The sequence below is a fragment of the Mus musculus genome, chromosome 10 (assembly GCF_000001635.26).
Source record: "Mus musculus strain C57BL/6J chromosome 10, GRCm38.p6 C57BL/6J".
NCBI lineage: Eukaryota > Metazoa > Chordata > Mammalia > Rodentia > Muridae > Mus > Mus musculus.
The window spans coordinates 96,516,418-96,660,596 of NC_000076.6; the positions used below are offsets into that span (position 1 = coordinate 96,516,418).

At 43.1% G+C, this 144,179-nt stretch overlaps 1 protein-coding gene and 1 long non-coding RNA gene across 2 annotated transcripts; one reads left to right on the forward strand and one right to left on the reverse strand.

The window, feature by feature from the left end:
- Window positions 1-8,006: 8,006 nt before the first annotated feature.
- On the reverse strand, window positions 8,007-82,328 carry Gm33843. The gene is made up of 4 exons (XR_380712.2): window positions 82,293-82,328; window positions 79,005-79,117; window positions 68,653-68,723; window positions 8,007-8,254 (listed from the first exon to the last, which is right to left on the reverse strand). It is a non-coding gene; the product is annotated as a predicted gene, 33843 (long non-coding RNA).
- Window positions 82,329-100,583: 18,255 nt separating this feature from the next.
- On the forward strand, window positions 100,584-106,396 carry Btg1 (BTG anti-proliferation factor 1). The gene is made up of 2 exons (NM_007569.2): window positions 100,584-101,055; window positions 101,859-106,396. The coding sequence occupies exons 1-2, from the start codon at window positions 100,908-100,910 to the stop codon at window positions 102,224-102,226; spliced, it is 516 nt and encodes a 171-aa protein (NP_031595.1). The 5' UTR covers window positions 100,584-100,907; the 3' UTR covers window positions 102,227-106,396.
- Window positions 106,397-144,179: the final 37,783 nt, after the last annotated feature.

The following is a 144,179-nucleotide window of genomic DNA, read 5'->3' on the forward strand; positions in this document are numbered from 1 at the left end:
GGACATCCTGAGGGAGGAGACCAGGAAAGGCTGAGAGAGTCACCATGGTGACTCATGCATGGTCCCCAGTAAAGGAGAAAAGATGGGAAGGTTGGTGTCCAATGCTACAGGGAAGTCTAAATGACCTTTTGTTAGGGTCCTGAGGTCTTAAGGCAAAGCTGATCTAGAAATGAACAGGCCAGAGCTTCCAAGCAATGGTCTCTATCAGGGCCTCTACTCAGAATGCTTTCCTATAGTTGGACACACATTTGGCAGAATGTCAAGGGTCCCTGCATTTCCGAGTTTTGCTTCACTGTAACTACCTCTATGTTTTTAGCAAGCTATTCTTCTTTCTTCTAGGGTTCATGTCTTCCTTTCACTCTTGATTTAATTTTTGAGACAGGGTCCCACTGTGCTAGCAGCACAGGCTACCAGCAAGCTCACCATCCTCCTGTCTCAGCCTCTGGAGTGCTGGGATGGCCAATGTGTCCGCAACACACCCATCTTATTTATTTGTAAAAGAGCAATGATGGTAACACCCACTCCATTGTGTAGGTTGAGATAATAGTGCATTACAGCTTTCTTTGAGTCACAGTGGGTCCTCTGTGAACCAAAAGTTTCAAAACCTATCTATGCATTGGCAAGACTACTGGGCCGACTTCTGCAATAAAGGGTAATGTTTCCTAATCTTATTCATTAAAAATGATTAAATCTTGAAGTATTTTTCTTTTGTCTGTTTAGTGTACATCTATTTTTAAAGAAAAACTGAATGACAACGATCAGGAAACCCATAAACAACAAAGGTACTCTAGGTTGGAAATAAAACAAACAGAATCTCAGAAACCTGAGACTGGACGAATGCCCTAATGTTTTTGTGAGTAAAGTGTTCGAAGCAGAGGAGAAAGTTTGGGAGTGAAAAAGCACCAAATATAATGGATACAAACATCTAAACATCTGAAATTCGCAAAAGACACAAGGTCTCAAGGCTGTGTTAATCTGAAACCCTCTAAATGCAAAGCCACATCAAGGTAAATTACACTCAAACTTTTAAGTAAACACAGATAACATCTAGAAAACAGTGCAAGAAACAACACTTTACCTGTAAGAGAAAAGACATGCATGGAAAATCCTGGATTTCTCATATTAAAAGCCACAAAACATAGCGTGACATGGCATGGGGCTGGAGAGAGGGCTTATCAGTTAAGAGCATGTGTTCTCTTGCAGAGGACCCAGGTTTGGGTCCCAGCATCCACATACTGGCTCCCAACCACAACTGGGATGTCAATCCCAGTTCCATGAGATTTGACTTGTGACCTCCCTGGGCACAAGGAACTCAAGTGGGACATGTACAAACACACAAACAAAATATTCACATACATGAAAACCAGAAATGGATACTGTCAGGTTGGAAGGCCTTGTGGCTAAATATCCTTGAGACTTGGGTAGGTCTGTTCCTGCTGTTTCAGAAGCTAAGGCATCAGGAGACTTTTCCCATTGCCACATAAGTGTGCAGTAGATCCTCAAGGGAGAAAAATATCATAGCATTTAGCATATGGTTTTGCATCCCCCTCCCTTTTTTTTTTTTTTTTCCTCCTCTGGAGAATCATCGGAAGAAATTTACACCAAAAGATCTGTTTCACCATGATTTGGGACATGAAAAGGGATTACTGTACCCCCAACTCATAAATATTCATGAAAACTTAAAAAAAAATCTGTAATGCAAAAAACCCCTCAGGGTGGCTCCCCAGGGGGCTTCCCAGCAACCCACTCCAATCTCTCTTTAGATGGAATATTTTGTTTTTCTTTGCAAAACAAACTGCTTCTCTGTACTAAATTCTTTTCTTCCAGAAGACAAAAATGGAGACCTGATAACAAGAGGAAATGCTGCAATGCTTTTCAAGTATGGAAAAATGACTGATGCAGAATTGTATAGCTAGGCAACATATCCTTTAGGAATGGGCGGGGGGGGGGGGGGGGGAAATCAAGAGATTCTGAAATGTAGGAAAAACTAAGAAAAATTGCCAGCAGCAAGCCTTCTGTAAAAGAGTGTCTTGAGAAAAGTCTCCAAACCAAAAGGAAATGATAAAAATGTAGACCTTGAAGTGTTGGGAAAGAAAACAATATCTTTTAAGAGAAGCAAAATATTACTCTTGAGTTCTCTAAAATACGTTTGATGGTTACAGAAAAAGTGTAACTGTCTCATATCATCCTAGGCCTGCGCTGAGGAAATGTTTAATTTAAAATATATAAAACAGATGAGTCACAAAGGAAGAAGAAAACATTCAGAATTTCCAGCATACTCCCAGAAGTTGTACGTGGTCTTTGCAAGTTGGCAGGCTACAAAAATGTACAGCAAAAGGACTTAATGGGGACTGCGTATGTGATTCATGAACGCCAAGATTAAAACTGAAACATCATTTGCAATCTATTAAAAATAACGTTGCTGGGTATGCACAACTCGTGTTCTGAAAAGCAAAATGCTGAGGAAGGCTGTCAGAAGAGACCCAATTAGATGGAGAGACACAGCTTACATACGTATGTACTACCTGATTGTGCGTTACAGTAAGGATGTCAGTTCTCCCAAACCAACAAAGGCACAGATCTCATGGCATTCCTATCAAAATCCAAGCAACAGCTCTGTAGATGTAGAAAAGGTTTTTTTTCTAAACTTTACATGGAATGGTATAAGAACGTGGGAAGTAAACCAATTTTAAAAAGAACGTTCAAATCAGAAAAATAATCTACTTGATTTTAAGATGTCATAAGGCAAAAAAAAGACTGTGGCACTGGCTGGTCAAAGAACATGTAGATCAATCGAACAAACCAAAAAAAGCCAGAAATAGAACCTTGAAAAGAAAAGCCCCAGGAGCTTTGATTGAGGCACTGAGCAAGTCTCCTGAATCAAAGACATCGTTCTCCGCAAGGGTACTGGAGAGACTCAACACCCATGGGTAGAAATTCAGACTGTTGCCTAACTCTCATGCTTAAGGATTAACTTGAAATACGTAATAAATGTGTATGCAAAACAAGAGCTTGTACAACCTTCAGGCAGATGCATAGCAAAGAAACTTCAAGATCTTGGTTTAGGTGAAGAGTTGTCAGATGGGAAACCAAAAGGAAACCTCACAGTCATCGGCAAAGGCAAACCAAGAGCCTGGAGCCAGGCAGATCAGCACACTCATGTAAGCCCAGCTTTCAGAGAGTGGAGGCAGAACAATTACGTTCCAAAGCCAGCCTGTTCTACTTAGTGAGACCAGATGCTGTCTCAGAAAGAAAAGCAGGGAACAGGGAGGGAATTGAACCTAACAAAAATGTAAGCCTTTACTTCTTCTATAGAAAGCCTGTCGTGGAATGGAAAACAGAAAACAACAACAAAACAAAAACATGAAGATGTGGAGAAAGTAGCTGCAAATCACTTAGTCAACAGCAGACCTGGATAAAGAATGTTTGAAATGTAACAGCAAAACCAGTTCAGAGATGCACACCTGTAATCTCAGCTCTGTGGAGGCTGAGGTGGGAAGATTGTGAGTTTGGAGCCAATTTTGAGAACATAGGGAGAAAGAGAGACACAGACAGAGACACAGAGAGAGAGAGGGAGAGAGAAAGAGAGAGAAGGAGGAGGAGGAGGAGGAGGAGGAGGAGGAGGAGAAGAAGAAGAAGAAGAAGAAGAAGAAGAAGAAGAAGAAGAAGAAGAAGAAGAAGAAGAAGAAGAAGAAGAAGAAGAAGAAGAAGAAGCAGCAGCAGCAGCAGCAGCAGCAGCAGCAGCTCCCAGTTTAAGTAGCATGTGGGCAAAAGATATAAAGAAATATTTCACTGAGAAAAATATGAAATAGTAATTAAGCATATGGAAAAAACCCATGAAATTGGAATCTCTGTGAAGTCCCTATGTTAACAATGTAACAGTTTGTAAAACACAGCATTCTGGGAAACAAATAGACCGACCTTACTGGTCCTGGTGTTGAATGTGTACTCTGCAAAGCCTTTGGTGTATGCTATCACGTTGCCTGCAGACAGCCCTTTGAGAAAAGAATGGTAAAGAAACACAGTCAACATTTTCTGGCTAAATGATAACTGACTGCATCCTGGATGGTTGAATAGCTGGGAAAAGAATCAGTAGATCAAGAAAAACAATATAAAGCATTTTAGGTCACAGCACCTTTAGAAGCATGAGGCCAAGGGAGCCTATTTTAAATTCCATCACATTACAAGTTTAAAGATATCAGGCTAGGGCAGAAAGGTCCAAGAAAGCAAAAGACCCAAAAAACAAAAACAAACAACAACAACAAAAAATAAAAACAAATGAGTTATGTCTTAATTATGGGCACGAATGTCAGGACATACACATGGCTCAGTAGGTCAAGAATTGAGTTCAGATCCCAAGATCCATGTAAAAATCTGGAGTCCTTACCAGCACCTGTAAACCAGCCCAGGGGAATCAGACAGTCTGGACCTTTAGGCTGCATGGCCAGCAGCCCAGTGTAAGTTAGCTCCAGACAGGTAAGAGGCTCAGCCTCTGTAATAGTAAATAGTAAATAATAATAATAATAATAATAATAATAATAAAATGTGAAGGGTGATTGACATCAACTTCTAGGATTTGCTTACACACATAGGGGTGAGTAAATACACACACGCTCACACACACATACATGCCCACACTCAGGCACCAGGGCACACACATAGCCCAGCACCATAAGTATCCTGTGTTTGGAGGCGGGGGAGGGGAGGGGGCGGGTATGTGTAGAGTAGCACATAACTCTTGGAGTAAGCACGCACCAGCCCCCTTCACTCATCTACTTCTGTTCATTCTCTCATAATATGCTCATTTGCAAGGCTGCATTCCTTTGATCCCTCAGACAGCTGGCTGTCCACACCTGACACATCATCTCTTTGTTGGCAGAGTGACAGGGACTATATGATAAGCCTTCTGACAAGGAGGCCTCTGAGGGGGTGGGGGGGACCACATCTGCAAGCATGGCCGTTTGCCTGCCTTTGACCCCTGACAAGGATTTGAACTGCAGCTTCAAAGTGTCTGTCCCCTATATTTTGATCAGAAGTTGCACACTTGACCTCTGACCTCCATGTCATCTCTGACTCCAGCTCCCAACTTGGCTTGGACTGTCCCAAACCATCTGCAATCCCCCTGGGGTCTGCAAAAGCTCCCCTACTCACTCCGATCAGCTGTTGCTCTCTTTGTTCTCTCTGTGACCTGGCCCTGACAACTAAAACCTCCCCAGCCCCTAACAATAGTGGGCCTCTCCACAGGGCTGGTGCCATCTTTTGATCGATTGCTAATAAATATTGTTATGAGTGTCCATTTATCAAGATGTTAGCCATGGTGCTGCATTCATTGTTCCGTGTGATGTTGAAGGACCACATGAGAAGGGTGCTATTGATCCCTGTTTTGGGAAATTAAGAAACTGATGTTCAGCCAATGGAAAGTTATTTCAAGTTCACACTGCTCAGAATGACCAGATTTAAGGTCGCCCTGCATTTTCTGTTTACTGAAGAATCTTCACTTATGGCACGGGGACATGCATGTGGACTTGGGAATAAAATGAATTTACTGTGAACAAGGAAAAAAAAAAGTGATTGTTTTAAATTTTAACGTTTAACTATGTCTTTTCCTTAGTACACAGTTCAATTCATGGTCAGACTTTAAATTCCTTTCAGCTCTACTTCTTGTCTAAGCACAGTGGTAATAGCTCTGTATGTGTGTGTGTGTGTGTGTGTGTGTGTGTGTGTGTGTGTGTGTGTGTGTGTGTGTGTGTGTGCGCGCGCGCGCGCACCCGGCAGCCATTAGTTTTTGGAAACAGGGTCACCCACTCTGGAACTCAGAGTAGATGAGGTTGGTTGGCCAGAGAAGCTTCCCCCGCCCCCCAGGAGTGGAGAGAATTTGCTACCTCTGCCTCCTTGGCGGTAGGATAACCTGGAGCCACCACACTCAGCGTTTCTAACATGGGCTCTGGGGATTGAACTGAACCGTAGGCGGTCCTACAATAGCCAGTTCCATGTAGTTTTGAGAGGCTGGAGCAGGTGGAAGGTGGCAGTTCTTCACCTCGTCCCTGACACTCAGTTTAGGACATTAGTGGAAATGTCTGGTATTTACCTGCACAATTTAAACACGCTTTGGAGTTGATGCCCATGAGATTTGGAATGGAAACCACTGAGTGTGCTTTATCCAGAGAGCAGATGGCTCTAAAAGGCACCCTCTAGGGCAGAGCGCTCTGAAAGAGACCCTCTGGGGCAGATTGCTCTGTAAGGCACCCTCTGGGGCAGAGAACCTTGCAAAGCACCCTCTGGGCAGCGGCAAAAGACACTGCAGCAAGTTCTGGTTCCTCCCAACGCAGGCAGCTGGAGAAGCCTATCTCTGACTTCATTTCCCTTCCCTAGTCTCTTATATCTGCTCCCTGGGAATGTGGGGGATCACGTTTCCAAACTGACAACAGGAGTTCAACCGCTCCCTTTGAGATGTTTCAAGACTTTCTTGGGTTTTTATGCTGTAAGACAACACTGCGACTGAAAGCAACTTGGAAAGGAAAGAGTTTATTTCAGCTCACAGCTTACAGTCCGTCATGAAGGGCTAGCCAAACAGGGACTCAAGGCAGGCACCTCGAGGCAGGAACTGACACAGAAGTCATGGAGAAATGCTGCTCACTGGCTTGTTCAACCTGCTTTCTTATACATCCCAGGACTACCTGCCTAGAGTTGGTACCATCCCTAGTGAGCTGGGTCCCCTCACATCAATCATTAATCAAGAAAATGCCCTACAGACTTTCTTGCAGGCAGTTAGAACCCTACTTCTACTTCTAGTTCAGGAATTAGGAAATTTAATTAATTAGTTCAGAGAGAAAGAGCCATAGGAAGAACCCAGGTATGGTGATTCCAAACTCAGTTCTCCTTTTATGAAAGATTAGCTTTTCTGTTTCTTCCTTTAAAACTATTTGAGAGACAGAAACTCCAACCCAAGCAGTTAGCCCAACAGGAAACAACCTGTCAGTGTGAACGACCCATTCTCAGTCTGTGCTTTGTCATCGCGAACGCACAGGCGCATCCTCCTTAAAAATGAAAAAATGCCTTTCATAAGACGGCCGTTTTGTTCTGCCCCATGGTGTGTTCCAGTCGACGCTGTGGCGTTCGCTATTTTTCTTTTAGATCGTCTGGCTTCTGGTTAAGGCTGCGACAATGACCTGAGTCCCTTTGTGTTCTCATGCTGCAATTTATTCTCAGGCTTCTTCCTTCTGTTTTATTATTAAAAATTTTAGCTTCTACTTTTGAAGTGACCCACCACCCATTATAGGAGTTTTAAAATATGGACATCAATATCTTCCCACTGAAAAAAAAAATGTACCCTTACTTCTATAAAAGGTGATAGATTGCAATGATGTGCTAAGTTTACCTTACAGGCAGCTTAAAAACAAAACAAAAGGAAACAACACTAACTTTCCTGATAAATGACATACCTGTTTAGACAGAGAGAAGAAAAGGAAGAGAGACATGTAAATTCCTTTTGTAGCACTGTGAATTCTTTGATCAGCCTTCTTTTCCTTCCCATTTCCTCCATCTCTGGACTTCTAAGCCTCCAAATGCAGGATTAGAATTCTAGGTGATAGAGTGAGCTGATCTCTCAGATGCTGAGGCAGCGGGTTTACCGCTATACTTCAAAGGCAGCAATCCCAAACGGATGCCCGAGGTGATTCATTTTTATTTGGGTAACGGAGAACTCGAGCTGAGCTAAATGACAGATGTAAAAGGACCATGCAGCGACCATGTAAATAAGCAGCTCCCCCTGCCAGACACTGGGACAAAGAACTGTGTCAGCTGACGCTCAAATCTCATTAGACTACCACACAATCCTCTCTGGTACAGGACCAAATAATTCATATAAACATGTAGAGGGGAATAGAAAAACGAAGCACCTAAACAAATCTTCAACGGTTTATTGTTTAGCCACCTCGTCTTCAAAGATAAATGCTAACGAACGATGTCTGATTCACTTGTCTGAGCAACTTGACAACACTAATAACCAGCTCAGCTCATGGGCCCCGGTTGGAGCTGACCTCACTCAGCACAACCAATTGTTCCTAATTGAGTTTTGTGGATGGGGCTCCGGGTTTGGTACTTGCTGCAGATACTGGTTGTGCCCCTCGTTCCCTGCTGGCTTTGTCCATGCTGACTCTCATTTCTTCTAGCAACCGGGCTGCAGGAGTGAAGGAGAATTACCGACCGCCCAGACTAGGAACACGTCTCACCTCTGGGTAGGGTTCTGTTTGCCCTGAGAGACAGAAGTTAAAAATAGCCTCTCTTGTTAAAGATTAGTGTTGGTGCATTTAATCACATCCAGTACACACACACAAACATACACACACACACACACACACACACACACACACACACACACACACACACACCATGGGTAGGGAGACTTGGGCCAAGTATCATTAAAACCTTGTACTTTAAAAAGCTATTATCTCCAAGATGCTTATACAAAACATCAACAAATGTGGGAAACATAACACCCCATATAAACAATAATGCAAATTATAAATTCACACGGTTCTCAGAACAAGAAACATGAATGCTCAGTAAAGATGACCAAGTACATTAGTAACCAGGCTAAAGTTGAATGAATTACAGTAGAGAGCTATCAGGGGTGCGTGTGTGTGTGTGTGTGTGTGTGTGTGTATCGCCCATTTTGGACAAGCATGTAAGGATAGGTTATCACTGAAGTGCAAATTCAATTCTCCTTTGCTAAATAATCTATAAACTATACTAAAAATCTAAAATTAAACACTCTCTTTGGCTTAATGGTTCTATTCAGGAATGTTTTTTTTTTTTCAAAATACTAATAAGGATATAAAGAAATGTATCTGCAGGATAGTTGATCAAGCATTATTTTTGTTTGTAAGTTAAAATACACATTTGAAATGTTTAATGAATTGTGGCATATTTATGCAATGAAATGCCACACAGTCACTTAAAAGGTAGGGATGATGGCTAAAATAGAGTGTGAAATGAAAAAACAACAAAACAACAAAACAAAACAAAAAGAACAAATAAACTTGTTAAATGTCATTTCACACACAAATACAGAGAGACACACACACATGGATGCCATTTTTAACAAGTGAGCACTATATTCAGGAACTCTTAACAGGAACTATTTAGAGCTAGAATTGGCAGGAAGCAGGAATTCTCCCTTTTTAATTTTTTTCTTAAATGGTTAAATAGTGAGTAAGCTTTGCTTTTGTGGATGTTTTAAAGTTTGTATGTTGCAACCAAACAACCCCAGTGGCCAAAAATAACGCCGAGGGTCTTATTGGAGGTGTGTATGTTACCAGAGGTTAATATTCTGCCTGACACGTGAAGCCATGTATGTGTCTGCCATGTATGTCCATGTGTCTGCACTTCAAGCCATGGTTTGCGTGTTTGCCTACTTTGGTGCATGGTGTCTTTCACATGGCAGTTCATGCTCCTTCGCCTGAGACCCAGAGGCCCACAGACACCCATGTGCAGGCTGAGGATGTAGTTCAGTTGGTAGAGTGCTGTTTAGCCCGAGGAAGTCCTGAGTTTGATGCCTAGCTTCGTATGAACCTGGCACGGGGGCGCGCACCTGGAATCCTCGCACTCGTTAGGAAAGTTGTGAAGAATGGAAGTTCAAGCTTATTCTCAGCTACATAACTACTTTGAAGCCAGCATGGACTAAAGGGAATCATGTCTATAAATAAATAAATGGATGAAAGAGAAAGGAAGGGAGGGAGGGAGGGAGGGAAGGAGGGAGGGAGGGAAGGAGGGAGGGAGGGAGGGAAGGAGGGAGGGATGGGGGAGAGAGAGAGAGGAAGGAAGGAAGGAAGGAAGGAAGGAAGGAAGGAAGGAAGGAAGGAAGGAAGGAAAGAAAGAAAGAAAGAAAGAAAGAAAGAAAGAAAGAAAGAAAGAAAGAAAGAAAGAAAGAAAGAGAGAGAAAGAGAGAAAGAAAGAAATCTGCATATAGAATTCACATCATCTGGGTACTTGACCCCAGGAGCCTATGTCTGTATTTAATTTTTTTAATTTTCTTGTTCTTCTTCTCCTTGTTGTTGTTGTTGTTGTTGTTCTTCTTCTTCTTCTTCTTCTTCTTCTTCTTCTTCTTCTTCTTCTTCTTCTTCTTCTTCTTCTTCTTCTTCCATCTCCTCCTCCTCCTTCTTTTCCTCCTTCTCCTCCTCCTCTTCCTTCTCCTTCTTCTTTTACCATCATTTGTATGTGTTTGTGTGTGTATGTGTGTATATGCGTGTGTGTGTGTGTGTGTGTGTGTGTGTGTGTGTGTGTGTGTTTGCATTTTTATGCCAGAGTGTGAATGTTGATGTCAGCTTTTAGGAGTCTGTTCTTTCCTAACACTTTGGGTTCTGTGGGTCAATCTCAGGTCATTAGGGTTGCACAGAAAGTGTCTTTACGTTGTGAGACATCCCCTGGGACCTACACTTTCACATTTTCATGTCTGTGTTTTTATGAACATTTGATTAAAGTTTCAAATATAGAAGACAAGCTTCAAAGGACTATTGGTATTGGTGACTTTGTCCAGTAGGAAGAGAGAGAATGAACAGAAGAACAAATAACTGCAGAGAGAAGTTCTCTGAAGACAATAGAGAGCACATACAAGCATCTTGATTATTTTTTAAATGGACTGGGATGGCACCGAGTGCCTTAAGCAAGATGGAAAGTTGCTTATAGACAGTCAAAAGAAAATGAGCATTTGAAATATGGAGATGGTGAAATGCTTTCTGTTGCTGTGATGAACTCCATCCTCCAGGGAAGCCTTGGGCAGACATAGAGGAGGAATGCTGCTTACTAGCTAGCTCCATCTAGCCCCTGTTCAGCCTGCTTTCATATATATCCCAGAACTACCTGCCCAGGAGCGGCAATGCCCACAGTGGACTGGGTACTGTGAATTAACAATCAAGAAAACGTTCCTACAAATCTACTCACAGCCCAATCTGAAGGAGGCCATTCCCTCTTTGAAGTTCCCTCTTCCTAGATATGTGATCAGCCATCACAAAGAAAAAAGTGGGAGATTTAAGTTCTGGCTGGTTTCTGATCAGTAGTTTCAGGAGTTAAATTCTAAATATGCTTAATGTGCTCTGTAAATTAGACTATGGGATACCCATACAATTCCATTAAGATGTGACTCAAACTGTTCATTGATAGGCTATACAAAAGAGTGAAACACAATAATATGCCTAGTTCCCTACATGGGCTGAGAGTCAGAAAGACTGCAGAGGATTGGAAATACAGGTTTGGGGTTGGGCTTGGATTTTAGAGTTGTGTTGTTGTTGTTGCTGCTGCTGCTACTGTTGTTGTTGCAAATATCAACAGGCAAAATCAGACTCCTTGAAAAGAAGATGTTGACAGAGCATTCAAAAAAAAAAAGGCATTAAGATGCATTAAAAATCACTTTCAGAAAATTGGGAGAGGGGGTATGTCTCAGGATAGAACCATGTTTTCAGCTAGAGACAGCTATGACAGGATTGTATTCTATAGGGCTGCTGGCTAGCCCCCAGTAAGAGCATTAAGAACCCTCTTGGCTCAGTGACACACAGTGCTTATCAGACAACAGTTATGTGATCATTTTTATAGCCTGGCAGCCTTGACTGCTTTGATAAATAGACTTATATAACTCTATTGCTGGGAACACCTACTGGGGATATGGCATATCAGAATTACTCTGCCACATCTGCCACTGGCTTGGCTCTTACCACAGCTATCATTTATGAAGCCCTAACACTGCGCCCTGCAGGTTATTAGAAACTTTTATGTGTATTAAGTTGTATTACCCCCAGAAGATCATCCGTCCGCAAAGCAAGTTCAGAGTTCTAGTATCTAGCCCAGCCACATTGACTAGAACTTCCTACAATAATGGAAGTGTTCTACATCTGGGCCAGCCCAATGTGGTAGCCACTTATCCACCCTACATACTGAACTCTCTACCCATAGCAAGAGCAAAGAACTTCCATCTTTCGACTTGGGATTATGTCAATGTAAATTTAAATAGCCACATGTGGCAACCATATTGGCTCAGCACATCTCATCCTAGTTTACGAAGCTAAGTAGCAATCAGAGTATGGATTCAATTGCACAGTTATCCAACTCAATATCCTACTATTTATCATCATCATTATTATTATTATTATTATTATTATTATTATTATTATTATTATTATCTCATACATTATATCCCAACCACAGTTTCCCTCCCCTCCTCTCCTCCTAGTTCTTCTGCTCTACTTCCATTCTCCCCCAGATCCACTCCCTCTTCCTTTCCCCTTCAGAAAAGAGCAGGCCTCCCAGTAATACCAAGCAAATGTGTTATATCAAGTTGCAGTAAGAGTAGGCATCTCCTCTCATATTAAGGCTGGACAAAGTAACCCAGTAGGAGAAAAGAGATCTCAAAAGCAGACAAAAGAGTCAGAGACAGCCCCAGCTCCACTATTAGGAGTACCGTAAGAAGACTAAGCTACACACCATGATATATATGCAAAGGGTCTAAGTCAGACTGATTGTCTATTCAGACACTGTGAGACCCTCTAGGCCCAGTTTAGTTGAGTCTGTGATTTTTTTTCTTGTGATTTGTCTTTGGCTCCTGCAATCTTTTCCCCTCACCCACAGAACTCCCGAGCTCCACCTTATGTTTGGCTGTGCTAGGATAAAAGTGGTATAGACTAAGGAAGTGAAAGATCTGTATGATAAGAACTCCAAGTCTCTGAAGAAAGAAATTAAAGAAGATCTCAGAAGATGGAAAGATCTCCCATGCTCATGGATCGGCAGGATCAATATAGTAAAAATAGCTATCTTGCCAAAAGCAATCTACAGATTCAATGCAATCCCCATCAAAATTCCAACTCAATTCTTCAACAAATTAGAAAGGGCAATCAGCAGATTCATCTGGAATAACAAAAAACCTAGGATAGCAAAAATTCTTCTCAAGGATAAAAGAACCTCTGGTGGAATCACCATGCCTGACCTAAAGCTGTACTACAGAGCAATTGTGATAAAAACTGCATGGTACTGGTATAGTGACAGACAAGTAGACCAATGGAACAGAATTGAAGACCCAGAGATGAACCCACACACCTATGGTCACTTGATCTTTGACAAGGGAGCTAAAACCATCCAGTGGAAAAAAGACAGCATTTTCAACAAATGGTGCTGGCACAACTGCCGGTTATCATGTAGAAGAATGCGAATTGATCCATTTCTATCTCCTTGTACTAAGGTCAGATCTAAGTGGATTAAGGAACTCCACATAAAACCAGAGACAGTGAAACTTATAGAGGAGAAAATAGGGAAAAGCCTCGAAGATATGGGTACAGGGGAAAAATTCCTGAATAGAACAGCAATGGCTTGTGCTGTAAGATCGAGAATCGATAAATGGGACCTCATAAAATTGCAAAGCTTCTGCAAGGCAAAAGACACCCTCAATAAGACAAAAAGACCACCAACAGATTGGGAAAGGATCTTTACCTATCCCAAATCAGATAGGGGACTAATATCCAATATATATAAAGAACTCAAGAAGGTGGACTCCAGAAAATCGAATAACCCCATTAAAAAATGGGGCTCAGAGCTGAACAAAGAATTCTCACCTGAGGAATACTGAGTGGCAGAGAAGCACCTGAAAAAATGTTCAACATCCTTAATCATCAGGGAAATGCAAATCAAAACAACCCTGAGATTCCACCTCACACCAGTCAGAATGGCTAAAATCAAAAATTCAGGTGACAGCAGATGCTGGTGTGGATGTGGAGAAAGAGGAACACTCCTCCATTGTTGGTGGGATTGCAGGCTTGTACAACCACTCTGGAAATCAGTCTGGCGGTTCCTCAGAAAATTGGACATAGTACTACCGGAGGATCCAGCAATACCTCTCCTGGGCATATATCCAGAAGATGTCCCAACCAGTAAGAAGGACACATGGTCCACTATGTTCATAGCAGCCTTATTTATAATAGCCAGAAGCTGGAAAGAACCCAGATGCCCCTCAACAGAGGAATGGATACAGAACATGTGGTATATTTACACAATGGAGTACTACTCAGCTATTAAAAAGAATGAATTTATGAAATTCCTAAGCAAATGGATGGACCTGGAGGGCATCATCCTGAGTGAGGTAATACAATCACAAAGGAACTCACACAATATGTACTCACTGATAAGTGGATATTAGCCCAAAACTTAGGATACCCAAGATATAAGATACAATTTGCTAAACGCATATATGAAACTCAAGAAGAACGAAGTCCAAAGTGTGAACTCTTTGCCCCTTCTTAGAAATGGGAACAAAACACCCATGGAAGGAGTTACAGAGACAAAATTTGGAGCTGTGACGAAAGGATGGACCATCTAGTGATTGCCATATCCAGGGATCCATCCCATAATCAGCCTCCAAACGCTGACACCATTGCATACACTAGCAAGATTTTGCTGAAAGGACCCAGATACTGTCTCTTGTGAGACTATGCCGGGGCCTAGCAAACACAGAAGTGGATGATCACAGTCAGCTATTGGATGGGTCACACAGCCCCCAATGGAGGAGCTAGAGAAAGTACCCAAGGAGCTAAAGGGAACTGCAACCCTATAGGTGGAACAACAATATGAACTAACCAGTACCCCAGAGCTCTTGTCTCTAGCTGCATATGTATCAAAAGATGGCCTAGTCAGCCATCACTGGAAAGAGAGGCCCTTTGGACATGCAAACTTTATATGCCCCAGTACAGGGGAACGCCAGGGCCAAAAAGGGGGAATGGGTGGGTAGGGGATTTGGGGGGGTTGGTATGGGGGACTTTTGGGATAGCATTGGAAATGTAAATGAGGAAAATACCTAATTAAAAAAAATAAAGTGGTATAGACATTGTAGGAGTGGCCAACCCATGTCTTGAGATCCATGCCATGAGTGGAAGCCCACCCCTGACACTGCATGGAGGGTCAGGAATCAGAGGTTAGACAGCCCAGAGACCTAGGATGGAAATAAACATGATGGGGGGTGTGAAAAGGAAAGGATTTCTCATGATACTATGCTACACTTGAAGACAGGAGACTAACATTATCACCATTATAGAAACTCCATCCACAAACAGGATCCAGAGATACGAACCATACTTTAAAAATACCTATTAGGTCTACATGTGAAGTTCAATGATATAACACTTGCTGGGTGTGTGCCAGGTCCTGGGTTCTATCATTGGTGCTGAGAGAGTGTTGGGGTGGGAGAAGAAGGCAAGGTAGGAAGAGGAGGAGGAGAAAGAGAAGAAAGAGAAGGAGGGAGAGGAGGAGAAAAAGGAAGAACAGAAGGGTAGAAGGGATAGTTCTAGTTGCAGTATCCTGAAGGATGTGATGAGCTTGTACCATTAAAGCTTTTCAGTTACTGCAACTTTCAGGTACTTTCAGTGTCTAGAAGGGCCCTGAACGCTGGTGCCCTTAGCAACTGTCACTGTGTACAGTGTCTGCTCATGTGTTCTCACCTACTGTGAATAGTTTTTGCTTTCGAACTGTCCAAGCCCAGTAAGGCAGCCACATGTAGAGGGGTGGATCAGAATCAATAGGAAAGCTATGGGCTGTGGGTATTTTCAATTTGTCCTTGCAGACCTGTTAACTGTTCATTGTTTCTGTTCTGATCTTGCAGCCTGCCTCACTGGGCTTTCTTGACTGTTGGCTTCCTAGAAGGGCAGACCAATGGAAGTCCTTAGTGGGAACCCCCATAGTAGGAAGAGAAGCCCTGCAGCTCTCCCAGCTCAGTCCTTGCCTGTCCATAGTTTGGCAATGCCAAGAGGAGTCTGTTTCAGAATACAGCTGGCTAGTGACACCTTTCTGAGTACAGGTCCTGCCATGTCCCAGAGCCTTCTCCCCCTCTTCCTTTCCCCTCCCCCTCCCCTACTGAAAAGTCAGAACAGCTTCCCGTGGACACCAGACCTTAGTGCTTCCAGGCTAACCATTCTTACTCACTCACTCACCCATTCTGCCATTTTTTTTCTACATGACCAAATAAATACACTGGGGACTCTGGTTAGATTCCAACATGTCCCCCACGAGTTAATATGCTCACCTTCTGCTCCTCAGCTTCCACCATCTTGGAAGGCTGTGGAACCTTTAGAAGGTGAGTTCCTGAATGCCAGAAGTAGGTCACTGGATCAAAGGCTTTGTTCCACTCTGGCCCCTGGCTTTGTGCCTCAACCTCTTGCTCCCGTCAACACAGACAGTACCATTCCTACTACTGTGCCTTCCTTCCACGATGGCCTGAAGTCTTGCTATGAGCCCAAACAGACCTTTCCTCCCTCAAGCTGTCTCTGTCAGACATGTTGATCATAGCAACACGAAAGTCACTGACACTCACTATTGGATGAGGCATAATCATAGCTCATCTATGAAAATAAAAGGTATTCATTGTTTTGTAGGAGCTAAAAATAAATACATGAATGGTGTTTCATTGAGCAGTTATCACAAATTTTGACAACACACACAGGGGAAAAAAAAACAGCAGCATACTGCAAACCATCTATTGCAGTGGTTCTCAGCCTTCCTAATGCTGCGACCCTTTAATACAGTTCCTCATGTTGTGGTGACCACCCACCCCCAATCATGAAATTATTTTCATTGCTACTTCATAACTGTAATTTTCTACTGTTGTGAATGGGTAATGTAAATACCTGATATTTCTAATGGTCTTAGGTGACCCCTGTGAAAGGGAGGTTTTTCACCCCAAAGGGTCAAAATCCACAGGTTGAGAACCACTGGCCTATAAGACTGCACTGAAGAAGGAATGTTTGGTGTGCTGGACTTAGTTTCATGTGAAAGGATACAAAGGATAGGGATTCTACATAAAAATTGGGACAAAATCATATCTAGTTTACTATACCTGTTTTCTGTAGGAAATTATGTATCCATTTAAAACAATGAGGAGGGGAAGAGAGATGGTTCAGTGGGTAAAGGGGTTTGCTCCATAAGCAGAATAACCTTTGTTCTTCTGAGGTTTAATCCTAAGGAGAGATGGGAGATAGCCAGAAGCTTGTGGATCAGCCAGCCTGGAATACACTGCAGCAGCAGAAACCACAAGAGAGACCCCCCATTGATAAGGTAGAAGTCTAGAACAGAATCCTTATTTATTTATTTATTTATTTATTTATTTATTTATTTATTTGGACAGGATTTATCTGTGTAGCCCTGGCTGTCCTGGATTTCACTCTATAGACCAGGCTGGCCTCAAACTCAGAGATCTGCCTGCATCTGCCTCCCAAGTGCTGAGATTAAAGGCGTGCGCCACCACTGCCCAGCTTCCCAGAAGGTGCCCTCTGATCTCACAGGTGCAGCACTAAGGCAGGCATATGCAGACATTCACACACAAACACACATGCACTCACACACGCACACACACATGCACGTGCACAGACACACAGAGGTACATACACACAGAAATACACATACACACACATCAATAGTTATTCAGAAAAATGTTTCCATGGAATGAAAAATATTGAGCAGCTGTGGTGACACATTCCTGGAACCCAGGCCCTGGGAGGCTGAGGCAGGAAGAGCATGAATTTAAGGCAGTGTGGACTGCATAACGAGATGCTGCCCTCAGAAACAAAATCCAAATAAAACAAGGAATTGTAAAACAGCTTTTAGTGTCAAATGGCAAGATGTCCCATGACATGTGTCTATGTGGATTATCCTAGCATGATTATAAAGGTGTGCATATAACACGTTCCAATGTTTCTACAATGTGGGGTGTGAATGTCTGCATCCTACCCATATTTATTGAGTACCAGCTAGTGAGTGATTCTTCTTGGCTTGTAAATTCAGCAAGAATAAAACAAACAGCTGGGCGTGGTGGCGCATGCCTTTAATCCCAGCACTCGGGAGGCAGAGGCAGGCAGATTTCTGAGTTCGAGGCCAGCCTGGTCTACAAAGTTCCAGGATAGCCAGAGCTACACAGAGAAACCCTGTCTCGAAAAACAAAAAACAAACAACAAACAAACAAACAAACAAACAAAAACAAAACAAAACAAAAAAAAAAAGAATAAAACAGACATGATGTCTCCATTCCTGAGAGCTTGCAACCCACTGGGAGGAGGCAGGTAACAAATGAGTCCGTGTAGAGGCTGTAGGAGATAAGATGTGCTGGAGTTCCCATGAACTGACCTGGGGAAAAGCATTTCAGGAAGCGCCATTAGAAAAGGCAAGGGCTTTGGGCAGAAATGTGCCTGATGTTTTCATTGTGTGAAATATTTTGTGGAGAGACATGACACAAATGTCTGTGACTAGATAGGGAAATAATCCAAGGTAAGGAAGTGAAGACAGACTTAAGCAATCATGTCAAAGTCCAATTGGTGAGCCGAAGAGTTTATTGGTTATATACACGGGAACACGGAAAAGCAGTAACTTACAGAAGCAAGGACCATTCACAAGCAACTTGCAAAGCTGAAAAGCCCACCCCAACAAGAATGACCACACACAAAAACTGCAAGCTTCGGGCTCACCGTGAGTGATAGACGGGAGGCTGTACCAGTCAGAGAGTGCCACATGGATGACAGACAGGAAGCTCAACTAGTCAGACTCTTCTACCTGCTTGGCCTCACTAGTCTGTTCCTGGCAACTTGGCTGGTTTTGTTTTTATATGCTGGGGTTTGAGGCAGGGGTGCCTTGGGAATCATGTGTGTTTTAGCTTTACCAGACAAGAAGTCTCATGAGCCTTCCCTCTTTCTCCAGGATAGAAAAGATAAACATTGTTACACAAAATTATTAACCAGCTGAAGCTGTGGGACAGGGAGGCGGTAAAGTGTATCCCTTTGAGAAGGTTTTCCGGTTTGGTTTTGTATACCAATTATTATTTGAGCAAATAAGATAGCTGCACACATACTTCTTACATTTTTTAACTGACTTAGTTCCCCTGTCCCCCTTCCCCTCAAAGAATCAGAAAACGAGACTAGAGAACTATCTAACGCATGCTACGAAATTAAACAGACTTTTTCAAATGGACCAAGTTCAGAGGAAGTAAAGCCTAGGAAATTCTGGTGACATTTGCACATTGACATCGCAGGGTTGTTCTGAGCGTCAAAGCTAATCTCACTGCCCTGGGTGAAGTGTCAGCTCTGTTTTAAATGACTGCTCTAACGACGACAGCCCCTCACGGGCTGCTCTCAGCAATCCTCCTGCCCGGGCACTACAGCCTCTGACAGCAGACACACATTGCGTTTCTTCAAGCCCAGTGTTTTTGTATATGAGACGATTGATGTGGTGTCACCACCATGACTCATTGCACAACGAGCAATCTTAAGAGAAGCTAAGATGCCCCAAAGCAAGTTGTTAGAAGAACTAGGCCATAGGACTTGTACATTCCCCATTCAACATGTAATTGCCTATTCAAAAGAAGTCCTTTTGGGCTCCCGGGGAGGAAGACAGTCAAAGCTCACTGTGGAATGGCATGGATAGGATGAGCCAGGGGTTTCCTTCTATCTGCACTGACTTTTTATTCACCTTCACTCCAAGCGTCTTTTTAAGAAGTATCAGCCATCTCTCTCCCTCATATTCCCTTTCCTCTGTTTCCCAGAGTATACACCTATGTACCTTCGTATTTTCCCTACTAAGTTACGAGTTCAGGCTGGCACCTCCCTCACTATGTGGTCTTCTCTAACTTTCCTTTCTTCTAAGAGTGTCTGTGGTGGTTGAATGAAAATGGCCCCCATAGGCTCATAGGGAGTGGCACTATCAGGAGGTGTGGTCCCGTTGTAGTGGATGTAGCCTTGTTGGAGAAAGTGTGTCACTGAGGGAGGTGGGTTTGGGGGTTTCAAACGCTCAAGCCAGGCCCAGAATCGCTCGCTCCTCCTACTGACCTCAGATCTGAATGTAGCATTCTCAGCTACCCCTTCAACATCATGTCTGCATGCATGCCACCCATACATAATTTAAAATGTTTAGGAATGTTATATGTGAAGCAATCAATAATTAAGTGTGGTGTGTGTGTGTGTATGTGTTTCCTTGGCATACATGCCATGGCATGTATGTGGAGGTCAGAGACACATTTGTGGAGTCAGTTCTCTCCCTCTATCATGTCAGACCCAGGGATTAACTCAAGTTGTAAGCCTTGGAGGCAGGCATCTTTACTCGATGAGCCACCTTGCTAGTCCTAACAATGTCTTTATTTTTTAAAAAAATTTATTTAACATTATAGATTTATTTATTATTATATCTAAGTACACTGTAGCTGTCTTCAGACACACCAGAAGAGGGCTTCAGATCTTATTATGGATGGTTGTAAGCCACCATGCGATTGCTGGGATTTGAACTCCAGACCTTCAGAAGAGCATTCAGTGCTCTTAACCTCTGAGCCATGTCTCCAGCCCCTAACAATGTCTTTAAATAAAACTGAAATATACGCTTGTTTCTAGGGTGGACTCGTGGCTTGCTTTCATTTGTTCTCTCTACTTCTTCTATGGGTTCTAAAATAAATGGAAACACAACAGCTTTGCCTGTTTCATGGTCTACCTCTCTTCCATTAGTGGTTGCAAGAAGTTAGGAGAGTTAAGAGTTCTCAGGGGAGCGGGGCCAGAGAAGGTGAATGCTCACCTTTGCCATAAGAATTTCTGTAGTTCTTACAGTCTGTGATTATAGATTATAAATGGAGAAACCCTAGACTATCAACAAAAATGAGAGCACATGCCTTTATTTGTCTTATTTCACCTATGATTGATTTACTGGGAGGGGCTACTTCTTGCTTAATTACATTGCTGCTCAACACAACACCTACTAAATGTCTGGCTTTGAGGTAAAAAATAAAATGGGAAAAATAGTACCGGGGGAAAAAAAACAAATAGTAAAATATTTAAATACTTTTTAAACAATCTTAGTGCCTGTGAAAATGCAGTTACTAAAGTTTTATCTTCTTGTCCAAATTCTTTGCAGATTGAGTTTAATGTTTTCTTTTGTCTCATGTTTTAAGAGAGAATTTCACCCTTTTGCTCAGGCTGGCCCAGAATTCCTGGGTTCAAATCTCCTTGCCTTAACTTCTAAAATATTGGGATTAAAAGCATCCATAACTGTACCAAACTTGTTGGGCTGGTTTTGAATGGTTCCTTTTTTGACTGTACAGGCACAAGACATGTAAGTTTTAATTTTTAACTTATATCTGAGTAAGACCAGAGGAAGCACACCACACAAACTTTCCTGACCATTAATTGCTGTCTGCATCTCCTCACAAACTTGCATTAGATTGTTGACTTCCTTTCCCGTGGAAGGAAGGCCTGAAAACTTTGTTTCTTCTAAGACAAAACAGTGTGGAGTGGAAGCAATTCAAAGCCAAAACCAGATCCCATAGAGTAGCTCCCAGCTGAATCCTCTACAGGACCAGCCAGAGCCTCAGCAGACTGTCAGGGACCAGGGCCATTTCTGACTTCACGTTTCCTTTCTTTGTTTTATTTTTTAAAGAATAGAAATATTTTTAGGTTGTATTGGTTTAAAGATGAATATGGGACCGGTTAGACTCTGTATATTCATTATCAACATATTGAGTATGAAAATTAGTTGAAAAGAGACTAAGTCAAACTATTCGTGTAGTCCACTAAGGATGAAGTGGATTGTAGATCCTGAGCCTGGTAGACAAGTTGGCCTTGACATTGCTTGGGAACTTAATGGAACACATGGTTAGGTCTTTCCCTAGACTTTCTGAAAGCAGAAATTCATCACTGTATGTGCTGACAAGCCCTCGAGCTGTCTGGAAAAGAAGTTTAAGAAGTTGTTTGGGAAATTCTGCTATGGGAAATTCAAAGCAAGGCAGGTAAAACCTGAGCCTTCAGAAGTTGAAAATCCCCTCAAGCACTCCAGATTTTCTCACAAGACAGACAAATAACCTTGACTGCCCCAGGTCTGCTCCAGAGGTCAGAAGTCACCATCCTCTTAACTCAACTTGGTTCTGAAAAGCAACATTATATAATACACCTTACCCACTCAAACTTCAAATAACTTTGTAGTAGTAAATTTTGTCTTGGGAGAGAAAAAGTTCTATGCATATTCCATATTTGAATTAGTTTACAAGTAAACTGTGACATGAACATTTCAAAAAAAAGTCACTGTGCATGCACAGTCGCACAATGGAAACTACAGCTTTATGAAGTTGGAGTGCCCCATTGTTGACAATATATAGCAGGAAGAGATGGGGATCTAAAAAGATCAGTATCGAAGTTTTTCCATCTTCAGTAGTTGTTAAGTACACACATATTACAATTGACTTAGAAATGGGCATCAGGAAGACTGGCTTTTAGTATGAAATGGTAGAAGGTAAGTGACGTGTGACTCCACAGAAAATTGTCATTATAGGTGGGGATGAAGGGTATGAAGTGGAAACTTCTAGTTTCTTTGGAAAGTTAGTTATGCCAAATGTTATTTTGCTGGGACACACAAGTCAAAGGATGTCTTGCTAGAGCAAACAAGTGGAAGACTGTTTTCCTGAAGCAGATTTAGATGAAAGGGTGTTTGGATATAGCAAACATGTAAAGGGACGCTTGATGAAGGAGTATGACCTCACAGACAGTGGGAAACAAACACTGAGCATTGGTTTGGTTTGCTTTGCCTCGCTATTCTTCACTAAAGTCACGCATGTATTGGTTCACCTTACATAGTGTTGTAGAGCTCAACTTGCAGTAACACTGCCATTGAGAGAATCTCAACCAAGAACTGCTTGTGACGTTCCTGCAGCAGCTTGCTGCTTCTGTGACCTAGGCCATGAGAAAGCCTGATGGTTTCTTAAGGATTAACCAGGTTGCTGGTTCGTGCCTGGTGTCTGCTTGCTGAAAGGACTGGACTGTAGCTGCTGGTTTATGGCTATTATCTGCCTGCCTGGAGGATGGGTCTGCAGCTGCTGAATCCCATTTGGTGTTTGCTACAGGACTGAACTGCTGTGAAAGAAGACCAAGTGCACCCCCACACACACCAAAGAACTATTGCTAACAGGTTCACTTCCCCCATAGCCTAATAACTTTTCTCTTCCACTACCTCTGCTGGGTGGTAGGCTAGAGGAGAGGTTGCAAAAAGGTTATATAAAAAGAAGGTTGCAAAAAAATGTATGCCTAGTGTGCCTCGTGATGCATGTGGGGGAATGACAGAGAGGATAGACCTTGGAGAAGGTAGACTTTGTGTCTTCATATGCAGCATGGTACACCTGGGTGCTGTTTTCTGCATTTGCCTAGTGTTTCCCTCGATGGAAATCATGCATAAGCAAATACAAGTTTGTATTATGCTCAAGTTGTCCCTAGATGTCATATATGCGTATTCACAAGCAAGCACCACAGGAGAGCTGTGTATGCAGTTATAGCTCCGTATGCAGATTCCACACAGCAGGATTACTCCTGCATCCGAACACTGATGGCCGTTCACTCTGTGAGCTCAATATCTATTTTTTTATGCAACATTAAGCAGGATTGGATGAACAAGAGGCAGTTTTATAAGCTCATGCAGGATCAATTTTATCAAGAGCAATAGTGCACTGCTCAAATGTGATCCTAGGAGATGAACTTCCATGCTCGTTGTAATTTTGATCAGTATCTACATCCACTAATTCTACGGAGGGGTGACTAGATTTCTCATGTTTTTCTTTAGTCTTCCACACTGGAAAAAGACAATGAAATCACATTTTTAAATTTATTTTAAAATTAAGACTGGAGCGCTACTGATAGGAGGAAGTGGATGTTCCCAGGGTCTCCTGGTTAACAGTGATCTTTGGGCTTTTCATCTCTTGGTTTAAGATACCAAGCATAGGCAGGCCTTGTTTTGTGTGGTTTTAATATACAGGAATCCTAGTCACCGTGACTCAGTTAAGTAATACCAGTCCCTTTACAGCATGGTTCATGTTTTTAATTACCATGACCTATTAGCTGTAAATAATTGTATAAAGTTCAAACTTTATCACCAGCATTTCGGTCCCCAAATCACTGTGTAAATCTCAGAAGCACAGACACACACTCTGATCAGAACGTTTGATGTTTGTCAGGGAGTGGCTGCTGAACAAGTTATTCAGTTCACAAAGAGACAGCAAAATATGTAGTTATGCTGTCTTCGCATCAGCCAGAGACTAAGCCACATGATTTTGACAAAAATGGATAAATGAGAAAGGGGATTGGCCAACCAGAGGGAAAAGGCACCAACACACAGCGGAGTGTGAGAACAGGCAGCAGTGAGTGTGAGAACAGGCAGCAGTGAGTGTGAGAACAGGCAGCGGTGAGTGTGAGAACAGGCAGCAGTGAGTGTGAGAACAGGCAGCGGTGAGTGTGAGAACAGACAGCGGTGAGTGTGAGAACAGGCAGCGGTGAGTGTGAGAACAGGCAGCGGTGAATGTGAGAACAGGCAGCGGTGAGTGTGAGAACAGGCAGCAGTGAGTGTGAGAACAGGCAGCAGTGAGTGTGAGAACAGGCAGCGGTGAGTGTGAGAACAGGCAGCGGTGAGTGTGAGAACAGGCAGCAGTGAGTGTGAGAACAGGCAGCGGTGAGTGTGAGAACAGGCAGCAGTGAGTGTGAGAACAGGCAGAGGTGAGTGTGAGAACAGGCAGCAGTGAGTGTGAAAGAGTGCTCTGTGAAGTCAGTGGAAATGGAGTTGCAGGATCCACAGCTGACTCAGGGGACTAAGTGAAAGTAACTTATCATCATGAGTGAGGAAGTGTTTGTTATACACATGCATGCACACACACACAGATAGATGATATCAGCACTAGAGAAACTACATTAAAGAAACTCTAGAAGAGGGAGACTCTTCCCCAGTAATGATTTGATTATCTAGTACCAAGTGGTCAGCCCTAAAACCATACATACATGCACATGTGCACACTCGAACACACACAGCACATGCAGATAGATAATAGATGATAGATCAAGAGAGAGAGATACATATTAGCAACACTAAGTGAACTTAGCAGGCTATACTGATATATCTATATTGTTACATATATATTGATTGCAGGATATTGATTGCAAAGAATAAAGTGCTAGACACAAGGACAAAGAGCCACGTGATTCTGAAGTGAGGCAGAGAACGGCTCTGCCTACAAAGCATAGGTTACACAGTGAGAACCAGATAGATGCTATGCAAGTGACTCTTGGTAAATAACCTCATCAAGAAGTAAGACTTCTGGTTCTGTGTCTCTAATGTTTTAAATCACACTACAGTAAATAAAGATCCACTTTTTGTACTTTTCCATACATTTCTAACCCACAAAAAGAAGAAAGTTATACTACGCTAATGTCACACTAATGTTAATATAACACTAACAATAGTGTTTACACAGGAAGTTTCAAAGGACACATAATTATCAAAGCTTTTCCACTGATGGTTTTGTGTGTGAGAGCACTGTGTTCACAGTCACGTGTGTGTGTGTGTAAGCATGCGTGCAGAGGCCAGGGGTTCACATCTGGTGTCTTCCTTGATCTCTCCCCCACTCCATTTTTTTTAAGAGTTATTTTATTTTATAAGCAGGAGCGATGTGCTCACATGTATGTCTGTGGACCATGTGTGTGCTCATTGCTGGCTGAGTTCAGGAGAAGACATTCAATCCCCTGGAACTAGAGTTATGGTCAGTTGTGAACAACCATGGAGATGCTGAAAACTGAACATGGGTCTTTAGCAAAACCGACGTCTGCTTGTAACTTGCTGAGCTGAGCCATGTCTCCCAACTCCTGCCCTACTCTTTTGAGACAGGGCCTCATGTTGAACCTGGAGCACACGATTTCTGGTAGCCTAACTGGTCACTGAGGCACCCAGGCTTAAGCTCTATATACGACCACTCTCCAGCCATACCCATGGTTTTAGGTGGATGCCGGGGATCCAAATGTGAGTTCCTATGCTTTCACAGCAAGCTTTTTTACTGACTAAGCCATCTCCCTAGCCCCTTTGTATTGATGAGTACGATACCTGTGTGTATTTCAGCTTATTCTGTGCTATGTTTTTGTAACTGTCCCCCAAAGGCCCACGTGTTAAATTTTTTAATTACTCGACTGGAGATACTACTCTGTGGTTCAAAGCACTGTCTGATACTTCAGAGCACATGGGTTTGATTCCCAGAATCCACGTGGATATTTACAACCATCTGTACCTTTAGCCCTAGGGGATCTGGTACCCTCTTCTGGCATCCAGGAGCACCAGGCATTCAGATGCTATACAAGTATACATGCAGGCAAAACACCCACACTCATAACATAAAATTAAGTATTGGTCCCAGCCTCTGGTGCTGTTGGGAAGTGGTAGAGCCTTTAAAAGGCAATGCCTAATGGAAGGAAGTTAGGTCATGAGGATGTGTTTATGCAAGGGACTTTAGAACTCTAGTGTCATCCCTCTATATGGTTTTTTTTGGTGGTTTGAGGAGAAGTGTTTCCTGATTTTTGTAAGTATTTTGTTTTGTTTCTAGTTTTTAATTCTTTTAAAGATTAATTATGTTTAAGTATGAGTATGGGGAGGGGGTTATATGTGAGAGTGCAAATGTTCACGGAGACTACAGAGGTGTAACATCTTACAACTAAAGTTATACGTGAGCCACTAATGTGGGTACTGGAAACTGAACTCAGGTCCTCTGCAAGGCAGTAAGCATTCATAACTGCTGAGCTGTCTTTTCTGACCATTTTGTTTTGTTCTGTTTTGTTTTTTACATAAAGTCCAAATTGTGGAATTCTCCTGCCTCAGCCTCCCAAGTGTTGGCATTATAAGGATGTACCACTACATCTGGATTCATTCATATTCTCTCTCTCTCTCTCTCTCTCTCTCTCTCTCTATCCCTCCCTCCCTCCCCCCCCCTTGACTACAATAACATGAGTGTCTTCCCCTGTCATATACACCTGCCATAAAAGCTGCTCACTACACAATGCAAAGCTATAGGCAAAACACTTAATGACCGAGACCTCCTTTCTCCTTGAGTTTCATGGGTATTTGTCACAGCAAGAGTAAGCACTTTTATCACCCACATGACCGTGTCAGGTGAGCGGCTCTGGGTGCAACCCATGAAAAATAGAAGCTTCCAACTATCAAAAGTAATACTACATGTGGTAAGATGCTAGCTTATAAAAATACCATGTTTCATTCCGCAGACCCAAAGAAGCTACACAACAAGGAAGGCCCAAATGAGGAAGAGTGAATCTCACTTAGATGGAGAAATAAAATCGTCAGTCTTAAGGCAAATGGAGGGAGGGAACTGGGAGGGAGGGGGTATGTGGAAGGTAATGAGGGATTCAGGAGCAGGTGTGGGGAAGGAGAGGAGAGATGGCTAGATGGCCATGAAAATGAATGGAAATCTGAAGCTGACAGGGGTGAGGACGTAGGGGGCTTCTCCAGGATGAGACAGAGATCTGGGATAAGGGTGGCACCCACGAATCAATTCAGATGACTTTAGCTGTGACTCACTACATTGGGGATATGGAATTCTTCAGAGGCCACCTCCTGTAGCCAAACAGGAACCCCTTTGGAGCAATAGAGACAATAACCCACCCATAAAACTTCCAACCCAAAATTTATCCTGTCAACAAAGAGTGTAGGCGCAGGGGATAGAGCAGAGAATGAGGGAATAATAACTAATAATAACTAATAACTGGCCCAACCTGAGACTCATCTCACGGGCAAGCACCAGTCCCTAACACTATTAATGATAGTGTGTTATGCTTGCAGACCGGAGCATGTTGCCCTGAGAGAGGCTCCACCCACCAGCTCACTCAGAGAGATGCAGACACCCACAGCCAACCAGTGGATGGAGCTTGGAAACTCTTATGGAAGAATAGAAGGAAGGAGTACAGGCCCTAAAGGGGATAGAAACTCCACAGGAAGACCAACAGAGTCACCTAACCTGGATGCTTGGGGCTCTCAGAGACTCAACCACCAACCAAGAAATATGTATCAGCTGGACCTAGGCCTCCCAGCTGATATGTAGCAGATGTGCAACTTGACCATCATGTGGGTCCTGAACAACTAGAGTGTGGGCTATCCCAAAAGCTGTTGCCTGAATGTAGGATATGTTCTTCTTCTAGCTGGACTGCCTTGTCTGGTGTCAGAGGGAGAGGAAGTGTCTAGCCTTACAGGGACTTGAAGCGCCAGGGTGGAGGGGACACCCAGAGGAGAAGGAGAGGGGGGATGGTGGACAGATTGTGGGAGGGGATGACAAGAGGGTAGTGAGTGGAATATAAAGTGAATAAGTAAAAAAAAAAAAAAATTAAAACAAACAAAAACACCCAAAACAACCAAACCAAAAATGATGTGAGCTTTTCAGAAAACCAGAATAACCATTGTGGTAGCTGGTCCCAAAAATCCAACCACCTCTGACATGTAGATGATGACTCTATTTGAACTTCCTGAAGGCAGCCAAGGATGGTGCTTCAGGGACAGCCTGTGGGCAAGGAAGACCACTGTTCAGTTATTAGAAATCGTTTCAGTAGCTGCTTGAGGTCTTCAGATGAAGCAAATCAATGTGTACCGAAGTTTTACTGAACATATTTAGTTCAAATGCATTGTCTGATTGTACATAGCTGTTCCCACCTCTGAGGAATAGTGACTGAGAACCAGAGACAGGACTTGGCAGTCAAGAGCACTGGCTGCTCTTCTGGAGGACCTGGGTTCGATTCCCAGCATCCAGATGGCCACTCACAAAACTGTCTCTGAACTCCAGTTTCAGAGGCTCAGATACCAAGACACACATAGGCAATACACCTGTACATGTGAAATGAACACATTTAATTTAAAAAGAGTCATATCTGTCAAAAAAAAAAAAAACAGCAGGCCTCTTTAACATCTCCTCAGCAATTGTGCATGGTTATTGAAAATGGAGAATGAGAATTATAACAAACTTAAAAGCTTTAAAGTAATAACGCTTTTCAAATGCTTCATGAGTTTCATGAAACCTGCCTTGCTCTGAACTTGTTTCTGGGAAAGAAGAACCTGCTGATGTTCACAGCATTACCTTGGAGCAGTGAGCTCCCCTTCCTGTGCCTATAATTTAAGGGCCCACCAGCTCCGTTTTATGAGATGGCCAACCTCATCCCCCTTAATCAGGTGGTGGAAGCAGGACTTTGAGATAGGTTATTAATCAGATTTATGCACAACTGCCATCCACTGTATTTCTAATTGAGTCTTGGTGCTGCCTTTTACGACGAAGTCAAGTTCAATTGGAAAATAATAAACCTTTGGAGAACCAGCTGTGTTCCTCCCGGGAAAGCTTTGCTGTTCGGAAGGAATTCAACACATTTTACTACACTGTGACTGGGGCTGTGGAGATTTCTTTTTCAATGGTGTTTACTGTAAGCAAACATTTATGTTCTCTATGATCACGCTGACATTTATCCAAAAAAATAAAAAAAGAGAAAGAGAGAAAGAGAGGGGAAAAGGAAAATATTTTATTAGTAAATCAGTTGTTTATCCTGTCCCAAGAGGAAAAACCAGTTTGACTTTTTCTTCATTTTCTCTTTTCAAGTTGACAACCATTTTTACTGGGATAAGTTTATTGCCATGTGTTTTGACACTGTGTGGGCAAGCCCTCAGCCAGCATGAGGCTGGGTGTTAGAGAAACCTAAGACTCAAAGCTCATTATTCAAAGACTTCTAAACAACCAGATTTTTATAGTGTGAATGATTGATTGAAATTTGTTGGGATTCCAGAAAAAAAAAAAAAAAAAAAAAAAAAAAAAAAAACAACTAAGGCCTCCTCAATGAGAGCAATGCATGATTCGAATACTTGGAAGACAAATAGCAATTCTACAATATGTTTGCTTTAGTGGAGGCAATTAAATACAAAATAGCAGAAGTAGCTCATTGCATACAAGAGTGTGGGGAGAATAGACTGGAAAATAACAGCCCACGTGACTGGTTTTTGTATGCTCTTGTGGTAACTTCATCTGAGTTGATGGATGTAGAATATTCAGAGAGTTCTCTGGTGAGTGGGGGGTGGGGAGAGCACATTTGAACACTGCACTCACATTTTTTATAGATTTTTTTTTTTTTTTTTAGAAATCAAATTCCAGTTAGGAATTTGGGACTCACTGCAGAAAGCAGTGTCTTTTGGAAATGTTAGATGGCTAAGGTTTGTAACCAACTTGTCTGTCCTATGGGGGGCCATCTTGATATCAATGAGGGTGTTTAGTAACAAACATAATTCAGATGTCAAAACTGATCAAGCCAAGTGGTGGTTTCCTCTCAGCTCATGGAGGTAGCACACTCTTGTACTGGGGATGGAGGTGATCCGACACTCTCTCAAGTATCTTTGATATGCAAAATACCTTGTGCCCAGAATATTTTAAGATCTTCCCAGCCACCTCCTGCAGTCTGCCTACTGCACTCATTTTCAGGATGAGTAAACTCCAATCCAAAGGAAAATAAATCACTGAACCAGAACACTACACGGAAAACGCAGGTGACGGAGGATGTTAGTATAATATAATTTATGTACTTCTTGAAAACCATGCCAAACATATGAACAAAAATGCAATAACAATTGGAGGCGATTAGGGGGGAATCAACAACAACAGTTTTTGTATGAGTCTTTTCTTCTGGAGAGAAAGGAATCAGACACCAGTATACATTGAGGACTCTATTTGTATGGTTTGTTTGCAAGCTGGAAATTGAGCACATAGACAATCATTATTCTATTCTTTATATATGGCTAAGGTATTATATTGTATATATAATAATATATAATAATAGTGTAAAGATTAAAAACTAGTGAATGGGTCTGGCAAGTTATTGAAAGCTACATGGTTATTAGAGAGGTGGCAGATGTCACTTGATCTGAGCCAGGTGATGCTTAAAGTCACAGTCTCTGTTTCTCTTCACACTTCACACCAACTTGACAACACTAGAGCCTGCTTATGAAAGCAGTTCTCTAAGAATGAATGGGTTGGTGGGTCCTGGCTCTACACCTGCACATCACCAAATGGTAGGGAATGAAGAACCAGAAACAAGGCTATGTGCATTCTATACTACAAAGAATAATGACTGGCTGGGTGGTAGCTCAGTTGGTAGTGGCTTAGTTTGCCCGTAGCCCTGAATTTGATCTCCAAGATCAAATAAATGTTGTGACACATGTCTGTAATCCCAACATATAGAAGGTAAGGACAGGATGATCAAAGTCAACTTGGGATACATAACAAGTTTAAAAGCTAGCCTGGGATCTGTAAGGTCTAAAGAGAAAGGGGGGGGGGGCAGAGAGACAGAGACAGAGAGAGAGAGAGATAGGCAGAGAGAAAGGCAAAGGAGAGAGAGAGGAGCAGAGAGAGAGAGAGAGAGATACAGAGACAGAGAAACAGACAGAGACAGACAGGATACAAGAGAGACAGAGACAGAGATAGACTACACTGGGGTGATTCCCTCCTAAGACCACAGTCTTTGCCGCCTCTGCCACTGTCTAAGCTCCCCTAACACTGGACCAGCACCTTAGTTCAAAGTTCTCTAACGTATTACCCACATAAAAGCAATCACAAAGTTAAGCAAATTGGCTGTACAATCCCACCGTGTTCATAGTTCTTTTTAGGAACGTTGTCCAGGAATTACGGGCTCTGGGGCAGCAAATTCAGTTCCTGCGACACGCAGAAAGTGCTGCTGCTGTGGAAGCTCCTAAGATGGACGTCACAGGGTATGCTTGCTCTTTTGTCCCTTTCCGAGGCACCCACAGAGTTCACACACAACCTTGGCTGAAATCACCATCTTCCCAGCATCTCGTTTAGACCTCAGCACACAGTAGGTGAATAGATATTTGTTTAACTGAATGAGAGTATTGTGAGGGACTCTGCATGCCTTTAGTGTATGAGGGAAGCAGCTGTGTGTTGTGATGTCAAAGACTCGGTGAAGGGCTGGCGGAGTTAAGCCCTGACATCTCTGTCAGCTTGTATCCTAGGACTTGTGGCATTTTAAGGAAATTATTCTACCTCTGTGATTGTCAGTTTTAGCTTTAGATAAATGGTGGTAATACCAATGCATCTCATGGAGGATTGCTGTGAGGACTGGAGAGACACTCAGTGGTTGGATGCCCTTTCTGCTGAGTGGGGTCCTCAGGACCCACGTGATGGAGGGAGGGAAATAAACTACTACAAGCTGTATGCTGACCTCCATATGTGCGTTGAAGCACACGTGAGTCCACACGTAGAGACATGCACTAACATACCACATTGAGAAATGCAACTAAAACTTTTTTGAGACAGCATATTACTATGTACCCTAGCTGTCCTAGAACTCACTATGTAGACAAGTCTGGACTCAAATCCACAGAGCTCTGCCTGCCTCTGCCTCTTGAGTGTAGGGAATAAAGGTTTGAGGCCTTATAGCCTCCATTAATAAAAAAAAAACAATTTTAGATAAAAAAAGTTCTTTGAATAGTTGTAGCTATGTACTGTTCCATAGATATTAGCTTCTATTTAAATCTCTTTTAGTTCTAGTTAAGTAACTTTTGTTTGTAACAGAGCTAGGGCTTGTATATATCACTGATCTCTGAAAAGATTTATTCAAAGCAAAACAAAACCATAAAACACATAACAGAGCCAGGATCCCTTTTTTCCTTATCAAAATTTCTATTTCCTCAGCACAAAGTCACTGTTCACTGTTGCAGAAGAAAAATGACTTTAATCTCAAAAGCGACATTAAAAATAGGAGGAAAGAAAACAAATCAATAAAGGCAAAGGTCAGAGAAACAGATGATTCCAACATAAGCCAGACTTCTGGGTGGGGGGTGCTATATACACAGGCTGAAAACCAGTCAGATACACTGGACATCTGCAAGGGGGAACATGCAGCTAGATCCGCCAGCCAAGCAATTTCATACTTTAGACTTTGAAAACTGTAATGTAACCAAATGTAACCATATAACCAGCAGGAATGGAAATAAAGAATTGTGGCCAAAGATTGCATTTCCTAACAAGATGTTTTCCTTCCCATACGTAACAAGTTTAATCACTTTCATACGTACTCACATGAATACATATGCACACATGTATGCACACACACATGCATATGCACACATACACACTTACATATACGCTACCCTATGCTGAATTAATCGTATTCTAAACTGTATTCTTCACCTGGAGAACCTGGAAGCTACTTCAATAAGAAAAAAAAATTATAACATTACAAAATGAGGAATGGTAGTTATGTCTTTCTTTTTAAAAAAATAAAATTTTACCTATTTGATAATTTCATATATGTATACATAACATACTCCAATTGTTAAGGATGCTACTCATGGCTTCTGTTTGTCATCAGGTTGACTAATATCAGTTGACAGACACTATTTCTGTTAGTTGATTTTAGTATTTTTTTTTTTACTCTTGTTCTGTGTATGGAAAGAGGTTACCACAGTTTCCTCCATAGGGCGTCAACTTTGAAACACGTTTTTAGCACCAACCCTAATAAATAATGAATTTTGCTGCAACCCAGATGTTCTAATGTCTTTTTTTAAATGTTGTCTGTGACCTACTACATCTGTTTTCACAAGCCTCTCATGGGTCATGACCTCCTTGTGCATGGAAAACATTGTCCTGGGATGGTCTTTCTCAATGTTCCCACTGAAATACCCCAAGCAGCAGGGGAGAGGGAAACTGGGGAGAGTAAAGGAAGACTAGAGAGAGAGACAGAGAGAGACAGAGACAGAGACAGAGACAGAGACAGAGACAGAGACAGACAGACTAAGGGTCTGCCTCCAGTGCAAAATCTCTTTGAAGTTTCTTTACTTCACCACTGAAGTGCACCCCACTTTGGCATATGATAGCCAACTGGACCATCAGATTTCTGCTAAAAGTTTTCAATTTCCCTTTTAAGCAGAACGGATGCTCTGGACTTCTTGCCATTGACACTCAGGTTGTCTCTCCTGCTACCTGGCTATCCAAGATGCCCACTGTAGGCTGCAACCATGTTCTGTGGGGTGATAAATGTCCCCACAATACACAAAACCAAGAAGTCTGGGGCCTTCTGGCTTCCACACAACTGTTCAGTGTAGACCTTCTGGATGATATCTATAAAGGCTCGCAGACACTCTCATCAGTTAGTGAGCCTGGGCTCTTCCCTAGTACTGCTGAATCTCGTGACTGGGAAATGACTCAGACCCTCATTAAACCTCACACAGCAAGTCTCCAGGAAGCCCCAGCAGCAGGAAGGGAACAATGCTCACAGGCATGGGAGGAGAGGCACTGAGGGGGAGCACAATGATGAAGGCTGAGCCACTTCCAAGGGGAGAAAGACATGCCAGTTCCTTGTCCTTGCAGTTGGTTGAGAGCAGTTCACCATTCTTCCCTTAAGTCGGCCATCGCATCAGACGGGCCAGGAAGAAGGGAGACACTAATCAACCAAGGAACCTGGGGGACCCTGGAGCTTTTAGGGTAACCAGAGAGTATGTGTATAAGTAGATAAACACACAGCCATTGCAGAGGTCAGAGTTCATTCACTCATTCCATATTTCTATGGACTCTGGGGATCCAGTGCAACGCGTAGGCTTGGTGGTAAGGACCTGCACCTGCTGGGTTGTTTTGGGAGTCCTCACGGGGTTGTTTAAGCACTTCTAACCTAAGGATCCAGTGGCTTGCTTAGAACTTTAAAATTGAGATGTTCTCACTTGAAATGAATTTCTAACACAGATCAAAGTTTTTTCTTTCATGAAAAGCCATCCAGGAATCTGGAAATAGGGCCACAGTGGGCTAGTGTGCATGGCATGAAAGAAAGAGAAACTGAGTTCAAATTCCTAGGGTCAAAGTTTGAAAAGGGGGATGGGGGTGGGGAATGTCTGGAGAGATGGCTCAGTGGTTAGGAGCACCGGCTGCTCTTCCAGAGGACCTAGGCTTAATTCCCAGCACCCACACAGTAGCTCAAAACTATCTGTAACTCCAGTTCGAGGGGCTCTGACAAGCTCACTCGCACAGACATGTGTGTAAGCAAAACACCAATGCACATAAGACAAAAAAAAAATTATTAAAAAGAAAAAGAAAAAACTAGGCCTGGCCTTGCATGCCTTTAATTCTAGTAGTGGGGAACTAAGACTAGCAGATCTCACAAGCTCTCTGGATAGCTAGCTCAGCCAAAACAGCTTTAAGGTTCAGTAAGAGACCTCATCTCAAAACAAAGGTGGAGGCCAATAGAGATAGACATCGAACGTCTTCCTCTGACCTCCACACACAAGCACACACATGTGCTCATACACCACACACAGCACCCCTATCCACATACAACAACAGCAGATGCAGCACACACATAAGACATCTAGGATTTGAAATAGAGGAATAAATTAAAAATAAGGAAAGGATCCCAAAGAAACCTATAAAAGATGTCTTGGAAAAACCATAGTTCCAGACAGAGTGGAGACAGACAGACACAATTGGGCTTGAACAACACTCTAGCACGTCCTTATAAATTCATGGCCAAAGATTGCTGAAATAGTCAATCAACTGTCCAAATAGATGTCCCCTACTTTTTTCCTGTACTGTGCATCTTTCTCCAGTCATAACCCAGGACCTGTAAGTACAGTAGGGTTCAGTAGAGTGCCTCACTATAGTGATTAACAAAGCCATGATTTGAAAAGCTGAATCCCATCTCTTTAAGTGTAAAAGGAATTTCATTTATTTCATGATTAAAGCAATAACACGCAAGTGTGAAAAAGTCTAAATTTCCAAGAAATTGAACACTATGTTTTTCTGGCTGAAGACATGGGAGTGAGCTCCACATTACGGAAATGACTTGAGGGTTTTTTTGTTTTGTTTTTTTTAAGTACCATTATAATAAGATGAGGTCACCTTCAAGAAAATTAAAAACAAAAAGCATTTAGGGCGGCCGAAGATTATGAACACAAAACTAAAATACAGATGCATAAATCTTATTGCCTTCTGGGACATTCCTAATGGCCACAGTCACTTAAATCCTGGTTTTAAATGTATAGTTATATGAGAAGTGGGTTTTACTTTATTTTTTAATATGTAAAATTAAAAAAAGAATAATGTGAGATTTTTTCTCTCTTATCTCTATTTTTCAATCTATCTGTTGAAAACATTCTTGGCTGCTGTGCAAATATATAGTCAGAATATATGAAATAACAATGTTTTTAAAAGGTAGGGTTGGTTTCTTTCATGACAGGACAACAGGTATGGAGAAGGAAAGGTCACCTCCTTCCTACCTGGGTCCTTCCCTCCCTGCCTGGAAAGCCTGTCTGCTGTCTCTTCCTGACAGCAGATGCATGTGACAAGATCCCCACGTTCTTACCTCCACACTTTCCTGACCATGATGGACCATATCCATTCTTAACCTGTCAGCCCAAACAATCCTTTCTAATTAGAAGCAGGAGAGGAGGGAGGGAGGGAAGGAGGGGAGGAAGGAGGGAAGGAAGGAGGGAGGGAGGGAAGGAGGGAGAGAGGGAGGGAGGGAGGGAATCTATTATGCTCCACCTACTTGCTAGTATCTAAAAAGTAACAGAAGACTCTATAATAAAACGTTGATTTGAAAGATTATCAGAGATATTCGCATTCCCCAGAGAGCACCGTGTTCATACATAAAAATGACTGTACATTTTTTCTAGAGCATGTTCTGTGGTGCTCATTTTATGCCGACAATTGCAAGACTCAAGACACATAACTCAGAGACTGGAGAAATGGCTCAGCCCATAAAAGGCTTGCTTCTAAACCTTGAGTGTGTCACTTCAGGTCCCAAAGCCCATGTAAGAGGCTGGTATAGTGGCGTACATACTTAAGTCAAGCAGTGGTGTTGGGAAGGGACAGGGAGATTGTTGGAGCTCATAGGTTCATCATTCCACTGAACTGGTGAGTTCTAGATTCAGTCAGAAAGCCTAGCTCAAAAAACAGGGTGGAGGACAGTGTAGCTGAAATGAGCAGGTGGATTTTATCTACCATGTGAGCAGGGGGATGTAAGTTTTGATGCCCAGTGTTTCCACGTAAAACCTAGGCACAGTTGCTCATGCCTATAAGTCCCATGCTGGGGAACGGAGAGAGGTGCATCTCCGGGCTTGCACGTCAGCCAGTCTAGCTGAAAAAGTAAACTTGGGGTCCAGTGAGAGACCCTGTCTCAAAAATAAGGTAAAGAAGCAACTGAGGGAGCTATCCCAATGTCAAACTCTGGCTTCTCACATGCGCACAGGAACAAGTTCACCCCCTACACACATGCACACAAATAGCACACAAACACAGAAACTAAAAATAATGTGAAGAACTGCTGAGGACGACACCCAACGGTGACCTTTGGCCTCCACATGCATGAACACACATGTACACCACACAAACACACACATACACCACCACCACCACATGCCTGTGCACATCCATACATACATACATACACACACACACACACACACACACACACACCACATACCCAAAAAGCAAAGGGAAGATTTAAGTTCCATTTTTTTAAAGATTTATTTATTATTATATCTAAGTACACTGTACCTGTCCTCAGACACACCAGAAGAGGGCATCAGATCTCATGATGGATGGTTGTGAGCCACCATGTGGTTGCTGGGATTCGAACTCAGGACCTTCCGAAGAGCAGTCAGTGCTCTTAACCACTGAGCCATCTCTCCAGCCCAAGTTCCATCTTTTAAACTAGGAAGGAATTTAAATGCAGAGCTGTCCAGCCCTCTAGACTAGAAACCACTTCTATGTTCATGGTGTTTACTTCAGTCTGAATTAAGTAATAATTAATTATTGCCTCTGATGTGAGCTTCCCACGAGGGGTGATTGATCCTCCATGTTTATCATAAATGTGAGCAGCTCATAAAACTAGCACAGGGGGTACCCTGTGAAGAGCTGGTGATCTATGAATGTGCAGATAACATTTCTAAAGTCTAACAGGAAATAAAGATGGGTCAAGGTCTGGATCTCCAGTTCCTTCTGGGAAACTGTTCCTCTTCCTCTGTCAATGCAAGGACAAGCATGTGGCGTTTCCATAGCACATTCTAGGACCAGACTCCCCAAGCAGGAACCCTGCTCCAGCTGTGAGACATGGGCAATTATTCAGTGACTCTTCCTTGCTTTTCGTGCCAAAGCAAGGAAATCATAGTGTTGCTTTGCTCTGGATGCCGGGCAAAGCTGGAGTTTAGCTAGAAGCTTCTTCCAGAGCTAGCACTCAATCCTGGAATCTGTTGTAAATATAGCCTCCTCGGGGACAATTGTTATCAACGGCCTTACTCTGCTATAGACTTTGCGCAGTACACTACCGACCAGCCTAACAAAATATGCCAGCTAGTTCTATAGTGACAGCCTACTGTGAGTGTGGCAAGCTACTTTCCTGTTTGAGCTTAAGTCTGCATCACAGAAGGAAATTCTCATCGAGTACTGTAAACCTAGTCAAAAGCCCTTGCATAGGGAGGTCACGGCCCTACTGGGGAAGCTACCAGTGAGATTTTGCTAAGTGACCTTGATATTCTTATCAAATTGCCTTCTGAGTAATTGTGTTTATTCCCATAGATTAGCGCTGATCTCAGCTTTGGCCTCAGAAACTTGTTTTTTCAGAGTGATGACTACAGAGACTCCTAACTGGCCAAAGTGATGGTGATAGGTAACTGCTGTAATGTTGAACATTTCGCCTCAATGGGAACCTTCTAAATCAAGCCCTGGAAATTTTAGGCAACATAGCAGCAGAACGGCAGAAAAGATATCAGAGCAGAAGAAGGGGTATAGCATTACAATATGCTGTCTTCCAGCCATGACAGACCCCTTGATATATATATATAAAGGCTAGTTGAGATGGGAATGGGAACAGAGACGGTAATAAGTATTGAATTAATCAATTCATTAATCTATGTGTGAAAATATGATGAAACCCATCTTATAGGTGATTCATATGTGCTAATAAAAAACATGAAACTAATACCATCAGTTCTGGCAAAAAGTTAGGGAGGTTTTAGGTGGACAGACCTAATCCATACCACTCTTCAGTGTTTCCAGCTACCTGTCTCCATCAAAGAAAGGGTTAATAAGTGAGACAAGGAAAGGATTGTGAAGTGGGTTGTTACAGGACAAAGGGATGCATGCAAACGATATATGGGCTCCTCAGAAGAGAGATACACTTTAGAAATTTTGAGATAGCTCCTTTTACAGATAAACTTCCTTCCTTCTGCTCTTTTTCCTTCATCCTTCCTTCCTTCCCTCCTCCTCTTCCTCCTTTCTTCTTCTCTCTTCTTCTTCTTCTTCTTCTTCTTCTTCTTCTTCTTCTTCTTCTTCTTCTTCTTCTTCTTCCTCTTCCTCTTCCTCTTCCTCTTCCTCTTCCTCTTCCCCTCTCTCCCTCTCTCCCTCTCTCTCTCCTTTTCTTTTTTCTTTCACTTATTTACTTATGACTGATGGATTGATGTTATAAAGGCAATTGGAAAGCATAGTGCCTTATACTTGCCAGATAAAAATTCTACTACTGGTCCATAGCTCCATCCCCTTTTCAAGACTCTTTTGCTTTGAGACAGAGTCTCCCTTACTTGCCCAGGCTGGCCTTAAAGTCACTGCAGTCTACACACGCTTTGACCTCTTGATCCTCCTGCATCAGGCTCCCAGGTAACTAGGACTACTGACCACCAGGCCATGCTTTCATGTTAGCCTATAATGGACTCAGAATATTTGTGAGTCAAGATGAGAAAACCAGCGGGAATTCTAAGAATAGCTCAGCATTTTCCCAGAAAAGGACTGCCCCTTTCTGCCTGGCTTTTGGTTTTGTTTTGTTTTGTTTTGTTTTGTTTTTTCCTCAGATAGTGTTTCACTACGTACCCTTGGCTGACCCAGAACTCATTATACAGACAGCTATAGTAATGCAATAATAACTCTCAGTACTGTTACTATTTTCACAGCTCTACAACGGTGGGCATTTCAACACCTCTCAAAGCCCTATGCTTGCCCAATTCCCTTTATAAAATCAATCCATCAATCATAAGTAAATAAATGAAAGGAAAAAAGAAGGAAGGAGTGAGGGAAGGAGGGAGGGAGGGAAGAGAGAAGAAAGAAAGAAAGAAAGAAAGAAAGAAAGAAAGAAAGAAAGAAAGAAAGAAAGAAAGAAAGAAAGAGGAATGGATGATGAAGGAAAAAGGAGGACAGAAGGAAGGAAGGAAAGGAGGAAAGGAGGAAGGACGCTTATCTGTAAAAGGAGCTATCCATCTAGGTCTCGAGCACTACAATTAAATGCATGCTCCTCCCCATCCAGCTTCCTTGTTCTGTCTCTATATGAGGTTTTTAAGTAGGACACAGTGTCAGATGCATGACTGAGGCAGACAATTTTGCAAGCCTAATGGTCTGCATCTACAGACAGTTAGCCATGTTGGTCTCAGCTGCTTCAGGGTGGTCTCCAATCTTTACTGTCTGAGCAGTCAGCAATGATAACCTGCTGCAATACAGCTCTGTTCTTTTACCAGCCTTGGCCACCTTGTACTTTACCTCTTTCTTTCATGTGCCTGTCTGGCTAGCCAACCTCAGTAGCATCTCATGGAGCTGTAAGTTAATCCGCATTGCAAGTGTTTTATGGTGAGTGCCGTACACAGGTTGTATTTCTAAACGGCCGCAGCTACCGTCAGTACTATTACTACTGTCACAGGTATGCACGGGTTGACATTTCAATGCCTCTCAAAACACACCTTGCTTCAGCTTACCGTAGGTCAGACCTAACTCTTGACTGAAAAAGAATCCTTAAGGAAGCAATGATTGTCAAACTAGCTCTGTATCTGGCTTCTGGACCTCAGTACGCTGCGTTAAAGTCATCATAGCCCTAGGTGTGCAGCCTCTAAACACCAAAAAGAGCAGTGGAAAAGGAGACAAGCCCTTGGGACATTGTGACCAGCTGGGAACTGATCTTCTTCCTCTTTCCCTCTCCCTCTCCCTCCCCCCTCTCCCCTCCCCCTCCCCCCTCTTCCCTCTCCTCCCTCTCCCTCTCCTCCCTCTCCCTCTCCTCCCTCTCCCTCTCCTCCCTCTCCCTCTCCCTCTCCCTCTCCCTCTCCCTCTCCCTCTCCCTCTCCCTCTCCCTCTCCCTCTCCCTCTCCCTCTCCCTCTCCCTCTCCCTCTCCCTCTCCCTCTCCCCTCAGCTAGTTCAAACTCATCCCCTAATCCTCCGAAGCCATGCCCTGTTACCTCCTTTGGGAGTTACCTCCAGGCTTCAACTGGCTTCCTGACCTTTGGCAGACAGAAGCCTGCTGATGTCGATCACCCTGGCAACACATTGTGGCTTTTTCTTTTTCAGTGAATCACAGGACAGGAATGGAGCCAGAGGAATAGCATCTTCAGAAAGTAAACCCCAGAGCCACCAGTGGCCAGGGAGAATATTGAGAGTTTGGATCCAGACCTCCTAAAGATCATCTCCTTAATTCCTCCATGAGCCTTGAAACCTCACTACAATGTTTCTTAATCTACAAAATTGGTTCATCTCATGTACACCTGTGGAATGATTGTCAAACCATATTTAGTTAAGCTACTGGCAAGTCAGTAATGAGACAGCTGGCCCTCAAGAAGCATTTGTTGAGGCGGACTCTGTCCTTGGACCTGAACCCCCAGGAAGGATCACATGACCTTTGACCTTCTCAACATTCTAAAAGCTTTCCTGGCAGAAGATACTTCAAGAATTACTGCCCACAAACCTATTGTCACTGTGCAGAGCTGGACACGGAAAGGCTTGTATTCTCCTGTGCACAGCCCTTCTTCAAGGAGCCCCTACCATGGGCTCCCCCTCACAGGCTCCTCCCACCAACAACACCCTCCTCATTCCTGCTCTCTCTACCAGAGATCCCTCTCTCCAGGACAGGTCTTCCATGGTGTGATTCACATCCAGGCTTTCAGCCAGGATCCCCCTTCCTTCCTGACCAACTTTCTCATTCTTCTTTTCCTGCTCGACTTTATGCGATAATCCCTTCTTATTGTGAAAGAAAAGAAAGAAAAGTCAGGTCTGGTGTCACAGGCCTACAATTCTGTCTACTTGGAAGACTGAGAGGCAGCAGAAGGAGGGGGCTCATGAGTTGCCTACCCAGACAACTGACTGAGACCGTGTCCCAAATAAAAAGTGAAGGGAGCAGGGAGGGGAAACAAGAGTTATACATACCCCAGAGACGAAATCAAGGCCTCAGGCCAGTCCCCAACAGTGCAAGAAAACAACAGCAAACATAAAAACATCACCACGATCTAGGCTTTTCAAGGAATAAAAACTACAAGGCTAGTGCTTACATAGGGCATCAATTACTTGCTTAGCTCTCTTCAAACTCTGGATACCACATACTGTGGTCACCACATAATTACAATCAAAGAATGTTATATAACAACGTGTGGTGTGTGTGTGTGTGTGTGTGTGTGTGTGTGTGTGTGTGTGTGTGTGTTTGTGTGTGATCATCAGCACTCTCTGGGGCCAATTTTCTATAAGAACACCATTGTAGTATGAGCACTGAGGGAGAAGGATTCCTGTAAATTGGAGGGTGGCCTGGGCTCTATAGCAAGTACCAGGTATATTAGCTACATTTTTGTTGCACTGATAAAATTCCCTGATGAAGGCAGTATAAAGAAGGCCTGCTTAAAACAAAACCATAAGAACATGAACGCTATCTGGGACTCAAGGACAGGAGGATTGGATGTAGCCGAGGCTAGACAGCAGAAGTTGGGGATAAAGAAGAAGGAACAGAGGAGAATGTGGAGTGGATAGGGTAAGGGAGGGAAGGAAAAAGGGGGAAGATAATTTCTTTAAAGCTGAGTAGACATTTATTGTCAGTGACCTCATACGTGTGTGGCCAATAACTTCTATGTTCAGGAGACATTAGGTTGGCACACTTAGGAATTTAGACTTCAGAGTCAGTCAGCCTGGGCTCATGTAGTTTCACCATTGGTTTGAACTCTTGAATAAGGTAATTGATCACTCCATGTGTCAATTTTCTCATCTGCAAAATGAAGACCAGGCCTACTTCACAGGTTTAATATCAGCGCTAAACTGCAAAAAAAAATCCACCTACAGAATAGAGCAAACATTCAATAAACATAAGCTATGGCCATAAGTATCCTAGTGACACAAAACAAGATAATAGATTTACTTAGCCAAGGGAAGACTCAAATGGTACCATGAAATGTACACTAGTGCAGCAAAAACATGGGTCATGAGAGGAAAGGAGCAGAACTCTGATACTCCAGAGTGACCTACCTGATAACCACATGAGCAACTGTACACCCAATACAGACACTGACTCTGCATTAGCCCTAGATAGAGCTGCTTACACACACAGAGGGGCTTCATTCATTTCTTCATTCATTCCACAGAAAAAAGAAAACACACTTGGAGATGAGACCATGTCAGGATGCTTGCTTTCTTACAACACCTCCATTGTTAATATCCACTTGCTTCCCATAGGCACCACAGGAGTGGTACTCTTCACCGAAAACCCACAAGTTCTACGTGCATTTCCGTTTCCGGGTGAGGTTATCCTTCTCATTGAAAAATATGCATTGAAGCTAGGTATGGTACCATTTGCCCTTAATCCCAGCACTTAAGAGATTCAGGCAGGAAGATCAAAGCAAGTTCCAGGTACAAGTTCCAAGCCACCCAGTGATATATAATGGGAGGCTCTCTCAAATTATTTTTAAAAAAAAAAGTTTGCATAATACATTAGTTAGACCAATGTATGCTATTTCAATATGTACATATGCAATGATGATGAAAACTGAACAGTTCATTCATCCTGTCTATGAAGAAAACATGAAATCTGGCTATTTTGAAACCCATGACATATTATTTAGTTTTTAAAGGAACCCATACTTTGGGAATTACGGGTTTTTATTGTGCATGTGTTGATGATGTTTATAAGATTGTTTTTTAAGTTCTAAATGCCAGGTGTGACATGATAAAGCCCCAGTCCCAGTTCTTAGGAGGCTATGGCATAAGAATACGCGTTCCTGAACTGCATATCAAAGTCTGTCTCAAAAGGAAGCAAAGGGGTTGGGGATTTAGCTCAGTGGTATAGGCCCTGGGTTCAGTCCTCAGCTCTGGGGGGGAAAAAAAAGACAAAATAAAAGGAAACAAAAAGTGTTGATATAAATATCAACAACAGAACTCTTTGTGACAAAAATATATCAATTCTGGGCTTTTCTTGGAGTCAGCAGAATAGAGAGAATTTGATTTTCCTTATGTAAACACTCCCTGTTGTTCTTAGGAGATGGCATGTTTCATTTTTATTTTACTTTGAAAGCTAGTCAGTTCTTATACTTAGACCAATTTTCCTTTCTTGTTTTAGGTTAGTGTTGCGGCCTTCTTCTGAAAATGGAACTTTAAGGTCTATCCACACTTGATATGGAACTTCGATTCAGTATATTCCTATTTGGGTAATCTCTTGAGTGACTCAGAATATTTAAAACACTTCAATGGCTTCTATATTTTTTTAACCTTGTCCTTACTCATCCTGAGGATGTAACCTATTTTCAGAACAGTGACAACTCACATTTCAGTAGCACACACTTGAAGCAAACCGTCAAAAGTAACCAGAAAGGCTTCATTGGCCTTGCTCATGAAGTTGCTGTCTAGTTTTGTGTCTGTGCAGGTGGGTTGGTGGTTCCTCCAAGTTTATAACTTGTTGGATTCACATCTGAATTCTGGACTCACCCATGTACAAAAAACAAGACCCTACTGAGCAACTTTACTCTGAACTTCAACATCCTTGTTGTTTTTATGGCTCCATCTGGATTCTTGAGAACGTTTACAGTCCTATACAACTGCTTAAACTGTTAGAAAGCAGGGAAAGAGATGTAGGCTCACCAGCTGAGTTGTTATCTATATTCTCACTTTATTTCTCTTGTTATGGACAAAATGCTCTGACAAATTAAATTTAGGAATTATTTCCGTTTATAATTCCAGATTACAGTGTACCACTGTGGGGAAGTTAGGGCTGGAACTTTAAACAACCAGTCACATCTCATCTACAGTCAAGACCAGAGAGAAATAAAGGCATGCAAGTTCATCTGCTTGCGCTCAACTCTATTTCTGCATTCATACACAGTTCAGGAGCCCCTGCCTAGGGAATGGTGACGCCCATAAGTGGCTAGATCTTTTCACATCAATTAACTTAAGAGAATCAATCCCCCTTCCTCCAGACATCTCCATAGGCAACCATGGTATAGGCACACTCTCATTAAGACTCTCTTCTTAGGTGATTATAGGTTGTGCTGTGTTGACAATTAAAGTCAAGACTACAATCGATAAAGCACTATTGCTCCAGACCACACTAAACACAGCTTCACACCACAGGCTGACTTTCCCTACATCTTCAACACCTCCCTGAGTTAGTCCATCGGGCATGCTCACACAGAACACCACAGAGGAGGTGGAGGCTTAGTGCCATCACAAACTGTTTTCTCCCATGACCAAGACGACCAAGACAGGGGCACCAACAGTCAGGTCAAGAAATGTTCCATTTCCTGGCCAATGGCTACAGCCATCTCACTAATACTTCAAATGGCAGAAGCAGCAAGTGGTCTCCCTCACATGTCTTTATAGAGTTTTACTCCATAGGTTTCTGCCTTTATGATCTAATTAGCACTCAAAGCCTCCACCATCAAATGTCTTTACTTTGGGGATTAGGTTTCAATGTAAGAGTTTCAGAGAGACACAAATCTTCATGCTACCCTACTTTCTCAGATTGCTCACGTGAGCTACCGAAGGATGCTCCACAGAAGAGCTCACACATCAAAGTACATTTGTCATGATCTCCTTTTGGTGATCCTAAAATTTAAAAACAAACATGAAATCAAAGCTTAATGCAGACCATGTCCCTCCTTGACTTAAATCCTTCCAGTGGTTTCCCACGTGTCTTGTTTATTGTAAAGTCCTCATTGTGGCCTTGAGGCCTCCTGTGATTGAGAACAGAAGTGTAACAACAAAAGAAAATATTGTGAAATGTCTCACACTTGCTAATCATACCCTTTCTAGTGACATGAATGTTGGGGGGGGGGGCAGAGAGTTCAAATTCAGAATGGTCTTAGGGGTCAAAGGTTGCTCTAGACCATAAAAAAAAGGATATTAAAATTCTTCTCTTGAATCATTTCTTTCAATTTTTTATTAGATATTTTCTTCATTTACATTTCAAATGCTATCCCTAATGTCCCCTATACCCTCCCCCAACCCTGCTCCCCTACCCACCCACTCCCTCTTTGAATCATTTATAAATGAGCTTTAATGTTCTGGCTGTCTTCAAAAGTGGCTTCTTTAATTCCTCAATTCCCTGATGACAAAGGGTGATCTGAGGCTACTCAAAGTCTCAGAATCTGGTTTGATTCATAACTGAGCTAACTACCGGTGCAAGATGAAACATTTTACATATCAATGAATTCTTGAGAGATAAGAAAACAGTCTTTAAAAATTCTGGGGTCCTCTTATATGAAGAATCAAAATTTAAATATACACACATGTACTGGCTGGTTTTGTGTGTCAACTTAACACAGGCTGGAGTTATCACAGAGAAAGGAGCTTCAGTTAGGGAAATGCCTCCATGAGATCCAGCTATGGGGCATTTTCTCAATTAGTGATCAAGGGGGGAGGGCCCCTTGTGGGTGGTGCCATCCCTGGGCTGGTAGTCTTGGTTCTATAAGAGAGCAGGCTGAGCAAGCCAGGTGAGGCAAGCCAGTAAAGAACATCCCTCCATGGCCTCTGCATCAGCTCCTGCTTCCTGACCTGCTTGAGTTCCAGTCCTGACTTCCTTTGGTGATGAACAACAACATGGAAGTGTAAGCTGAAAAAACCCTTTCCTCCCCAACTTGCTTCTTGGCCATGATGTTTGTGCAGGAACAGAAACCCTGACTAAGACAACACATATACCTGGTTATATTTATATTTATTATACATAACATAATTTATATATTATATATAATATTTATATATTTAGACATGTGACTTGAAGGGGAACTATTTTGAGAGAGGAAAGGGACCAATGTGAGATAGGGTAGTGCAGTTGTTGAACATGAGCAATACTCAATATATATGATATCATAATATACACGATGATATCATAATGTAACCCATCATTTTGCACAGTAAATAAAAACCGTTTTAAGAGATGAGTTAAGCCAGAAACCTACTTAATATGTAATACTAAGACAGAAAAGACCTATAACTTAGCGCAATAGCTACTTAATAAGTATTCTCTGGGATAATAAATAACACTACCAACTAAAAGAAATGAAACCTTCAGCTGTGGGAAAAGTATGCTGCTATCATTCTCCTCTCTATCAAGAAACCGATCCAGGGAGGCTGCTTGACACACAGATGATGTGCAGCCACGCCAGCATACAAATTCAGACACCCTGCGTCCTGGTTCTGTGCTTGTAACTATTCTAGACAAGGGAATCTGTAGACGTCCCTATAGATAGATAGATAGATAGATAGATAGATAGATAGATAGATAGATAGATAGATAGATAGATAGATAGACAGACTGACTGATAGACTCTGTGGCAACTGGTTGGCTTTGTACAGGCAGCATATACTCAGATATACAAGACTAGGTATTGCAACCAAGCATTGCAAGCCCACGAAGCAGGTCAGAAAACCCTTAACATTGCTGTCTTCAGTCTGACGCAGGGGAGTCCTGGGAACATTAGAAACACTGTGTCTCGCCTTATGAACACATCACCTGCAATCCTGGCACCAGGAGTTTGAGGCAGAAGAATTAAAAGTCAAGTGCAGTCGGAGCTGGGACACACAGAGAGATCTAAGCCAACTTGTGACCTATGGAGAGGTGGGGGGTCAGGGGTGGAGATTGTTGTTCAGGTCTCACTCTGGACCAGGTCAATAAGAATTTACTTAACAGCCAGGCGTGGTGGCACATGCCTTTAATCCCAGCACTCCGGAGGCAGAGGCAGGCGGATTTCTGAGTTCGAGGCCAGCCTGGTCTACAAAGTGAGTTCTAGGACAGCCAGAGCTACACAGAGAAACCCTGTCTCGAAAAAAAAAAAAAAAGAATAGAATAGAATTTACTTAACAGAACCTCATTATGATGTTTATGTAAATGAAATCCTTAGAACTCTGCGATTTCCAAAGGCCTTCCCTCAAAGCTGACTCTATCTCATTGGGTGAGCAGCCTGTCAGAGTGATAGACTCGGGTTTCACTAGTGAGTGGGTTGATTATCTTTAGGAACATTAAGAATAAACTTTAAAATGTCATAAGTAATGCTACAACTCTATGAAATACTTTTACTACTTTCATTTTATTCCTTGCAACATATGAATAAGCAGTAGCTATTTCTCCCAAAGTGAGTAGAGTGAGATTATTGTTCTAAAGCTTCCACTTGATTGTACAGTTAGTATTAATAGTACAATTAATTTTATAATTAAAGGAAAACTGCAACAATATGTAAAGATACTATATTTTAATATCATTTCCTTCATTATTACCTATTTATCTTCCTGGATAGGGAAATGAATAGGTATTTTGTTTTCCGTCTCTAGACCAGAAGTTAAGGGTCAAAAGACTCTTTCATGGGGTTGCTTATCAGATGTCCTGCATATGAGATATTTACAGTTCATAGCAGTAACAAAATTACAGTTATGAAGTAGTAACAAAAATAACTTTATGGTTGGGAGTCACCGCAATGTGAGGAACTGTATTGAAGGGTCTCAGCATTAGGAAGATTGAAAGCCACTGCTCTAAGAACATTTGAAAATAGATTTTAAACAGCAAAACCTGAAATACTAAAAATAACAACCTTACATAGAAATAACTATCTTACTAACTATAGTCAGCAAAACTAGGCAATGTAATTTTAATGTATCAGTAATCCACTGGTTACATTCAGCTTTTGTTAATTGTTCTATCCATGTCATACACTGCATCTATGTCTCTTGTCTTTTTCACTTCCTTCAATCTGGAAACATTATTTTTTTGCCTTTGTTGATACTGGTTTGTTTGGCTTTATTTAGGGGGTTTTGTTGTTGTTGTTGCTGCTGCTGCTGCTGCTGCTGCTGCTGCTGCTGCTGCTGCTGCTGCTGCTGCTGCTGCTATGCTGAACACAGGCTAGCCTTGAACTCCTGTTCTTCCTGATTCCCCTTCTCAAGGGTTGGGATCACAGGAACTGGCCACCATACCCAGCTCACCCTGAAGTTTGTGAAGACTATCAGTTATTATGCAGACTTCCCTTCATCAGGTTTTGTCTAAAGTTTCCTCTTAGATACACACTGTGCCCTTTAAGCAAGAACAGTAGCAAAAGTGACATTGTGTTCTTGTGGTTTTATGAGGAAGTAAGTAGGTAATGTCTTGTCCCCATGTTGGACTTCTGCAGACTTATCTATGTAGACTTACTATGTTTTACTTTGTAATCCTTCAGTCAGGTGTGAAGAGAAACTTTGTAACTAGGTACCCTATTGCTCATCCAGGTTTTGTAGCTTCTTGCATACCCATTGATGCTTTATCTAACTTTTCTTCTCTTTGTAGCATTGGATATCCTACTGAAAGGAAGGATTGTCCTTAAGTCTTGGTTTATGTATTAACACATTTGCTTATATTAGTATGGACTGGAGGATTCTACCATCCAAGTACTAACCAGGCTAGACCTGGCTTAGCTTCTGCTTAGCTTCTGAGATTACAAAAGATCCGACACAGTCCAGGTGATATGACTTCACACTTGGTAGAATCTCTGAAACAGTATCCAAAGCAATCAAGACAATCCTAACATTACCTCAAGATCTAAAGACAGAGAAACAGAGTGTTTGTCCCAGGACACCCCCCACACACTAACAAAGTAATTTGCAATGGGCAATGGTGGTTCATGCCTTTAGTCACAGCACTCAGGAGACAGAGGCAGGTAGATCTCTGTGAATTCCAAGACAGCCAGAGCTTCACAGAGAAACCTCATGGGGCATGGAGGAAGAAGAAAAAGTAATTTGCATATATCTTTAGTTGTGATCTTTATTTAATTACAGATGCAGGAACTCAGTTTGTGGGAGCGGAAAAGAACGTTCGTGAGAAGAGTATTTTGGTACTGAAATGAGGGAATGTGCAGTCAAACATTGCAAAGCTTCACACTTTTTTGAAGAGTTAGAAATTTAAAAGCAGAAACAGGTACTTAAGACTTTGCCTGTCTTCTATTCACCACTAACTCTCTATTCTATCCACATAATAGCAATTCCATACAGTGAAGACCAAGACTAACTCTCTCACCTATGTTCTCCAGTTTACATCTGGAAGAGTTCGCTGATATGGACAGTTCTAAGATGTTGGCTCCAGTGCTAAGTATAGCTCAGTAGTAGAGTATTTGTCCCAGGACCCTTCCCCCCCCCCGCCCCCCCCCCCACACACACACACACACTGACTCCAGCATTGCCAAGAGCCCAGAACATCATAGCAATACAAAAATTTTGTATCCTTTAATGCAAATATATGGTTGGGATTATAAAGCCAATTGTTTCCTGTAAGGAAAAAAAAAAAAAAAAAAAGATCTACCATGATACAGCAATTATCATGATTAACTTGAGTATTTAATTTTCCTCTCAATACATTCTTAAAACCTGATGTCAAACCACTGAATCCATATTTTCTCCCACTCTAAGCTTAGCCATTTGACCTGACTTTAGATGTGCAGTGGCGGATAGAGAGATAGAGAGATAGAAAAACAAATTTGAAAACCACCCATAGGGATGCTGGAGAGATGACTTGACAGTTAAGAGCATCTACCGCACTGGAAGAGTACCTGAGTTCCGTTCCCAGCACTAACTTGGGCAGCTCAACTGTCTGTGACTCCAACACCAAAAGGAGCTGATTCCACTGTCTTCCTTGGGCATCTTCAATCATGTGTGCATACCCACCACATAACTAAAAATAAGGGAGGGGTTTTGTTTTTGTTTTTTAAAAGAAAACACATATAGGGCTTTCAGTGTCACAGGAACCCAATACATGAAAGAGTGATCAGGTATTTCACAAGACCCCAGACTGGATGGTAGGAACTCCAGCTTGGGATCTAGATCTGAAAAAGCTTCAAAGAACATTTTCAATGTGGCAAAAAAAAATGATCAGGTAGGCTACCATCTTCCTTTGAATGCAAAACAAAACAGGACAGGGTGAAATTTTCAATTCCCTTCTCTCCTATTGCTGTTTTTTTAATGTACCCAACCCAGCCCTTAAAGACCCTGAATTTCGTGCCTCCTGGATTCAGCACATCAAGCCTTTTCTAGCTTTGCTGACAGAGCAGGTCTTTTGTCTTCAAGTCCTATTGGATTACAGAGATTAGTGGACGTGTTTCCCAGAATCAGCCTATCAAGGGCTTTAAGATGCACCAACCAAAAACCTGAGCAGAAAATTGTGGAACTTAGCACCACCTCATTGGCCGCTGGGAAGCAGACTATAATTACTCCAATCTTAGTATCATCTTCTGCCACTGTGGCTCAGGAATGTTTTGCCCAAATCAGAGAAGTCAACAGCTCTGCAATGGTGAGCAATGCTGGGTGATACTTGTGTTCTTCTGAGTCATACAGTTGAATCCTCTAATGAGGGAAGAGCCTTTGCTCAATGTTCAGTCACTAAAATGATGGAGTTGGAGGCAAGCTTAAAAGTAAAAACAAGTTAAAAAAATAAAATAAAATTGAAAAAGCATGTGCCCAGGCTGATGTTATCAGGAGAGAGTCTCAATGGAGGTCTCCACTGGGCCTCTCCCCTCAGAGACCAGAGAACCCCATGGAAGAGCGGAGAAAAAAAAATATAGGAGTCGGAGGGGATGGAGGACACCAAGAGAACATGGCTCATTGAATCAACTAAGCAGCGCTCACATGAGCTCACAGAGATTGAGTGGCTAGCACAGGGCCTATAATATAAGGGTCTGCAGCAGGACCTTGTGTATATGTTATAGTTGCTGGCTTGGTGTTCTTGTTCAGTGGACTCCTAACAGTGGAGGCTGGGTATATCTCTGACTCTTTTGCCTGCTCTTGAGACTCTTTTTTTTTCCTCCTATTGGGTGACCTTGTCTTTCCCTTTGTCTTACTGTATCTTGGTTTATCCGGTCTGACTGTTGTCTCTAAGAGACCCCCTCTTTTCTGCAGCAGAAATTAGGGGGAGCAGATCTGGGAAAATGGAGGTGAAAGGGAGAGCTGGGAGAAGTGGAGGGTGGGGTGCATTGTATAAGAGAAGAATCTACTTTCCATTTAAAAGAAGTTCACAAAATGGTGCCTGCCTTTAATCCCAGCACTCAGGAGGCAGAGGCAGGCAGATTTCTGAGTTCAAGGCCAGCCTGGTCTACAAAGTGAGTTCCAGGACAGCCAGGGCTATACAGAGAAACCCTGTCTCAGAAAACAAACAAACAAACAAACAAACAAACAAAAAACAAAAAAAGTAAAATAAAAAGTAGAAAGAGAAGAAGAAGAAGAAGAAGAAGAAGAAGAAGAAGAAGAAGAAGAAGAAGAAGAAGAAGAAGAAGAAGAAGAAGAAGAGGAGGAGGAGGAGGAGGAGGAGGAGGAGGAGGAGGAGGAGGAGGAGGAGGAGGAGGATGATGATGATGGGAGAAAAAGTCTCCTTATAGAACTTTCCCTTGGCAGAAGGAAGCTGCTCAGTCCTGGTTGCAAGATCTCCTGGAGGCAGAGGCAGGAAGGCTAGACCTCCTTGCCCTCTTTCAGAACAGCCCTGGTAGGTATTCCAGTTTGGAGAGGTTTATGTAGGATACAGGTTGACACCTCTAGCACTTGGTCTTTTGTCCTGTCTTGCCAATTGCTCACTAGTGTGGCTTCCCATGAGCACTCCTCTGTTGAACACGTGCACACCTTTGCCTCTCACTCCCTGGGACTCTCAACCTGAGACAGGGTCATAGGGAAAGTCCTGGACCTCTCAATAGAGTGGCTTTGAAAGGATGAAGAAAATTATTCTGTCGAGAAACTGTACTCAAAAGTTCTCTGGGGCAGGCAGGATGGCTCAGTGGATGACTCTTGGTGGAAGGAAAGAGCAGATCTCCAAAAGTTCTCTGATCTCTACACAGGATCCATGACCAGAAAGTGGCAAGCATGCACAGGTATTCTTTTGAAAGAGAGTTTTCTGCTAACCCTGTAGCTGTTTCCTAGTAATCAGATGGGTGAATATTTGGACCTCCAATGGAAAAATAAACGGAAAGGGAAAGGGGACGAAAAGATTAAAAGGGGAGGTGCAGCTTATCAGAAGATTGCTTGTCTAGTATGTGAGGGTATCTGAGCTTGACCCCGGGCACTGGAAAGAAAAGGTGGGTGGGTAAAGAAGAGAGACTGAGAGATGAAAGAAGAGAGATGAAGAGAGATGAACGAAACGACCCAGAAACCCCGTCTCTGTCACACTTTCCCACTCTGAGGAGCACTTTTCGTGTTGTTGCAACAGCTATTTTTAGAGTCTAAAAGGCCACTGTTGACTGCCTATGGGGCTCACTAATTCACGCTTGTGGTGTCTAGATCTCAAAGCAACACTGCAAAGGAAACAGTAATATCAGAGAGGCTAAGTGATCCACCCGAGACCTCAGTGAGTGAAAGGAGATTGAAGCCACCGTGGCCTCTACATCCCTTGATGTCTCCTCAGGGAATCAGGGTTCTGCTGATCCAAAGAGGAAAGCAAACTGATACCAGGTTTGAGGGATTTGGGAAGGTGTTGCCTGAGATTCGTTTCCTAGCAAGTAATAGAGACTCAATTTAAACAGGATTTAAACAGAGAGAAGAGAACTTCCTACAGAGATGCCGAGAGGTTTTACAGGACAGAAAAGAGACCCCATCTTAAGGAGAAGAAAGCAAAATAACAAAACCAAGATCATAGGACGAGAAGAAAACAGCAGTATCAGGATTCAGTTTTCTATCAGTTGCAGTACAATAGGGCTGGCTTCTTAGTCCCAGGAAGTAGTCTTGGATAAATATGCTACTTATTATTCAGTCCTGGACCAATCACCACCACAAAGATCTGAGTTACAATGTAAGAGGCTCGTCTCTGCCACAGACATTTTATGACTAAAAACAACAAAGGGAAGACACTATTCTAGAAAAGGAGCTGGATGGAAGGGTATGTTACCACATCGCCTTATTTCGGTGGTATAGGCTGGTGTTTACTGTGTAATGCTTTGGTTTTCTTTATCCCCTCACCACACAACTCAGTGATTCATTGAAAAAAAAAAAAAACATGGCAGTTGAGGTTTAGCTTAAAAAGAAGCTTGGCTTACACCCTGCTCATTACAGATTTTCTTCTTTGGACGATTCGAGGGAAATGGAGTTTAAAAGATAGGACAGGAAGCAAAAGTCAGGTCTAGCTTGCAAGGTAAATTCTCCCTTACCAATGCAGGAAATTAATTTCCTTTTGGCCATGATGACTGAGGAAGATTGAATAGAAAGAGACGAGATGAAAAGGCTTAAGATACATTTTTTTTTTCTAACCTCGCTGTGCATTAAATCCTAAGAGAAATTAATCAGGCTTGTGCTTCCAATGGAATTGAGTTAAAAATCTGACCAATTCTTTGTTCACATAGGAGTCCACATGTTTGCCTTCCACACTGGTTAGAAAGGGGCTCCCAGGGGGAGCCAGGGTCATTCTCACGGCCCTACCTGCAAACCTAGTTCCAGACGCACTGTCAAGGTACACAAGGTACACAAAAGCACAAAGGTGGCCTTTCTCTCTGTGCTCCAGAGAAAGAGTGAGGTTGAAAGTGACCATTTGTTCCCTCTGTGACATGCATGTCTGATATTATGCATGGACATGCATAACTCTCTGAATTATGCATGAATTAGGCCCTACTCTTGTTCAGCAACAGCTGGATGAATTTTCCCCTCCAGATGCCCAGCTGCACAGTGACACATCCCCCAACACACGGTTGTACTACATGTACCCCCACACATAGATACCAGGGTCAGTGGCCCCCACTCCAGTTTACCAGAACTCAAGGACCATGACAGCCAGGGCAATGTGTTTTGAACTGAGTCGATTTTCAGATCTGAAAACGTGTTTTCTTTTCCTAGTTCACTGCTGCCCTTTACCCACAGAACAAAGAGACTAGCCAGCCAACCAACCAAGCAATAAGCACAATTCGTTCTTGCAGGCAAGGACTTCCAAATGTGCTGTTTCTCAAGCTCTTGGTTGAGAGATCTCCCTGGAGACATGCTGCCACTTGTAAGGCTGTTAAGAGCTGAGAGGAACTGGGATAAAGGCACCAGCGAGTAGTCTCACTTGTTACAGCTCTGTTTCCAGACTCATTATCACCAAGTTCCTGATCCTTTTACTGAGGTGCACACACACACACTCACAACACACACATAAACATACACACATATGTACATACATATAATACACACAAACATATACACATACAGACATGCTCACAACACATACACACACACAAACACTTACAATGCACATACACACATACACACAAATATACATATAACATGCACATACACACATATACACATACATACACACATATACACATACAACACACATAAACATACACACAAGCACACACACATATATATACATACATGCAACACATACCAACATACACACATACAGACATGCTCACAACACATATACACAAACATACACACACAAATACACATACAAACACACAACACACATATATACATACAAACAAATACATATACAACACATACACACATGTATACATACACATACAAATACACATACATGTGTAGCAGAATTTTCCCTGTCCAATCACTTTAAATATCAACAAGAAGTCTGTTGATAAAAGGACTTCCAAATGTGCTGGCAAAGCTAGGGGTTTCAGAGGCAGGAATGGACAGAGGAGGAGGAGGAAGGTGGAGGACAACAGGACGATTCAGGTTCTGTATGGCTTTACATAGCCACAGGTAGCTATAATATCATATAGGGATAGAATAATTGGGGTAACTTATCCAGTCTAGGTGGGCAGCTTGTATCATTATCAGTTGGCTCTGAAATTATTGTGTAGGTATCTTGTGAATTGAGAATTTATTGATATATAAATTTGACTGAGTAATTATAAGCTTCTAGAGTTTTGATTTCTTGGGTTAAGAGGATTTTTGACCACTGACCACAGTGGGTGGATGGCTGAACCTCCATCCATCGTGGGTGGGGCTAGCCTAGGGGGCAGAGGCAGTGTGACTGCCAAGGCGGAGAATAGCTGGGTGTAGCGCAGGAACTTGTTGATCTTTTAACATTTCCTGCAACATACATACACATATATATACGTACAACACACACACAAACATACACATACAAACATACAAACACACACATACACTCACAACACATACAAACATACACATACAAACACTCTCTCACTACATACTAAAATATACACACATACATACAACACACAAACATACATTTATACACACAAACACACGTACATATACACATACACACATATACACATACACAATACACATATACACATACACACATACACATATACACAAACACACATATATACACATACACTAACACACATATATACATATACACAAACACACAGGGGCATGGGGAAAATGAGTGTGTGTATTAGGACTGATAGCACTTCTGCAGGTCTCGGGTTAAAGAACAGTTTGGCAGCCATTGTTTTTAGAACAAACACTGCAAGCCTAGCTCATAGCATAGTCATTTGTAAAGCACTTGCAATGAAATGAGTATCAAACTATCTGGGGGCTGGAGGAACAACTCAGTCAAATGATTGCCTGGCAAGCATAAGAACAAGAATTTGATCTTCAAAACCTTCATTAAAAAAGGGGAGCGGGAGTGTAGGGGACCCCTATAATCCCAGTGCAAGTGAGCCGGAGACTGGGGACTGTCTGGGGACTAGCCAGCCAGACTAGCCTAGTAGGTGAGTTTCAGTCCTACCTCAAAATTTAAAAGATGGGTGGCTCCTTAGCAATGACACTTGGAAGTTGTCCGTTGGCCTCCTTAAGCATGTGTACACATGAACACATACATACACAAACACACACACACAGATATACATACACAAATATATTTACATATAAAAACACATATAAAAACAGCTGGGTATGGTGGCGCACGCCTTAATCCCAGCACTCAGGAGGCAGAGGCAGGCGGATTTCTGAGTTCGAGGCCAGCCTGGTCTACAAAGTGAGCTCCAGGACAGCCAGGGCTATAGAGAAACCTTGTCTCAAAAAAAAAAAAAAAAAAAACAAAAAAAAACAAAAAAAAAAAAAATAAACCATAAATAGATTCATACACACAGACACACAAGCACACACACACACACACACCTGGGGAAAAATGACATAAGGAATGACCTAAATTCAGTAACTCCCTCTGGATGGTTTCCTTCCTACAGAAACTTAGGTGCAGACAAGAAGCACAGTATTGTCAGAAGACACACAGGCAGAGGGGGTGATCTGTTTGGGAACCTCCTGCCAGCACTATCTCTGGTCCAGCACTATCTCTGGTCCAGCACTATCTCTGGTCCAGCACTATCTCTGGTCCAGCACTGTCTCTGGTCCAGCACTATCTCTGGACCTAAAATAGTCTTCCCAAACTGGCCCCTCACTGCCTTTGTCCCACAAGAAAGTGTCCCCAAATACACCCTTCTTGAAAACATTGTCCAAGAGAGGGGCTTACACTGGGTGGCTCCCTGAAGTTTCTGAGGCAAACATCGTCTTTGGGAAACTCGGGCTGCCTCATCAGGAAAACTCTGTGAAGAGTCTAATGACTGTTTTCTCATTGAAATGTCCTCTGTCGCAGAGGTCAATCATCCACTTTCTCCGTCAGACAGCCAGAAGTAATAAGGACACACAGGTAATCTCTGTCTGCAGCTCACCAAATTTCTAAGGTCAAAGCATTTATACAGTGAGGTCTTTCGGTGCCATTAACCGTGAAAATATCCAATATCAAAATGATTCTGACTCTCAAAACCAATTTGTGTTGTAATCTGAGTATTCAAGGTATGCGCCCTTGATGGCAATACACCCAACTCTCAGCCGACCCTAAATCGGTCAAATTGATGAGGTTGGTGACATGAAATAAAAGACCACAATGTGCTGTCACCATTGTTTGTAATGACTGTTTTGTTTTTTTGTTTTTTTGTTTTTTTCTTTTCTCATTATTCCCTCTGTACGAAGCTATCAGAGGGTGAATTGGAATAGATTGGAAAGTTTGGATGCCTCTGGGTCTTGTTACACAGGCCCTTCCACCCTGAGAGTGGTGCTGGAATGAGTGGGAAAGGGCTGAGAAGATGAGACTCTTAGGGGGTAAGCAGGAGAGAGGAGTTTAGCCATGGGTGGAGCATAATAGCTGCTCATTAAAATGTATGGAGCCATATCACCCTTGAACTTAAAGAGACATGAGCTTTAATTTCTGTCTCTGCTAACTCTGTTTTGGAGTTTTGTTTGCTAATTTTTTTCTAAGTTTTTTAAATATACTCTTTGGTAATTTCATACACATATGTATGTAATTTGATCTTGTCCTATTTAGCCTGCATACCCTCTCTTATTGACATTCCTTCTGGACTCCCTCTTCTTTCTCAAGTTCCTCTTCAATTTTCTTACATATGTAATTTGTTTGTTGCACTGAGTTTAACTGGGGTTGCTTACATGAGCCCATGTGCGTGGTTATTTATTGGAGCAGGGATACTTAAGTAGCCATAGCACTGATGAGAAATAGCTTGTCCTCCTTCAGCGGCCATTCATTGACAATAGAAGGGGCGGGGCGTCCTAACACAATGTTGACTTCCTTATTGTATGTGCTGCTTGTAGAGGCAGCCACGGCTGCTATGAGCTCAAAGTGAAATAGTGCAAAGGCCACGGAATGCCTAGAAGAGAGCATTTCTCATCACTCTTCCCCCAGTGTCTGGTTCTTACATTCATCCCACCCTGTCTTCCATGATATCCCCTGAGCCTCTGCTGGGGGGACTTATATGGATGCCCAACTTAGGAATGTGTCTTCATTAACTCTTAATGGTTTTCTGATTTTTCGTTCTCAAAATATAGCTATAAACAACTATGAACAATGAGAGTTGGGGTGGGTACATCACACTGGACTGGCCTGTAGCCAGTGCTCAATAGACCTGGATTGCATCGGATATTTCTTGGATTCTCTACTGCGATGGTCCTGAAATCAGCTCTTTTGTGTAGCTCCCCACACCTGCCTCAGTGAATCTACACAATGGCACTGACTACCATTCTTGAGAAGGTGCTGCCAGATGCGTGAGCCCACAGCTACCACCCCCTTCTTGTCTGTTCAGTTTGGTAGAGATATCAGATAATCACCTGTTCAAGAAAGCTTTCCGCAGAGCTTCGTGGGGATTGGCTATGTGGGGCTGTGGTTTCTCTTTTAACTAGTGAATGGCCAAGGGGCAAACATTAAGGCCCAATGCTAACCAATGAGAAGTAAGAAGATATCTTTTTACTAAGTGATATCTGGGGAGAAATTTCTTAAGGATAAGAAGAGAGAGAGAGAGAGAGAGAGAGAGAGAGAGAGAGAGAGAGAGAAGGGGAGGGGAGGGGAGGGAGAGAGGGGAGGGAGAGAGGGGAGGAGAGGAGAGGGGAGGAGAGGAGAGGAGGAGGAGAGGAGGAGGAGAGGAGGAGGAGAGGAGGAGGAGAGGAGGAGGAGAGGAGGAGGAGAGGAGGAGGAGAGGAGGAGGAGGAGAGGAGGGGAGGGGAGGGGAGGGGAGGGGAGGGGAGGGGAGAGGAGAGGGGAGGGGAGAGGAGAGAGGAGAGGAGAGAGGAGAGGAGAGAGGAGAGGAGAGAGGAGAGGAGAGAGGAGAGGAGAGAGGAGAGGAGAGAGGAGAGGAGAGAGGAGAGGAGAGAGGAGAGGAGAGAGGAGAGGAGAGAGGAGAGGAGAGAGGAGAGGAGAGGAGAGGAGAGGAGAGGAGAGGAGAGGAGAGGAGAGGAGAGGAGAGGAGAGGAGAGAGAAGAGAAGAGAAGAGAAGAGAAGAGAAGAGAAGAGAAGAGAAGAGAAGAGAAGAGAAGAGAAGAGAGAGAGATTGAGAGAGAGAAACATAGCCACCAATTATTCTCTCATCTTGTCATCTACTCTGCCTTCAGACTTGGCCATGGGAGGAATGGGTATTTGCTTTGGCCAACACAACACAATGTTATACCATCTACTGTGGAATGTTCAGAGACAAAGCAGAAGCAGAACCACGACCCTCGACATGATCTGGCTGTTGTATGGGAGAACCCCTGCCACACCCAAACTCACAAGTTATCATAGGAGAAGACAAATCCCTTTGACCTAAATTCCTGTGTCTTTCAGCTGGGAGCATCCTAACTGCTGCGTCATCTCACACCCTGTGCTGTTGCTTTGATATCTACTGACCTCAGAGTCTCTCTAGACCAGTGGTTCTCAACCTGTGGGTGGAGATGCTTTTGGGTTGTCGAGCAACCTTTTCACAGAGTGGAATATCAGATATTCTGTATATTAGATATAGAACTGTAGTAAAGGTTCACAGCATTAGGAAGGTTGAGAGCCACCCCATCTATAACCTAATAAATAGCTTTAGGGATCCTTATACCTGTGATGACTTTAACTCAGTAGCAAATTCTTTGCCTGTGATTTAATCAACAGACTGGGATAGAAATAAAACCATGCCATTCCCAAGATAAAATTCACAGACCACATGAAGCTCAAGAAGAAGGAAGACTACAGTGTGGATACTTCTATCCTTCTTAGAAGGGGGAATCAAAATACCCATGGAAGGAGATACAGAGACAAAGTTTGGAGCAGAAACTGAAGGAAAAGCCATCCAGTGACTGTCCCACCTGGGTCTTTATCCCATATGTAGTTACCAAACCCAGACACTATTGTGGATGCCAACAAGTACTTCCTGACAGAAGCCTGATATAGCTGTCTCCTGAGAGGCTCTGCCAGTGTCTGACAAATACAGAAGTGGATGCTCACAGCCATCCATTGGACTGAGCACAGGGTCCCCAATGGAAGAGCTAGAGAAAGAACCCAAGGAGTTGAAGGGGTTTGCAGCCCCATAGGAGGAACAACAATATGAACCAACCAGGACCCCCAGAGCTCCCAGGAACTAAACCACCAACCAAAGAGTACACATGGAGGGACTCAAGGCTCCAGCCACATATGTAGCAGAGGATGGCCTTGTGGGACATCAATGAGAGGAGAGGCCCTTGGCTTGTGAAGACTCAGTGCCCCAGTGTAGGGGAATGCCAGGACAGGGAAGTGGGAGTAGGTGGTTAGTGAGCAGGAGAAGGGAGAGTGTATGGGAGGTTTTCAGAGGGGAAATGAGGAAAGGGGATAAAATGTGAATTGTAAATAAAGAAAATATATAATAATAAAGATTGATTAATCTGAGATACACTTAATCATAGGCCAAATCTGGACTGTCCTCTCTTTCACTCAATTTGTAAATAAACTATTAATGGAAGACAAAAAAAAAAATAATTAATAAAACCATGCCATTCCCAGAAGTGGACTTGGAGATCAGTAGCTTCATTATTCACACTTGCAATATTGCAATACTCCCATTTAGAAACTCATCCTTATACTGTATGAATCCCAAGACACATGACGGGGATCCTTTGGAAAGAGCCACGGGTTCTCTTGTGGACAGATGCAGCTAAGCTCCCAATCAAAAGCTAGAAACCATTCCTAGCCCAGACAGAAAGCCACCTCTGATCCTGCAGTTCAGACCGGCCTTTATTGATAATTGTAGCCCATATTGACACTACAGAGAACAGAAAAGCCACTCCAATGATAACAGACACTGTGAGAACATGAGATGTAAATATAGCAGGCATGGTATTAATTCTCCCAACTCCAGTGTGCTGATGTTACATAGCAACAGATCATTAGAACAAGATCCCAGCAAACAGAACGGTGAGTCAACAGTGTGTGTTGATTATCAAGGCATACAGAATAACTGATCCAGAGTACAGACAACTGGTTATTGGTGAGAGAGGCAGAAGGGGAAGAAACTCTTATTGAATTCATTCTATTTTCCACAGTACCAGCGCCATCTCTCCCACTCCTACTGCTCACCTCTTATCTCTAGGTACCACTATTATGCCAACAACACACATAAATTCCTCTCATAAGCCACTGAAACCCAACAGAAGCCATCTCTACTTCTTCATTGACATCATGCCTATAAAAAAATGTCTTTTGATGACTTGTATTGATTTATGCTTGTTTTGGTTTTTAGACGGTGTCTTACTATGTCACCCAGGCTGGCCTTGAACTCACCATTCTTCTTCCAGAGCCTCCTGAATGCTAAGGACTCAGGAGTGCACTGCCATGCTTTGTATTTTACTTTACAAGCAGATGCCCCTGATTTTTCTATTGCACAATTCAAGTAACAATAATGTATCCATTTACATAGTGGTTTTCCTTTTGGGAAAAAACAAAACAAAACAAAACAAAACACCCTTTCACATATTTTTTTCCCTGATTTTCTAAGAACCAATAGAAAATGCTAACGCTTAAAGGATGATTTGACAAACTTGAACATCAGCCTGCTCCCTCCAGAGTCTGGATTCTTTGTTGCCAACACAGTTTTTTTGTTGTTTTGGTTTTTTGTTTGTTTGTTTGTTTTTATAGTAGATTCCTGTTTCTGGCAGTTGTTAGAACTCTTTGTTTTGTAATTTTAAAAGTATAATGCCTTTGAATACAAAAGGATCAAAGGCTATAATTCATTGTATATATTTACATGAAGGCCTTCTGGGTAATACACGGAGCCAGTTGAAGTCATTTACAAGTCAACTTGGGGTCTTATCCTTACCCATTCCCCAGCTCAAAGCAAGCTGTGTTCTAAGTCCATGCTTTGAGTAGGAATACAGAGGCATATCTGTGGGAGGTCTGTTCCTTGTTGTTTCCAAACAATCATTAAGAGGACATATGGTCACTTGAATCCATACCAACATTTCTGGGCCTATTCTTTTTTTGAAGTGAACTAATGTGTTGCGTCATCAACTCCTGAGTATTGTTAGAAGACTCCGTGTTAGGTTCTGATCATTCAGATTCTCATGACATGCATATGAGTCAAAAAGAACAACCACCAAAGTCAAAAACGAAAAATAAAGTAGAACTTCGCAAATGGATAGCCAAATCAGGCGTGATGGCTTTAGGGTTTGGGGTTATAGGCATCACTCTGAATTAAACACTTCCAGAGGCAATCTATCATCTCAGAATTACAGTTCTAGCATTTGCTTTTCCAGCATTTGCAATTCGAAAGCATGACTTATGGAAAACAATTTACTTCTGTGCCTGTGCTCTCCAGATGCCTGTAATTTGATTATAAATTTAGAATATACTTTGTGTGGCAGTCAGGATTGCTGAGAAAGGACACTTGGAAGGGAACGAGGCAGGCACCACTGTGCGTGTTTCCTAAGTAGCTAAGCAACAAAGGTTAGCTTCCTGTTTACAGTATGCCTTTAGTGTCAGAAAGCCTATACATCAAGGCCAAATTTTCACCATCTTGGTAACATTAGTTTCAGTAAATACTATCGCCCTATGCCCTAGAGGAAAAGATCAAATTACCCTGACAAACTTAAGACATTTGAGATTTTTAGACAAATTCATATTCTCTCTTTCTCTCCCCCCTCTCTTTTCCTCCCTCCCTCCCTCCCATATCTCTCTCTCTCACACACACACAAACACACACACACACACACACAGAGAGAGAGAGAGAGAGAGAGAGAGAGAGAGAGAGAATAAACTATCTTAAGGAAAGCTATAATGTGACTAAATGAGGTGATTCTTCAACCTTAAGTGTTGATTCAACCTTCTGGAGATAAACCATTTTATGTCTAAATAGCAAAATCTTCACCTTTGTGTTTTTTGGTGAAAGAGAGGATTTCTTTAAAAGCTATAAATTCCAACCTTTAATGGAATTTGAAATATACCAGACTCCAGGGTAGCAAGTTGATACCATTAAGAAAATTCAATAATATTCTTATTTTCCTATTATCATCGAGGCATCTGCTGGTTGGAGAAAAACAGCGAGATGAGGGTTTCTATGCCTACACAAGCCTAGAGCTAAGCTTTCTTGGAAACCGTTTCTGCTGTTACAGAGAAATGCACAACATCACATGTCAAGGGCAGATTGTCTTCAGCGGACCCAGACAGAGAGATTCTTGACTGCTTGATCTTTAAAGGGGGGAGTTGACACCTGGCTATCTGACATGAGCCAGGGTCTGGGAAAGCAATTCCATCTTCTTAAATGAAGTCAGAATGGCCAGCAAGATCGCAGCTGCTTACTGCCGAGCTTGCTTTTCGGAGCCAAAAGGCCTGTTTGTATCAAGGCAATCTCTTGAAAGTAAGTGAATGAATAAATGAATACTTGAAGAATCTCTCACATTTTCCCAAGTCATAAGCCTCGTTCTGGCTGTCTTCTATCTTCGTTTTTCTACATGACTGGGAATCAAACCTAGAACCTTGAACATGTTAGGCAAACCCTCTACCTCTAAGCTTCTTTCTAATTTTGGGGCAAGATATATATATATATATATATATATATATATATATACATATACATATACATACACACACACATATATACACACATACATATATATACATATATATGTATACACACATACACATATACACATACATACATACATACATACGGCATATATGTAGCATATATATATATGTGTGTGTGTGTGTATGTATGTATGTATATATATGTAGCATATATATCAGGTATATATATGTATATACCTAACCCTAACCCTAACCCAGCCTGACCAGAGCTAACTCGACTAGGATTTCAAATGCTTTTCTTTTCTAGAAGAACAAAACAAATTAATGGTAGATACCCCTAAAACCTAGCATTCTTCCAGGTCCTGGTTTCCACGACCTTTTCTTGGTAAAAGGCTCTAACTCATGTTCACATCACTAAAGGGAAGGTGACCTGTTAGTCGAAATCTTCCTGCTAAGGGCATTTCTTCACAGCAAAAGGATTTTCCCTTCTCAGCCTCTGTTGGAGTTGATGAATTTTGCACATCTTTGGGATTTGCAGCAGGTTACAGAACAAGATTATGTACCCTGCTGATTTATTTACTGCAAGGACAACCCGGACATGGCAGCAGCCTGAAACCAGACCCGAGTGGAAAGAGTCTCACCCTGAAACACTTAAGGCGATTATTTCAACCCAGCATCCCCCTGTACATGGGAAATGAAGCCAATCAATTCTGCTTTCTTTTTCATTGTTGTGGGTTTAATGCAATACCGTCTGAGAGCATGAAGGCTGGCACCTGCCTCCATTGCTCCCTGATATAAAATCAGGACGAAGGGCAGGCATCAGGTTCAACAATAGAGATTATATGAAGTTAACTGGTTTGCAAAGAATCCTGAGGAATTAAAGCTCTCAGTCTGTGCAAACATGGAAAGCGTGGGGTTTCTCCTCTGCTTAGGATTAACGTGCAAATGTCACCTAACACTGGTTACCCTGAGAAACAAGGTCACATGGGTTTCTGCTAGCGACTTCTTGAACCTTTTAAAAAAGATGGAATAAATAAAAACATCCATTTCCTAGATAATTGTGTCAAGGGTACTGTGAATAGAGAGGTTAGCAAAATGGGTTACCACCGTGGTGTCCATAGCCTGGTAAGAAAAGGGGGTCTTTCAAGGGTGGAAAGGCACATGGAAAATAATCACAGAATTGCAAGCTGTGATAAAACTAATCGAACAAAAAAGCTCTCAGAGAGTGCATTAGAAGCCCCAGGCTTATATGTTTCTACTTTCTCTATTAGACTGCAAGATTCTTGAAGCAAGCAAATGATTCTCTAAAATTAAAACCATCAAGCCAGGGAATGTTGGTACATGTCTGTAACTGCAGTGCTCACAAGACTGAGAAAGGAGAATTGTAAGTTCCAGGCCAACCTGAACTGGCCACATAAGGAGACTATCTCAAAACAGAAACAAAACCAAGAAAAAGAATATAACTTTAATTGACAAAGGTTGATTTTTATATCTGAAAATAGCTAGTAGAGACAGTGCCGAATCATCTTACCACAAAGAAATATCAGAGGTAAGAGAATTGCCAATCAACATAATTTTATATACATAAGTGTAAAGTGGGTGTGGGTGTGCATGTGTGTGTTATGTGTTTTGTGCTCTGTGTTAACATGTTGTATAGCCAAACATAGTGACTCACACCTATAATTTGAGCTATGAAGATGCTGAGCAAGGAAGACTGTTGCAAATTCTAAGACAACCTGGAATATATAACCAGACACTGTTTTAAAACACACACATACATAACGTGTGAGCACACGCGCACATTGCACACACACAAGAAATGTCGCAGTGTATGTTGTAAATGTATGCAATTATCCTGTCCATTAAAAATGCAAGCATATCTTAAAACATATTTCATACATCTTTGTTTTTCATGGTACACAGCTCACTGTAGTTCTTTGTTGACTGACCGAGGAATAAAAGTACAACTGCTGGAATTACTTATATGATTTTCATAAAAGTCACAGGAGTTCTGTCGGCCAGCACTAGTCTCCTGATTTTATTGATAAAAAAACTTGAGGGGGCAGTTATTAAGTGATTTGTTCAGATTCCCTTGAGTCAAAAGATTCTGGTACCAAGATCTGTGTGTCTATATGTGTGTGTATGTGTGTGTGTGTGTCTATGTGTGTGTGTATGTGTTTGTGTGTATGTGTTTGTGTGTGTCTCTGTGTGTGTGTGTGTGTGTGTGTGTGTGTGTGTGTGTGTGTATGTGTGAATGTTTGTCATATATGAGCATGTTCCTGTGGATATGCATGTATGCATGTGTCAGTTATGCTTGGGGTGGCATAGTGTCTTCCTGAATCACTCTTTCCCCTAACTCTTTTTGCTACTTTTGTTAATGAGCCATGCAGAATAAAAGTGTGAACTAGTTGCGAACTGTTAACTGCAATTGGAGAATGATTTAGTTTTTTCATCTAGTCTAGTAGAAAACTCGAGTGATGACGTGTACTAATAAAGCCACAGTGACAGCTAATGCATCCAACCTTACCGGGAGAGGCATCAGAGTAGGTTTCAAGTTTTGAGAATTTCATATATGAATGCTGTATTTAAATCATTTCAGGCCTGTTGTGTTCCCCAAACCCCTTCCCAAATTCATGACCTCTTATTCTTTAATTAGTACTGTTACATAGATAGATAGATAGATAGATAGATAGATAGATAGATAGATAGATAGATAGATAGATAGATAGATAGATAGATAGACAGACAGACATACATACAGACAGGTGGATGGATGGATACATACATACATACATACATACATACATACATACATACATACATAGAGATAGATGATAGATAGATAGATAGATAGATAGATAGATAGATAGATAGATAGATAGATAGATAGATAGATTGGAAGAAATAGATGATAGATACATAGATACATAGATAGATAGATGATAGAAATTTGTCATTTAGCATTGCTCATATGTATATGTGTTTAAGGCTGACATGTAAAGAGTGGATCACTGATCAGGGGCTCATTTCTGAAGCTGGCTGTTCCCTCTCTCAACTGTCATTCATTGCTTTTAGATTTTCACCTAGGGTGGGGCCTTATGAGATTTCTCCCACATCTGTGTCAGCATGTCACCTGCATGTCTTATTAGGTGACTGCATTGTTAAGGTTTCATGGGCACAGTTTCCCTGTTGTATATAGAAGACACGATCTTACAGCAGATGCCCTGGGCCTCGGGTTCTTACAACGTTTACGCCCCCTCTTCTTCGATGTTCTCTAAGCCGTTAGTGTAGAACTTATTAACCTCAAATCGCAGGAAGGTCAAACACTGGCAGAACTGACTTTTAAAAGATGTTTTGTTTTGTTTTGTTTTGTTTTGTTTTGTTTTGTTTCGTTTTTTGAGACAGGGTCTTGCTATATAGCCTTAGTTGTCCTGAAACTCACTATTTAGAGCACGGTGACCTCCAACTCACAGAAATCCATCCACCTGCCTCTGCCTCCTAAGTACTGCAATTAAGCACATTGCTGCCACACCCAACTAGAAAGCCTTTTTTTTCCCCCTGGTGCTGGGGTTAGAATCCAGGAACGTATGTATGTCAGGCAGGTGAGCGGTGGAAGCTGACCATTGACCAGACCTTAGCTGCACTTGCTCATGTTACCATTCATACTGCTTTGTTTACCAGGACTCAGTGTCACTAGCATCTAGGAATATCCTCTGAACAATGATATTAGATGTATTTCTGGAGCTGCTGAGACCACTGACTGGTAGAGTGTTTGCTTAGCATGTTCAGTTAGGTTAGAAAGAACAAAAGCAGATTTATTATCAAAATACACATTATTTTTAAGCTAAGGCCTTATGCATCCCAGGCTGCCCTTAAACTTGTGTTCCTCTGATTCTACCTCCCAGGAGCAGGCATGCATCACCATAGCCAATTTATGTAGTGTTAGAGATGGGACACAAAGCTTGGTGCCTGCCTAGCATGCCATTTGTTTGATTGATTTTGTTTGTTTGTTTTGTTGTTTTCTGTTTGGTTTGGTTTAGTTTTCGCCTAAATCAGCAAAAACAAAACAAAGGATGCACTGTAATACTATTCTGACTATATAAAGAGTTAAAAGCTAGCATGGGCTATATAAAACCTGCCTCAAAAAGGAATTTATTGCTTTGGTAATAAATCTCTCTCTCTCTCTCTCTCTCTCTCTCTCTCTCTCTCTCTCTCTCTCTCTCTCTCTCCCTCCCTCCCTCTCTCTCTCTCTCTCTCTCTCTCTCTCTCTCTCTCACACACACACACACACACACACACACACACACACACATATTTCTCTTTATGAAAGTGTTGATGACCAGATAAAACAAAGCTTACCTTGATTAATCATGGTGTTAGGGATGCAATCTACTGCTCATGGTGTGCTTCTATGTCAATATGTATGTTGCCTGCCATCAAACAAAATTAAGATGGTAAAAAAAAATAAAACGTCAACACTAGCCAAACCCACATGATTCTAAAAGCCAGAAAACCCAAACCACACTGACTTAAGCCCAAAAGAATCTAGTGGCAAAAAGAACTAACATTCAAATATAGATGCTATATAACATAACTGAAGCCACGGGCCCAGAGATGACCACAAGGTCTGGCTTGCCCTGTCTTCACCTCTCGGTTGAGATTGCCTTCTCTGGGGCTGGTTGTATTCTGGGGTACTCTGTCGCATGGAGCCAACAGCAGCTACACTCTAACTTTTCTATCTCTTCCAATAAGTTACCAATTTCAGCATAGTGATGCTGGCAGAGATAATTCTGTGGGCCTTGACAGAACACCTGCATCCTACATGTGCTCCTTCTGAGCCAAGGACTGTACAACTGAACAGGGTGACAAGGACTGATCCAATGCAAACAATATGGACTGAGAACAGAAACACTCAAGGAAATAACAGGGAAATGCTCCCTGATGGGGAGATGGTTCAGTTGCTAAAGCCCTTGCCACACATCCTTGAGAGATAAAGTTCAGATCACCATAATCCATATAAAAAGCCTGGTGGGAATGGCAGGCCCTCTGTAAACATGAGAGAGAAAAAGGAATGGGGGACAGAGTGAAAAATCCCCAGCATTCAATCATTAGCCAGACTATCTGAAATGGTAAACTGAGTTCAGCAGGTGACCCTACCTCAACATATAAGGATGAGGTGTGACCTAGGAAGATACTTGACCACAACCTCAGACCTACACATACTCAAACACATGCATTCATGGGTGTGCACCTGTACACACACATTCACCACACACAAACACATACACACCCATGCATGCACACTACACGCCTACATTAAAATTGTTTTTGTTGGGGTTGTTTCATCAAACACAGGAGAAATATCCTTTAGGCAACTGAAGACTATAGATATCTACAGAAACCACTGTATATATTTGAGGTGTGACTCTGTAGTACACTAGCTTACTGTACTAGAGTCCTTGTCTCAAAAAAAAAAAAAAAAAGTGTAGGGGCAGGAAGATGTGGAGGGTGGGGTGGTGGTAAAGGGCTGCTATGAAAGTCTGGCATCCTCCGCTGAGCCCTACAAGTCATGTAAAAGTGGAAAAAAAGAACTGATCCCACAAAGCTGTTCCCTGAGCCCCACTTGTGTATTCTGGCTTGTGTATGCTCAGACATATATGTGTAAATACACACACACACATATATATATACATATATACACACACATATACATATATATATACCAGACTCGGGCCAATTCAGTGCTTAGGGGGAGCCTGCTTTCTTAAGTAGAATCTAACACATGGCTGCTGCATCCTGCTGTGTGTTTGAGAAAAATGTGATTATTATGTCCTTTTGTTTGCCTTTTAAACCTGCTTTTTTCATTTCTCTCCCCCCCCCCCCGCCCTCCACAGCAAAGACAAACTCTAGCCCAGAAACCAAATAAGAAACTGTTTACATGGTTGGAGAATGTATTTATAGGAGCCTAGACTGGGTGGTGGGTCCTGGAAAAGCATTGCCCGGAGTCCTGGGGAGACACAACAGCCCTTTTCAGCTGTATGAAATGAGAGGTTTTCATCCCCCCCCCCCCAGGAAACTTGTTAAGTCTGGTCTGCAGATGGCTGACATTTAGGTCCTGTCTTATATTTGCTGGAGACTTCCTAGATGAAATCTTGAGGTTAAATGTATAAATAATATGAAAGGAAGTAAATGTTTGAGGTTAATGTTTGAAGAAAGGCCAGGGAGGGGACTTTTTGCTAAAACTTTTTGAAAAGCTATTTAGCTTCCTGCAGATTGGTTTAGTAACCCCAGGTAAGGGACTTTTGCTAACTAAGTTTTCTCGGATTTTATGTGACTGTGAAAATGTTGCTTCTAATCAAAAGCAGAGAGACCTCAAGCTGTTTGATTGGCTGCCCTATTTCACTGGTGCTGGTCATATCTTGTGCTGTGCAGTATGACCACGCAAACCAAGGTATTTGGAAAAATCGAAACCATAGGAAAAAAGAGCCCTCCGTGGTAGCATTTAGAGATTGAAAACTGGCAAATCCGCTCATGGCGGTACGCTAACTGACTACCAGGAAATTTTAGAGACGGTTGCTTCCATGGGACTAACAATAAGTGCATTGCAGAGTCCCTACGATGCTGTTTTCTCAAATCTCAGCTTTACTATTCTATCAGTCATCTGTTGGGAATGTGTGCATGTAAAAACAGGAACTCGGGGAAAATGGCAAGAAGTTTTCTCATAACAGAACTACTTCTTGAGTTGATATGAAGCTACAGACTGTAGGTAAGCTTTGGTTATAAACAATAGCGAGAGGAGGAGAAAAAAAAAAAAAGAGGATGGGCTGGAGAGTTGGTACCATGGTTAAAAGCATGCTCCTCTTATAGAGGGTACAAGTTCAGTTTCCAGCACTGTATAGGGTGGCTCACAAGTGCCTGTGAATCCCCAGGGTATCTGATGCCTCTGGTATCTGTGACACCTGCATTCATACACACATACACACACAGACACACACACACACACAGAGAGAGAGAGAGAGAGCGCACACACAGAGAGAGAGAGAGAGAGAGAGAGAGAGAGAGCGCACACACACACACACACAGAGAGAGAGAGAGAGAGATGCATGCACACACTCATGTAAAAATGAATCTTGGGCTGGAGAGATGGCTCAGTGGTTAAGAGAACCGACTGCTCTTCCGAAGGTCCTGAGTTCAAATCCCAGCAACCACATGGTGGCTCACAACCACCCGTAATGAGATCTGACACCCTCTTCTGGTGCATCTGAAGACAGCTACAGTGTACTCACATATAATAAAATAAATAAATCTTTAAAAAATAATAATAATAAATCTTAAGAGTCTTGACTATTTTAGACCTAAATTAACCTCAGGAGCTGGGAAGATGGCTCAGTGTGTATGAGAATTTACTGTACAAACATGAGGACCTGAATTCAAAACTCCAGAACCCATGTGAGGAGCTGTTGACTATGGTGTGGTTACACCTATATTCCGTGAGGCGGAAGAGACATGAGGATCACTAGGGTTTGCTGGATACCAAACAACTCCAGTTGCAGAAAGAAACCCTGGCTCAAGAAAATAAGGCAGAGGGGATAGAACAGAACAGCTGGCATCCTCTGGCCTCCACATGCACCCAGCACACACAGGTACATACATCAGACATAAACCACATAGTCGCTCTGTCTATCACATGTGTGTGAGCACACACACAAACAGAAACTAGGACCTATCGCACAGTTATCTGGGTTATTTCCTGACACAGTAACCCCTTGTCCGCAGTTTCAGTTTACATTCTGTGCTGTTTTCTGCATGGCTGGCTCTCTCGGAACCCACGTGAGATTGTTTCTTGGCCACCAGTTGAGATGGGCTGTGAAAATATCACGGTAGTTATGTTCAAGTAACCCTTGCTTTGCTTAAGTCCCTCAAGCACAAGAGGAGTGTTGCTGGCTACTAGGATGTGCCAAAGAGAAGCCATACACTACTTCCTTTAACTCAAACGGAGACTCGGTAAGAGTTCCATATGACTTGAGGTTTCAAACAGCCACTGGGAAGGTCTGGGACATATCCCCTAATGGTGAGGGGGACCGTGATTATGAAGAACAGAGATATGTCGATGCAATGGATCTTCAAGCATGTCGCTTACATGATTTGAATCACTAAGATGATGACGCTAGAGCAGTAAATGTCTATGATGTGCATATAGATCAGTGACGGTCTTTAGGAATCCTTAGCACTTATTAAACACATCATGAGAGGTTTGAGGATTTACACAGGACACAGAAGAACAAGCATAAAGTGGCAGCTTTGATTATGCAGGAAGGATATGGTCTGACATTTCAGGCCAGCAGAAGCCATATACATGAATCAGCGTATGAGGTCTTTTAGACCTCAGCCCTATAGTCAGTCCTACACATAGAAAAACTGATACAGTTCTGGCATGGATGAGAAAAGATCTGGCATCGATCACTACATAGAGACGATGAGCAGCTATCAAGTTATTACTGCATAGAAAATCAAAATGTCCCTGCATAAGGGCATACAGCCAGGAGAACACTTTACCTGGAGTCTCATCCAACAAAGATGACAAAGCAGCAACTTTGTTGTACTCTCACTGGGATCCCAACAAAGCAGAGTAAAAGATTCTGCTACACTTTGACCATCAGGCTTGCTGCCTGCATTTAAAGCAAGTTGCCAAAATTAGCTATGAAATAGAAGAAAATCAGCATCATCTGTTGCTGTTAGATGGAGCAGAAGGGCTACCAAGAAAGCCAAAGGAGGCTTTCTGCTGTGAAGCTAAATCATATGTTTGGGATGCTAACAGGTAGTTGGTAAGTGCATGGGTTGCCACAGAACTCAGAGGCAGAAATGGCCACACTGTACCTACACATACCATGCTAAGCTTCATTGACTGGGCTTTATTTACTATCTGTTACTTGAGTTCACATTCTACCTTTGGACATTGACCTCTGGGCTCCACATAGATACACACACACACACACACACACACACACACACACACACACAAGCACATACATGATAGGGATACATCTCAGTGGTAGAGTACTTGCCTAACATGGATGAAGCCCTATGTTCAATTTCTGATCACAGTAAATTCTCTAACACCATCCTCAATTATCAAATAAGAGCCGTGATTGGTGCATAGCTTGGTGTATGACATCATTAGCTTGGAGTATGACATCGTACTTTCGTTCAGTCTTTGGGAATCTACAAGACAAAATGAATTTGCAATTCTTTAGATAGCTACAGTGATGCATTTGTTGTTTCTTGGGGTTGCCACAGCAACTTACCACAAGTCAGATGATTTCAAACAACAGCAATTTATTCTCATGGTTTTGGAGACAAGAAGTCTACAGTCAGAATGTGTCAGTGGGGCCACATATGGTGACAGTCTTCCGTAATTCCCCTCTTTCCTGGAATTCTTAGCTCCTAGAGGCACATTTCCGTACCATCATCATATGCTGATCTTATTTTCATGTACCAGTCTTCAGAATTCCTCTCCTTATATAGTCTTGGGTTTAGGTTAGAACCTTAATACAATGGGATTATTTCCTCTCAAACTTTTGAAGGAATTGTTTCTTTAAATACTCAAAATTTTTTCTTATTTTGATTTTTTTATCATTGTGATTTCAAGTAACCCAAGATGACCTTAGACTCCCCATAGAGCCAAACATTATTCTCAACTCCTAATCTTTCTGCCAGCACCTCTGGTATCCTGGGATTACAGGCATGCACTTATGTTTATTCTATGGGATGTTGTTCATGTAGTTCATGTGTGTATGTTAGGCAGACATTCTATCAACTAGACTGTATCCTCTTTGCTTTTTCTTACAGAATATAATAGGCTGTTTTTGAACTCCTGATCTTCCTACCTCAGCACTCTAAGTTCTGGAACTACAGGTGTACCCCACCATCCTCAGCTAAGACCCTACGTTCCTGTGAAACCACATTCTTAGATTCTGGACAGTAGAGATGCTATACTACGTTAGCATAGTAAGGTAGGAGCAGCCAACTCTCTCTTGCCAATTTCCTTGGGTTTTAACTTCAACACTTGCCCTTGGGTTACAATTGGAGAAACACAGTTGTGTTAGACTGGAAGATGGTGCACAATAAATAGGTGTCCTGAAGCTAAAGTAAGAAAACAGAAAGAGATCATGTGCTGATCATCTGTAATCTAGAAGGGCTTCCTAAACGCTCCTAGGCTCTTAGTTCTCCTACAAAAGCAGCAGGAACAACATGAAGCTCGTGGGGGAAAGGAGGAAACAGATTTGGACAGAAGCTTCTCATAGCCTCTAGCTCACGAGATTAGGACACCAGCTTAGATGCCCAGGCCCTTGTTTCAAAGAATACTGTGGCCCACATTCCAGACAAATAGACTTTCATAGGTAACGATGAGCTGCAGCATAGGAGCCTGACTCTTAGAGGATTTACTTTTGCTCTTCTCTGAAGGAACAAAACACGTTTTCCTTCTTATGTTTTAAAATTAACTTTGGGCAGACAGTAAGCATTCATATTTATGGGGTACAACGGGAGGTTCCCTTCAGACACACACGGTCAAATCTGAATATTCAGTGTGTCTATCACCTTAACTTTTATGAAGCATGTTTGCTTTCGATCTGGAGGAAAATGTATTATGAAATGTATACATTGCTCACTGTTGCTTCAAAGGGACCACCGGGCTCTAGTTTGGTTATTTAATTGGTTGTTGATGCCCATGAGTCCTGCTGCATGGTGGTACTTGGGTTCCCTCCAAGGTTATGTTGTTTCTTTAAAGGGAATTTTTCAAATGAAATCCAGTGCCATAAACTTGAAGATTCCCCTGCAGCTAAGTGCTAACTGCAGGCTACATGGCAATGGTGTCGCTGCGCCTCGTTTCGTGTGACTGCTTCAGAGGCGCAAGAACACTTATTTTCAGGCCCTGGAATGTGTCGAAAGTGTTATCTCAGGCTCTGTGCAGTTCACCTCCACCTCCCTGTTCCATCCCACCTAGATTCTTGGTGAGTTAGGTGATGTTTTCTGTGATAGAGGCTTTGTCTTCAGGCCCAGGAGACGGTAGGGGTGCGAGGTGAACAACACAAACAGGTTGTGTGGCGAAGACTCTAGTATATTAGTGTATTTCTGCAATCGCTTTTCCAGGAAAGAGCTTTCTAAAGCTGCCTCACCCAGAACAGAAGTCTGAAACTGTATTATATTGATGATGCCTGAGCTTTCAGGAGGCTCTGGTGCCTAGTAAAGAATAATCTAGGATGGTCAAATAGAAGAAACACAGCCAGCAATTAAACCGTGAAATCAGTTCATCTCCATTGTTTCCTTCTTCCTCTCGCTCCCCCAGTATCTAAACACAAGCTCTGAGAACAAGTCTTTGTAATCATTCACTTAATGTTGATACATTTAGATTTTTAGTTAATATTACATAACGTCAAGAATTAGGAAATGGGGGCCAGGGATGTAGGTTAGTTGCTGCAGTGCTTGCCTATTGTGCAAAAAAGGCCCTGGGTCTGATCTCTAGCACTACATAAACCAGGCACAATGGCACCTGCTTGGAACCCCAGTGCTGGGCAGGGGAAGTGGGAGGGTCCAGAGCACAATCAAAGTCACCCTCTGTTCCCAAGAGAGTTCAAGACAAGCCTGAGCTCTGTGAAACTCTGCCTCAAGGCAAGGGGAGGGGATTGGCGGGGGGGGGGGGGGGGGGGATAGGAAGTAGACCCAGACACATCTGTAACCCCAGCACACAAAATGCAGAAGTGAGGGGAGCAAGAGTTAGATGCTAGCCTGTGCTACTTGAGACCCTATCAAACAAACAAACAAACAAACAAAAAACAAAAAAAAACAAAAAAAAAAAATAGAAATAACAAAAGAAAGCAAAAACACTTTATTTAAAAAAAAAAAAAACAACTTTAAAACTTGAAAAGAAAGGAACAGAGCTAGGGATGCAACCCAGATGCTACAAGCTTGCCTGCTGCAAGTGAAGTCTTGGTGCAGCAATCCCAGAATTTGGAAAGCAAAGGCAAGAGCATCAAAATTCAAAGTCACAGGATGTCCTGGTTGGTTTCAATTGTTAACATGACACAGCCTAGAGTTCCTGCAGAAGATTGAACCTCAACAAAAGAATTGCCACCCCTTCCCGTCCAGCCCCCAATCAGTTCAACCTGTGCCCATATCTGCAAGACACCATCTTCATTGGTGATGGATGTGGGAGGAACTACCTCATTGTAGACAAGCACCATCCTGAGGCACGGAGGCCTGACTTGTGCAGGAAAACACACAGAGTCAGTAACCAGGCTTCCTCTGCGGTTCCTACCTTCAATTCCTGTCCTAACCTCAGTGATGGATTTTGACTTGAGAATTGTAAGGTAAAACAACCTCCAAGTTGCTTTTGGTCAAAGTGTATCATGGGATGAGAATGGAGTGTGAACCTGTAGTAAGTTTGGAAGTGTACACGAGGCCCTATGCTCGAAACATTAGATTTTTAAAGGGAGGAAGAAAGGGAAGAGGGAAAAGGACAACTAATAAATGGCCGGGCTGAGTGGCACATGTATGTAAGCCCAGTTCTCAAGGGGCAATGCAGAGGCAATATGAGAGTTTAAGACTTGCCTTGACTATACAGTAACACATTACACACACACACACACACACACACACACACACACGCACACGCACACGCACGCACGCACGCACGTGCATACATACCACACACATCACACACATATATATACACATGCACACATACTACATGCCACACCACATATCACATACCTCATACACCACACACATACTCTCACAAGCAAAGATGTCGAGTCTTCAAAAGTTTCTAGAAATACTTCTAGAAATACTTTCCCTTTCCCTAAACAGCAACCCTATTATCCTCTCTTTAGACCTGGGCCGGCTCTCAGGATCAAGTCAGGGTGGCAGGCCTCTCCCCTGTGTGCTATTCTAGCTTCTGAGTGTCTTGGGATGGCAGGTCTCCCCTATGTGCTATTCTAGCTTCTGAGTGTCTTGGGATGTCAGGTCTCCCCTGTGTGCTATCCCAGCTTCTGAGTGTCTTGGGGTGTAGGTCTCCCCTGTGTGCTATTCTAGCTTCTGAGTGTCTTGGGGTGGCAGATCTCCCCTGTGTGCTATCCCAGCTTCTGAGTGCCTTGTTCTCATGCTGTCACTCTCTGCAGACAGACCCACTGATCCCTTCTCACTTTTAAGGATTTACATGTCAATCACTACGGGAAAGAACTGGGAGAGGAGACACCAGAAGGATTCTGAAAATCGGAACAGAGCCCCCTCCTGAAGCATCTTCACGCCTCACTAAGAGGGCTTAGGAGATCTTCTTTGGATGGCTGCTGCCAAATTTTTTTTTTTTCTTTCAAGGCATATCTTTTCCAATTAGCTGTACATTAAATTCTTTCTTCTCTCTGGGAAGAGCTTGGCTGTTTTGACAGAGATCCTTAGAGTGGCTTTGTCCCAAGCCAGTAATTTATATCCTGTCGTATTCTGTGCTATTTAATGCCCCTAGTCCCACCCAAACTTGGATATTTTCTCACTTTATAGCTACGCAAAAAAAAAAATCTGCTTCTTTTCCCGATACAAACTTCTTACAGAATAAAAACAAAAATTTCTAATCCCCTTGTTAGGGATTGGAAACAGGAGCATCTCTGACAAAAGGGAGTGTCTCAAAAGACACTCGCTGCTCGGGCACTAACACCAGAAGGCTGCAGACACAGATGATTTGAGCGACAGCAGAACTGCTCCGAGGAGCTCACAACTGGGAAGCTCACTATGCTCCCGTCTTTACTACCTCACTTCCTTCTCTCACTCAACTTCATTGTCTTGGAATCAGGACATTTCTTCAACTTTGTGGGATCATTTTTAAAGTGTAAAACAAAGCACGGTAGACTCTTTTTTTCCTCTAGGAAAAATCTGACACACATATATACATGCATGCCACACACACACACAAACACACACATATACATACACACATATACACATATATGTACATGTACATATATACATGTATACATGCATATATGCATGCAGGCAGGCATTCACATGTATATGGTATATACACATATACATACAAACATACATGCATATATATGCACATATACATATATATGGATATATAACACAATATACATATACATGCATAATACACACATATACACATATACATGGATACAGATATACACATAACACAATGCACATACATATACATGCATAATATACACATATAACACACATATATATGTACACATATAAATACATACACATATATTCATACACACAAAAAATGGAAAAAGAGAAATGTGGAAGGACAGCTTTCAGGGTACAGAGAGAATCACCATAGATGAAGCTCCAGGTACACAGAGAAGCGCTACAGATGGAGCTCCAGGCCTCGCTAAGGAAGCTCTCAGCGCTGAGGTGAGAGTCTGCTGATGGGAGAGTGGTCAAGTGCTTGGGATACTGCTGCAAGCAGAAAGCCTGGAATGCTGGGTGCCTGTGTCCCTAGGGCACAGGACGCTGTCACTCCTGATAATCCAGGCTCCTGTTTGCTGTATTTTTCCATTAGAGTCTTGCTATGTGGCACAGGCTGCACCTTAACATCTGGGCTCAAGTAAGCCTCCTCCTGCCTTAGTGTCTTGGCAAAGCTGGATGCACCCCTGCACCCAGCTTGGGTAATTTTCTGTCAGATGCTAAACACTTACCTTCTTGTGTTGGGTATTCCTACATTTAGACAGATAAGAAATCCCAGGCTGCAGATGTAGCTCAATGGTGAGGTGCTTGCTTGGCATCACGACATCCTAGTTTTAATCCCAGTCTTGTCAAAAAACAAAAAACAAAAATCAACCACAAAAAGCCAAGCAAGAGCCGCCAAGATGGGTTGATGGGTAGCGAGTGGTGCTTACCCTCGAGCTTAATAAGCAAACCACCAGGCAGGCAGGCAGGCAAGAAGGGGGAAGTTTGTCTCTTTGCTCTGGACTGTGGCTGTGACTCGATCAGCCACTTCAGCGCTTGCCTTGCTTCCCTGTGATGATGAACTGAAACCTGGAGTTATAAGGTGAATGCTCTCGCTCTCCCCTCCCCAATATCTCCCCCCTCCCCCAAAAAGACAGAATTTGATGTTTCCAATGCACTCTGGCCTTTTTAAAAAGACATAGTGGTTTTTATTTTTACATGTGTGTTTTGCATTCATATGAGTACCACGTGCATGCAGATACCGGAAGAGACTAGAAGAGTGTGTCAGAAGTCCTGGAACTGGGGCTGGAGAGGTGGCTCAGGGGTTAAGAACACTGACTGCTCTTCCTAAGGTCCCGAATGAGTGTCTGAAGACAGCTACAGTGTACTTACATATAATAAATAAATAAATAAATAAATAAATAAATAAATAAATAAATACTGGAAGGAAGGAAGGAAGGAAGGAAGGAAGGAAGGAAGGAAGGAAGGAAGGAAGGGAGGGAGGGAGGGAGGGAGGAAGAGAGAGAGGTGGGGGGGAATATCCTGGAACTGGGGTCATAACCAGACATGAGCAGCTTTGTGGGTGCTGGGACCTGAACCCGGACCTTTCAGAAGGGCAGCAAGTGTGCATCTCTCCATCTCTCCGTATCTGAGCTATCCTTCCAGCTCCAGGAGGGTGCTCTGAATGATGCTTCTTTTCTTTAACATCGTGCGTATTTTCCCCCTACAACTCTCCTACCTAAAGTTGCCAGGTTAACCAAACCAAGAGCAACAACAACAACAAAGAGCACACAGTTAAATCAGAACCTCAAAGAAGCAATAATCAGATGCAATAAACAGATTTTAGCATGAACACGGCCCAGCGGATCCATGAGGCCTGTTTACGTGTGAAAAGGGAATGTTTGTTCTTTTGCAATGAGTTTCGCCCGACTGTCCTGTATTTTCTCTGGACCTCCAGCCCTGTCGCAGCCTCTCCCCATCAAATATTTTAGGGCTCAAATGTTGTGGTCTGAGCTTTAAAGAGGACCTTCTTTCTTCTGTAGTCCAGGTCAGAGAAGGAAATGTGAAGGCTCCATGGGTAATCACCGCCTGCTGGGTAGTACTGTTTGTCCCCTTTTGACACTGTCCCTTTCAGCTGAATAAGTTGGCTGTTTTCACAATAAACGTGTCCTATCTGCAGACTTGTGGTCTTTTTTTATCCCTTTCTCCTCGCTGATTTGAAAATTTGAAACGTCTTTTGGTAAACAGGTTCTAGGGGTCTAGTCAGCTTGCCATCATCTATCGTGAATCTAGGTCTCATTTCTATGAGGAAACTCTACATGGGGGAACACTGGTAAAGATCGCAGCCTCCCGGGGATTTTTCAGCAACAAAAACATCAAAACTGGGACAAATCACTGAAAGCCTAGGCTCCAAGCAGAGGAAAACCAGAGGCCGAGCGATGATTGACGAGCCGGCCTTGTCTGTTGTCTCACCTGCTAAGGTTCAGAAGGCATAAGTAAGGCCTGGAAAAACAGATTTCAGATTGGCTACTCTGAGATCCACAGACACCGGCTCTAGCTGCAGGGAGGTGAACAGCAGATGTGTAATTCATTCAGTGCAACACTTTCTATGTGTACTCCGTGTCAACTGCCCTCATATGATCCTGAATGTTAACTGTAAATGAAATGCCATGTCACCAATAGCCAGTCAGCTAGCACCAAAATGGCTTCAATTCGAAGTTGTTTCCAAGTGTACTTTCTGGTCTTAGTGAGACTCGGGAGTTGACTCTCAGAGACTGTTGTATTCTAAGACACCATTCGGTCATGCTCAAAGCTTCAATATGATTCCTTCCAACCATAGCAAGCTGGTATTCTAGAACATGCTGAAGAGAAGAGCCACAGAAAGAGCTTTCAGACAGCTGTCTCTGAGATGGCTAACAGATATTATGAATTTCATGAGACCCTTTTTCTGTGTTCATAAAAAAATTCTTTACAGCTAGGCATGGTGGGACACAACTAGATCCCTAGCCCTTGAGAGGTAGGAACCTGGTGTGTTCTATGCAAGACCCTGCTTTAAACAAAACAAAATCAATCATTCACAAATCATTTATAGAGCTGCCATTAATATATAGGGTATATAAGTATATGGACAAACCCAAGTGCAGGGTTAAGGACTAGGGCCCTATTGTAATATACTCAGGTCATCTCCTTCTTAGGGCAACACCCAAAACCGTGTGGTTTTGAATTCAGAATGCTACGATGCCACAGGGGTCAACCAAGTACTGAAAACTGGCAAGCTGCTGCTGAGACTGTGGAGCCTGTGGGTAAATCGGAGAGCAGGTGACTTTGGGGCTGCCCATGGAAGAGTTCTCAGGCCACAGTTTCGAGGCCTTAAGAAACAATGCAGCCCTGAGTGACAACTGACAAATGCCTCTGCTCTCAAGGTCTCATTCTCTGCCTTGGACAAGTCACATGGCAGAGAACTGAAGAGTTAGTTAGTTCTGCCTTCTGTTGACAGTGCTAGTCTCGCTGCTTCACTAACTAAACTGCTGGCAAACTTGAGACTACCTTTAATAGTTCATTTTTAACAGCAGGGAAGAAGCAGCACACACACAAGGGCCTGCTTTAGAAGCAGGTCTGCCCACTTCCTTCCTACCCTTCAAATTATATCTTCTTCCCAGGCCTGGGAAAGAACTCTAAAACTCCAGGTTAAAAATACCCCTTAGGTAATTTAGGAAGACCACAGGCTAAATTACTCCTCAGAGGGGGAAAAAAAAAGCAAACAGTTCCACAGCCTCTGGAAATTGCCAGGAAAGTCAGCCCCAGAGGTTCACTAGCCAAGGGCTAGGTCTCCAGGAACTGTGTTTGCCCCTGCTGGGTTTGAGCTTCTCAATCTCACCTTTATTCAATTTTCATCTGGGAATGCCAATCTTCTCTTTGCTTGTGTATGCCTGTCAGGAGGGTTTCGAGGTGGATTTCTGTGTGTTGATTCTAGCCCCTTATCTTCAAAAGGACAGACTCAGAAAGGAATCTCTTCAGGTATGAAAGCTGCTGCTCACCTATCCTGGCCACGTTGCCTCTATAATGTCCACACGGGATGGGCATCTTGTAGCGACATGTCACTTGGATGAACCTCAAAGGTTGTCAGGCAAGCCCAGTGGTGGGAGGCTTGCTCCCCCAGAACACACAAACACGTTGGGTTTGATCTGCACCACCAAAGCCCGTACTGAAAGACTAAAGAAGTTTCCCAGAAGTTCAAGGTGCATGGCCAAGTCAAAAGAAGTCTAGAAAGCAGTAGAACCTCCTGGAACAACATTAGGAGCGTAAACATCCCAAGGCTATCCTTTGCCCATCCAGTTTCTTATATCTCTGGATATTTGTCATCAATAGGAAAAAAAAAAGAAAAACCTACCAGAGAGTACAAGATTTTACTCGCAACACGTGCATGTTCAGGATCAGGAGAAGGCTGTCTAGATTTCCAGAGTGCTGGTTGGAAAACCCCAGTGAGGTGAAGACTGTGCCTTATTTTCTATCACCGTGCCCCTGCTGGAAAGTGAGGGTAAGAAAAATGAGAGAATATTTAGGGTTTCTCCCCAAAAGAGGGTATTGTATGAACCTATCTTTGTTTGTGAGCATAGGTAATGAGTCTTGCTCTAAATTTATCCTCAGTGGGACTTGGTGGTTACACCTTTCATCTCAGCACTCAGGAGGCAGAGGGAAGTGGATCTCTGTGAGTTCAAGCCCAACCTGGTTTACAAAATGTAAAAAGTGGACTGGTGAAGGGCACATTTCTCATACAGTCATTTTAAAAATATTTTATTCATAGCCGGGCCTGGTGGCGCACGCCTGTAATCCCAGCACTTGGGAGGCAGAGGCAGGTGGATTTCTGAGTTTGAGGCCAACCTGGTCTACAGAGTGAGTTCCAGGACAGTCAGGGCTACACAGAAAAATCCTGTCTCGAAAAACCAAAAAAACAAAACAAACAAACAAAAAATATATTTTATTCATTTATTTTTATTTACACATATGAGTGCTTGCTTATCTGTATGTGTGCTGCGTGCACACAGCACCCAACAAGGTCAGAAGAGGATGTGGGTACCCCTGTCACTGGAGTTGCAGGCAGTTCTGAGTCACCTAATGTGGGTTCTAACAACTTTGTCCTGAGCAAGAGCATAAAGTGCTCTTAAGCACTGAACCTTCGAGCCAGACGTGTAGTGATTTTTGGTTTCATTTGATTACTGGCTTGGAGTGACGGCTCAGTGGTTAACAATACTTGCTGATCTTGGGGATGACCTGAATTCAGTTCCCAGCACCCACACAGAATCTCGTCATTGTCTATAACTCATAGTTTCAGGTAGGTAGACACATATGAGTGTAGATCCTATTAAGAAGATGACACAGTCATATCTTAATCATCTTTCTAAGGTACCACTTCCAGATACCAGTGCCCAGGAAATGAGGTGTCCACCTGAATTTTGTGGGGGACACAGATATCCCGTGTAGATCAGTGAAGATAGGCAGAGAACATTTTTAGTCAAAACTCTACAAAGAAAAACGTGAACACACCTGACAAACATCAAATGAAACAGATACCCTGGGTGAGAAGAACCATTGCATGGGCCAGTGGTTTAAAGACCAGCCGTGTGGGTGTGGTATGGCCCGATGGAAACATACCATTTAGCCAGCGGTGAGGCCCAGTGGTACAGGATCTAAAGAACATGAAACTTGGGGTTCCATCCCAAGAAAAAATTAAAAAGAAACTAAAGTAAAAAGAGGGAAAAATCAACATAAATACAATGTGTACTCACACATACATATGCCCAGGATATATGGATATTGCAACATTTAGAAAAGCTATTTATTTCCGTGTATATGTGCTTGAGAGAGTTTATGTGCACCATGCATGTGCAGTGTCTGAGGAGGCCAGTGAAAAGCATCAGGTACCATGAGTCTGGAGTTGCCATTGGCTGTATGTGGGTGCTGGAATTGAACCTGGGTCCTCTACAAGTGCAGCCAGTGTTCTTAACCAGTAAGCCATCTCCCCAGTCCCTATTGCAACATTTTAAAATAAACCTCCAAATGATAACTCTGAAATAGAATTAGTGTTACCATGTGTAAGGGAATGGATCCATAAATGAGCCATCTCTATGAGAGTAACTACACATAACTTAAAACACACACACACACACACACACACGGCTAGGAATTCACTACACAGACTAGGGTGATATACTGATATATATAACAGCCATGTTTTATATATATATATATATATATATATATATATATATATATATATATATACACACACCATATTTTATATATATATACACACCATATTATATGTATATACCATATTATATATATTATATATATAATATATCATATGTTATATACATATCATATATTTATGATACACACACAAAAGAGGTGGTTCTCTGAACAGGAACTAGGCCTCCAACAGACACCAGACCTGTTGGTGTCTGGACCATGAACTTCCCAGATTCTAGAACTGAGAGAATGCCTGTTGGTGGACCCCACTCCAGAGGCCCAGACTGGCATAGCCTCCCTTGAGGATCTACACATTGCTTACATTTTTTCCCATTGGCTTTTATTTTAGCAATGTAAGCAAAGTGGAATTTATTCTATATACAACGTAGCCCTCAAGTTTTCCTCTGCAGAGCCAGGACACCAGACTCAGTAAAATAAATACCCACTCAGGCTCTGAAAGCACCCCTCCCTGGGAGAGCTCAACTGTATGGGCAGCTTAATCTACTCTTATTCGTTAGTGTGCTTTCTTTCTTTTTGTTTTTGTTTGTTTGGTTTTTGGTTTTTGGTTTTGTTTTTTGGGTTTTTTTTTTTTTTTTTTTTTTTTTTTTTTTTGAGACAGGGTTTCTCTGTGTAGCCCTGGCTGTCCTGGAACTCACTTTGGCTGGCCTTGAACTCAGAAATCCACCTGCCTCTGCCTCCCAAGTGCTGGGATTAAAGGCATGCAACACCAACGCCAGGCCAGTGTGCTTTCTTTATGAAGCTTTAAATACTGGAAAAGAACTTCAAGTAGGTTGATATAGCTTTACCTCATCCTTTAAAAATATATTGTGTTGACATATTTAAGGGGCATGCATATACGTATGTGATTGTGAGCCATTGTATGGGTGCTGGGAACTGAAGCCCAGTCCTCTACAAGAGCAACAAATGCCATATCTCTACTTTCCCTCTACTTCCTCATTTGAGCAGACATGATAGCATACTTGCTACTGTCTTCTGCATTTTATTCTTCTGCATAATGACGAAAGAACAATTATGGCCAACTGTTCTGCCACTAACCTCTGGAGTGCTTTATAATCTAGTAAGGTGAGCGGGCAGCCGAGCACAACTGAAAACTCCTCCAGACTTCACTGGTCTCTTCCATTTTTGATTTCATAGACAAATACCACTCAGCTGAGCTGAAGGGTTTCGTTTGTATATTTGTGAGACTTGATCTCTCTCTATAGCCCTAGCTGTCCTGGAACTCACTATGTAGACCAGATGGCCTTGAACTCACAGAGACCTGCCCACTGCATCTTCTCTAGTGCTGAAATTAAAGGTGCATACCACCACTGTAGAATTTTGACATTGATTCAAGGTATCTAATCTTCCCTCAGAGCTTTTACTGGCAGAGAATCTCAACCATGCTTAGTTGATTTCTCAGTTATTTATTTATGTCACTGTCTGCTGAGTACTAACGCCCTCGACTGTGCTTGTAAGCTAAACAGCCATTGTAGTTCTATAGTTGTGGATTTGGGTGAGAAAATTCGACTATTTGGTGTGGTTAAAACCACCCTCTTCCCTCAGTTCTTTACAGCAGTTGTCTTAATGTTGATGAAGACTTCTGGCTTCTTTATGCCATCCTGGCATACAAAATAACAAGCTAAGCACCAGGTTAGACCTAGAAAAGAGAACACTCTGCAAGGCTGGCCCAGCATGACATTGGTAAGCAACATGTCAATAGTCCCACATCCTTTTAACAAAACCAAAGTAGTTGCTGTGTCTCATAGTCATTTGATATTTCAAGAATACTTACTGTTTGGGATGATGGAACACACCTGTGATCTTAGCCTTGAGACGATTGCTACAAGGCAGAATTGTGGATTTGAAGCCAGCCTTAGGCTACATGAGACCCTGTCTCTAAGGTTAACTAATTAACTAGGTAATTAACTAGTTAATTATTTAGTAAGCAAAACAATAAATACATAGAATGAGCCCAGTCCCTCCATAGTCTCTTCCTCCTGTGTCACCACGAGATCTCTTCTGCATGTGTCCCTGAAGTGGAAACTTAAGGGTTCTTTGGAGAGCCAGTTGTGTTGGGTGGTGTTTTGCTGCAGGGCCTGGCGTTGACAGACCCCTCTGTTCTTTTCCAAATGACAAGAGGTTACCTCTTATGTCTCTCTTAGACCAGCAGTCTGTTGACCAATGTTTGCCCTCTCCACAGTGGCTACGATACCCTGGAAGCCTTGGTGGCTCGTAGTGACATGACCGGAACCTGCTCATTCTCTCCTATGATCACCATTGCGCCTGTTACTTTGAGCTCTGAATCCTCTGAATTCTCTGCCTTACAGTTTCTTTGGAAATGACCAAAATGCGCCACATTTACATCCAGCACTTTGATTCCTGAAATTTCTAGCTATGATTTGCTACTCCTGAGAACCAATATCAGTTGTCTCCCTTATCCATTCATCTATTGGAGCTCCACATGCTTTCAATGGTCTTACTACTCTCTAACATTTGGTATTTGCATTTATTAAATGCCAATATTTCTATCAATGACTGTCTGCTTTCAGGGTGTGTTATGGCTCTATTCACAGCTGAACTCAACCTCTGTAAGAATTCTGCGAAGGCTTCCCCAGAGCCCTGTATTATTTTAGTAAATACAGTAGATTCTCCCCCAAATCAACCAAATCCCAAGCTTTTAAAGCTGCAGTACAACATTGCTCGATTACATCATCATCAAATTGGATTTGTTCTTGTAAGTCAGCACAACGCCCTTCACCAAGCAGCTAGTCTTTAGTAACGTGTATTCCCCCTTGCTAAATTATGTTGTGCTAGTCCTGTGGCTTCGTGCCTCCACCGCAACAACCATTGTAATTGTTGACCAACTTCTAGAACAGCTGACACCAATCCCTTCCAATCTTGTGGGATAAGCCTGGGATGTATATGTAGCCCAGTTGTTTAGCATTTCTTTGACAAAAGAATGTAAGCCATGCAATATCACAGCCTCTTTAAAATGCTTTAAATCTGACATTTATATTGGTCTCCAGGTTAATTCATTGTAAGCCTCTCCACCATTGATACCAGGCATATGCTGCACAGACAGGGGAGGCTGAAGGTGCCTGTGTAGGCCCAAGCAAATTCTCTGGTGGTACACTTGGCTACACCTTAGCCTGTTATACTGTGCTGTTCCCTGCTCTTTCAGGCCCCTAGAAGCAGGGTGGGACAGCAGTTTACCTTCCTGCCTAGTTTGCTTTCATCGTTCAGTACAGTCCTGTTCTCATTCACCAAGCCTGAACAACACTCCCCCCCCCCCCGACCCCCATTGGCTCTTTGTGTTTTCCAAGCACTTCTGCCTCTATCCACAAAATCTCTAAATGCATGGCCAACTCTGCGATCTTCTCTAACAGAAGGGTTTCCCATTAAACTTTTTCAAAATAGTATTTATGAAAACTACAAATCAAAACTAAGAAGTCCCCTCTGCGAGCAAGGCACAATACCTCCTAGCAACAGTAGCTGCCATTTTGCCAATCTCCTTAAGCAACATTGCTAAACCCTCATAATCAGCCATTTCCTGTGCATTAGAAGCAGAGTTACCCATTATGCCTAAACCATGTTGGGCGCCACCTGTAACTTTAATTTTTCCAAACCTTATTTTTAATCATAGTTCTTTGATGCTTTAACCTCCCTTGTAGCCTACCACCCTCCAGAGGTAGTGGGAAAGAAAGGACATGGGGCAACTCCCATTTGTGTCGCCTGGGTATCAACGGTTCAGGTCACAGATTAGCAGGCAGCAGCAGCTCACTTACAAACACTTTGTGGATACACCCGCAGTCCAGTTCAATAGAGTCAGGTTAGCAACAGCCATGACACAACTTAGCAGAGAGCAGGGCCTCAGCCTCAGCACAAATCAGCGGGAGGGAGCAAGAGGAACCCAGGAGACGTTCTCAGCTGTGCCTCTTAGCAAAGCAAAGATCAGCAAAGACTGGAGAACCACAAGTGTTGCCTATTTATACCCTTCAAACATCATGCGTCCTCCACACGCCTTACCTCAGCATGTGCATCCAATAACCATGACTCCTCAGAATCCTGACAAATGGAGCGCAAGTATGCAAAGTAGGCAGAATCACACAAACACACTTGCATACTCACAGGCACACACACACACCACAACACTCCTGTCTAAGTCACAGAACTTCCAGGAATTGATGGTTTCCTTCCACCATGTGGGGCTCAGGAATCAAACCCAGGAAGTTGGTCATATTTGGCAGCAAGACCTTTCCCTGCTGATCCATTGCACTAACCCTGAATCTACATTTCTGGGGCTTTACAGGTAGTTTTAGTCCACAGTCAAGCAAGCCTAAAGAAACATCTTGAGTAATCCTTCCATTTAGGGGCATGGTTAGAGGGCAGTCTATGCTACATGGTAAATTCAAAGCTTGACTAACTCATAAATTGAGTCACTGTGTCATGGGGTAGGGGAGGGGCTTCTAAGAGATGACTCTGTACTTAACATTCTTTTGTGTTATCTTCTGCTTTTGTTCTAGTATCTTTTGCGTCACAGTTTCTCTCTTACTTGTCCTTGACCTCAAGATCCTCCTGCTTTGCTTTGAACCCTTTAGTCTGGGATACCTGGCACATCTTTGGGCATTCTTATAGCTTCTCTACAAAGAATAAGACAAAGACAAAGTTATAGCCAGGGTTGTGGTATCAGCCAGTAATCTCAGTACTTAGGAGGTGGATGCAGAAAATGAATTCAAGGCCTTCCTTGTCTCTGGAGTTTGAAACCAGACTAGACTACAGAACATTACACACACACACACACACACACACACACACACACACTCAATTATCTCCTCAGGGCAATCCAAGCTAATTCCTGCTCATCCTAGATGTCTGCCTAAGAAAGACTTTTTGCCAAGTCCAGGCATGATGATGTACCCAGCCATCTGTCCATGCATCCATCCATACACCCACCCATCTGTCCATCTACCCATCCATCTATCTATCTACTATCTATCTTTCTATCTATTGATCTAGAAATTAGATGTAGAGGTAGATCTTTGTGTAGAGACATTTGGCCCGTGTCTCCAAACCACCCCCTCCTGCCCACATGCCTGTCAGGTTGGACTGAGGAAGTGAAATTTATTTGAGTTCATCAGTGTCAGGGGTGGGGGATTTAAACATAATTGTGCACTTTCTTCAGATGACTAAACAATGAGTGTTTACGAAACCAAGAAAAAAGATTTTTTCCCCCCAGAGTTTTCTTTTTCAAACACTGCTCTGTGTGCTTTGGTTGGTTTAAAAAGAGCCCATCTAGGGCACTGATTTTTTTATGAACACATGTTACCAGAGGCCTTCCTTATTTGCTTCGATGCCTGCCTTCTCCATAGTCATATGGAAGAATGGTCTGGTGATCGTTGCTTAAAGGAAGACTAAATCAGATTCTGTTAGGACTAGCTGTTTAGTCCAATTCTCTTGGCTAGCACTGCAAGATGTTTGCATGATGGGTAGGCCATGGAACTAAAGTGGCTTCCTTAACTGCTGCCCAAACCTGAGACCCAGAGGACCACCCTGAGGTAAATGCTTTGGGAGTGGGCTTTTCTCATTCTCTGGCTGACTTGATCTCTGGAGACTTAGATGTTTTGCTGCAGGTGTTTGGAATGTGTGAGACACCCACGGTAATCAAGGGATTAATTCTCAGAAGATAAGAACCAGGAGGGAACCGCCTGGGACAAGCTGTAGAGGACATCTTGAAGGCTCTAGGGACAGTGGAAGAGTGTCTGAAAGTCAAGGAACAGGAAGAGGGGAGGTACAAACCCCTCCACGGTGGCCAGACTCAGCCTGGTGACAAAATGAAGCTTTCTTGGTGGGGAGTCTTCAAATGTGTTTTCTTAAATAAAACAACAACAACAACAACAACAACAACAACAACAAAAAATAGACAGGGGTTGGAGAGATGGCTCAGTGGTTAAGAGCATTAACTGCTCTTCCAGAGGTCCTGAGTTCAATTCCCAGCAACCACATGGTGGCTCACAACCATCTGTAATGGGATCTGATGTCCTCATCTAGTGTGTCAGAACGACAGATACAGTGTACTCATACACATAAAATAAATAAATAACTCATATACTCTAAACAGATGGCTTCTAAGCTGTCACGCTGGCTCTTAAAATAAATGCCTGAGCAGGCATTGTACTTGCTAGAGCCTGGGGATCTGGGTTCAAACCCTGGAACCTACGGAAAGGGTAGAGGAGGGAATAGTAGGGCGGGGGAGCTGGCAGTAGAACATCATTCAAAGGAGGGGAACATATTATACCACACCCCCTTCCTCCTAAGGTTCAGGGACCTTTGGGGAAGATGGGGAGAAATGACTTCTTGAGCCAGGGCTGGTGAAAGGAGGGAAGAGTGGCCTCTGGGCACAGCAGGGATGTTGCACATATGAGCTCCCATAAGTTGTGACAGTGACACATGAGTTGTGCAAACCTAAGGACCAAATCCCAGCATAGAGTGAGCATGGCGTGCCAGCCCTAACCTGGAAGCTATTGGCAATTGGCGGCTGCTGCAAGAAGGAAGAGGCCATTTTTCTAAGAGTGTTCTAAGAGTGTTGCCCCAGGTAAGCCAACTATGTTCCAAGAAAGGGGCTATGCATCCAAGAAATTCTGAGCAGTAGAAATTGATCTTCCGTGGATTTGGTTTTGATTTTAATTTGTCAAGACTTTTACAAAAACAAAAACAAAAACAAAACAAAACACCAGGGCCCCAAGCTGTATTGTTGAGTCGTCATCCCCTCTGCAGGAGAGTGATTGTTTTCAAATATCTGTGCCTAGGGTCTAGGCAGTTTATCTCTGTAGGTCTAAGGTGGGGCCAAAGTTGCTTTATTATCTGGGCTAGGCCAGCTATTCTAAAGAACTCGTGAGAAACCCAACCAGAGACCCACATTCATATCAGTTACCAACACTCTGGGCCATGCCCTGTTTTTTCACAGTTCATGGACTTCCCAAAAGACTTATGACCTGATTAGAATCTGGGTAGGAGAGAGAGAGAGAGAGAGAGAGAGAGAGAGAGAGAGAGAGGGAGAGAGAGAGCAGGCCTCATACACAGCTGGTCATACAGCTACTATGAAAGGCACCATAGAGGTCCTCAAGCCAATGAATACAACTAGCCATAGGCTAGTTACATATGAATCTCTTCTGTGCATCCATATGTAGGATGACTGTAGGTGAGAACTCTGCAGACACATGCACACATGCACGTTGATCGCTGCACTAGTCTCTCTAACCAATAATACTACGTCCTAGCACAACAGATACTGAGGCAGGAGCTCATGAGGTCAAGTCAGCTTGGTTACCTGGAGAGTTGGAAGACAGCCTAGCCTTCATGAGTCCCGTCTCAAAACAAAAACTAGGAAGGGGGTAGAGGGAGTTTGGTGGGAGGTTGATAGGAACGAAGATGGCTCAGCAGGCAAAAGCACTGGCAACCTGGGTTCAATCGCTGAACCCTATAATGAAGAGAGAACAAACACCTGAAAGTTGTCCTCTGATACCTGTAGATGAAAGTCTGCATTTACAACACACGCACACGCACACACATGCACACACACACACACCATTACCACCATCATCACGATCAACATCATTATCATCAACATCTTCATCATCATCATGTTTTTAAAAATAGGCAAAAGTGGGACAGCAAGGTAGTTCATCGGATGAAGGCACTCTGTCAGGCCTAATGACTTGAGTTTGATCCTGAGGACCCACATGGTAGAAGAAGAGAACCGATTCCCACAGGTTGTCCTCTGATCTCCACAGGTGCGGGAGAGTCTACATGTACATGCACATAAATACTCAGATCAATATTTTTAAAAATAAGCAAGATGCATAACCAGGGTAGAGGTCCATCAGATGAATAAATTTTCAAATGTGGGACACTCAAACAACAGAATTTTATTCGGATTTAAAGGCAGGAGAGATTATTTCACTGGCAGGAAAATGGAGCCGGAGCTCACAATGTTAAATGAAGTAGGCCATGAAGGTAGTAGACAGACTTCGGACAAGGAGAGAAACATCTCCAGGGAAGAGAGAGGGCAATGGAATGTAAGCAATGGAGAAGTATTTAGGGAGAAGAAAGGAACTGGGACTAGGGGTAGGGTGAGTAGGAGGAGGGTGATAAAGAGGGGTGGGTAAGGGCAAAGCATGATACAGGTATATGAAAATTATTCCATTGCATACTGACTGCATTTTGGGGGCGGGGAGGGGGTTCAAGACAGGGTTTCACTGTAGCCCTGGTTGTCCTGGAACTCACTTTGTACACCAGGCTGGCCTCGAACTCAGAAATCTGCCTGCCTCTGCCTCCCAAGTGCTGGGATTAAAGGCGTGCGCCACCACTCCAGGCTTCTGACTGCATTTTTAAACACAAATTTTGGCATCTAACAATAGGTGACACTGCCTTATAATCGCAGGAGATGGAGGCAGAAGGATCCAAAGTCAAACTCATCCTCTGCTACTTAGTGAGTTCAAGGCCAGCCTATGCTACACACCAATCAGAACCCCAGCCACAAAAACAAAAACAAAGGTAGCAGAACTTTCTTCCTTTCCTGCTGAGATGAAAAGGTAACACTCCGCCCCTAACCACAGAGGTATTGTTTTTGAGAGACAACAGGCATCAGAGAGGGCAGGCTTTAAAGACCTTAAACAGAGGGAATCACAAGGCTCTGCTCCAGAAAAAGGAAAGCATTGGGGAGGAACTGGATTTTGGAAATGGCCTGGAGGCTTTGCAATAGACTACCTGTGGGACTTCCCAGAAAGCCAGTGTTGGCATCTAACTTGGCTGTTCACACCAGCTCTCCTGCAGCCCTCTGGCTTTTCCACACCCACTGGTCACAAGATTCCCCCTGTTTGCCTTGATCTGTGGAACAGCCTAGGGTTCCTCTCTCATGATTCAGGTCACAGGGGAAGTGGAAAGCCTTGAGTGGCCCTAAAGAGAAGAAGGCTTGTCCCCCCTCTACTTTCTCGTATCTACTCTTAGGGAAATTTTTCATTCCAGTGAAAATTATTTTACTTGGCAGACTTTTTAATCTGCCCTTTGATTCCATTTTTCCAGCCAGCCTTTTAATAAATGTCGCTGTATTTTCTGGGGTATGCCAACCATGAGATGTCTCAGCAACTGTCTCGACGGATTCTTCACCCCCTCCCCCAACTGTTTCCGCTTTTCTCATCAACTTTCTTTAGCTTTCCTTTCTCACAGTCATTTGGTAGTGAAAAGCTTCTCTCCTGAAGATCTTAGGGAGTATTCAGAACTGGAGTTTTTCAGCCCATAGTGTGAGAGCTACAGTCTGGTTGTGACTGAGTTGTTTTCTTTAGACTGCTTCTGAAGACCAGGGCAGTAGTGCCCGTCTGTAGACATGGGATTCTGAGACTCACAGACTGAAGTAGGACTTTGAAACGCTTAGGGCTGCTGGGCACCTTTAATTCCAGCACTCAGGAGGCAGAGGCAGGCAGATTTCTGAGTTCGAGGCCAGCCTGGTCTACAGAGTGAGTTCCAGGACAGCCAGGGCTACACAGGAAAACCCTGTCTCGGAAAAAAAAAAAAAAATCACTGATCACAGAGCTTTGGGCAAGCTAACAAAGTACCCTAACAACGAGCTAAACTCCCAGCTGTCATTGGGCCTTGAGGGGAGCAGGAAATCACAGGCCTGGGGTAAATGATAAGCAACAGGCCTCGGAGATCCTGAAGGTTCCTAAGCATGGTGGCATTGGGCTTCATATCCAGCCCTTTGGAGGCAGAAGCTGGTGATCTCTATGACTTGGAGAGTTCTAGTCTATGTAGGGAGTTCTAGGCCAGCCAAGGGCAACACAATGAGACCCCGTTTTAAAAGAACAAAACAAAAAAGGATCCCAGAGATCACTACTAAATGGTATAAATGGGTCAAGTTGAAGACCCAGTATCCATACTGTCTGGCCATAAGTGTTTGGAGATTTAGTATTTTTCAAGGATTGGGCAACATTTATACAGAGATAGTGAAATATTTCAAGTTGGAATGCAAGATATATTTATGTTGTGTTTTCATTTTGAATACCTACCTTAAAGGCAATTTATTGTACATTTCTGTTTGTTTTTTTTGAGACAGGATTTCTCTGTGTAACTCTGGATGTCCTGGTACTCGATCTGTAGAAGATCTGTAGAGGCTGGCCTTGAACTGAGAGATCTGCCTACCTCTGCCTTCCAAGTGCTGGGATTAAAGCCACCACCACTTGCTCAAAAAAAAAATTTAAATTGTGTTCATGAGAACCAGGAATGTGGTTCAATTGTAGAGTGCTTAGCACATGGCATACAGGAAGCCCTAGGTTGGATCCCTAGCTTTCCCAAACACCAATTTAATGCACATCTGTGATCCAAGCATGGGGGGATCGAAGCCAGTTCAGAAGTTCAAAACTCATCCTTAGTTACATTTTGGGTTATGAGGGCCAGCCCGGGCTCCAGGAGCTTTTAACTCACAACAAAAAACAAGAACAACACGAAGAAGGAGAAGAAGAACACCACAGTTTTCAGTTCCCAGTGTAGACGTGTCTTAGTTCTCCAGCAGCAGGGACTGAAGATGGGGTCTTGCACATGCTAGGCAAGCACTATACCACCGAGCGAGCGCTGTGATGCTGTTTTGATTGAAGTTTACAATGATGTATGGCAGCCGTTCTCACCCTGGAGGTCAAATGATCCTTTCATAGGGGTCACCTCAGACCGTTGGAAAACAGATATTTACATTACAATTCATAACAGTAGCAAACTTACAGTTATGATGCAGCAACAAAAATAATTGTGTGGTTGGGAGTCACCATGACATGAGGAATAGTCTTAAAGGGTCACAGCATGAGGAAGGTTGAGAACAACTGCTATGTGGTCTCTTCTCTTCTCTTCTCTTCTCTTCTCTTCTCTTCTCTTCTCTTCTCTTCTCTTCTCTTTTCTTCTCATCTCTTTTCTCTTCTTTTCTTTCTTTCTTGTACTCTACCACTGAATTATTTTCCCTACTTCCTTCTTTCCATCCCTTCCTTTCTTCTTCCTTCATTTCTTTCCCCTCTTATTGTCTCAGGGTTTCATTTAGCCCAGCCTGGCCTCCAACTGGGAATGTAACATTCTAAAGATGACTATACTCTAATCTCTCATCTGGTTAGTATTACAGGGTACCACCATGCTAGTTTAAGAGGTGTTGGGGAATCAAACCCAGAGCCTCACACACAGGGCCAAGTCCATGTGCGGGCCAAGCAGCAGCCTCATCCCCTACCATGTTTAAATGCTTTTAGTTGTTTTTGTTTGATCTGTTGACTCAGGGTCTCATACATAGCTCATCACAACGTTTTTCCTAATGTTTTATTACTTTTTGTTACTGTGTATGTGCGCGCACGCGCGTGTGTTTGCATGCGCAGGCAGCAATACGGAAGTCAGAGGTCATCTTGGTAGGAGTCTGTCTTCTCCTCTCATTGCATGGGTCCCAGGGATCATACTGAGGGCATCAGGGTTACCAGGAGGTACCTTTTCCCATAATCCACCCCACTGACTCTCAGCTCTCATTTCCGTCTGGTGATAACGTCCACAGTCATTATTCCTTCTGTTCTTCTAACCTTGTACTCACAGCCGTCCCCCCTCCCCCTGCCTCAGCCTCTGGAGTTCTGGATTACAGGACAGACGCAACTACATCAGGCTTTTCCAGTTTGGAGCTACCCCAGTGCATAACTGCAATTCTCTTTCGTCAGCAAAGCTATCAAGAAATATAGCACCAAACTGATCCTGGGGGTACACTCCTATTATACCTGGGAAGCTGGGGCAGGGGAATTGCTAAATTAAAACATTAGCCTGACTATTGTAGGAGTTACAAGTATTTCCTGAATTTCCTATGCTGTTCTTCCATTCTCTTTATCCTTTCCAGCATCTGCTAAATGCTATGTCCTCTCAACTTTTCCTTCTGAGATCCCAGGCTGGCCTGGAGCGCACAATGTTAAGGCTAACCCAGGTTAGCCTCAACTTTAGGGCAGTCCTGTCTCACCTTCCTGAGTAAATGAGGTTGCAAGCCTGTGCCATCAGGTCTAGAATTGCCTATTTCTAATTTATTTCAGTTAATATAATGATATCTAATTTTATCTGCTGTGTAGCTATTTCCTCCCATCTGAAACATTCCCTCCTGGTGGGAGGACCATTAGGACTCAGGAAGTCCATGAAACTTACAAGGCTAAGGAAGCATATAACCTTTGACTTCTCATAAAGCTGAGATGTACTCAAGACCCTCCCCAAGGTTATATGATCAGTAGAAACAACCGTAGAGAAGGGTAGATCAGCTCAGATTTGGGTCTTGCAAGGAGCTCTATGGACGGAGGTTTGGTTTTGCTGTAGTCATCAGCCAGACTGGGTTGAGCTTTTGGGTGACACAGCTGCTGTTGAGTCACCCATGATCTTCTAGACAACTGCTTACTCATGCTCTGGAAGCAATCGCATTAAACTCACTATTTTACAAGCTAGATTTGGCTGGAATCATTTATCAATTTGTCACCGGTGCCCTTTCTGGATTGATTACATGTTTCCCTACTTCTCTCCAAGCAAAGGCACACAACACCATCCACGCTGCCATGTATTACAGCAATTTTATTCTTTTTCATGGATGAATAGTATTCCACTCAAAAGTACCACATTTTCCTGGTTGCTGGACAACTGAAGCAGTGGGATGGCCCTGAGTCCCTGAGTCTGTTGCCTGCCTGTGGCTCCCATTCTCATAACTGAGCCACCTTGTCTGGCCTCAGTGGGAGAGGATACAGTTAGTCTGAGAAGAAAAGGAGAGAATGGGGGAGAATCTCTGGGAGGGGGTACTGGGAGGAGGGTGGCTGATATTGTCTTCATCTATTCACGTCTTGGTAGACATTTAGGTCACCTTCATTCACTGACTATTGTGAACAGCGTTTGAACAAACAAGCTGAGAAGGTATCAAGAAGATATCACTGGGCGTGGTGGTGAAATCTTTTAATACTACCCTTTCAGAGTAGGAGAGGCAGGTAGATTTCTGAGTTCAAGGCCAGCCTGTTCTACTACACCCTCTCCATCTCAAAACTCCAAGACAACCTTAAACCACGATGCCATATTTTGACACTGATAACTTTCCTGCTTGTCACACACACCTCTCCTTCCGTGACAGTGAAGGGGCTCGAGCTCTGGCAGGCCTAGCCCTTCTGCCTGATTCCTTCCGTCGTATTACAAACTGCTAAGATTATATTTATCAAGCTAGCCACCAAGGCCTATTCCCTTATTTGACCACTTCCTCCTTCTGAGGCTGACTACCAAGGTCCTGCTATCAAAATATTGAAGTCCAGCAATCAAAAGACCCCTTTGGCTCACCTAATTAACATGCCCAATTAAAATTAAATACCTCCTGCTAACACTGGGGTTCCTTTTTACCTTTATTAACTGCCATTTTTCTATGGGCCATATCTATCTCCTCTCTATCCAGAAGCAGTCCTTTGTCCCTCTGGGGCAAATATCTCTCCTCCATCTCTGTTGTTCCCTTCCCCTTCTCCCTCATCCTCTGTCTCCTGTCTTTGTCTCTTATTCCCTGCTCTCTGTCCCTCTCGGGCAAATAAATCTTTGCTCGTGGGAGTCCTGAGCCAATACTCATCTCTAACAGATAGCATGTGAGTTAATATGTGTGTGTGTCTGTATATTATGAAAATGGTTTTCAACATTGTGCTGGTCCCCAAAATTTAGTAGTCTATAGATCAGAGAAACCCACTCCCTTATTCTATGCAACTATATCTTTTTCTTTGTAGTTAAAAGCATTTGATGAGGGAACCAAAACTCTCAGCCCTTTGGATTCCCGTTAATCGTTCGATAGTTATCCCTATAAACAATGTTTCCTGAGCTTCAAGGCCCCACTGCTAACCTGATGTTTGCCAACTAAACACATCAAATCAAAACAAAACAAAACACAAACCCCACAAAGTTCGTTTCCTGAATTTGTTTTGACAGAGATCTTATGATTTTTAACGCATGGCTGCTTTCAGGGTCTCACCTACACTCAGACTTGCCAAAGCTATTCGGTGAGGATGACCTTGAATTCTTCCTCTTGCTTTACTCCCTTGGTGACAGGAATTACAGGCATGTGCCTGCTGGGGAATCTGACCCAGGCTTCCCGAATTATAGGTAAACACTCTACCGACTGAGGTATAGCCCAAGGTCCCCTGCCTCTGGATAAAATTACAGGCAAACTTCCCTTCACTTCTTGAACTGACTGCTTTGTTTTGAGACAAAGACTCAACTATGCATCTTTCGCTGGCCTTGAACTCACAGAGATCTGTCTGCATCTCCTCTGGAGTTCTGGGAGTATGTGTTAATTATGCCCGGTCCTTGAGCTAATCTTAAAGTTTTCAGATGAGGGCCTGATGATGTCTGGGAAGGCAGTGAAGTTTGTGGAGAGAATCAGGAATTGGGAGATGTCCCGGTTCAAACTTCAGTATTTTGTTAGCTTTGTTCGTTATTTTTGCTTTGTAGAGGAGTCTGTTTATACTCTGAGTCACTGGGATGGGATTCACAGTCACAGGCAAAGGAGACAGTTTTATTCTCTTCCTAATCCAGACTGGAAAGGACAGAACGCGTGGGGAGGCGGGTGGGAGAGAGAGATGCAGACCTCTTGATAGCCTATGGTTCAAGGACTCACTTTTGGTTCTTTATCTTCCGGGATGGTAAGATGAGCCTCCAGTCAAAACCCTGCGTCTGTTTTCAGAAAGTCCTATCTGACAATTCACACACACACACACACACACACGCACACGCACACGCACACGCACACGCACACACACACATGCACAAAGATGTTATTTTTTGATTCAGTTTATTATAAAAAAAAACTTGATACTTTCTGAAGTGCTTTCTAACATTATCTTTAGATAATATGTGGGTACTTAAGTATTGTATATTAATGATAAATGATGTATAGGTCACCTTTTCAAATTAATTTCAGAACCAATTATCCTCTTGTTTCTCCTCTAGCTCCATACACACACACACACACACACACACACACACACACACACACACATATATATATTTTAAAGTGGTGTGTATTGCATCTGATGACCAACTAAACTCTAAATATTTATTTCCATCTGGTAGAGTTCAACTTCTGCCTCTTGTTTGCTTTCTTCTTCCTGCCTGGACTTCATTGTTTTCTCTCCCTTCTCCTACTTTAAGAGAGTTGGGTTAACCCTATTTTGGGTCTAATAGTTTTAGCAGGCTCATGCTTTCCTTTTTTTCTAGGCTGTTTACAACCGTCTTTGCCAGTAAATATGGGTGTCTATGCTTAACACTCTCGACAAGCTTAAAGTTTTATCTTATGTGTCAACAGCAGCACAACTCTAAAGTTCTGACATCACTTGAACTAGAAAAACGAATTTGTTGTGCCTTTCTAAAATACATATGCAGATTTTTATGAGTTTCAAGGCTCATCTTCTCCCCCCCCCCAGCCCCCCGGGGTTCTGCAAACCCTAGGGGCAATGGCTTGGATTAAGCCGCAGGATAGCTCCAGGGAGCGAGTCCTTCCTTCCATTCCCTAGCGGAGCCTTAGTCTCCGCCACCGCACGCTCCTCCCGCCAGGGCTGCCAGCCAAGCCGGCTGGAACTGGGCTCAGATGTAAACATGGGGTACGCAAAGGACTGGGGCTGCGGAGACCGAACCTCAGTCCTGAGGTTCCAGCCACACCGCAGTAAGTGAGGAACCCGGAGCCCGCTCGGGGACTGGAGGGTCCCCGCTGGCCCGAACCGGGGGCGGAGCTAGCTCGGGGGCGGAGCTTTCACACGCGCCTCCTTGGCTTCTTTCTCCGCCCTCCACCGCTCCGGAGTCTCAGGCTGCCACTCGGGGGGTTTATTTGTTTACAAGCAGATTACGTCAGCTCCTCCCTCTCATCCCGGCCTCTGGGCACGCCCCCTGGCGGCCTTTCTCCCGCCCCCTCCAGCCCCGAATCTGCCTGCGTCACAATGGTGCGATCTCCGGATTGGCTGGCGTCCGCCCTCACGCCCCGGGTACGCCACTTCCTTTCCGCAGCCCTATAAAATGAGCTGCACGGCGGCGGCAGCTCTTCGCCCCTCGGAGCTGGAAATGCAACTCTCGGGATCCTCGGAGGCTACCGAGCTGGAGGCGGAGGCGGCTGGGGAGGTCCGAGCGATGTGACCAGGCCGCCATCGCTCGTCTCTCTCTGTCTCTCCTGCCGCCTCCTGGCTTGAAAATAACTTTTTTACTCTAAAGGAAAGAAAAAAAATCCCCTAGAACCAGTAGCCGTCCGCGCCTCGCGCCCTCGCTTCCTCTCGGCCGTCGGGTCTGGGCGAGAGCCCGGGGTGGCCGCTTCGCCGTCGGGGCCGAGCCCCGGCCGCCCCGGGCCACCCCCGGCCGCCGCCCCCATGCATCCCTTCTACACCCGGGCCGCCACCATGATAGGCGAGATCGCCGCCGCGGTGTCCTTCATCTCCAAGTTCCTCCGCACCAAGGGGCTCACGAGCGAGCGACAGCTGCAGACTTTCAGCCAGAGCCTGCAGGAGCTGCTGGCAGGTGAGCGGGGCGCGGGGACCGTCGCGGGTCGCCACTAACGGGCGCGTCCCGGTCGTGGCTGGGGGAGGGGGGGGGAGCTGGGCGGCGGGGCGCCGCGACACGCACAACAAAGGATCCGAAGCGGGGCGACGCGGAGCTGCGCCCCGACGGCTACCGGCCGGTCGCGGGGGACAAAAGACCCAGGGCCCGGAGTCCCGTCGGTCTCCTCTGCCGGGTCGCCGCGACCGTTGCGAGAGTCTGCGGCTGAGCCCCTGGGTGGCTTGTCGCCTCTGTGTTTCGGAGCCGGCCCGGGACGGACGTGCCAGGTCTCCGCACCTCCTGTGCCTCTTGCCCATTAATCATCGGATTTGTCACCGGTACAATTACAACCCAACCCAGATCTTGGTTTAAGGTTTCTTGGGTTTTCTTCCCTTTGGGGTTAACTGGCCATAGTGGCGTTGTCTTGCCCCCACCCCCCACCAGTTCCATAAAGTCTATTGTATGGGACCCCGTTGGGGTGGAGAAAGTAAACAGGTTCCCGCCCGCTTGCCTGTGCCATCCAGCTAGTTGGCCATCCAGGGCTGCGCGCGGGATTCCTGTTTTGGCGGCTCAACCGGTCAGTACCCGGACAGTGTTTGCCACAGTGTCTTTGCTTTCTCTATTCTGTCTCACGACAGCGAATTCGGTCCCGGACATTTGTGAAAGTTGGTGGTTTTCATTTTCGCTTCGCTAAGAAGCTAGCAGCAGGAGGAGGAAAGTACGCTACGGTACGGCTGCGTTGACTACCGTCCTGAGCATTGTTTCTCTGTTCTTTTCTTCCACAGAACATTACAAACATCACTGGTTCCCAGAAAAGCCGTGCAAGGGATCAGGTTACCGTTGTATTCGCATCAACCATAAGATGGATCCTCTGATTGGACAGGCAGCCCAGCGGATTGGACTGAGCAGTCAGGAGTTGTTCAGGCTTCTCCCAAGTGAACTCACACTCTGGGTTGACCCCTACGAAGTGTCCTACCGGATTGGAGAGGATGGCTCCATCTGCGTGCTGTACGAAGCCTCACCAGCAGGAGGTAGCACTCAAAACAGCACCAACGTGCAAATGGTAGACAGCAGAATCAGCTGTAAGGAGGAACTTCTCTTGGGCAGAACAAGCCCTTCCAAAAACTACAATATGATGACTGTATCAGGTTAAGATATAGTCTATTGGATGGATCATCTTATAATGGATGGATGAATTTGATTTTTTTTGCTTTGGGTGGGCTCCTCTTGGGGATGGATTATGGAATTTAAACCATGTCACAGCTGTGAAGATCTGGCACAAGATAGAGTGGTAATAATTTTTTTATTTCTTTCTTTTTTTTTTTTTTTAATTTAGTGACAGTGCCATAGTTTGGACAGTACCTTTCAGTGATTTAAATAGCCTGTGAGTCCAAGGAAAGGATCACTTTATTTGCTAGGGAGTGAAGTCGAAGGGTGGTTTCAGTTTCTCCCAGACCTTATACCCAATTTGTCACAGCAGTCCCTTTAAGGAAATTCTGTCTTTCAAAGAACCCTCTTTCGCAGTCAACCTTGCAGGGGAATTTGCACTATTACACTTGAAAGTTCTCAGTAACTTTTTTGGCAGCTCAATAGGAAAGCTCAATGTTTTAAGCATGGTAGTACTGGAAAAATTTTTACACGGAGACTTTTACCTAGCACTTAAAATGTATAAATGTACATAAAGACAAACTTAGTACGCATGACCTGGGGGAAATGGTCAGACCTTGTGTTTTTGGCGTTGAGAGTAGGGAGCGACCAGGCTCTGCCATGGCAGCAGGCTTTGAAAAGACCCTTCAAAAAGACACTGTCTCAACTGTGGTTGTTAGCACCAGCCAGCTCTCTGTACATTTGCTAGCTTGTAGTTTTCTAAGACTGAGTGGAGTAAACTTCTTATTTTTAGAAAGTGGAGGTCTGGTTTGTAACTTTCCTTGTACTCAATTGGGTAAGAGTCTTTCCCACAAACCACCATCTATTTTGTGAACTTTGTTAGTCATCTTTTATTTGGTAAATTATGAACTGGTGTAAATTTGTACAGTTCATGTATATTGATTGTGGCAAAGTTGTACAGATTTCTATATTTTGGATGAGAAATTTTTCTTCTCTCTATAATAAATTGTTTCTTATCTTGGCATTTTAATCAATCTCTTGTCATGATTACAGAGGTTCAGCTACAAAATATTTTTCTCAGACGTCTTAGATTTGTAAGCTGTGTGGATGTCACTTGCACACTGGTCACACAAACACATTGGGAGAGGTGTAATTAGAAACTAATCAGAAGGAACTAGAGGAAGGCTTTTAGATTTTTTAACTCAGGTTAAAAGCATGGACACATTCACAAGCTAATGATCTCATGAGGATAAAGACAGAGGTAACATCTTCCAAAAGTGGCGATGCCCAAAGGATCCCAGTCACTGCTTCCTGGGGAAGTGAAGATAACAATCCTCTCTGGCCCTCCTTTGAGAAACAGTTCTTTTGCCCCCTTGGATTTGTTCCTTTAGAAAATCCTGGGGCAGGTGACCTATAGCCTTAAAGAACAGGCTTATCACAGCAGAGCCATCTGCCGCTTTCTGGTTCTCATCTTGCAAGAGTTACATAAAATAAAATCCCCTAAGCTGGAATCCAACAACAGGTACGTTGATGCACTTCTTTTCTCAAAAGTTGAAGCCCTGGCTTTGTCCGCATTTCCATAGCAGGGGAAACTGAGTGTTGTGCTGGAGGTTAGTAACGTGTACCTCATGGGCAAAGACATGCTGCTAGTTTGGGGGTTGTAGAAGATAAACTGATATTTTGGTGGAAATTGAAAGCAGAAATTTGAGTTCTGCTTTACAGTTAAAATTAACTGGATTGGGGGAGGGGCAGCATGTGAAAACATGTGAACACTGGGAATTGAGGCAATTTAAATGACTTTAAGTCAGTAATTGTTCTAAGTCAGTAGTATTTCCAAACAAATTGGAGGTTTTTTGGTTTTGTTTTGTTTTGTTTTTTAATTTGTAATAAGTTTCCCTGATACTTTTATTAACGATCCAGAAACACATCACTAAACCCTAAACATGCCATGTATTTAAGAGTACGAATGGAATTCATATATTTTTGTCAGTAGGCTATTTGGAAGAGTTTGGATTTTGTTTCCCTTATTTTGCTTTCTGAGATGGTCTCTTGTTCTATATGTAGCTCAGGCTGGCCCCCCCACTCTAGATCTTCCTGCTTTAGCCCCCAGAATGCAGGCGTCTCGGATAATATGGCACAGCTCCAGACCAGGAGCTCAGATTCTTCTTCTTTCTACACAATAATGGGTCTCATTGTGACATTTTTTTTAAATGACATATTTCATCTAGCCCTTTCTCTAAAAGGTCCCTCATTTCAAATTTGAGTTTGAGCATTATATCCCAGGCTGGTTTAAAGCAGGTCTCACTCTCCTGCTGGCCAATTTGTGTATCATTTGGGAACTCCTTGGAAGCTGCCTGACTGGCTTTGAACACTGGACTCTTCCACACTGTTCAGGTCTATCCTGAGTACCTAAGATGTCATCATCATAAATGAAATAGAGAAGTGTCTTTGACTTTGCTGTCAAGACTTTTTGTTGCTGCTTGAACAAAAGAAGCGCCTATTCAAACTGCAGTTTTAGAGTTCAGGTGACATCCGGCCTGTGAAGCCTGCAAGTATCTCAGACCTAGCATCCAGCTGTTTCCTGTGACTCTCACCTCCATTCCCCAGACCACTGAGCCGAGCCTGTGTGTGCAGCACAGCATAGCTACTTGAGTAGTTCGTGCCAACTGCTTCTGGCTAATGTTTGGTTTAGCTATTTTAACAAAACAAAAAAACTGAGTGTCTGCTGCTGTGTCATTTACTACCAGTTTTTTGTTTTTTTGTTTTTTGTTTTTTTTTTTTTTTTTTTTTATTTCGAGAGGTGTAATTTAAAAGGGTTTACACTGCCCAAATTAAAGAAAAAAAATAATTTATAAAAGATGACTGCTAAAATTAGGAATTCATAATTAACAGTAAGTTTGAGGACTTATTTTTACAAGTTGGGTCTTGCTTTGTGATCCTAAAACAAGCCTTGACATGCTAATGTTTTGTTTTGAGACCAGAGGTCTTGAGGCTCTGGGCTAGCCTTGAACTTGCCATATAGCTAAGGAAGACCAGAATTCCTGATCCTCCTGTCTGACTGAGATTACACTTAGCACCATGAAGCCTGGCTTGATGTGGACTGTAGGAAAATTACCCCATTCAATACAGGATGTGACTATCCCTTATGTCATCCTTACCTTTGAGATAGTTCTGGAATTGCAGGCCTTTCTGCCGGAAGTGGCTTTCTGTTATGATTGTTTATGAGGTTTCTTTGTCGCCATAACTCACACTTTGACAAGTAATTTTTGGGTTTTTTGTTTGTTTTTTGAAAAAGGGTCTCACTGTGTATCCTTGACTGGCTCGGAGCTCAGTATGTACACCATGATACCCTGGAACGCAGAGATTTACCTGTCTCTGCCTCCCAAATACTGGAATTAAAGGCGTGCACCACCACACCTGACTAGTAATTTTGCTGTAAATATTAACGGGGTTTGAGCTTCACATTCCAAGGAAGGGAGGGAGGGGTCCTGGTGTCCATGTTTAGTGATTAAAGGTTTCTGGGTCTCCCCCCACCTTAGGACTCTTCCCTGGTCATATATTAATGATTTTTGAGACTTCTTCGTCTTTATAAATTTAGCGGGCTGCATTTTGCATGTGAAAGTTTAAAGAAACTTGCCCCGTCTTTTTCCGATTTCAGGTTGTGGTGCTTTCGATAAGCTTCTCGGAGTTTGCCAGCAGCTTTAGAAAGCATCATCACCTGAAACTGCAAAGATTTTGTTTACCTACGGGGAGCACGCAGAGCCCAGATGACGCTGTCTTTGCAGTCAAACTTTTACAGGTGGACCCTGTCAGTCTGCCCAGTTCATTTTTTGTGTCAGGACCGTAGCTGAGTCAAAACATCTTTTAGGGTAAAATGCCCTGTGTTACAAATTGGACTGAGCTGCGACACAGGCTTCCTGCCAGGATTGCAGACTTGGGTAATCCAGAGAAATGTGTATTGTTGGTAGTTTCTGGTGGTTTAGTTTATGCTTAAGTTAAAAAGCAGCATTGCTAAGGTGTTGTGTCTTGATTTTGAGCTGCTCCAGGGTAAACCTCCTGTTAGCAGTGAGGTTTGATAACATGTTTTTAAAACCATTTGTGGAATATTAACACTAGTGTTCTGATTGCAGCTTTAAATCAGTCGGATTTATGAATAACTTCATTGCTTAGGTTGTCAAACAGGAATTAAAAAAAAAAAAAGACACCCATCATAAAATTGTATTCCTTTTTCTTCTTTGAATGCCTCCATTGGTAGATACTCTTAAGGAATATTCCAAGCTTCAATTTCTGATACCTATGAGCCTTCCTGCTACGTACTATAGTACTGACGACACAGAGCTCCTTTGGGGATTTGCGTACCCCCAGGGAATACTGATGGCAAAGAAGTTATTTGAATCGTCTGAGAGTCAAACAGAAGGAACTAGAAACTGGGGGAACTTAACACATTAAAGGGTTAGTGAGGGCTCACTTGCTGGGGTCAGACATGAGTCTTGAGGAGTGCACATGAGTCTTGACAGAGTTGGACAAACTGTTTAAACATGTAGGTCCAAGTGGTAGGTTATTGAGCCTTTATATAGAAACTAACCTTGAGGGATGTGTAGACAAGGAACATACAGAAGGCTAAGCTTAAGGGCATTTCAGAAAGCAAACAGATCATACACCTTTTGTTCTTGGGGATTTTGAAATGATGCTTTTTAAAAGCTTCATTAAGAAACAGTGGTATCCTCTTTTCTTCCTCCCTTAGATAGTGAAGGCCATTTGTGACCCTGTTCTTGGTAGGACAAGGATGACTAATCCTAGACCAGACCTACAACATCAGAATGACCACTGGGCAGGAAGTTAACTTGAGTTAGCTGGATTCCTGTATTTGGAGACACTACCTCAGATTAACGCTGACAGAAGACACCATGGCTACATTGGTCTTTAGTGAGCCTTTAGATGGTCATCTCATAGCATGCCATTTTGACAATATTTTTGTAGTTTTCATGTGTATTACAAAGGCACTGGCAGAGAGGCAGGCAGGTCTCGTAGCAGTTGAGCCCAGTCTGGTTTACACAGCCAGTTCCATCCAGGTCAGCCACAACTATACAGTAAGACTTTGTGTTTCAAAAACCACAGAAACCAAATCTATGTCATTGTCTTTGTAAGCATAAAACATTTTTATGGATGAGTCCATGATCAGCATATTCCTGAGATGATTTTTCTAGATTCGTAGCAAAGTAAGAGGAGTACTTCCTGTTTAAGTATGACTTAAAATTGTGACTTTAATTGTCCTTTAAGTGATAAGTCATTCACCAGGAGCTGTTGGAACAGTACGGTGAGGGTCACCTCACATAGCTTTAGCTTATCTACATCATTGCTTGCATAAAATTAAGTCATTTTTCAGTCAACACATGACCCCAAATCGTTACTGCCAACTCAAAGTCTTGTGTGTCCCTCTGTATCCCATGGTGGCATGCAAAGGCTCTCAGGGACTTTAATGCTGTTAAGCTGACTTGATGAACTCAGAGCAGCGCTTCATTGTTTGTAGCTGTCACACTATAGCCAGAAGTCTCTCTACCTTTCCCCTTTCCATCTAAGCCATCCCTACCTTTTTGGAAAGATGACTAACCAATGGACTATATTTGAGAAGACTCCATAAACGAACATAAGTGTAAATTGGTTAGACATGACAGTTACACCGTAAACAGGACTGAATCTGTTTTGTAGTTTTCATCCATGATAATTTTGTACCCTTGGGTCAATAAGCTAAATGGGTTTGTGCTCCTAGAAAAAGGGCTTGTGAGGCTTGTGATGATCAGTGCCTACTGCCATTGGCTCTTTCACCACCTGGGTTGGATCGACAGGTAGACCAGGACCTTTTATGTTTCATTTTCTGGGTAGAACATTAAGATAGCTTAATTTGCCCCAATGCCAAACATCTAGTATGCCATGTGAACTCAGGCCTTTCTGACTTTGGAACCAGGCACATAGCCATAGGGATATTGCCCTGGGTGATTTGCCTACACTTTGCATGGACTGAGTGATAGAACTTCACATTGCTAATTGGCCATCTCTGGACAGTCTTGAAATGGCCACACCCAGGAGATAACACTGTTTGCTATGAGGCCTCTCTCCTTCTTAGACAAGTTGGCCCTTGGTGTAAAAGGAATATTAGACACAATTCGTCCTTGGCCTGTGTCAGGCTCTTTGGGACTTTGAGCAGTCCCTTAACCTCTCTGAGTCATTCTATATAGATAAATGGGCCTGCTTGTTGACCAGACCAAATAAACAAGCGAAACCACATAACAGGACATTTGTAAGATGGATGTTTGGAATTTGAATACTTTATCATGGATTCCAAATTAAACACAGCAAGTAAGGTTTTCCCCTCAGATGTTCAGTCATAGCATGATTTTGCTTAGAATCCCTTTCTCTTTCTCTCTCTCCCTTTTCTTAATTTTCCTTTCTTTTCTTTTTTCCCCTTTCTTTTCCTTTCTTTTCTTTTTTCCCTTCCTTGCTTCCTTCCTTTCTTCTTCCTCCTTCCCCCCCCCCCCCCCCCCCGAGACAGGGTGTCTGTCTATAGCCTTGGCTGTCCTGAAACTCACTTTATAGATCAGACTAGCCTTGAACTCACAGAGAGCTGCCTGCCTCTGCTGGGCTCAAAGGCACGCGCCACCATCACTCAGCCAGAGCTTAGAGTGTCTTAAAGTCTACGTTAGACAGGACCTGTAAAAATGTACTTGGGCTTTAAAATAGAAGGAAGAGTTGTTCCTCAATTTGGAAGACTGGACCTCCAGATAGCCTAGGCCTTGATCTTTCTTTCACAGAATTTTCTGAGCTAGATTCTTATCATCATGGCTCAGAACTAACTCTTTTCAGTTTAAAAGGGGGGGGGGGGTCCTTTCAGATCCTCGTTCTAAATTGGATGCAGGTTGAATTGAGAGATGGTGTCATTCTACCCGGTGTGTGTAGCAGTGTAATCCCTGCAGAAACAGTTTACATCCATTCTGTGGCTCAATTCTTAGTGGTCCTTGCTATATGGGAGTACACGGACTTTGCTCCATGCGGTCCCTCAGGTCATTTGCATTCACTACACCAAACAGTGCCTCTCAGTCTCTTCCTAATCTGGAGTGGTCTGAGTGCTTCCCTGGCTGCAAAGGAAAGCGGCCTTTTGATACCTTAGCTGCTTGGGGTTGGGTTTCTTCACGTGTAACCAAGTGCAGTGCTTGCTTGAGCCCCCACTAGTATCACTGATGTCCCCTGGCCAGCCATGAAGGAGTCACTCACTGTGGGCCCTTCTGGACTAGACTGCTATCTCTCTTGCTAAGTGAAGATAACCTCACTGAGGAGTGTGTGGTGCCTTGTGTGCCCGAACAGCGCATGTGCAGGCATCAGGCACAGACTCAGCCAGCAAAGTTTGTTGTGATAATTTCTTCTGCCATGATGTAGGTGGAAAAGCCTCACTCCCCACCTGCCTAAATAAAACCTTATAAAACCTATCAGTACTTAGTAGGCAGGTAAAGGCTCAACCATTGAGTTATATTTTTTTACGTAAGAATTTTTATTTATTTATTTATTTATTTATTTGAGGATAGGGTCTCATTGTTGACCTAGCTGCCCTTAAAGTCACCTTACCCCAGACAGACCTTGAACTTAGATCTTTATTTTTTTTTTACTTGTGTGAGTGTGTTGGTCTGTTTGTGGCAGACATGTAGAGGCCAGGGAGCAGCTGTTGGGAGTCCAGGCATGGGTGGCAGATGCCTTTATCTGCTGAGCTATCTCAGTAGTCACTGCTGCTTCTTAGACCCCCTGTATGGAGCAAGGTTTACGAATCAGTCATGTCCTATAGTGGGTAAAATGCATTTAGAAGACTGGGTTTGAAAGTAAATAGAACAAGTTACCTGGCCAGCAATGTTAAAAGTTGTCCTTTGAAATACTATTATGGGCTGGACAGTGGTAGTACATGCTTGTTATCCCAGCACTTGGGGAGGCAGAGGCAGGGGGATTTGTGTGAATTCAAGGCCAGCCTGGGCTACATAAGAGCGAGTTCCAGGACATCGAGTTATCTAACAGAGACACCCTGTCTCTACAAAGCAAAACAAATCAAGGCTGAGAGTGCCGTGACCCAGTGGGCCGGGCCGGGCCGGGCCGGGAGAAGGAAACGCCTGGTAGTTTGCAGAATCTGTACCTGAGCTGCAGTACACTAAAGAAAAGCTCCTGAGGTGGCGCGGAGAGCTGTGTTAATGGCTCCCGATTTCCCAGAGGAGGGACACAGGACCTGAAGTCTGAAAGATGTAAGTGCTTGTCTGGGAGAAGGCAAGCAACAGGGAGCCAGTAGAAACTTCTGGAAGATGCTAGCAACTAGGGAAAATGAGGGAAGAGAAACTGGAGGAGCCAGGCCTATTGCATGGCTAAAGTAGTCATACCATTAGATTGATACGTTTATCAATCCAGCTGTGACTCCTGAGAGGATAAAGGATACCTTTGAGTAAAGACTACCAGCATTGGCCAGGACCTATGGCCACTTCCCCTTTGTAGGCTGTGTCCACAGTATTAACTTTTAAAGGAGAGCAACATCTTTTTGCCTTCCTGAGAATGTTACAAGGACATATGATACCTCAGCAGGTTCAGAATGTACTCAGAATTCCAAGCCGGGGTTGGGGGGTGGGGGGTCTTTCGTGGGGCAGTGAGGTTGTCTGATTTTCCTGATGCAGGTAATGGCTGTCCTGCTTTTTAAAGGTTTAGCAAGAAAAGATAGCTCTCGGCTTGAGCGACGAGATCTATCAGTCATTTTAGCATCACGGTCCTACCTTAGGAAACAGCACAACTCAGATGCCGATGAAGGTCAGACTCCCTGGAACTGGAGTTAGGAAGGATTGGGATCTGCCACACTGGGGTCTGGGAGCCAAGCCTGGCTCTTCTGTATGAACAGCGGGGTGCTCCTAACCACGGAGACCTCCAGTCAAGGTTAGGTTTAAATAGGCCTTGTGTTTGCTTTTGAGAAAGGGTCTCGCGTATCCCAGGCTGGCCTCAGAATCTCTATGTAGCTGAGGATGGCCTTGACTGTCAGTGCCAGTCCTCCTGCTTCTGCCTCAGTCCTGGGAATTCAGGCTCGCAACACTAAGAGCACAGCTGGGATAAACCCCAGCAATCCGCGCGTTCTGGGCAAGCACCCCAAATTTAAGATAACTCTCCTGGGTTCATATTTTTTCCCAACATGGGAATTTCATACAATGTACCCAGTCACATTTCCCTCCCGCCCCTGAACCCTTCCTCCAAAAGGAAGTATGTATATATACATACACACACCAAGTCCAATTGTTTTCTTTGTATTGTTTCAGTATGTGAGTGCTGTGTGTTATATGTAAATATATATTGGGATATATGTAAATATATGTTGTGATCTATGTATGTCAAGTCCAAGTGTGCCCATACACTCATTGGAGCATGGTCAGACTCCCAGTGGCCAACCCCTTAAAGATAACTGAGTCGTTCCCCACCCCCTCATCCGCACCAGAAGCCATCAGCTGTGAAGGGCTACACTTCAGCATCTTTATCCCAATTTTTAAATGGCTCTATAACTTCTAAAGTATGGGACACTCCACATAGAAAATCCACAGAGCTCAGGAAGTTTTACACACTCACGTAACCCACACTCTGATCAGGAGATTGATGGACTCCTCCGGAAAACTTCGCTCTGTGATACTTAAACAGTTGACCATGACGCAGGGTTGTAGCGTCAAGCCTCAAACTGGAGAGGACCTCTTTTACTTCTCCTTGTCTTTCCTTTTGCTTCTGAAACATGTGGCAATGGCTACCCCCAAACATGAAATAAGCTGTCACCAGAAGAAAACCCTTGCTTTCCAACTAGTCATGATTTAGTGGCTGCTCATGTGGCGTGCCCCTCCCATGTTTGCTCTGTCTTAGACCTCGGAACGCAGTCATAGGTTCTGACTCACAAACGGTTCTCTGACTCACGGGCTTACTAACAATTGCTTATTTATTAGTAGGCTGAAACCCGAGAGTCTTGGTCAACCCCGACAGATTGTGATGATGCCAAATTTACATAGTACCTCTCCACACACACACACATCTCTTTTGTTGTCCTATTGTTAATTTTCTTTCTCTAGACATGGTTTCATGCAGCCCAGGCTGGCCTTATGGCGTGGTGGAGGAAGACCTTGGAGCTCAGCTGTGCTACCACACTACGTTTATGCTGTGCTGGGCTGGGATCTAACCCAGGGCTTTGTGCACACTGGGCAGGATCCCAACCCAACTGAACTGTATCTCCAGCCTCTCCGCTGCCTCCTGCTCCACACGCACTTCTGAGCTTCAGTTTGCTATGGTTGCTGCACCCATAATGAGGCAAAGAGAGGTCGAGCCTGTGTGGATAGCCACGACCTAGCCGTGAGGATTTCCTCTCATGTCAAAATTCTCACCACCGGTTGCTAGAGCCGTCAGAATATTGACTCAAGGGGCAGTTGGGAAACCAACACAATGCTAGCGTTGTATGGTATATTGTCTGAAGATTCTTGAGCAGGATATAGACTTGTCCTAAAAGTTCTTGGTAAGAGTGGAATCCACCGAGGGCCAGAGAAAGGCCATGGCTCCCCCATGATTGGAAAGCTCCTGGCTCAGTTAGAGCCTCCACTGGAAGCAGATCTTGGTTAACTCTTCCCTGCCACAGCGAGGGTGACCTGTGACATTAAGGAGTGTGCTTTACAGACATGTTTTTCTCAATGCAATAATGTGAATATTTTCACTACTGGTCTCCTCCCTATGCCCACACCTCCTGAATCGCTCATTCTAGAAATCACTCCGCAGGTCGGAGCGGATGGAAGGATGATTCATGTTGGATTTTACTGGTGAGAGGCTAGCCAGTTACCTGGTTCCAGGGCCTGGGGGATGGCTCTGTACTTAAGAGCACCTTAAGACCTGGGTTTGGTTCCTGGCATCCACAGGGCAGCTCACAACCACCTGTAACTCCAGCTCCAAAAGATCTGGCCTCCTGAGAGCACCGGGCATGCAAGTGATGCGAATATACAGGCAGGCAAAACATTCCTAAGGATAAAATGTAAACAAAACCACCTGATTCACCTGCTTTGGCTACAGGTGGAGAGCAGTAGTAGATTCAGCCTTAATTTTTATGCTTCCCTCTCTTCGCTGTTTTGTTTTATTAAGATTTATTTTATTGTTTTCAGTTATGTGCCTGGGCCTGTGCACGTTTGAGTGCCTGTGCAGGAGGTTTTAGATTTCCTGGAGCTAAAGTTGGTGTGAGCCTCCCGATGTAGGGTCTGAGGATCAAACTCAGGTCCTCGGGAAGAGCAGTATATGTTCTTAATCAGTAAACCAACTCTCCAGCCCCCTGTTTGATTGTTGTTGTTGTTATTGGGTTTTTGCTTGCTTTGGTTTTTTTTTTTTTTTTTTTTGAGTAAATGATTTTTTAAAATGTATTTGTTGGGTGCATATGTTGATGCTGACGAGGGAGAGAGAGAGAGAGAGAGAGAGAGAGAGAGAGAGAGAGAGAGAATCAGTGGGTAACCTGAAGAACTGGGTCTCTCCTTCTACATCATGTGGGGTCTGGGAATTTAACTCAGGTTGTAAGGTCCCATCCTCTCTGAGCCATCTCCACACTCCACAGCCCCACCATTTGCTATTTCCCTTCTGCTGATCTAAAGACTCTCACCTACACGTTCCTAGGACCACAGCTAGCGCCAGCCTTCCTGTTTCCTACCTCCGCCTCCGTTGATCTGCTGACTGCCTGGAATGTGCTAACTATGGCTGCTTTCCCTCGTGACTCTCTCAGACTGGTAAGACCAGGTAGTTGTCATTATGGTCACTTGTACAGAATTATTTAACACCCCACCCTCCCTCTAGGTCAGCTAACCATGATCACTTCCTCAAGTATTGCTTGCTTTGCTCTCCTACCCCTCTCTTCTTCTCTATCAGTTGAGGGCTGGTTATATAGTCCAGGATGGCCTTGAACTAGTAACTGTCCTGCTTGAGCTTCGTTAGTGCTGAGAGTACAGATATGTGCCACCAAATCTGCTACCATCACATGATTTTTATTTTGTGTGTGTGTGTGTGTGTGTGATGTATGTATGGGCATGCATGAGCCACTGTGTGCACATGGAGGTCAGAAGACAGTTTACAGGAATACCTATTCCCCCTTTCCCCTTCTGTGTGAGGCAGGAGCCCTCTTGTTTGCTAGCCCTTGAGCTCCCACCACTTCCCCTGTCCCCCTTAGGAGTGCTTTGGAGCACTAAGTCTAGTTTTTCTATACTGGTTCTGGGGATCAAACTCCAGTCCTCCAGCTTTACCAGCAAGTGCTCCCCCCACCCCCTATGAGCCATCCCTCCTATCTAGGCCTTGCATTTCTCGTGTGTGATCTTATTCGATAGGACATTTTTAATGTCAAGGGTCTACTACTTAGACTGACTCTTTAGAAGATGCTAAAATTAGATTAAAGATTGTACATTTTAAAATATGTATCAAGGGCAGAGCATTTTTTTCTTTTATTGTCATTTGAAGATAACAACAACAACAACAATAATGCCCTCTGCTTTTAGAGAGGAATGTGAAGAATCAAGCAAAATGGCTGACGGGTCGGTTCTGGGACAAGGACATACAGAGTCGTATAGCACTGTGTGTGGTCCATACATTAAAGGCACTCAGGGCATTGTTGCTGGGGTAGGGGTGGGAACAGGTTGCTATTTTAAGTAAAAAGGTCAGGCATGACCTCCTTGAGAAGGTCACATTTGAGCAAGAAAGCTTGGCGACCAAAGGAACAGCTTTGGAGAGAGAATCTGGGGAAAGAAGATTCTGTTCAAGCGATTAATCGAATTCCATCCTCATTCCCGGGCTTGTGATCCCACATCTGGACCCTCTCTGTGATAGTGTCAGCTAACCTGCTTTCTGCCAGCCTTCCCTCCTGATCGTTGGTTTCTGCAGGAGTCAGCACATCTCTGATTACTGGAAAGCCTTAGCAGTAATTTTCCCCCCTAAGCCTTCCTTTCCACTTTGCAGAAAATTGCAAATCAAACCAGACAGCCTGATAAGATGAGGTAAACTTTAAAAAGTAATTCTGATTCCTTTAAAGTTCGACATCTGCAATAAATATGAAATGAGATTTACTGCTCGGGATAATGATACAAGCAAGGGAAGAAAACAAAAACCGTGTCTCGGTAACTGGAAAATTCAGTTATCCCAAGAAATCTGTTCTAGAGCATCCAGGATTACAGTAAAGGCTCTTGTTGTCATCTCAAGACCTTGGCATTCGTGTGTATGCGATAAGAGTAAGGGTACATCGCCTTCGTCATACAATAAATAATCTTGGAACACTTAGCTTCTCTTTCGTTTATTAGTGGCTATGTGTGTGTGTGTGTGTGTGTGTGTGAGTGCACATGCCACTGCAAGTATGCAGGTCAAAAGACAAATTTTGTGACCTTTTCTTCCACCTTCTATAGGTTCCAAAGATCAAACTCAGGTTGTCAGGAATCTTTACCCTCAGAGCTATCTCACCATAAAGCGCCTTCTTAAGTTACTGGCAGGGTCACATGGCCTATTGAGTTACAGAGTTTCAATGTTAAGATTTGTCTATGTGCATATTGTTTTATTCTTGGTTCTATTTTTTTCACGGTTAGAATTTTTTGTTTTGATTTAAAAAAAAAGATGTATTTCTATTTATGTGTATGCAAGTGTATCTATGCCACATGTACACCTTACCTTGAATAGGCCGGAAGAAGCAGTTTGCTCCCCTGGAGCTGGAATTATAGGAAGTGAGTTGTGAGTTGCCAGGTGGGTGTGTCATCTGAATTTGGGTCCTCTAGGAGAGCATCGGGCAGGCAGGCAGGCAGGCAGGCATCCTTCTTACCCTCAGCCACCTGTCTCTCCAGCCACCAGTGTGTTTTGCTTTTAAAACAGGGTGTCATGTATCCCAGGCTGGCCTTGAATTAACTGAGTAGCCAAGGACATGCTTGAACTTCTGACGATCCTGTCTCTACCCCACCACGGGCTGGGATTACAGTCACCTGCAACACTGCTAGTTTATGAGGGATTGGGGATAAGCGTAGGGGATAATGCTAGGCAGGCAGTCTAGCGTCTGACCTATGCTTGCTCCCAGCCTAGTAGTTGTTTGTTTGAGATGGGGATCTTTCTGCATATCCCTAGCAGTCCCGGAAAAACTCATTACCTGGCCTCCACCTCACAGAGCTCACCCTGCCTCTGCCTCTCGACTGCTGGGATTAAAGGCTTGCACATCCACCTCTGGCTCTTGTTTTTGTCTCTGAGGTCTTGTTACATAGCCCCGGGCTCATACCCCGCTTGCTTCAGTTTCCCAAGAGCTGGAACTTCAGGCATGAATAACCAGCTTTGGTCTGAAGATTTTAAAGTATTTCCGTGATTCATTCACTTGGTACTTTCTAAAATAGATTTCACCATGACTTCTGTCCTGGTTTCACTCCTTAGCCCAAGAAGTGAGATTCATCGTTCCTACCCACACTGGCTGGATTAGTTCTCTCTAGGTGGCCTTCCTTTGACTCCAGAGGGATGGCCTGAGCACTTGGTGTGTTGACATAGAGATTAAACCACTGTCGTGACTCTCGCCACCTCTGTGAAAGTCTGAAATGGAGGCAGAAAGATTTTCTGGATCTTACAAAAGGATCCCCTTTTAACATTTTCCAGTTTTGAAAATAGTTTTTTTTTTTTTAATGTATTCATTCTATGGTTTCATTTTCTGGTTTCTGATTGTGGTTTCCCCTCCCCCCACTCCTCCCAGTTCCTCCCAACCTCTCCTCTCCCCTGGATCCACACCAAAAGGATGCTTCTTAAAGTCGTAGATATTGACAGATAATTGCGACCACTTGACTAAGAATGAGATAAGGTTGTAGAGAAAGAGAGAAAGGAAGAAAGAATGGGAGGGAGATAACACTAAATATTGGTAGTCATGGTATTTAGATTACATGCAGAATCAGAAATTTTACCCACATGAACATTTACCAAAGGTGACAGGAGACCTGTATTTATCTGGGGGCATGGGTATTTGAGTATATGCTTAAATCCCCAAATCTGTTCTCATAAACACTGTGCAATTATCTAAAAATTTGCTTCAACACCAGTATGTGTGTTTGCCTAATGATAACAGGCCCACAACCAAAATTCCCCAATGTTAAATTTGGCAACACAAGAAAAATAACCATGTTAATTTGAACCTTAGCACCATGGATACCGGCGGTGATTACGGCCTGGTGAACCTGCTAATATTTGCTTCCACAGTCTGTGTTATGTCTCCCAGAAGGTTTCCCAGATGCTTCACTGTGTCTCAAAAGTTGATTCTCTTGATCAAAATGCTGGCCAGGATCCTCAGGCTATGAGAAGTGTTTTTGCCCTTGGTTTTCCTGGGAAATGTCCTGCCTCCATTTCACTGTTTTCCCCTTCTTCCCGCCCACTCAAGCTGAACTTCTCTAGTTAGGAGAATACTCTGCTGTAGAATGAAAGAGAAACACGCCTAAATGTGTGGTTGGGCAGAGTTATTTTTAAATTTAAATCTAGCATAACACTGTTATACAGTAAACTCCTGGTAAAGCTAATTGAAATGGAACTACTTAGTTGGCTATTTCACAGTTCAAGATTTCGGAGTGTTTGGGTGAAAATATTATCTAAGTGTGTGGAGTGTGTAGGCCTTTGCCTACATTTATGTTTATAATTTTCAATGACGATTTTATTTCACTAGAAATTTATTTCGAGGGTTCGGGGGTGGGGGTGGCTATAGGTGTTTGCTGGAGGGTAGGGTGAGTACAGTTAGCATTGGAAAGACTATGTAAGGGCAGGGAGATGGTTTGGAAGGTTGAGGTGCCTGCTGCCAAGCCTAATGACCTGAGTTCAATTCCAGGGGCCCACAGTGGCAAAAGAGAACCCACTCAAAAGTGTGCATCTGACCTCAACATGTGCACTGTGGCTCAACACACACACACACACACACACACACACACACACACACACACACAGTGTGCAACGACATGTGGTGGGTGCCACAGAGCACATGAGGAGATCAGAGGACAACTTCTGACAGTTGGTTCTCTCTTCTTTGATGATGTGGAATCTAGAGATCGGAATCAGGTTATTGGGTCAGGAGGCAAACACCTTGACCCACCAAACCATCTCACTAGCTCTACTTATTTTTAAGGCAGAATCCCCATGTATAGGCCAGGATGGCCCAGAATTCCTGATCTTCCTGGCTCTGTGGCCCATGTGCTGGGGTTCCAAGTGTGCTCCACATCTTCCTGCAGTGTGATGAGAGGTGAGAGCAAGGATGTGTGTTTTGCAGTACACAATACCACGAAGCCTCCACAGCTACTAACTGTTCTCCTATCCTATCTGTGGTGCTGAAGTAATGATTTTCTGTTTACACACCTCAATGTCTCTTCATTTTTAGTCTTTGCTTTCTTGTTTTTGATTTAAAATTTTGGTTTGGTTTGGTTTGGTTTGGTTTGGTTTCCAGTTTGAATCTCTACCCTACTTCCCTCCCCTTCTCCCACGTAAAACAAGGTTTTGCTGGACTCGTTTGGCTGGGCTGGAACTTACAGTGTAGAACAGGCTGGCCTCCGGGTGATCTCTGGTATCCTGGGATTAGGATGTATGTCATACCACCGCACCCTTCCTTCTTGCTTGTGTGTGTGTCTGTGTGTCTGTGTAGAGCCCTGGGGTTGTCTGCTCCTCAGGATACTTTTTGAGGCAGCTTCTCACACTGAATCCCTTTCAGGACCTGCCTTTATTTCATGGCCAGCAGGTCCCAGGGTCCTCTTTGTTTCTGCCTCTCAGTGCCAAAGCTGAGCATTCTGAGAGGTCTGAATTCAGGTCCTCAGACTTACACATTGGGCACTTGACTGCACCAGCTGGCCAGTCCCTACTCCTACTTTTAATGTGGAAAAATCCTCCTCTTCTTTTCTCCCCTCATATCTTCTCCCTTAGGGACCCAAGGATCTCAGGGAAGCAGAGAGCTGATTACCCTGGAGACCACGGGGCCTTCCTCTGAGAGAGAGAGAGAGAGAGAGAGAGAGAGAGAGAGAGAGAGAGAGAGAGAGAGAGAGAGGGTGATTAATGGTAAAAAAATGCTTCCTGTGAAACAGCCAGTCAGCAAAGCTCTCAGAAAACCCTCTCAGGGACCAGGTGCTGAGCATCTCTTGACAGGGACGGCTCCGTGGAGGAAATGGGAGATGAACACGGGCTGTAAACTCTGGCTATAAATGGAGGGAGATTTGGAGCCCTGGAGAATGAAGGTTTGTTTAGTGTCTTCCCTATTATGAGCCCAGTTGCTGAGTGTAGATAGAATTCTTTCTCCTGAACATAAACTTTGGAAGTTCACTGGGAGAAGGAAAAAAATAGATGGAGGTTTGCAGAACTTGTCTGACTGAAAAAAAAAAAAAGAGTTAAGTTTTTGTCCTATAGTGATCGAAACATCTTTCTATTGTTTTTTTAAAAAAAAAAGTGATGCTTAGAAATTGAAAAAAAAAAATTCAGACCGAAAGTTGGGCTCTTCTGTGCTAGGTTCCTGAGTTCTGCAGAGTAGAGACCTAGTTGGCTGAGTATACACTCTGTTAAATATTTTAAGTTATTTGGTTGTTGTGTTTTCATTTTTCAAAGATTCGTTTGTCAAGATGAATTCTCAGTTCCTACTCGAAGACTCGAATTCCTTCGTTAAAACAAAAGAACCAGGAAACAATAAGTAGGATACATCACCGGAAGTGAAAGGGGACCCAGACAGAAGGGATAGCTGGGGTGGAAGGGACAGCACACTGGGTAAAGATGCTTGCAGGCGCTCTATGGGAACTGGGGAATATGAGTTCTACCCTCACAAACTACTTAGAGGTGAAAGGTGAGAACCAACTCTACAAAGTTGTCTCCTGATCTCCACACATGTGCCTTGGTATATCACCTCCCCCAACTCCCCTTCACACATGGACACACAGCTACACACATGGACATATAAGAGTAATAATACATCATTTAAATCACCATAATGTTATAATACCAAAATCTCATAGCTGTTTTGTTTTGTGTTTTGCATTCAGCCACACATCATTTCTTGTAGACAGTTGTTTTAGAGGCCAAGGAAATACGTCTCAGCCAGGCATGGTGGCACACTTTTGTAATCCCAACCCTAGAGGCTGAGACAGAATGACTGTCAATCCTGTAAACTACATAGTAGCACCCTGCCTCAAATAAAGAAAATACTAAACAAGCGAGCAAATCTGTCCTTCATTGATTTTATTGTTCTTCGTGCTTTTAAATCCTATTCGTTTTATCTTTGTCAGTGGCTTTCCAGGTTCTCCATAGCAGGCACATATGTGTGTGCTCTCTCTCTCTCTCTCTCTCTCTCTCTCACACACACACACACACACACACACACACACACACACACACACACACACTCCTTCTCTAGCACATTGCCTCAAGATAGAAATCAAGTCAAGTAAGTACTGAGTCAGATAAGGCACTTCTGTAAGGGTAAAGAAGGAAGTCACAACAGTTCTCTCCTTCTGTAATAGAAGGATGAACATGTCCGTGCTTTTCCAGGCCTCTCTTTCAAGAAGCTTGGTGCCCAAAGAGGAGCTTTGAGGATTAAACCTGTAATCCCTCCTCCTCTCATTTATGCAGTGTGGTTCCTCTCCAAGGGTCCTCTAGTCACAAGAGTAGAACTGGGTCCATTTTGTTTCTTAAAATCCTTTCTGGATTTCTTTGGTTTTGGTTTTGGTTCTTTTTCCCATTTCTTTATGGCTTTTTAAAAATTGGCTTTATTTTGGTTTTAGGAAAGGAAAATAAAGCTCCCGATAGCTTCTCTCTTGAATGAGAAAAAGGAAAACCATGAACACAGTAACCTTAGGATCAAGAAGGAAACAGGTTTTCAGCGAGTGATGTGGTCAGTAGAGAATTTAGGATCTGGAATGACCCTGAATGAAAAGATCTGGAAATATTTATCCCTTCTCCTTTCTATTTATTTTCCACTCCCCTGGCTTCTCTCCTAGACTGACTCTATTTGTAGCCCAGGCTACTCTCAATCCTTCCCCATCTCCCTCCACACTGCTAGGGAAGTATCTGGTCCTCTCCTTTTAAATACACAAAAGTACATGATTGTCTGATTTTCACGCAGGATTCTGCTGAGTCCTGGTGAGAGTTTGAGGGTGTTGGAAGCAGGCTTAAACCACACAGGGTTTATAATCTAATGCAGGAAGGAAGATTACAAACTACAATAAGGCAGTATATTGTGTCATAGTAAAGATACTGAGAAATAAATGAGCTTACGAGGGAAGGAAATGGGGGTGGGGGGAGGGGCTCTACAAGGAATAGCATTCAGGTACTCAGTGGTGGATTCAGGGATGCCAGGAGGGAAAAGAACATGGCATCAAGGCTAAAATGAAGGAACACAGTAGACAATGAATAGAGCCTTCCACTTGATCCAGAGCTTAAGATCTGCAGAGATGGGCTGGAAAGGTGGCTCAGTGGTTAAGAGCATTGCTCTTGCAAAAGACCCACGTTTGGTTACCAGTGCGCGCGCGCGCGCGCACACACACACACACACACACACACACACACACACACAAATAGTAAAAGTAAATATTTACTTAAAAAGATGTGTAGATAAATCTGGCCTTGTGCAAAATGTACCAAGTTCAATACCTGTGGTCCGCCAAGGGAGAGATACAGATGTATGAAAGAGCACACTTGGCACTGTGAATGATGCAGAAGGCTTTGGATAGGGTGGGGTGGGGAGTTGGGGTAGCAAGAAGGTGTAACTGTCAGAGCAGTGGAGGGTTGTTTGGAGACTTTCAGAGGAGACTGGATAGTGAATGACTGAATAATCCTTTGTGTGATGGAAATGAGAAGGGTTCATCATTCAGAGAACACACAGTAAGCATGTGCAGAGTCCTGGGTGCATCCCTCAGCAACAGTGTGTACAAACACATACACAGGTCTCCTTATTGTTTATCCTTGAGATAATCAGACATAAACTTGCTGCAGTTTTCCAAAGAAATTTTATTTCATGATAGCACTGTAGTTCTTTTAACTGAAGTGCAAAGTGCAAAGGGTGCCAGGTTCTGCTTTCTCCTCTCTTAGCAATTAATGTTTTCTTCACCTGTTACTTACTGGCATGGACCACATCCTCTTTTTCACTAAACCGAGCATGCTCTCTCTCCCCCAACCTGTTCCTTGACTGTCCTGGTGCTAATTTAAAAGTAGAGAAAACTTCCAGCTGATCTCTCCAACATCGTTTCATGAAACACAGTGTGAAGTGTGGACTTGGGAGAGTGTTGTATTATAAAACTTCTCAAGAGACCCAACACACATATTACTCACCCCAGATAGGGAACCCACAACAGACCAAAAGGTATGGATACCAACCAATGTCTAACTTGGTGAATCAATGAGTTTTATTGGGGTTCCTTACAGGAGTATAGGTCACTAACAGAAGAAATGGCACAAAGACAGCTGCATCACCTCATCATGGGTAACAGCTCACAAAGGCTGAGAAACGGGCATACTGCACAGCCTGCAGCTAAATCAACAGTTTGGAGAGTGTCCTTTCCAAGTGGCTCTTGTATAAACCTCTTCCAGGCAGCCTGGCCCTTTTCTGTTTTATGCAGGCAGCTGGTCTGGTGTCAAGCTTTTCTCTGAAACTCAGTTTTCTCCATCTGAGAGGGTCTCAGCTTTTGCAAGAAAGGGCATGGTAGGCTGTAATGAATCTAGTCAGTTTCAGGGACTTCCTGAAGCTCTTTTGAGTTGCTTACCTTCAGGCTTAAGGAGTGTCCCTGCCTGATGGATTGTTTCAATCTGCCCACTGCTTTGAAATAGAGGAGGTTTCCACTGGCTACTCTCTAGTTTGTTTAGTTTCATCACTGGCTAAATGCTTAGTCTCCAACAAGTTGGTACCTACCTTGCAGGATCATTGTGCGAATTAACTATGATAACCCACAGAGTACTCAGTGCCATGGCTAAGATACAATGCACATTTTGTTCTATATTTTCAATTACTATGAATATTTTTTTGCCAGTCATTTAAGATTTCCCTGCTTCCTAGTTATATGTCTGACTGTGATATGGATGTTTATCATCTATAATGGTTAATTTTATTGACATGACTGGGCCATGGGATGCTCAGGTATCAGGTCAAACATTATTTTTAAGTGTCACTTAGAGTTTTAAGTCTGAATTGGTGGGTTGAAGAAAGATGACATCAGGCTGGAGAGATGGCTCAGCAGTTAAGGGCACTGACTACTCTTCCAGAGGTCCTGAGTTCAATTCCCAGCAACCACACAGTAGCTCACAACCATCTGTAATGGGATCAGATACCCTCTGGAGAAAACAACAATGTACTCACATACATTAAATAAATAAATATTTTTCAAAAGAAGGAGGAGGAGGAGGAGGAGGAGGAAGAGGAAGAGGAAGAGGAAGAGGAGGAAAGATGACAACCCTAAGAGAGGTGAGTCTCTATGGTTCCGACCATCCAGGGCATGCTCAATTTTGATAGGATGGATGCTTTATCTCACTGTCTACTTGAGCTGGGCACAAACCTGCCTTTGGTTTTCGTTGTTCTGTGGCCTTCAGACTTGGCTTCGAATCTTTTTCCGTCAGTTTTTCAGTTCTCAGTTCTTTGAACTACCCAACTAGCTGTGCACTAAACTGTCTCCACCCTGGTGCCAGCACATCCTGAGGCCCCAAGTCTCCATAAGAAGGTGAGATTTAGGGTTGGAGAGATGGCTCAGTGGTTAAGAGCACCGACTGCTCTTCCGAAGGTCCTGAGTTCAAATCCCAGCAACCACATGGTGGCTCACAACCACCCATAATGAGATCTGACGCCCTCTCCTGGTGCATCTGAAGACAGCTACAGTGTACTCACATACAATAAAATAAAATAAATAAATCTTAAAAAAAATAAATAAAAAGAAGGTGAGATTTATATATGTACATACTTGTTAGTCATCTATACTGTATATTGATATGTATAGTCTACATTAACATTAATCAAGGTTCTCTAAAGGAACAGAAAAGCAGAAATGGATATGCAGTTATCAAAGGAGATTCATTAAATCAGCTTACAAAGTTAGAGCCTGGGTAGTCACACGGTCAGCAAGATGGAAGTTGGAGATACCAGTTGCTGCTCAGTCTAAACAGCTAGAAGCCACAGATGAAGAGGAATCACTGGTGGGGCTTGTGGGTGATGATGGCTGCGCAGAAATGCACGGGATGAGGAAGAGTTGCACACGCACCTCAGCATCTCCCTCTTACATTTTTTTTTTTTTTTTTTTTTGTCCAAGCATCCAGCCCATAGCATGTACCACTGTATTGACGATGTATTCTCACTGTATTCTCTATTCAAGTTGCTGATGGACATGCCAGTCATCTCTGGTTACCCCCTCCCAGACACAGCAAGATGTGGGCTTTACCAGTATTTTACATATCTAACTTTCCATTCAATTTCACAACAATGATAACACTATATGTATATAAGCAATGCTTGTATGTAGTTTTGCACACACACACACACACACACACACACACACACATTCTATTGTGTGATTTGTCTTACACTCCATGAAATCCCATGTTTATCTTGATGCCCCATCAGCTGGAAAACCCAGTTCTACATCATACACTCAAAAGAAAAAAAACAAAAAACAAACAAACAAACAAAAAAACCCTGCTAGTCAAACTGATCATTTAGCAAAGATACAGTTTTCACATTAACTCTGCTCGAGTTCACAAGGTGAAGTTATTGAGAAACATGTTTGTAAGTTGCCTTAGGGTTTTACTTCTGTAAGCAGACACTATGACCAAGGCAACTCTTATAAGGACATTTAATTGGGGCTGGCTTACAGGTTCAGAGGTTCTGTCCATTATCATGGAGGTGGGAACATGGCAGCCACCAGGCAGGCAGACATGAAGCTAGAGGGGCTGAGAGTTCTGTATCTTTCTCTGAAGGTTGCTAGGAGAAGACTGGCTTCCAGACAGCTAGGATGAGGGTCTTAAAACCCATGCCCACAGTGGCACACTTCTTCCAACAAGGCCACACCTCCTCCTACAAGGCCATATCTTCTAATAGTGCCACTCCCTGAACCAAGCATATTCAAACCACCATATAAGCCTACTCATCAACTCAGGGAAATAAAGACTGGAAAGAACTGTAGGGTTAGATCCAATCTGAATATATTTCAATGTTGCAGAGAACTAGAGGACGTAGGAAGGAAGGGGGAACTTAGTAACCTGGGAGATAAATACTTATTTGATTTTCTCTTATAAAGGGAACAATCTAGAAGAAAACTGAGTTGGGAACCACACCTGCAAGTCAGATATTTGAAAGCTTTGCAAGAGAGTGCTAAACCTGAGCACTTATAAAAATGGTTTTAAGCCAGGCGTTATCACTCTGGCCTGACATTTTGCAATTGACGTTTCATCTTGGAGAGGAGAGTGAGTAGAAGTTAGATCAAGGCTTTTTTTTTTTTTTTTTTTTTTTTTTTTGGTCAAGGGTATGGTGCTGATGCATGCCTGTAATTTCAGTATCAGGGAGGCTTATGCAAGAGAATTGTGAGTTCAAGGCCAACCTGGGTTTCATCTTGAGCTCTTCTAATAAAGAATGTTGTTTATTTTACGCATACCAGGGCCTTAGCCATTCACCCACTGTTGTTACCGGGCTAGTTAGGATTACTTGGTTGTTGGCCTCTTTAATAAATGAACTTACAGATGGAAAGAAGGACGTTAGAGGGGCCATTTCATTCTAGTTTCAGGTTAAAAAAAAAAAAACAATGGGGTAGGCAAGCTGGAAGCCTTGGCAGCTACTGTGGGGGACTAGATGGTTAAGAGGTAGAGAGAAAAGCAGCATTTGGGAAGGCTGAAGAGGACCAGAGCTGAGATGTAAGTGGTATGTAAAGGAATTCTGAATATTTGAAAATTAGAAACAAAGCTTTTTAAAAATGTGTGTGTGTGTGTAAGCGCACATAGGCAACACACACACACACACACACACACACTACATAGCATATGTGTGGCATTCACAGGACAGCTTGCAGGAGCTGTTTACCTTTGGCCATGTGCCTTTCATTTTGCTATCCCGTGGCAAATCTGTTTAAAAAAAAAAAAACAACATTCAAATAAAGTCTTATTAGAGATGTACTTTTGGGTGTGTGTGGGAACCCAGGATAAATGGTTCCTGAGTAATCAAATGAATGTTGTTAGGAACTTAGGGTTTAGAAATAGAATAATTCTTAAGCTACAATATGACCAACTAAATGTGGTGTCGAGTTTGAACCGTTTTGAGCATGAAGTTATGCAAGCTATGACTATAATAACAGTGGTAAAAATAGCAAGGGTCATAGCAGTATCCAGCATCTGTTGACAGCTTTAAATGTGCTGGGAACTATTGTAGAAGGTTTTGAAAGCCCAGGCGCATGTAGCGCTCACAGCCCCTCGATGAGGCAGCTGTTATGTTTATCAGAGACGTTTCTGTAAACAAGTAAAAAGACTACCACTGATAATAGTAGCTTGCATTATTTTTTACCCCATGTACCACAGTATATTTCTGCCTCTTGTTTTTCTTATATGCTCATCTTTTTTCTTGGTTGGCTGGTTGGTTGGTTGGTTCAGTTTTTACTTTTTGAGACAGGGTCACTGTGTAGCCCTGGCTATCCTGGAACAGGACTCAGAGACTCTCACTCTGTAGACCATGCTGGCCTTGACCTCACAGAGATCTGCCTACTGTGATTAAAGGCATGTACCACCACTATCCAGCATATGTCCATCTTTTATCTGGTTTTATGCTGTAGGCTAGAAAGGTAGAAAGCCAGGTACAGGTTGAAGGGATGGCTCAATGGTTAAGACTGCTTTTTCTGAAGGTCCTGAGTTCAAATCCCAGCAACCACATGGTGGCTCACAAACATCCATAATGAGATCCAATGTCCTTTTCTGGGGTGTCTGAAGACAGGTGCAGTGTACTTACATATAATAAATAATTTTTTTTAAAGAAAGCCAGGGATGGCAGGAAGAGAAGATGAGGAAGTAGAGAGAGTGAAAGAGAGACAGAAACAGTGACAGAGAGAAAGCAAAGATCTCCAAGAAACAATTTCCCATAACTAATGGCAGTTGGAATTTCTTCTCTTGAAAACTCAGGAAGAAAACATGCGTACAGTTCTATCGTGTAAAAATACTCTGTCTCGCTGAGTTTGCCCAGGTTGAACCTGGTATAGGATTAAAGATTCTGTCTAAGTACCACGCAGTAACCACAGGAGCATGCTAAGATTAGAGATTCTGGCTTCTTCTGTATCTTTCCTGCAATAGACCTTGCAATATAGCGTGCTGCTCATCCCCTTCCCAGCCACCACACTGGCACAGAACCGGGTCTCCTTTTGAGGAGTTCCGAGGAAAACTTACTCGGTTTCAGGGGGAAAGGTAGAATGATTGTGGACGAAATGGTGAAATAGTTTATTAGTTTTGTGAAACTTAACTTCTGTTCAGAAACTGGAAATACAGGCTGGGCTGTAAGTGGCTGGAGTGTTTGCCTATAGCATCCAGGAAGATCTGTGTTTGGTCCTCAGCATCACATAAACTGTGGATGTAGAAACTCAAGTCTGTAATCCCAGCACTAGAGATGTAGAGGCAGGAGGATCAGGATCACCCTCAGCTAGGTACTGAGTTGAGGCTAGCCTGGAGCTATCTGAGACCCTGATTCAGGACAAAGCCCATAAACTCTATAGAAATGATTTTATGATTTTGTGTCCTATAATTCCTAGCATTGGTGAGTTAGAGGTTTGCAACTTTTTTCTTTCTTTCTTTTTTTTTTTTGTTTTTGTTTTTGTTTTTGTTTTTTTTTTTTTTGAGACAGAGTTTCTCTGTGTAGCCCTGGCTGTCCTGGAACTCACTCTGTAGACCAGACTAGCTTTGAACTCAGACATCCACTTGCTTCTGCCTCCCAAGTGCTGGCATTAAAGGCATGCGCCACCATGCCCAGCTGGTTTGCAACATTTTAAGGAAGGAATTCAGCATTGCTTTCTTACTCGCTGCTCTGCTGTCCACTCCTTTGCAGGTTAAGTATTGGTTACTCAGCCTGTCAGAGCAAGCGGGAGCTCCGTGCTTCAGCAGTCAGAGCGGGCAAACTGCAGATCCTCGCATCTTTTAAATGCTTCAACCTCAAGTCCAGAATAATCAGAAAAAGCACTCAGCAGATGAAGTGATATCAAAAGTAGACCTGAAGACATGCCACAAGCCATTGCTTTTCTTTTCTTTTTTTTTTTCCATTTTTTATTAGGTATTTAGCTCATTTACATTTCCAATGCTATACTAAAAGTCCCCCATACCCACCCACCCCCACTCCCCTACCCACCCACTCCCCCTTTTTGGCCCTGGCGTTCCCCTGTACTGGGGCATACAAAGTAGGTACCTACTTACTTTTAAAATCATCATAATTGTCACATCTGTGTATAGCAAAGGTTCTCAACCCTTGGGTCATGGCTCCGGTTGGTAACCATCTCTCTCCAAAACTATTTATATTATAGTTCATAATAATAGCAAAATTATAGTTAATAAGTACTAAGGTAATAATTTTATGGTTGGGGGTGTCTCCATAACCCGAGGGTCATCATAACATAACTACAATTAAAGGGTTGTAGGATTAGGAAAGTTGAGAGCCACTTGTGTACAGGGACAGCTGCCTTAGGAGGCTTCCATTCTCTGAAGACTTCTTAGGTTGCTTAAGCCTAAATGGCACAATCCTGTCTTGATGTGACTTTCCTCCAGGAGGAACTATCTTAACTCAAGACATCAGACTTTTCCCCTCACAGAGATGGAAGGGGTGGGTGGAGAGCAGAGAGTTGGTCAGAAGGAAGGAGTTGATGTAATGACTGGGGGGGCAGGAATCACTGAAGAGTTTCTATACAGTGGCAGTACACAATTGACTGTGCACATTTGCAAAAACCCAACCCAAACAAACAAACAAACAAAAAAAACATACAAATGAAATCCCATAAATCGGACATTTGTCCTCCTCTCAGCGGAGCAGACAATTGTCCAAGTGGAGGTTGTTTCCTCTGTTTGGAAGACTGATGTCAAAATAATGAAAGCAATGAGAGACTCACATTGCCCCACCTCTCCATTTTCTAGTTGAAAATCACCTACCCAGCAAACATGTTGCCTAAATGCCCTGTGCACTGAGTTCAAGTTTACTCAGCCTCTCTCTCAGCCAGTCTTTGGATTCTTTTTGTCTCCTTAATTGTAAGAGAACAGTGATTTCAGTGGTGGTGGGAGATTTGGTGGGCTGTAATCTAAAATCCTGGAGGGCAAGGAGAGGATTTTTTCAAAAGAATCCAAAACCAAGCTTTTACAGCAGATGTTAAGAAGTTATGTGACAGCAAGAGATTCCAGTAAGGGACTTTCAAAGCTGGCTACTCCTTAGAAGACTTCTAGGAAGAAGAGCTCATTTTCCTCTCTCTCTCTCTCTCTCTCTCTCTCTCTCTCTCTCTCTCTCTCTCTCTCTGTGTGTGTGTGTGTGTGTGTGTGTGTAAGTGTAAGCAATTCGATAGGCAAAAAGACAAATAGGAACTCCCTTAAGTTCCTCTCTTCCCAACCCATTTGGCAATCCAGCGAGCAACCTTTGCTTTTGGCTGTTGGGTAAGACAATAGATATACAAGATAGTCACAAGGCAATCTCTCTATGTCCTTTATCAGGATTAGCTGTTACACCAATAAGCAAAACAGGGAGGTGGGGTTTTTCCATCACTGGCCTTTGCTGTTCCTGGGTGCCAGATGGCATTATATCCATGAAGGGAGAAAAAAAATGCTTCCAGTTTCAATGTTGACCAGGCGCTGTTACTTCCACTCGATCACACTGTTTGGGGCTCTCTTTGATGTACAAACTCTCCAAAGATAATGAAATGCGTTGGCAGCTGGCTAATGGCTGGGAAAGTGCAAACCCTGAATTGAACCCTTCCCATCCGACTATTCAGTAGCTAGGTAGTCAGGCCCAAGCTGCAGAAGGGGCAGAGAGGCTGGTTGCCAGGCAGGCCCTGAAGTCCCGGGCAAGCTGCTGCGTTGTCGTTCCCCTCTCCTCCCCCACACAGAAGTGGTCCGTGCCTGCTGTAGCAAAGGGAAAATAAATCCATCAGCGCCAAGCACGGGCTTATTTTGAGCTGGCTGCTGGAATTTATTTAAGAGCCTGGTGCTTACAGGTAAACAAAGCCATCCTCAGAAGGCGGGGCTTGGGAAGGTGATCTGAGAACTGTGGGTTTTCTTCAGTAGAGGAGGTAGAACCCGCATCTTTATGTAAAAACAGGGGGTATAAATTTAACTCTGTGGCTGCTGGTCTTTTCAGTGGCCTAGATCACTGGACAAATAGAGCATGGGTAATTGAAGGGGGCGGGGCTCTTCTCACTCCTTTCTCCTTGGCTATCTGATGCTCTTGCCTATCTCCACCACTACAGCCCCAGGAGAGTAGCATTGAATTTGTGGGACCCTCAGGCCTCACTTCTCAGTGCCAACCCCGCAGCTGAATTGGTCCCCAATGTGGTTCTGTCTTCTAGACCCTCTTTCCCCCTAAAATAAGCAACAACAACAGATCACTTTTGCACTTTTTGTTCTTTTGGGACAGGGACTTGCTATGCAGCTCAGACTGGCCTGGAACTCACACCATCCCACCATCCCCCACCTGCCTCCGACCTCAGAGTGCTGTGATCTCAGGCCTGCACCACCCTGCCAAGCTACAATTATTTCCTTTGTTCCTAGAATGTAAGTCTGAATTCTATAGGGGACAGGCCAGCCCTATGGGTTGACAACCAAAAAAAAAAAAAGGTAGAAAAATACTTAAAAGAATATGAGGGGGAGACAGCTGGGTCCGAAAGGTGCTTATCATGCATTGATGAGACCTGAGTTCAATTCCTAGCACCCAGGCTAAACAACGTGTGTGGAAGCTTGTGATTTCAATCCCAGTGTTGGGGGATGCTGAAGTAAGCAGATTGATGGGCTCTCTGACCAACTAGCCTGCCCAGTCAACCAGCCCCAGGTCCTCAAAAACAAGTTAGGATAGCTTCTGAGGAATGTCTGTGGAGGGTGGTCTCTTAGCATCCTCAAACAAGTACGCAGTGCGCGCGCGCGCGCGCACACACACACACACACACACACACACACACACACACACACACACACATAGACAGAGACACAGAGAGAGAGAGAGACAGGCAGAGAGACAGAGAGACAAAGACCACAAGCATATTTTTGGAGTTATGGTAACTGATCGAGATTTAGAAAGGTTGGTATCTCTAAGTAAGACTGTAGCCATCCATGCATAGATGCCCCGTGGCTGCATTAGCAGCCGCAGAGGTTTCAGAGCCCGACTGTGCGGCACACACAGCATTTATTAAACAACATGCCCCCTTCCAGAGAAACTGTGCCCCCCTTGAAGCTTTCTGTAGGACTTGACTCATTCCCTTAGCCCATCCCTAAAGCCTTCGTATCAGTTTGGTTGGCCCAGAAGCTCTCACAGCCCCACTGTTTTCATCACTTTTATCTGGAAAAAACAACAACAACAAAAGATTATTATAGTTAGTGGTTAGGCATTGCTTTCCCTTTTATCTCGCTGAAAATGGAACCAACTTTTTCAGGTTTTTTTTTTTTTTCCTAAAGCTTCCTTCCTGAACCCTGCCTTAGACTTACAGTCAGCCTACGTGTTGCCCTTTAAACAAATGCTGGGGTATGAATTGCCTGAAGGGCATTGTTTCTGCCTGAGTGGAAATTTAAGTGGACTGATGGGTTCAGATGATAAAACTTCTTCTGGTGCCTTTTTTTTTTTTTTTAACGTTCAAGTCTCCATCTGCCAATCCACAGGACTGGGCTCATAGCCCAAGGTTGCAAATGTATCTGAACAGAAATGAATCTGCCCATCCTAGAACCTGAATTATGCCTCTGAATCTGCTGCTTTGGACAATTCCAACAGAGTTGACTGAGCTCTGTTTGGTTTTGGGGTTTGTCTATTTTTGAGACAAGAGTCTCACTATCCAGACAAGACTGGCTTCAAAGTCCTACAAATCGAATGGCCTCTGCCTTCCAAGAGCTGATATTGAAGGCACATGACACCATACCAGGCCTTTGTTTGGTCTTTTTGAGTCAGGGACTTGAGTTCTAGTTCAGGGTGGCCTTGAACTCAGAACCATCTTGCCTCAGCCTCCCAAGTGAGTGCTGCCTTTATAAGGGGTACATCATGTTCAACCATGGCTTTCAAAACAAGTCTTGGCTACCTTCTCTCTTCCTCTTTCTCCCATTTGTCATGTCTACTGGATGGGAGGTTTATAATGTCTTACCTGAGGTAGTCAAGATGGTCTCTGAACTGCAGCTTGTTCCACACAGTAATTACAGCTACATGGGGATGGTTCAATCAAGAGGATGGGAAACTCACAGAGTGACTTCAAGGCCAGCCTGGGACGCCTACTGGGACCCTAACTACCACTACCCCTTCCTTTCCTCCTTCTCCCCTTCCTCCTCTCCTTCCCCCCTTCTTCCTATTTTTTGTTTTCCTTTTTCTTTTTAGGCACTTTATGATAAATGTGAGAATGCTGATAACTAAAAACATATTGAAATTCAGATTCTTGTATAACCTTATTCAACGGATTAGAATTGATTTGTTCCAAGGTATTTTTTTTTCAAGGACAATTCACCCATGTTGGTAGATGATGGTTTTTTTTTTTTTTAATTATATGGATAAAAACAACGCAGAACAACAACAACAACAAAAAGTCACGCCAAATCAATCGATGGGTCTCCTTCTCAAACTTTTTAGTCCATTTACACAGGCATTAATTCTTCCTTCCTCAACTCTTTTCAGCTCAACCTTCCTCTGAGTCCCCATGCATGGGTCTGGACTCAGTTTCCTTCAATGACATGCAGCGATTCAGAATCGCTGTGGTTTTAAAGTAGCATTAAAAGAAAAGCTTTAGATCAATCTTCAAATCTTCAAAACTTCAACCAAATTGAAGAGAAATTTGATTGAGCAAAAGAACAATTGACAAGGCTCACAGTCCTCAAACCAGAACAGGTTCAAGCAGCTGAGTTAAGCATCAGCATCCTGTGTTCCTTATATGGACATCACACACACACACACACACACACACACACACACACATCAGTGGGTCAGCCCGTGATTGGCTGAAGCTTACATGCTGTGGATAGCTGAGCGTCAGCTGTGTGTTTATGAAAACGTATTTCTGGTTTGGATTTCAGTTTTCCAAGTTGGGTTTGCAGTTTGTTTTGTACAGACAAACTGAAGAAGTAGCCTGGGGCTAGTTAATATTTAAATGGTATGGATAACCCCTTAGGCAAGCTCCCTTCCCTTCCTGATAGAGTGAGTTTTCAATATTACCTTAGTTGTTCACTCAGTGTAATGGGAATTCCTTCCCTGGGAAATATAAACAGTATCTAACCATCTCCCTCTGTAAGATCCCAACCACAAAGCAACTGAGTTTATTGGGTTTGCTTACAAAGTGTGGGTGAAGGACTGCTAGCAAGAGCTTGGGTGATCCTAAAACATCCCTATTGGAAAGTCTCAACCCAGCATGGATAATGACTCCTCCTGTGGCCATAGATGGAGCCCACTTGCGCATCCTCTCGGGCAACACCAACCTTGCCACTGCCTTTATGAAAAATTTGGATCAAAATGGCTGGGAGGCGTGGTCACAGTATCAGGTGAGAGTTCAATGCCTCTCCTTACAGTCTCTTCCTGTGACAGAATGCCCACGAGCCTGCTTCTGATGGACACACTTACGAGTGTCCATCACTCTCTAGGCACAGCAGATGAAGATGAAGCTGTTTGGAGTAGATGGTTATGCTCTTTCATTTACCTATTTATTTGAAATGCCGTCGAGCTAAGGTCTTCCAGACTAGCTTTAAACTTAGAACCTCCTACCACAACCTTCTTTCTATATGCTGGGATTAAATTGTGTGACCCTACAGCCTGTGACTAGATTGGATTGTTCTTTCTGAACTTTTTATTAGCATATATGAATTTTACATAGTAATATCTTCCATGGTGATATTTTCATGTATGTGTGTGTGTGCGAGTGCATATGCTATGGTGTGTTCAGAAGTCAGAAGACAGTTTGTAAAAGCTGGCTTTCTCCTTCTACAATGTCAGTGGTGGGTTTTGACCCATCGAGCCACTTGGGAGGTTTGGAGGGCCCATTCACAAAGGTCATTTAAGAAATGAGAAATATCAGATATTTACCCTAATATTCATAAAAGTAGCAAAATTACAGTTATGAAATAGCAACAGAAGTAATTTTATGGTTGGTGGTCACCACAATATGAAGAACTGTGTTGAAAGGTTGCAGCGTTGAGAACCACTGCTCTCTGTGACTCCTGGGGCTATAACTGTGATCATCAGACTTGGAGGCAAATTCTTAACAGATGAGCAAAAATTGCTGGCCCATAAACTGATTTGTTTTGTTTTTCTTTTGCTTTGTTTTGTTTTTTCAAGACAGGGTTTCTCTGTGTAACCCTGACTGTCCTGGAACTCACTCTGTAGACCAGGCTGGCCCCAAACTCAGAGATCTTTCCGTCTGCCTCTGCCTTCTGAGTGCTGGGATTAAACACATGTGCCACCAAGGCCCAGCCACAGTCAAGCTTCACAACACACAGATTCGAGTTCTAATCACCTATTCTAATGTTTTCTTTCTTCCTTTCTTTTCCTTCCTTCCTTCCTTCCTTCCTTCCTTCCTTCCTTCCTTCCTTCCTTCCTTCCTTCCTCCCTCCCTCTCCCTCTCTCTCTTTTTTCTTTTATATCTTGGGCTGGTTTATATATGAATATGTGTAAATAGATATGTCATTGCTCTTGTTTAGTATTTAGCTTTAAAAAAAAATCAAATTTATTTTTTCTTTCAATTTCACATTTTGTTATTTTGAGTTCCTTAAGATAGTTTTCTATTCATCCCTCTTGAAGCTAGTTATTGTTAGCAGATTCTATTTCATAGTTGTTATTGTTAGCATATTCCATGTTGTTCACTAACTATAAACAATACACACACCACATACCATACAGACACCACACACACACACCACATGCACACCACACACATGCACACGCACACGCACACCACATACCACATGCTCACCACATACAGACATACCACATGCACACCACACACATACATATCACACACACCCCCCACATTCACACTACACACATACACATCACCCCCCCACCACACACACACCACACACACATACACACACACCACATGCACACCACACACATACACACACACACACACACACACACACACACACACACACCACACATGCACACCACACACATACACACACACCACATGCACACCACACACACATACCACATGCACACCACACACAAACATATACCACATGCACACTACATGCACACCACACACACACACACACACACACACACACACACACACACACACAAGTTTTCACAACACTTCCTCTGCTCCAGTGTGATGTGATTTGAAAGGAAAACCATCAAAGATGGCTTTTTTTTAATTCAGTACACTTTGAGTGCTGGTGAAGTGCCAAAATGTTTAAGTGCCCTGGCTCCTGGGACTCCCCCATGTCCCCCTTCTTTCTCTGTTCCAAAGAATAAGATCTATTATTTGTTCTGTCCTTCGCTATGTCCTCTAGATTCTTGGATGAAATTCACAAGGAGTTTTTAAAGCCTACTTGCCCCTCTGATGATGGCTGGTGATTTAAATTTGCATTCTAATGTGGCTCTTAAGAGAGCAGCCTTAACCTTCCCTGTGCTTTACCGTGAAGATTTAAAGAAAGGCACATGGTGACCAATACTTTGTATATATCACTTGTTCATGGTGTGCTTTCAGTTTAACAAGTGACCCTTTCTTTGTGTGTGAGGTGTATGGTATGTGCATGTGTGGTGTGGTGTGTAGTATGTATCTGTGTGTGGTGTGGTGTATGTGTGTGTGTGTGAGCGTGGTGTACATGTGGTGTGTATGTGGTGTGGTGTGCATGTGGTATGTGTGTGTATGCATGTGGTATGTGTGTGTGGGTGGTGTGCATGTGATATGTGTGTATGCATGTGGTATGTGTGTGTGTGTGTGTGGTGTGCATGTGATATGTGTACATGTGTGTGATATGTGGTGCATGTGTGTGGTGTGTGTTGTATGTGTTTATGTGTGTGTGTGTTTGTGTGTATATATATATGATGTGTGTGACTGTCTTTCATATGCAAACCATAGTCCTCAAAGGCCAATTTTTTGTGTAATTTCTCTTCCGAGTTCAGTTTACATAGTAATGCACATGATAAAGACCTAGTGAATACTTCTCATTGATCTTGGTGTCTTTGTCTTTAAACACTCCTTTTGATGACCGATAAATGATCAGAACCAACGACTGCTCTGACCTCTTGCCTTTACAGTAGGTCCGAAAGAGATCATCCTTAAATAGGTTTGATCCTGTCACCGTGTACCCATCAGGACTTCTTGTTGCCTAGAGATCTTGGTCCCAACCCTCCTTTTTTATTTTACACATTCTTCCAGAATATTCAGGGCCCTGATCATTATCACTAGCGTAACCTGTATCCTTACTGACACAGCGGACTCCAGTCAGTGGTTTCTGTCCTTCCTGGACAGGCTCCACGTATTCTAGCTGCTGACCTTTGCTCAGCCTGTCTGCCCTCCAGGGGCACGGGCCTTCTCTGATTGGCTTGTCCTCCATGCCCTCTCCTGTCTTCCCCACAACAGTCTGGGCCAGCCCTGTCCTCCCCAGCTTGTCTCTTACCTTCATCACTAAGCAGCACCCTTGTCACCCATCTCCAAGATCTTCCAGACACTTCTTGGTAAAGCCACCCAGGACCCCTCTTGCCCTTCTCTTCCCTCTCTTACTCTCTTCCTACTAAAGTTTGGGTACTGCATAGCACATCCTTCAGTATACACCTATATTTGAGGTCATTTGATAAGGGATTATTGCCTCCACTTTAAACTTTTGTAAGTAGCCTGTGCTGCTTCATCCCGGCCTCCTTGTATCTCCTGTAGGCCACAAGGGATGCATACTAAATATTGATGAATACATTGTTGATAGTAAAAATAGTAAAAATTCCTGTCCCTACCTCTTACCCCCATTTACCCTCGGGAATTGTCCCAGTCTCCCATTCAAACCCTTCTCTCTCTTTCCTCCAATCCCTTCACACTTGCTGATTCTCTAATAGATGGAAGTTAGATCAGAAAAAATGCTCAAGGTCCTGTGTAGGGATAACTATTAACACAGGCTTTTTAAATTAAATTTAATTTAATTTATTATTATTATTATTATTATTATTATTATTATTATTATTTTGAGTTAGTAAGTTTTGTAAAAGCCAAAAATCTTTGTTAAATTTCAATGGTTTAGAATGTACCATGCTTTCTGTGACACCAGAGGCTGGGTCAGAGACCCATCAGAATTCGTAGCTCTTTCATTGTACTTTAAAGACAGCCACTCAAGTCCCAATCTGTGTGGGTATTCATTAGGGAGACTGGGACAGCATTGGAACTTCATGCTGTAGTGCTGGTGAGCTGATAAGGTAGTGTTCTCGTAGCAACTGGTTTTCTTTTACACATCTACCTGGATAATCATTTTAATAACATCTAACAGATAATGATAGCCAGGAAACGGGGCAGAATAATGATTAACGAATCCGTGTTTATCCAGTGTACCCAACCCAGAAACAAACCCTCATGGAAAAGTTCAGTCCTTGTGTATTCAGATCTGCTTTTAAGGTGTAGAACACTACAAGTTCATTGCTCTAAATTTGCCTCAGAACATAGTAACTTTGTCCTTCAGCCAGTTTTTGCCAGCGTTTCACTTTAACTAATGGGTGGTCTATTTAAAAAAAAAAAAAAAAAGACAAAACAGTTCTTAAATGTGGCTTCACACCATTAGCTTTGGACTCCAACAGAGGGTTTGGGAAATTTCCTGGGGCCTATGTGTAAATTTGAAATTACAGGAAAAGACACAAAGGAATAGGGAAAGCTGTGGTTATCCTGCTTCCTGGAGCGGGTTAGTATCAGTCCAGCCTCGCAAGGCTGTGTTCTGAGAATTTTCTCACCTTACCCATGGTGGGAGTGAGCAGGAGATAACACACTTTATTTGCTTTTTCTGTTGCTGCAGAACGAGAGACAAAGCTTAAGAAAGGCCATACCTCGGCAGACAGAAAGAGGAAGGCGCGGTCTAGAGCTCTGAGGGTATTGAGATCAAAGTCACTCAGTTTTGCAACACACACCGAGTGTACTCATTAATTGTTTCTTGGGTGGGAGAGATTTCCTGAAGATGAGACCACATGTCTCTTCTTAAAGACCAGACTAGAGAGGGAAAAAAAATGGAGAGATCAAATCCCACTTCTAGAAGAAGCGGCTGAGGTTTCTGGATTGCAGGAGATGTTTTCAGCGAGGGGCTGGGGTCTGTCTATTATAGCATAGAAAGAAAGACTGGGAATTGTCAGTCTTGGGGGATTATTTAACTTGACTTTATTTTTATTGGTTAATTATTTTTTTTAAAACCTTTGTGATTGTCTCTAATCCTCATGAGTACCAAAGAAAATGGCCCTTTGTGTCAGGGCTGGGGTGGTGAGGGGAAGGGAGAGACAGCGGTTCTCCAGGGCAACACTGGAGTACTAAGGGAAGGGGGAGTGGGATTTTAGATAGCAAGAGCTTGGAGAACCAGTCCTACCAGGTTTTGTAGTTTAAATAAGCTCTTGGGTGGTGTTAGCTGTATCACACATGTGCTAAGAAAGGTCCATTGTCTCTGGAATTCCATTTCTTGTCAAAATAAAGTGTTTAACCCGTGATGTTTAAGGTTATATTCTAATTTACACTCTATTACTCAATTGCTTTTAAACAATCTGAATTTTTTTTAAAGGATCGGAGTTAAATATAGTTGCTTAAAAGAAAGTAAAAATGGACTATTTTGTCTTCATTTAAAAAAAAAAAGATTTATTTACTTAGGTGTCTGCATGTGTCCTTTGGTGAGTGTGCATCGTGTGTGTGTGTGTGTGTGTGTGTCTGTGTGTGTGTGTGTCTGTGTGTCTGTGTCTATACGGACCAGATATCATTGGAAGCCATGGAGCTGGAACTCCAGATGTTATGAGCTACCCCATGTGAGTGTTAGGAGCTAAACCTGGGTCCTCTGAATGGAGAGCAATGGCTTTTCTTTCCCTCCCCATTTGGTCTTTAGAGTGGCTGGTGTTCAGCACATGAGACAGCATGAAATCAATCAACATGGATACTCTTCAATAGCAGCAAGGACTCTTTAGTGCTGAGCCATCTTCTCTAGACCTAAGTGCACACATTACCAGGTGGGTTTGAACCACCGACCTTTTGGATAACTGGAGGCGAATTTGTGTTAGCAAATTGCACACAGAGTAAGAAGTTCCGTAAGAGGGATGGTGATCAGTTCAGATGCCCCCACAGTCTCCTTTATTCCCTCTTCTAAGTTGCTGAGAGACTCATAAGACTCTTAAGAGGCTGTGTTTCAGGAGCAAATCTGGGTTAATGTCCTGCTGGGTGTGAGGACATTCAGTTGTAAATACAGCTCTAGATACAAACCTAACACAGCTGCTTCTGTCTGAAACTTTGAGCTGGGGTGTGTAAGTGTCTCCTCCCCATTTTGTACTGGCCTCTGTGACATTACCATCTCATGTGTCCTGAAGTTCCAAGGCTCTTGGAATTCATTTCTTGGCTGTTCAGCATTACACAGCCTTTCCTTGGGGTGAGTTAGTCTGAGTGTGGCGACAGCTATTTCATCAGAGATCATCATCATGTGTCTCACTCAGACTTTCCTAATGGTGGCTACTGCCAACAGGAAATGATCTGTATGTGGAGGGCTGTGTGTGAAATAAGAGTTCAGCACTTGGTATTAGACAACGTCCACACACATGCATCTGACAGTGAGCATTGCATCAAACGAAAAGGTTCTTGTCTCTCTTCTTGCATGATTCTAGCAACAGCAAGTCAGCTTCAGTGCGCTTGGGTAGCTCGAGACCTGACTCTGAATAATACAAGATCCGTCTGTCTTTGAATGTTCTCTTAGGAATCCCCGTGCTCATTAGCACCAAGAACAGATTTAGATCATCCTTCTACTCTGTCTTGAAGTCTGAGATTTGTGACTGTTAGCCTAGATTAATGTGTGTGTGTGTGTGTGTGTGTGTGTGTGTGTGTGTGTGTGTGTGTGTGTGTGAGAGAGAGAGAGAGAGAGAGAGAGAGAGAGAGAGAGAGTCTCTGAAGGCTTTTAGAGTCTTATAATGATCTCATGATTTCTCAACCAGCTTTTGTCTGGACTTAAGACATCAGGACAGACATTCGGGAGGTGTGGGGTTCATGGAAATTCCTTCCACCAACCAACCCAAACATTCCTCTTATCAAAAGTTTCCAATGGTCAACTCAATGAGTGACACCTGACCCTCAAATACTTTCCTAAATTGGAGTGTGTTTAATTTAGCTGATTGTTGTATACAGTAATCACGAAAGGCTTGAGTATCATGTGCTCTACCCGTAGGCAGTATTGCAAGGCAATTGCCTTGTCTTCCCAGACAACAGGAACTCTTACAAGCTTTCTGAGTTGAATCCATTTGCCGTGTGCACGCTCTTCTCTTTGGCCTGTGATCTATTTGCCATTTGCACGAGTTATTTTAATGGCTGACAAAAAAAGAAAGGTTAAGAAAAGGAAAAAAGCCAATAGACAAAGAAAGAAAAGTTTACACACTTACAAGGTATCATGAAAGTCTTACCAAGAGGACGGAGGCGAACCACAAAACAGGAAAAAAGAGTCATGAAGGACATTCTAGGTAAGAAACTATTCTCTGAAATATACAAATAATTCTCAAGTCTCAACAGTGAGAAATCAAACAATCTAAAGATGAGCCACAGACCTGAGCAGATAACACACCGAAGAGATAAAGATGGAACATAATCATGCTAAAAAAAAAAAATGGCAGCAATGAATTGTAAATTAAATGAACAATGGCTCACCACTGCATGCCTATTAGCTCCAATCAAATCTTAAACACTGACACCATCAAATGTTGATCAGAACATAGAACACCAGAAACTCTCATTCACTGTCAGTAGAGATTCCAAAGAGTCTTGCTATCTGGAAGGGTTTGACAATTCCTATAAAGCTAAACATGTGACTTTCATATGATTCAACCATCATGCTCTTTTGGTATCTATACAATAAGGCTGAAGAATTATTTATGGCAGATATGTAAAGAAGCTTATTCATAATTGCCAAATTTTAGAGGCCACCAGTTGTTCTTCTATAAGGGAGCAGATAGGGTATGATATAGCTAGAGGGGGTATAGCTTAGTACTACAAACAGAAATAATACCAGTCATAAAAGGCATGGAGAATAGCTCAATGTATATTACTAAATAAAAGAAGCCATTCTGAGGAGATTATGTAGTATAGGATTCTAATTGTTTGACACCGGGAAGTGACAGGCATCTGGAGACAGTAAAAACTCAGTGTTTCTCAGAGGTTAGGTGGTAAGAGAGAATGAATAGACAGAGAAGAGAGGGTCCGGTCCTTCTGAGAGGTTCCATGGAGGCAGTTACGTATTATACATGTGCCCAAACTTAGGGAAAGTCTCTAAGTAGAAATGGACTCTCATGCAAACTGTGTATGATTGACAGTAAGGAAGCGTCAAGGTAGCATCGTCAGTTAATAACAAGCGTTCTAATCCTGACTTGAAAGGATGAGGAAGGCTATGTGTATAGTGTATCTGTGGGTGTGGGAGGGTGAGTAGCGGGTTCTCTGTACTTCATATTTGGTCTTTTGCTTACTATGATCTTATAAGTGAAAACCTACTTGGTTTTATGTGAGTGTGTGTGTGTGTGTTGCATTCATGTAGAAGCAAGAGGAAGATGTCAGGAGTTTTCCTCTGTCACTTTCAGTGACCTAAAGCACACTTTTGAGCTTCTGGAATTTACCTTCATGTCTCAGCCCTGGAGTTTCAGATAGTTTCAGCCATGCCTGGCATTTTCTTTTTTAAATGAGGACTCTGGGGATTTGAACTCATATCCTCACATGTGCTCTCACTAATGAGCTGTCTCCACTTCCCCTCTACCTTGCTTTACAATGTAAGCTTAATTTCTTAGTGTTCTACAGGTTCTGTCATATACAAGTTCTTTGCCCTTACAGATGGAGTCATTGCCACAGCTGGGGAGAACCAACTAAACCCTTTAGAAGAGAGAGAATAAACAAACAAACAAACCGTGAAGGCAAGGCACAATAACTCATGGGGCTCTTGAAGTATGAGCCTCATCAGGCCATTCGGCTAGCAAGCCAGTTTTCCTGAAGTAGAGGAATATTTTCCCTCCCAAGGGTTCTGGAAGACTAGGGAAGGAAATTGGAGGTGCATCCCATTGGTTGCTGTAAATGGGCTTGCCTGAGGCCTGCGTCCCTCCCTTATTATGGAAGCAGCCTCATTGGGAGGGCCTTCAATAAAAGCTCCCGCTGTTTAGCAGACCAGCTGCCTCAGCAGCAAGAGCCCCATCCCCTGCTGTGACCGTCCTTTGCTCCATGATGGCTGAAAGCAGGGAGGCTCTACCAAGTGTCTCTGGCTAATAATTATGGTAATGTCCAACCCAGAAGGACGACAGTACTTCTTGTTCCAGGCAGAACTCCGTGTGTTTTACATGGCTTGTCTCAGTCCTTAAAAGAACAGTCTCATTTTTTTACATGACAGGCATTGCTCTCAGCCTTAGCTTCCTAGCTCTGATTTAATCAGGGCTTGAGAAAGTATTGAAATGCTCCCATTATTTGCCTGTTTCACAGATGAAGAAGATGAAGCTCTGAGAACAGGAGACCTTTACCTAGTGCCACATGGCTGCCAAGTTGTGCTGCCTGCTCTTAAACTCAAGGTTCTCTGGGTTCTGCAACTGTCCTTTATTGATCATGCAAAAATTGATCTCTTATAATTTTACTTTTCTCCAACATAATTGCTAAAAACATGATATGTGTAGAAATCTATTACAGGCAAGTGCAAGTATTATAAGTTACTACCCCCCCACCCCACCCCACCGTTTCCTTAGTGTACCTTATGTTCTTGGGTGATGGGAAGCAATAGAATCAATTATACTCTCTATCATTTTGTCAAGGTTTAGGAAAGAAAGACACGCTAACAAGAGAGGTGCTTGACTGTCCAAAGAGACACAGGGTACCCATAATTTTGAAAAATTTGAAGTGTCACTTGCCAGTGTGTAGATACCTTCTGTGGTCAGCCCCTGGGTCAGGTCTCTGGGCTAGGCATCTAGAAATCACGTTCAAAACCTGCACATCAATTTATGAGTATGCAATGAAAATTGTGTCCTGGGAACCAGACCCTCTCTTCTTCATGTCAGAGAATTCTCTTCCTGCTTTCAGAAAGTCAAATTATGATTATAATGAAGTGTGGGATCAGACCCAGGGAGGTGGTTGTGTGTGTGTGTGTGTTTCCAGTGATGCTAATCAGTAAAGTTTACTGGAGTCAGATGCATTCCATTTCATTGTGGAAGGGCCTGTCTCAGCCATAGCAGCTAGAATGAATCTTTGAGCTCACATCACAAATCGGCCAGTCAGTGTTCTGCCCTGGATACAACTTATCCCTATGAATTATTTAGGTGTGAGTGACAGAGAAAAATCCAAATCAAAATAGACGTTCATTTCTGATTCAAGTGTTAAGTCTGGATTGATGACTGGGTCCTGAGTAGACACTGTGTTCCTTTGTGCAAGACATCCACGCTCCGTTTGTATCTCGCTCCTTGTTCAGGATAGTCCAAGAGTGTGTTTGGAAGGAGCTGGAGGACTTAGAAAGCAGAAAAGTATACACAGAAGCTGGGGGGATAGCTCAGGCAGGAAAGTACTTGACTTATAAACACGAAAGTTTAAAAAGTGAAAAAGGCACGTGTTATGACTCACAGTTGTAATGTTAGCAATAGGGAGATGGAGAGTGGTAGATCTCTGTGAGTCTTTTACTAGTCAGCTTGGCCTACT

Bases quoted from the DNA above. Each gene is read 5' to 3' on its own strand.
- Btg1 (NM_007569.2), top strand. From the start codon at position 100,908: ATGCATCCCTTCTACACCCGGGCCGCCACCATGATAGGCGAGATCGCC. The intron at 101,056-101,858 runs GTGAGCGGGGCG...TTTCTTCCACAG, and splicing joins CCTGCAGGAGCTGCTGGCAG to AACATTACAAACATCACTGG.